Source organism: Petromyzon marinus, chromosome 15 (assembly GCF_048934315.1).
Source record: "Petromyzon marinus isolate PM22_M1 ecotype Great Lakes invasive population chromosome 15, UKy_Petmar_22M1.pri1.0, whole genome shotgun sequence".
NCBI classification, from domain to species: domain Eukaryota; kingdom Metazoa; phylum Chordata; class Hyperoartia; order Petromyzontiformes; family Petromyzontidae; genus Petromyzon; species Petromyzon marinus.
The window spans coordinates 13,258,926-13,403,104 of NC_133681.1; the positions used below are offsets into that span (position 1 = coordinate 13,258,926).

The window sequence follows — 144,179 nt, forward strand, 5'->3', positions numbered from 1 at the left end:
GCTGTAATGTTTCCATTTTAGACTTGGCAGTCCTTTAATTGGTGGAAGCCCACCACCAGGACCATCACCACTCACTACTACCATCACCTCTAGCAGCAACCTCTACCGTCAACAGTGTGAGTGTGTAAAGCGAGGCGCAATGATTACCTGGCAGCCCTTTACGTAATTGGTGGAAACCCACCACCATCGCCGTCGTTGCCCACGACTACCATCACTCACATTAACATAAGCTGCCCCGCCCATGCTGCTGACACTTGGGCTACGCCCACTATAAACCTTTATAAACAGTTTGCCTTTAGAGGCTAAGCCCCCTTTTCCTGATGACGACCGCTTGTGTTGCTATCGAAACGTCGTGGTTTTTATTTTCATTTTATTTGTATTATTTTTATTTTCACTTTATTATTATTTTCTATCCACGTGACTTTACCGAAAGAACCAAAGAATATGAAAAGCGAAAGAGTACTCTGTGAAAGCTTCTGCTAAGATGTGTGAGGCCTACAAAGCATATTTCGGCATGCCTGTCGGAGATCAAGACAAACCCTGGGCGCCTCATTTCACCTGCGAGCAAAGTAAAAAAACTCTGGAAGGTAAGATGGACAGTTCTAGATTTGAAGCTTTAGTGACTGCAGAGATCCATACTCTTTGGTTCTATTCGGTAAAGTCACGTAAAAGTATAAAAAAAAAAAAAAAATCACGACGTTTCGGCCACAATACAAGTGGCCTTCTTTATCAGGTGAAGGGACCAGACTGTCTCGAGGACAGCGCTGGAGTGAACACAGCCAAGCTCAGACCGCGACCTTTAAGCTTGTGTGAGAGGAAGTAAGGTGCCTTGACAAAGGAATTAGCATAAAAATTAGCATATAATTGGCGGACTTAGCATGATGAACGGTGTAGAGGGGGTGAACATGTGCAGACCGGCGAGGGGGGGAGGGGGAGTTTACCTATTGATGGTGTGAAAAGGGAATTTAAGCAGCTGCGAAAGTTTGGGGTATCACTACTTGAAAAAATATACTGTACCATTGAAAATTAGTTTAATATTTGGTTCGATTTAGAACATCTTTCCAATGTTCTTAGTTTTTTCGGTAAAGTCACGTTGAAGAGAAACAACAAAATAACAAAATATATATAAAACAATAAAAAATTCTCACGACGTTTCGACCATAACTCAAACGGTCATCATCAGGTGTGTCGGTTTGCATAAATTTATTTTGAAAACAGCAATATTTATTTATTTATATATATAAAAATAACGTTTGCGTCACGCGCAACGATTGGCTGTTTGCCAGGACTAGTCCATCTATTTTTTGAAAAGAGGAGGGGGGAGACGAAATTTGTTTTTATGTATGCTGTCTGAAAGCCACTGTAAGCGTGAACAATCAATCAAGAACTGAAATGATTTATCAGACAGCATACATAAAAACAAATTTCGTCTCCCCCCTCCTCTTTTCAAAAAATAGATGGACTAGTCCTGGCAAACAGCCAATCGTTGCGCGTGACGCAAACGTTATTTTTATATATATAAATAAATAAATATTCCGTTTTCAAAATAAATTTATGCAAACCGACACACCTGATGATGACCGTTTGAGTTATGGTCGAAACGTCGTGAGAATTTTTTATTGTTTTATATATATTTTGTTATTTTGTTGTTTTTCTTCAACGTGACTTTACCGAAAAAACTAAGAATATGAATTACTGCAGTCACGAAAGCTTTAAATCAAAATTTTATCTTTCCAATGGTTGCTTAATTTGAAACCATCTTCTCGGTTGAAATTGTGTTTGTGTTTGTAAATCTGAATTGCCTCGTGAACAAATCTCTGATAAAAACCCGTGGGTTTGCAAAGAACCTTGGTATCGGAGAAAATTATATCGTGATCACCTACAGCGTTGTAACAGTGATCAGCTATGGCAGAATAATTCGTTCTGCCATGTTTCAAATTTGATTTGTGCTCGCGAATTCGGTCAGAGACATGTCGTTTCGTCTCCCCGATATAGCAGTCACCACAGGTGCAGATCAATCTGTAAACTCCGGGGTACTGTAAGTCAGGAATGACATCCTTCACGGAAGGGATCAGGTCACGGATTTTGTGTACTGTATTGAACCGGACCAGGATCTTGTGTTTGTTTAGAATTTTGGAGATCTTTTTAGTAACGCCTGCTATATATGGCAGTGTGATGGTTTTGATCGGAGTATCAAGTGGTTGTTTCTGTATGGAGGGAGAAACAGCTTGGCGGATGGTACGATGAGAGTATCCATTCCTTTTGAGGGCCAGATGCATATGTTTTAATTCACTGGTCAGGTGGTGTTGGTCCGAATTTCAATGAGCCCTGTGGTATAACGTTTTGATGAGAGAATTATTTTGCGTCGGGTGGTGGTGGGAATCAGGTTTCAAGTAGGAATCTGTGTGGACAGAATGTCCCAATGAGCCATGAGGTCTCCTCTCAAACAGAACATCCAAGAATGGCAGCTTGCCATCTTTCTCCACAACAATTGTTGCTCGGAATTTTATGTTATAAAATTTGTAAAAAAATATTAAATTGTAAAAGTTTTTAATCTTAAAATGTTTTACAATTTTCAATATTATTGAAAAAATATATCATATATAAAAAATGTTGCGAGAATCTCTTACACATTAGTCATGGGTGAAATAAATGGATTTTTGTACGATGGTAAAGAGGGGAAAGGAGAGCCATGAAGTTCGCTATCCCAAGAATTTGGCTGGAACCCACTGACCACTCAAGCAACTGCTGCTTCTGCATGGTGGACCGTTCCAAACGTTGGACTGGCAAGAATGCACCTGCTATCACGTATCCGGACCTTCCTTCATCCATCGCCCCGGTGCCACACTGCCATGAGTTCTCCGTACCCACTCCTCCGGAGAGAGAGCAGCAAGTCAGAGAGTGAGGAAGACGTTGTAGATGCAGATGGCAATTTCAGAGGTGGAGCTGAGGAGAGAAACCCATACTACCCCAACCAAAAAGACCTCAACGACTTGATCAAAGATCTTGGTCTCACCAACTCCAATGCCGAGCTTTTGACGTCTAGGTTCAAGCAGTGGAACTTGTTGGATAAAAGTGTGCAAGTCGCAGATCAGAGGAAGCGTCACCAACCTTTTTGCAGCTTCTTCACCCGTCAAGATGGGCTCTGCTTCTGCCACAATCTGACCAGTCTGATCGAGGCAATTGGAATCGCCTGTAACCAGAATGAGTGGCGCCTCTTCATTGACAGCTCATCCAGGAGCCTCAAAGCCGTGCCGCTCCATAATGGTAACAAGTACCCGTCTCTTCCCCTGGCTCACTCGGTGCACCTCAATGAGGATTACAACAGCATCAAGACCTTGCTGGATACCTTGAAGTATGATGAGTACAGCTGGGAGGTCATCGGGTCTCCAAGGCGGTTTTACCAAGTTTCCCTGCTATCTTTTCCTTTGGGAGAGCAGGGACACCATGGTGCACTACCACAGGCGGGAGTGGACACATAGGCCCGAGTGCTCTGTGGGGAGGAACAACGTCAAGTGGGAATCACTGGTGGACCCCCGGAAGGTGCTGATGCCACCACTGCACATCAAACTGGGCCTCATGAAACAATTTGTCAGAGCCGTAGATAAGGAGTCGGCAGCCTTAAAATACCTTCAAGACGTCTTCCCTAAGCTGTCTGAGGCAAAGGTCAAAGCCGGTGTCTTCGTTGGACCACAGATAAAGAAGATCCTGGAGTGCAATTAATTCCCCAAGAAGCTCACTAGTAAGGAGAAAGCGGCTTGGAACAGCTTTGTCGCAGTGGTTCGCGGGTTCCTGGGCAATCAAAAGGTCGAAAACTACGTGGAGCTGGTTGAGACTCTGGTGAAGAACTACGGCACAATGGGCTGTAGGATGTCCCTCAAAGTCCACATCCTTGATAAATTCAAGGAGAACATGGGAACGTACTCCGAGGAGCAAGGCGAGCGCTTCCCCCAGGATATACTGGACTTTGAACGCTGCTACCAAGGACAGTATAACGAGAATGTGATGGGAGTACATTTGGGGGCTGATTGGTGAAAGTGATTTACAGTATAACCGTAAATCTCGATAAACTACTCACTTCTAAATCTTTTGTAGTCATTTTTGTATTACTTTAGTATAAATACATGTAAATTTTGATTCATATGTTGTTTTTTCTGACTTTATTTGAACGAAAAGACACAATTTTCTCATTGAAAATCGGTATTCATATTTCAAAATATCACTGTCCTGGTCACAAAAGCAAAGTTTGTGGGAGAATAATAGCCATTTTCTATACTTTTCAGGCATAAGCAATTACGAAATAACACTTACTACTCAGGAACAAAAATTGTGTTACATAGTGTTATTTATAATCATGGGTTATTATTATTATTATTAAAATAGATTTGTATTAAATGTACGGCACGTACATTTATCGCGAGCAATGACGATGGTCGATCGTGCTGTTATTTGACAAACAATGCGGGTGTCGCACGCTTCAACGGCGCTCCAGGACACGGTTGGTGGCTCTCTGTTGTTCCACGGGCACGCGCCGCGGCTCCGCTAAGTGGATGCGAACAAAGAGGCAAAGAGTTCGCGATGTCCTCTAAACAAAAGGCACCGTGACACGGCGGCGGCGGCGATGGGGGCTTCCTCACGGAGCGTATGCCTCGAACGCTGAGTCGCAGCACCCCAAATCGGCGTGTCTTTGGGACACTTTTTTGTTGTTGTTTGCAGTATCCAAAATAAGAACGAGGTTTTTTTTTAACCATTTCTGGCAATACAACGGGAGTTAAAATGTTCAAACAACAAATACAGTGAGGGAAAAAAAGTATTTGATCCCCTGCCGATTGTGTACGTTTGCCCACTGACAAAGAAATGATCAGTCTATAATTTTAATGGTAGGTTTATTTAAACAGTGAGAGACAGACTAACAACCACAAAATCCAGAAAAACGCATGTCAAAAATGTTATAAATTGATTTGCATTTTAATGAGGGAAATAAGTATCTGACCCCCTCTCAATCAGAAAGATTTCTGGCTCCCAGGTGTCTTTTATACAGGTAACGAGCTGAGATTAGGAGCACACTCTTAAAGGGAGTGCTCCTAATCTCAGCTTGTTACCTGTATAAAAGACACCTGTCCACAGAAGCAATCAATCAGATTCCAAACTCTCCACCATGGCCAAGACCAAAGAGCTATCCAAGGATGTCAGGGACAAGATTGTAGACCTACACAAGGCTGGAATGGGCTACAAGACCATTGCCAAGCAGCTTGGTGAGAAGGTGACAACAGTTGGTGCGATTATTCGCAAATGGAAGAAACACAATCAGAAAGATTTCTGGCTCCCAGGTGTCTTTTATACAGGTAACGAGCTGAGATTAGGAGCACACTCTTAAAGGGAGTGCTCCTAATTTCCCTCGGCCTGGGGCTTCATGCAAGATCTCACCTCGTGGAGTTGCAATGATCATGAGAACGGTGAGGAATCAGCCCAGAACTACACGGGAGGATCTTGTCAATGATCTCAAGGCAGCTGGGACCATAGTCACCAAGAAAACAATTGGTAACACACTACGCCGTGAAGGACTGAAATCCTGCAGCGCCCGCAAGGTCCCCCTGCTCAAGAAAGCACATATACATGTCCGTCTGAAGTTTGCCAGTGAACATCTGAATGATTCAGAGGACAACTGGGTGAAAGTGTTGTGGTCAGATGAGACCAAAATGGAGCTCTTTGGCATCAACTCAACTCGCCGTGTTTGGAGGAGGAGAAATGCTGCCTATGACCCCAAGAACACCATCCCCACCGTCAACCATGGAGGTGGAAACATTATGCTTTGGGGGTGTTTTTCTGCTAAGGGGACAGGACAACTTCACCGCATCAAAGGGACGATGGACGGGGCCATGTACCGTCAAATCTTAGGTGAGATCCTCCTTCCCTCAGCCAGGGCATTGAAAATGGGTCGTGGATGGGTATTCCAGTATGACAATGACCCAAAACACACGGCCAAGGCAACAAAGGAGTGGCTCAAGAAGAAGCACATTAAGGTCCTGGAGTGGCCTAGCCAGTCTCCAGACCTTAATCCCATGGAAAATCTGTGGAGGGAGCAGAAGGTTCGAGTTGCCAAACGTCAGCCTCGAAACCTTAACGACTTGAAGAAGATCTGTAAAGAGGAGTGGGACAAAATCTCTCCTGAGATGTGTGCAAACCTAGTGGCCAACTACAAGAAACGTCTGACCTCTGTGATTGCCAACAAGCGTATTACCACCAAGTACTAAGTCATGTTTTGCAGAGGGGTCAAATACTTATTTCCCTCGTTAAAATGTAAATCAATTTATAAGATTTTTGACATGCGTTTTTCTGGATCTTGTTGTTGTTATTCTGTCTGTCACTGTTCAAATAAACCTGCCAATAAAATTATAGACTGATCATTTCTTTGTCAGTGGGCAAACGTACAAAATCAGCAGAGGATGAAATACTTTTTTCCCTCACTGTAGATATCTTTTTTTTTAAGGCAACAAGTCTGCATTCGCCACACAGACTTGATGGCAAAAAAACACGCAAACAGACATGCTTTGGCGTCAACATTCAAACGACGTACTGCACTCGTAATTGTCAATCCACCGCTGGATAAGGTCGTGGAGGCTTATTTGGCCACACTTCACCGAGCTGGTCAGTGCGAGTGGGTCAAGGCCCGGCAACAGCAAAAGATATCTGATGAGCATCGAAGGGCAGCACAATGGATAAGATATTGCTACACTGCCCTCCGTTGCCCCACCGCTGGAGCTACTGCAGAAAGTCTACGGCAACTTGTTGCACGCTTGTTGGTTTCCCACCCCAGGCACCGCGCACGCTTAACCCTTGGCTCTCAGCTTCTCCGATCTGACGGGACGTTGGGCGCGTTCTCGGTGAATTCCTCGTGGACATTTACATCACATCTGTTCGGACGATAAAAACAATTTGAGCATTATTTTTTTTGTTTGGTTATTGATTTTCACTTGATCCGAAATGTGTGTGAACCAGTGGGGTTTTGCCGCTTGTCGCAAAGGGACATCGTGTCAACCCACACGGTTTACCCCGTATTCTTGTGGAGGGAAATTGAGTTTTCAGGTCCACACGGCGTACAGCCGTTTCAATATGGGCAAAATGTTTTTGTCTATTTGTTTGTGTTTCTCCCTTGTGATGGGACTTTGTATGATGTACTTTGTGATTTATAAAGGCACGGGGTGACCAATAAGGTCTGAATTGGTCTGTAATAAGGTAGGCACTGATCAGGGATTGGCAGGTATGTAGTGGTGAGTGTGCTAGTGGTGAGTGTAGTGGTGAGTGTAGTGGTGAGTGTACTAGTTGTGAGTGAAGTGGTGTGTGTATTAGTGGTGAGTGTACTAGTGGTGAGTGTACTAGTGGTGAGTGTAGTGGTGAGTGTACTAGTGGTGAGTGTAGTGGTGAGTGTACTAGTTGTGAGTGAAGTGGTGTGTTTATTAGTGGTTAGTGTACTAGTGGTGAGTGTACTAGCGTTGAATGTAGTGGTGAGTGTAGTAATGGTGATTGTCTGTTTGTGTTTCTTGCTTGTGATGGGACTTTGTAGGATGCACGTTGTGATTTATAAGGGCACGGGGGGGGGGTGACCAATAAGGTCCCAATTGGTCTGTAATAAGGTAGGACACTGATAAGGAGTTGACAGATATGCCAAGGTTGTTCGCTATTCGCGCCCAGCGGCCGCCCTGTTTCATTCCGTGGGTGTGTTAACCGTCAAGGCGTGCCATCTGCTTCACAGTGGTGTTCATAAAAAAAGTAGTTGCCCGTGTGCGCGGTGTTATGGTACAAAAGTGCCAATAATAAGGGTTTCTTGGTTAGATCGCGTAGATACAAATGTGTTGTTAAATCCGCCACCACCCGATGCAGCCAATTAGTAAGGTTTGTCACGTAAACAGAACATGACAATTCGTTACTAGTACAGCAACACCGGTGTGTTGGAGAGCAAAGCCACGATATTTACAATTCGAGTACGACGTTTCGTCAGTAATTACAACCAGCCTCACCAGGCGACAGCCAGATTTGTGGAGAAATCCTTCTGTTCCGTTCTGAAATAGAGGGATAAATGTGATGTCGCCACCTGTGAGCCAATCAAGCGCGCATGTGCCTAATTCGATGACTCTTTTTTTACTGAATTGGACAAGCCACAGAGCAACATCGACACCTATTGGCAAATTAATGTCCACGCAGGTATGTTAAAAATATTTCAGTGATGATGCATGGGAAGGGTGGTTAAATCTGACAAACATGGGTTACGGTGTTCAGCATCTGTTCTATTTTGTGAGACGGAGAGTGAATAATCGTCCGCAGCCCTGAGTGTACAAAAAAAAACGTTGTGAAAAATTAAACGTTTGCTCTGTGAAGCATTTATTGACTTGCTACATAACATGTACATGACGTACGACTGAAGTGGATTTTAGCCTTAAGCAAAGAACATTCCAAATGGACAGGTAACGAGAGGGAAACAAACATTACTTAAGCAACGCGGCCACGTGTCAAGAAAAAATGTGCAGCCGTGGAATCTTTGGTCACACCACTGACGGTGGGAGGACTTCCAATAGAGAGTCCCTATAGATGGCATTTGGCCTACTCTTCCAAGCTCGCCAGACGTCTTGGAAGAAGTGGGAGTGCCCACACTTCACCTCATCACACGCGAGCTGCCAATCGACTTGTGTGCCCATTTATACTGCTGGGTGAACAGGGGTGTTGGTGGGGGGGGGGAGATTTTGAGAAACTTGCTCCTTGTTTAAACTCCCACACGTACGGAGCTTGACGACACAGCAAACATGTGGCTGGAACCGTTGGACCCAACGTAGACCCAACATTGGGTCCAACGACGTTCGACGTTTATTGTGTCAGTCCATCATCCCTCAGCGGTCGATTAAAAAAGAGTACCAGGTAGTGCTGAAGTGAACAGGGCTTGTCCTAGGCAGAGACTCGTCCCCCATCCATAGGAATGGGGAATTTCCATCGCTGGCTCAGGAATGTTAACAGGGGATGAGCACATCACTTTGACTTAGAACAAAATTCGATGAAATTGTATTTGTGAAGGAACATATTTCACGTTTGTTCGCTCAACATAGGTCGATACGGTGTACGCACGGTGTATTTTCACCCCAAGAGAGCATTTCATAACATTCAAAATTTTCGACATTTGTGACCCATTTCCATGCTTTACTATTCCAAGCTCTGCTGTTCCATCCTGCGAGTTCATGATTCCAGATGATTATGATGACGAGTTGTGTGTTATGGAATTTAGTCTCAAACTGGGAAAGGCATCCATAATAGAGGTTTGTTGGGTTAGATCGCGTAACTATATAAGTGTGTCGTTAAAACCCGCCACCACCCGACACGGCTAACTAGTAAGGGTTGTCACGTAAACAGAACGTGGCCAACTCGTCACGAGTACAGCAACACCGGTGTGTTGGAGAGCCAAGCCACAACATTTACAAACTGAGTACGACGTTTCGCCAGTAATTACAAGCAGCTTCATCAGGCGACAGCCAGATTTGTGGAGAAGTCTGTCTCGTTCCTTATATAGCGGCGTAGATGCGGTGACCACGCTTCTGCGCTCTTGCGCGATGTGTGGGGGGATTACTGAGTCAACGTACATTCTGCATGTGCATTCTGCGAGCCCTTTGATTTTGTCCTTCCTGTCTACTGTGCGAATTAAAATAGTCGTACCAACGGTAATCCCTATTGAAGTATGCTGACCTTTATAGGCATGCATTTAAATAATGCTTCAACGCAGCACTAAGGCGGGAGCTATCCGAACGGTTGAAATTATTTTTTTATTTCTTTCAATTTCGATAGATTATCTAATTAGCCTTGGCCAGTTTTGCACAGAACTTCAACATGATCAAAATCAATTGAGTGTCCTTGTTGGCACGCGTGTTCTGCTACTGATGACAGTTGTATTTGGGAGGATCTAATATTTATCTGATGTTCTTTTAGTCTCGTGCTGATTATTCGTCCTGTTTGCCCAACATAACATTTGCCACACGTGCAGTTAATCCTGTACACACCTTCTGTTGATAGCGTCGGTAATATATTTTGCACTAGATATTTAAATTCTGTATTTTATGTACCGTGCCAAATCTGACTCGGATGTTTTGTTTTTCCAAACATCTGGCAAGTTTATCAGTTACTCCCGCAATGTACGGTATTTTTATCATTTTAATTACTTGGGCAGTTTCAATGCTCTCACAGTAGTACATTTTATGCTAATTCCTTTGTCAAGGCGTTTTCTGTTTACCCCCTCACAGCTTAAAGGCGCTTGGTTTTCTTCACTCCAACGCTGTCCTCTGGACAGTTGGGTCCCTTCACCTGATGAAGGCCACTTGTGTTGTGGCCAAAACGTCGTGATTTTTTGTTGTTTTATTTTTTACCTACGTGACTTTACCGAATAGAACCAAGGAGTATGGATCCTTGCAGTCACGAAAGCTTCAAATCTAGAATTCAATGCTCTTGTTATTTGTTTTGGCTATGGTATTCAATGCCCTGTTGATTTGTGCATCATTGTCACCGTTCATTTTCAGCGCTTCTTTAACCTGTTGCATTTCACTTCTCACACTGTCACCATCTGACACTTTCTTTGCTCGATGAATGAGCGATTTGATGGTGTGATTCTGCATTCAGATAGTTGTCAGTACGTGTTTTCTTTCGGTAGTTGAAGTTTTGTGTAAAACTAGCTACTATTGGCGAAGACTAATTAGATAATCTATCGAAATTGAAATAAATACATTTCAACCGTTCGGATAGCTACCGCTTTAGTGCTGCGTGGAAGCAAATCATCAAATAATACATTATTCAAATTCTTGCCTATAAAGGGCAGCATACTTCAATTGGGATTACCGTTGGTACGGCTCGTATAATGCACATGCATAATGGACGTTGACTCAGCAATCCACCACCCCCCCCCCCACTTTGCACAAAAGCGCAGAAGCGTGATCACCACATCTACGCCTCTATAAAGGAACGGAACAGGTGGACTCCTCTACAAATCTGGCTGTCGCCTGATCAAGCTAGTTGTAATTAATGGCGAAACGTCGTACTCGGATTGTAAATGTTGTGGCTTGGCTCTCCAACACACACCGGTGTGCTGTACTAGTGACGAATTGGCCACGTTCTGTTTACGTGACAACCCTTACTAGTTGGCTGTGTCGGGTGGTGGCGGGTATTAACGACACATTTATATATTTACGCGATCTAACCCATAACAACCTCTATTATGGATGATATTGGTCGCGAAAGCCTACGACGTGTTAAACTGGGAACGGTATGTTGCAAGGGCAAAGGCAGTTTGCCAGCATCGATCAAGCAGGCCTGACTCCGCCGATGAGACGCTGTAATGTCGAAGCCGGTCCAGAGTTTTACTTGTCTTCAATTAATGCCGCTGAAAGTACGCACCTCCTGAGTGGCCCTGTGGCTTGATGCAGGCGCGTTGGGGCGCTGCTCCACCAAGCAGCTGGAGATGATCAATTATTTTTCTAATAAAAATAACTTTTCCATAAATAGTTTTGTTGTGTTTAAAAAATATATACAAAACTTGATTTGGCGTTTTCGTGAGTGCAGGAATTACTCTTTGTCTTCCGTACATGCTAAGGCCTCGGCACAGAGACCCTGTCTCTCTGTGTCCCATACGTATGTCTTTCTCTGTGTTAACTCCCTCTACTTAGCTGTCTGTATATATGTCTACGGTTCTGTGTTTCCTCTCTCTCTTAAATTTAGCTCTTCTGTGCCTGATGATGATTGCTTGCGTTGCAATCGAAACGTCGTATGCTATTATGTAGTATGCTATTATGTAATTGTATTATTTCTTATTTCTACGTGACTTTACCGAAAAACCAAAGAGTAAAATATATACAGTATAATGATTATTTCAACGTGAATTGCCAAATATAACATTTTAAGCTGTTCATATCGGAAACGGCTGCAACACGACAGTCTGACGTAGCCACGCCGTTTGAGACCCACGCAGGGTGGTGAACAAGGCGCCCGTGGCTGTGACGAGAGACGACGTCACAACGCGAGGTCGCACCGTGCGACTCTAGCAGCTCACGCGCGGCTTTTGGCAGTGTTAAAGGGGTTGTGTTGTGTGGCCTTGATGGTCATGGGGACAGCATTTCAGCGCATTTTTGTTTAGTTTCGTATTGTTTATGCATACATTACCAGAGTGTGTTTTTGTTTGCATTCTGACCACAAGCATTGCGGTGAATGCAGATATGATTCCTTGTCAAAAGTTTTCAGTTTGTTGTTTTAACATCTTAACACCTGTTTTGTTGACAGAAAAAAGGGGAGAAACCCTATTATCATAGTTATTTAGCCTCGATGATTCTCAACACCTTTCCAGAATTACTGTGACTGGGGATGTGAACACTTACTTAAAAAAACAGTCATACAACAGAAACAACTTAAAAATCTAAAAATTCGTCAATAACTCTGCCTTTTAAGGAGAAATATAACCGGCGACATTCCCGGAAGTAGCCCTTTGTATGTGCTATGAAGGAGAGCTATTGGCTGAAACGTCACTAATTATATACGTATATTTTTTCCCCCTTCGAAGTGAGTGTTTTTTTTGGCGAACGTGAGTCCCTTTACCGAATGGTATTTCCCACACACGAGGAGCCGCATGTGTCAGGAGAGAGACCAAGCGTGAAATATAACAAAAAACTATTTTGACTTCATACAGACAGCGAGCGAGTGACCGTCTTGCTGTACTGCTCCCCTAACAGGCGGCTGAGCGCTGTTGCAAATGAATCGAGACCGATGTCACATTGCAAACACTTGTCCTCTCGTCAGGGGCGGAGCCAGGATTTTGACTTTGGGGGGGGCGGGGGGCTGATTTCCAGTGTAATGTTTTCCAATGGGCGCCACAAATGTATAAAACACATTTTATTGGATTTGAACGCGGAGTTTATTAGTAGGTCGGAGCCGCCGATGTGGCTAATAAGTTCGATAAGTTCGAAAGGCTGCCGCTCAAGCAGCCTGCAGGGCAGCACACAAGGTGGCAGCCTGCAGGGCAGCACAAGGTGGCAGCCTGCAGGGCAGCACACAAGGTGGCAGCCTGCAGGGCAGCACACAAGGTGGCAGCCTGCAGGGCAGCACACAAGGTGGCAGCCTGCAGGGCAGCACACAAGGTGGTAGCCTGCAGGGCAGCACACAAGGTGGCAGCACAAGGTGGCAGCCTGCAGGGCAGCACAAGGTGGCAGCCTGCAGGGCAGCACACAAGGTGGCAGCCTGCAGGGCAGCACACAAGGTGGCAGCCTGCAGGGCAGCAGACAAGGTGGCAGCCTGCAGGGCAGCACACAAGGTGGCAGCACAAGGTGGCAGCCTGCAGGGCAGCACAAGGTGGCAGCCTGCAGGGCAGCACACAAGGTGGCAGCCTGCAGGGCAGCACACAAGGTGGCAGCCTGCAGGGCAGCACACAAGGTGGCAGTACACAAGGTGGCAGCCTGCAGGGCAGCACACAAGGTGGCAGCCTGCAGGGCAGCACACAAGGTGGCAGTACACAAGGTGGCAGCCTGCAGGGCAGCACACAAGGTGGCAGCCTGCAGGGCAGCACACAAGGTGGCAGTACACAAGGTGGCAGCCTGCAGGGCAGCACACAAGGTGGCAGCCTGCAGGGCAGCACACAAGGTGGCAGCCTGCAGGGCAGCACACAAGGTGGCAGCCTGCAGGGCAGCACGAGGTGGCAGCCTGCAGGGCAGCACACAAGGTGGCAGCACGAGGTGGCAGCCTGCAGGGCAGCACACGAGGTGGCAGCCTGCAGGGCAGCACACAAGGTGGCAGTACACAAGGTGGCAGCCTGCAGGGCAGCACACAAGGTGGCAGCCTGCAGGGCAGCACACAAGGTGGCAGCCTGCAGGGCAGCACACAAGGTGGCAGCCTGCAGGGCAGCACGAGGTGGCAGCCTGCAGGGCAGCACACAAGGTGGCAGCACGAGGTGGCAGCCTGCAGGGCAGCACACGAGGTGGCAGCCTGCAGGGCAGCACGAGGTGGCAGCTTGCAGCATTTTGCAGCAGCCGGATATCCCGATTACCGACTTTCCCAAAATTTCAGGGGGGGCAGAGCCCCCCCCAGCCCCCCTTGTGGCTCCGCCCCTGCCTCTCGTCAACAGGTAAATAGGCTTTCAGCATTCGAACGCCGAGTTGATTTGCGAATGCGCAGCCGCGTGTATTGATTTGCAATGTGCAGATTGATCCACAAGGTGGCAATGGGACTCTACGACGCAAAGAAGACATTTTCCATCAAATGGCTTTGCCTGCGTTGGGCCAACTTCAGCGACAGTGCAACCAGAGCTGCCTAATTGTTTTGTGGCTGGGGTTGGAGGAGGGCCGGGGCGGTGTTATCTCACGAAATTATTTTTTGTGTCAAAACGACGACTCAGCAAGCGTGGAACGTTGGGCCAATGTTGGTTCATCAGTCAGCTCCAACCGCAATGTTTTACTGGGGGAGCGTCACATCTCGTCTGCAAACCCCTCAACCAATAAGGATTACTCGTAGCCTAGTACAGCGAAGTTGAGTTTGCAGGTCCACGCGGCGTACAGCCGTTTCAATACGGGTAAACATGGTTTTGTTGTCTATTTGTTCGTATTTCTCCCTTGTGATGGTACTTTGTAGGATGAACTTTGAGATTTATGAGGGCACGGAGTGACCAATACGGTCTGAATTTGTCCGTAATAAGGTAGGCACTGATAAGGGGTTGACAGGTATGAGTTGTTTGGGACAAGGACATGTTGCAGGTGTAAAGTAAAGATCTGTATAAGTTTAACTCTGTGTGATACTCGGTCAATGGTCCAGCGACACAATTTAAGGAGTTGACAACGCTGTCCAGAACTGTAGCACGACATAGCAGTAGTATCCAGTCGCTAAACAAAGGGTGCGGTAATGTAGTGCCCTGCTCGCAGCAAAACGACTCCTACCTCACTAACGTAGAACTGGATATTAAGGCATGCGCTCATACTCATTCCACTCATCCAGGTGCCACCCTGGTTCCCTTTGATGCACTTTTTTGAGATCACAAATCAGAATCTCTAATTAGAATGGCAGACTCCGGTGAGCCCTGACATTATTTTCCACGGATGTCCGGTAGATGCCACCAACAGCCACGTGGCCTGAAGACACAATCGCCAGAACCGCAGAGGTTCTACGTTTGAGACCAATACATCTGTGCGTGTGGAGCGAGCTGCGTTTCGACTTTGAGCTACAGATCTTACGGTTTTGGCTATTGCTCGATTACGATTTTAATATCCACCACTAATTCCAGTTACTCTTTGGTTCTTTCGGTAAAGGCACGTAGGTATAAAACATTTATTTTGTTGTATACCTACGTGACTTTACCGAAAGAACCAAAGAGTATGGATCTCCACAGTCACGAAAACTTCAAATCTAGATTAATTCTAGTTAATGACTCATGCCGACTGTTGGCTTTTAACCTTGTTGCGCTGCTGTTTAGCTCCGTTAAAGGGAGGAAGCCAGGTCAGGTTTCTATTTGGGCCAGCCTACATCTCACTGTCGCCTGAAGAGGGCAGCATAGACATAATGGAACCGGTTAACATGTGACCGTGTTCCTAAGTGTTTCGTAAAAATGACACGGTCTATGAACAATTTGGGGAGTACATATTGTGTCCTCAAGTAACGCCAGGAGTATACGCCGGGGCGACGCAAACGTATCCACCAACGCCAACAAGTATCCCAACTGGCAAAGGTGCCGTGTAAAGTATTACAATAAATATATCCCTTACCCCGTTTGTCATTTCCTTAATTGCCAAAGGGATGGAAATGACTCGGAATTTGCATTGATAATGCGGATGAAATATGTTTCCAGAGTAAGTCGGCATGGTATGAATGATACAACGATGATGGTGATGGCCAGGAAAATTATTCCAGTATTCTTTTTTTTATATAGTAATCAAGCACAAGCCTCAGGGCTGAACAAGTGTCTATTGTAAGCAGGCAGACACCATGGTGACGATACAGCTCAAGATTCACAACAATCAGTCAAATTAAGTATACAGTATGTGTAGTATTTGTAAAACACTTCCTTGACACCCTACATTGTGAGTGGAAACAATCACATGGTCAGGAGCTACTGAAATGTCTCCCAGAAACGGCATCCGGATTTGAGCAAAACATCCAAGCAAAACTCGCTTTTGGGTGACACATGACGTCACTCACAAAGCGACATGCTCGAGTGGTTTTCTGCATTGCAAGGCCCGCGGGCCACTGGAGGCCCCTGGTGGCCTTTTAGTGCGGCCCCTGGTGGCCTTTAGTGCGGCCCCTGGTGGCCTTTAGTGCGGCTCCTGGTGGCCTTTCGTGCGGCCCCTGACGTACGGCCCTCGACAACACACGAGATGTGAAAGCAACCCCTTGCAGGCGGTGTGGCGGCACCTCGCACTAATGATGTCTCATCGGCGAAAGTGGCCCGCCTCTGAAAATTAGCGGAGAACACTGTGCTGGAGAAACCATCAAAGGAGCCATAATACACGGTCATGCGCAAAGGTACCTCGGTTATTGATAATTCAGTGGGTTGAAGAGCGATGTAGAGAGCATGTTTTACAGGAACAGAGGATTCTGTACATCTTCTGTACAGCAAAGTGCTCTTGTGTGATCAGTAGCTCACACGCAGTGTTTCATAGCAGCACTAAAAAAAAAAAATCTATGAGTGGAGAAAAACAACCAAACCCAGAGTGAACCCACTGAGTTATGAAGCAGTAGAGTCCATGAGCACGAATTAACCTTTGCTGCACAAGCTTTCAAAGGTTTTATTTAACAGCTTTCCAAGAGCTAAAGTGAAATAGATCAGTAGTGCACATTCGCATTGATGAAGATGAACACGTGATTGTATTAGTTTGGTCATCGGATTCACCACAGGGTTGCCACCTGTCCTGATTTTCCCATGCCGTCCTTTTAAAGGGGCTGCCCTGTGACATATGGAAGTTTTAATACGCCGCGCAAGATGATGCGTGTAGTTCTCCATTCTCGCCGTTCCGTGAAACATTCTCATGGCTTTCCGGGAGAGGAAAGTTGTACCCCAGAGGTGACAACCATTGCTCACCAAAGTGTTCACACTGTATTCATTAATACTCTTTGGGTCTTTCGGTAAAGTCACGTAGATAGAGAATTAATCATAATTAAAATCATGACGTTTCGATCGCAACACAAGCAATCGTCTTCAGGTGAAAAATACAGCAGGTGGACTGCTGAGGCAGGAAGAAATATAGCGAGAGGGCTACTGCAGCTATAGGTTTTCAAGGCTTGAGGTGGATACAACCCCAGGGTAAGTTAGCGGGGCTAGAGATGGAATTTGCAAGTAAATGTAATATCGCAGAGCTATACCTCGGCCATTGTATTGCTAGAGATTAGCATGTCAATGTGTTAATGTAACCCCACGGCTACGGTGCTGAAGAAGCCATTGTATTGCTCGAGATTAGAGATTAGAATGCCAATGTGAGACGGTTCCCACAGCAGCGGCTGTGTTAATGAGAGACATTCAGCCCAAGGCCGTAATTATAATATTTAAATATGCAAAAAATGTCCCCCCCATATATTGCTATAAAATAGATTTGTTTATATGATTGTGGTTATGGTTGTACTTTATTAATCCCTAATCTCTGCCATTACATACAATGAAACAAGAAAGGTAAAAAAGAAAAAAACAGAGCAATGTAATACAATAACACTAGTAGACATTATTGTAAAAATTAAATAAAAAGTCCATCCCATGTATTAGTGATTTTTTTTTTATATTTTAGGCATGAAACGGCACGAAATTCGTTTTCAAATTTAGATTTTTTTCTGGGGGGGGGGGGGGCAGACCCCCTGGAAGATTTGGTCCCCCACCCAATGTTGACTCCATGGCTATGGCCTTGATTCAGCCTATTAAACAACGAGCGCCACCGCCGCATCGAGGGAAAGGGAGCAGCGGTTATGTTAGTGAGACATTTAGCCTGTTCATGTGAAGACATTTAACAAGGTAATGTAACTCAGAGAGTCGGAAATAACTGGCTTCCATCCTACCTGCCTATGCAATGGCCGAGGTATAGCTAGCTCTGCGATCTTACATTTACTTGCAAATTCCATCTCTAGCCCCGCCCACTTACCCTTGGGTTGTGCCCATCTCAAACCTTGATAACCAATGGCTGCAGTCGCTCTCGCTAAATTTCTTCCTGCCTCGGCAGTCTGCCTGCTGCATTTTTTTTTCACCTGAAGACGATTGCTTGCGATCAAAGCGCCGCGATTTTTTTTTCTATCTACGCGACTTTACCGAAAGACCCAAAGTGTATGAATGACTGCAGTCACGAAAGCTTTAAGTCAAGATTTATTCATGAATTTGAGGAACAGTTTTAATGATTTGTCACTTGCTCATTTACAATCTTAAATCCACCACTAATTCCTGTAAATGACCCATCCCGGCTGTTGACTTTTAGCCTTGTTGCGCTGCTAAGCTCTGGAAAAGGGAGGAATGCAGGCCAGGTTTTGTTGAGGCTAGCCGACATCTCACTGTCACCTAAAGAGATGGCAGCACAAACATAAAAAGGGACCGGTTAACGCGTGATGGGGTTTCCAAGAGATTTTTCAAATGACACGGTCCATGAACAATTTGAGGAGTACATATTGTCAATAACTAAAGCCACAACATAGCAGGCGTATTTAGCTATCATCAGAGGAGTTAGCAATTCAAACGCTCGTCTTCCACGTGGCGTCTCACACTCCCTGTAGAGCTCACACGGTGCTTTGATTAAATCGGTGATTTTGCTCGCTCGGCACACACATACACAGCTGACCGTCTTACTCCCAGGTCGTGTCCACAACAGGCAAGCATGCAGAGTTGGTGACCCTTTGCCATTGGTGAATACATCGCAAGAGACCAATTATCATCGTGGGTGGTGGCCCTTTTGGAAGAGCGCGAGAATACCTAAGCTGACAGTGAGCGATGATACAAAAAAGTTAAGGTGAGATCGTAGCCATCTCCACTTTTTTGGGGGCAAATGCGAACCTAACCGCGACTAACAAACTGCCATAATCACTTGTGTCAGCACCGAATTGATGTTTAAAGTGTTGGGCATTTAAAAGCAACGTATGCAATGTAAGTGTTGATTAACATGTAGTGGAAATTACGCATTGGGACAGCATTTTACCTTCTTTCAATCACCCGTTTGACAGTGCAGCTTCAAGGATGAACAGTCTGTCTTGCATTCTGCTGGTCAATAGCTCCACAATCACCTCCGTCTTGTCTCCACCCCCCATCCAACCCCCTTCAAAACACTCACAGTTGCAGAGAAACCTCGTTGCACCTCGTCAGCCAGCCTTGCACTCGAGGAGCTTGAGAAAGCTCCGGCGAAAGCTCTCGTCTAGGAACGCGTACAGCAGCGGGTTGAGGCAGCTGTTTGTGTAGCTCAGGCTGATGATGAAGTACGAGACGGCGATGACCATGGGCGTCTCGTTGAGGTCCACCGTCAGCGCCACGACGGTGCTCAGGTGGTAGGGAGTCCAGCAGAGCAGGCACACGCCCAGCACCACGGCCACCATCAGTGTCACCTTGCGCTTTGCCTTGTCGAGGGCGCGCGCGTTGTTGGAGCTCAAGCGGAGGCCCCTGAGCTGCCGCAGCATGGACGTGTAGAGCGTGCAGATGGTGGTGACGGGGAGCACGAAGCCTGCGATGAGCGTGTAGGTGCGCACGGCACGCAGCCACTCCGCCTCGGGGCTGGGCAGCTCCAGGCCGCAGCGCGTGTGCCGCTGCGAGTCGACGATGCCGTTGCTGGCGAACACCACGAAGGGCAACACCACGAGGCTCACGAGCGCCCAGACGCCGCCGCACACCCACTTGGCCACGGCGTAGGTGCGCCACGTGAACGAGCGCGACTTGACCGTGGCGAGCACCACGAGGTAGCGGTCGATGCTCATCACGGTCAGGAAGTAGATGCTCGTGAACATGTTGTAGTGGTCGATGGCGACGATGAGCTTGCACATCGCCTGCCCGAAGGGCCACTCGAGGAGCAGGTGGTCGGCGATGTTGATGGGCAGCACCAGGGTGAAGAGCTCGTCGGCGATGGCCAGGTTGAGAATGAACATGTTGGTCACCGTCCTCATCTTGGGCGCGCGCAGAATCACGTAGATGACGGCCGTGTTGCCCAGGAGGCCCACGGCGCAAATGAACGAGTAGATGATGGGGACAACCACGTAGAAGTTGTGCTGCCCTTCTAGCTGCTGCGTGGCGTTCATCGCCACTTTGCTGATGTTCACGTCTGGGTCCGACAGGTTGGGAACTTGAGCCATGGTCGCCCGTTTCTCTTCTGCGATGCCACGTTTGGCCCAGACGCGTGGTGAGGCTCTCTTTTGAGATTAACACGATCTATTTTCTGTGCCGTCTGCTGTCATCTGATATATCATATGGCGCGGTTGCAGCGAGGACATTGACGTGTTGATAATTCATCGGAGTATTTAAAATTAATATTTAGCTTTCAATCCATATGTAGTACTTGACGATAATGTGCAAACTTTCAAAAAAATCGTTATTAATATGGCCACAGAATGTTACCCTTTTCAAAATAGCACTCTCATTGAGATAAATGAATTTTTTTTTTTTCGAAACAAAAATCTCCCTCGGGTATTTCTTTGCAGGGATGTGCCGAAGCCTCTTCCTTGATTGACCCTTGTGCTGTAACCAAAAGAAGGGATAAACAAATATATTGTAGAACGCCCTGCCTTTTATACACACAGGAGCACCGCAAACCACGAACCGATCGCATTAGAGTGTAAAGGCGCATCCAGAGAAGTAACAGAACAGTCTCAACTGCACATTGCATTTTGCGTGTGTTCCTAAACACGTCGCTCAGTTATCGCGTAATTGCCACAGAGGGCACAGGCAAAGTAAGGAACGTTTGTAACGTCTGTGAATCATTTGAGGCGACTGTCCGTGCTAAATTACAGGATAGCAAGCGATTCAACCTTGTACCTATTGACGCGCACACATGGACACACGTGTAACAAAAAAGGAAAAAAGATCACCCAGATCGCTTTTATAGACTGCTGGGAGCAAGCGTTGTTCGAGAGAAATCCACTCAGTAGTGAATGACGCACGAGAAGTTGCTGTGGTCAGCCTTGCATCTGGATGCCTTTTGCCTGCCCAACGCTCATGTTTAACGCAATGCAGCCGGTACTTTATAAGAGACCGAGGGGACCGGTACAGATATTACTCGCCACTTATGTTAGCTGTAGCTAGAAATCGAACTCAGGTGACCGGCTACATAGAACGGGGTGATAAACAAAGCTATGTGATGCACTAATTTACAAAATTAAAATGAACGGGTCTGCGTGTTTTTTTCTCTCTCTCCCTTTAGGTGACTGCGTATTTTTAGCACCTTGTCCAGATTTCATTAAAACGGTCGTTGATGCACGCACTCCTAATGCGGGAAAGATTGCGCGCTCAAATTCGGCACATCCGACAGAATTGGAATCAATACAGGGCAAAGTTGGCAATGTGCGGCAACTCGCAAGCGCCTCAATCACAATGAATCTGGCGCATTCTTTAACGCAGGTTCTTAAAGTGAACAGAATGACACATGCTGATCTCTGCGAGCATTGGTAACGGATCAGTTTCTCTTGCGACAAACTAATAAACGGGACGAAACGCATTCATGTCCACAACCGAAGGCGTTACGCAAATAACAAGCAGGTGGGAATTGATTAGACGTAACTCAAACATTGGTTGCTCATGGCCACCACCAAGGAATTTTAAACAGCTAAAAATAAGTGGCGCATTCCAGCAATGGGAAAAATGGAAGCAGCTACGCTCTTCCATAATTTGTCACGCTGGACTGAAGATATTTGCACTCGCCTTGTTTCGATAAGGTTCATCACACGTGTATGTATATATGTCGAACTTATTTCGCGACCGTACGTCGCCAACCATGCCGATCGGCGGTGCGGGGAACACAATGCTTGCAGGAGACCACGCGTAGTGAGCGACGCGGGCGTGGTGGGCATGGGACCCGGTGCAAGGAGTGATATAGAGAATGTAAATAAGGCCCCCTTGTCTAAATCCACTTCCCCTTTGTGGACCCGGTGTCTTTGTCCCTGCAGCCACCGATGCCCAGGGCCAGCTTAAGGCACGGGGGCTTCAGGGGCTGCAGGCCAGGGGCCTTCGTCAGCTGGAGGGCCTCCAGAGATGAAGTGAAAAGTTATTCCATTTGTGAAAGCTGAATTTTATTTGTTGTTAGCCTCGTAAAAATATATTTTTTTTATTTAACTTTGTTTTCCTTTTGAAAATATTACTGGGGGCCTCGCAGGACCTGTAGCCCAGGGGCCTACAAAATCTTCATCCGGACCTGCAGATGCCCAACATCCCAAAGCTTCGTCGAGAGCAGCAATTACGAATGGTACGTTATTATTATTATCTTCCATAGGCGTCGTTGAAGCTGTCACTTATAAGCGCTAACTCGTGAAGGCTGACAAGCACAGCGCCATCGTTCGGACGTGCTTTCGCGTTATGTCGCGCATTCATCGGCACGATGTCCAATGTTTCGCTCCGCATGTGCACGCGTACACACCTGCGCAGGAGAACATTACCCTCACCGGACACGTAGTGTATCGGTGTCTCGTGTAAAATGTTGCGTCCATCCTCTCTCGTTTGTCGCCTCACACTCCTCCTCCTCCTCCCTGCGATCCTTGCACTCTCAACAACCGAGCTCTGCTCCGATATCAATGCCGTAAGAGCTCGCACTCAAAGGCGGGTCGTGTCTTTTACCTCGGTTTTACCCAGCCCCGAATCTGTCAGGGATTTCTTTGGCATAGTGTTGTCTCTACATGGCAATCTGAATTGGCCAACGTTGTGCTGCACAATCGATCTGCTTTTCCTACACTCTTACCCTGCTTTGTGTTACACATTCTTGATCGCATTCCTATCGTGACCTGACGTATTTTTTTTTTGCCGTTGATTTTATTGTCCTCATTGACCGGGCGGGCGTGGTGAAGTATGGCTAAATAAACCTCCGTGACCAAAAGCGATGTGGGAGCATTCATTCAGCAGCGGATTGATAAAGCGATGTGCGTACAGTACGTACTATAAATATTCGCGGTGTGAAAAGCATCCATTAAATGCGTAGTTGGAAAATAAAAATCGGCGATTGGAAGCGGAAAGTGCCCATTTGCGTGGCTAATGTCTGCTAAACGCAATTGCAGCAATTTCAATCGGGAAAGTGGCCTAAAGGAAACACTGTCATAAATCCGAATACTCTGAAGTGCTCACGTATTACTTGACATAATACGCGGGCCTGGATACAGCTCACTCTTATAGAAGTTAACTTCAAATCCTGAACAAGGTCCATCCAGCCTCATCGCCATATCCATCCTCCCTCTTCTAGGGTCGGTAAAATTAGAGTCTTATTTGGTGATGCTGTAACACGTGATGTGACGCTGTGACACGTGATATGACGCTGTGACACGTGATATGATGCTGTGACACGTGATGTGATGCTGTAACACCTGATGTGATGCTGTGACACGTGGTGTGACGCTGTGACACGTGATGTGATGCTGTAACACTTGATGTGACGCTGTGACATGTGATGTGACGCTGTGACACGTGATGTGATGCTGTGACACGTGATGTGACGCTGTGACACGTGGTGTGATGCTGTGACACGTGATGTGACGCTGTAACACGTGATGTGACGCTGTGACACGTGGTGTGATGCTGTGACACGTGATGTGACGCTGTGACACGTGATGTGACGCTGTGACACGTGATGTGACGCTGTGACACGTGATGTGACGCTGTGACATGTGATGTGATGCTGTGACACGTGATGTGACGCTGTGACACGTGATGTGACGCTGTGACACGTGATGTGACGCTGTGACACGTGATGTGACGCTGTGACACGTGATGTGACGCTGTAACACTTGATGTGATGCTGTGACACGTGATGTGATGCTGTGACACGTGATGTGACGCTGTGACACGTGATGTGATGCTGTGACACGTGATGTGACGCTGTGACACGTGATGTGACGCTGTGACACGTGATGTGACGCTGTGACACGTGATGTGACGCTGTGACACGTGATGTGATGCTGTGACACGTGATGTGACGCTGTGACACGTGATGTGACGCTGTGACACGTGATGTGACGCTGTGACACGTGATGTGACGCTGTGACACGTGATGTGATGCTGTGACACGTGATGTGATGCTGTGACACGTGATGTGACGCTGTGACACGTGATGTGATGCTGTGACACGTGATGTGATGCTGTGACACGTGATGTGATGCTGTGACACGTGATGTGATGCTGTAACACGTGATGTGACGCTGTGACACTTGATGTGATGCTGTGACACGTGATGTGATGCTGTGACACGTGATGTGATGCTGTGACACGTGATGTGATGCTGTGACACGTGATGTGATGCTGTGACACGTGATGTGATGCCAACAGCGGTTGTCCAATGCATGGACTTCTTCTTTCGTATGGATTAATAGCAGCAGATTAAAGATGCAATTTTAGATTTGGTATCCACTCAATTGTCTGTTCAGACGCAGAGTGGATCTCGTCCACTCCTCCTTTAAAGTTAGTGAAGACAGCGGAGTGTTTACAATGCGGGTCGATGGTTTGCGATTCGTGGCCGCACTCCCAGGTCGCCGAATCTTTGATGCGCCGTTTGTGGCATCAGGTGGCCCTATCGCCCATGGACTGATCTCTGCCATAGGAATCTTCTGCCTATTGGCTAAGGGCCGTCGAAACGATGAATGGCAAATCGTGATTGAGCAAAGAGTGACTTGGGTACTACTAAAAATCTTGATCACGTCATGTTGATCAAAGCACAAATGCAGTATGCCCTACTAATATTGTAACTTAGTCATATTTGTGACAACGGAACAGAGGTCAAAAGTAGAAACGCGCCCCAGAGGTAGTTGGCTGTGCAGATGCAGCAATGAACCCAACTGGTTTGCTAGATCGCTCGGTGGTTGTGTCATTGCACTGCTGCTGCTGATGATGTCTTCACTTTGTTACATAGATTTACAATTAAAAAGCCCCATGGGTTGCTCCACAGCAATGACAATGTTGACCCAGGCACGTGGACAAATGTCTGGGCTCGAACTGGAATAAAAGTTGTGGATGCTTTTTTTGGAGCACCACTTGCATTTTTGCACACACACACACACTTACCCAGAGAGAGACCATTGCAGGACCCACACAGTTCGGGATAACACGAGCGTCTCGTGTGTATATTAATTAATTCGTGAAAATGCTCGTATTAATATATAAAATAACTAAGTAATGTATTAAGCTAGGTGCAACAACAATTTACAGCCCTTTGTAAAACCACTGCTGGATGAAGACTTCCGACCATTGTGTCGGGTTTTTGACTACGACCGACAAGAGCAATTTTGTAATTGAATACCGCCGATGAAACTACATTTATCTCGTAAACGAATTGGTCTGCAAAGAGGAAAAGAACAAACGCACGTGAGACACGTATCATAATGATTGTTAATAAACCCAGCGTCGCTCAGAAGGGATGGTGGCCGGTGATCGAGACGACGGCGTGGCAGCTGGAGGAGGGAAGACGCCCGAGAGGGTGGAGCATCGTGGAGACAGAGCGGGAGCCAATGAGATCAGCTCCTGTACAGGAGCTAAGATGGATTTTATCATGGGGCCTTTTTTTTTACAGGATCAAAGTATGAAAAATTAGAATAGGTTTTAAACCTTTTTTTTGGCAATAAAACAGCTGTGTTGAGATGTTCAAACACCAAATAGGGAGGATGTCTCTGGTGTAGGCCAATCGGTTTCCAAGGCAATGTCATATATAATTATCAGAGCATGTTTGTTTGCATGTTCATCACAAGTACGTGTGGTTAATGAAGACTCAATTCCTGGAAAAAGGTATCGATTTGGTGTCTAAACATCTTAACACCTCATCATTGGACCTCCTTTGCCAGTACCAAAATATGAGAATAGGTTTTACCCTTTTTTCTGGCAACAAATCAGCTGTGTTAAGATGTCAAAACACCAAACTGGAACATTTTACAAGGAATCATGTCTGCATTAACCACAATACTTGTGGTCAGAATGCAAACTAAAAAATACTCTGATAATATGATGCATTGTCTTTGAAACTGATTGGTCCACACCAGAGACAGCTTTCTTTTGAGCCTCGTCTCAAAACGGCGTTAGACCAGAAGACGCCAAAAGGTTTTAGTTTGGTGTCTTAACATCTTAACACATGTTTTGTTGCCAGAATAAAGGGGAACACCCATTCTCATCTTAACACCTGTTTCATTGTCCGAAAGGATAAAACACCTATTCTTATTTTTCATAGATAGATTTTCTCAGTGACCAAGATGAATAATCTTATTGATCATGATGAAGGTTTTTAAAAATATATATACCCACCAAACATGATCTGGGCGTGATTGAAAATATCGCCATTTGTCTTGAAGTCCATTATTCCGGCCTGCGAAGAATTAAATCTACGCTCGCGTCATTCTTTTGTTGTTGCGGACCGCACGGATGGGCAGTGCCCCACGACATTTGAGCAATCAATAATCATCGTAATCATAGTAGCAATCCACCGTGGCTCGTATCGAGATTGTTTCCTTGCACGATCGTCATCCGCGTTGTTTAACCCCAGTCTAAATTGTCGCGTCTTAACTCGTAAACATCTGGCATGTCCGGCCAGTCCTGCTGCTATGTCTTTAACGCATTGTTCAATGAGAACCATTGGAGCGAGCATATGCGATAGGATTTTTACCGCGGGTGAATGCGTAAAGTTAAGATTTTTTTGTCACAATTTTTGTCAATAAAAGTTGTGCACGTTATTGCTATGCCGTATAATAATAACAATGCCCTTTTGTTTGTCGAAAGCATCAGTTATTACCAGGTCGGTCCTCTGTTGGGATGTTTGGGCAATTCCAATTAATGTTTGGAATCTGATACTCATGTATCGGCTTATAGCCGCAATTCGGGTTCTATTACTTTCAAATGGGTACTCCAATGGGGACTGACATTTAAATTACAAGTGGGCATTCATTCGCAAAAGCAATTCTATGCAATAAATAAAAAAAGTTAATCTTAAAGATGAGCACCACTCTTTTACTCTCTCTCAATCTCACAGGCGAGCAAGATATATTTGGTGTCTCATTGTTTTCCCAAGAAGAGCCAATGGATCGTTTCATATCAACATCCCTTTTTTTGCAAGAGGGTCTTTGCATGTTTGACCAAATTAATTTGACGAGCGTTTGGAATCTGATGCTCACAACGGCATTGACTTCAGATGTAAATTGGCACGTACTTTCTTTTAACGATCTCTCCAAGGAAATGTAAAATGCACACACGACACCTCATTAAATGTGCGCGCCCATTCATTAATAGCGTCTACACTCCGGAACGCATGCATTTTGTAACAGACGCGCAGAGCCTTGCGTTCACGCGATACTGCTCTCCACTCGAGAATGCGATGGATAATAATAACAACGCATCGACTTAAAACGAAACTAATTGACTAATGCATTAAACTAAAACCATGCCCTATCGCATAATTACAAATCGCACAGGAACGATTGCGATCGACACCCGCGTAACTAACGCACGCACTTACCTTTATTTAAAAACAACCAAAAAACAACATTGGCCTCCCAGCACAATGCGGCCGCGTCTGTCGGAAACGTTGATGAAATTTTTAGTCGCGATGCGTGAGCCGACTCACGTACAGACAGATACACACACACAGAAAGCGAGAGAGAGGATTCACAGGAGCAAAAGGCTCACTCGCACCTGCCGTGCACGGGAACAATGCGGCGTGTGCCGTGGTGCCCGGGTTAATATACGAGCAGCTGCGAGGCGGCGGGTGGCAATGGGAGGAGGAGGAGGGGATGATGATTCGGCTGGGCGCTGCATGCACATTTATTTCCGTGCGCGCGAATTGGGTCACAAGTTTCACCACGCACGCGCTGGGGGCGACTTTGCTTCCCTTCCCTTCCCTCCGTCGTTTTAATTTCAAAGGTGAGTGGCGAGATTGCCCGTCGAAATGTCAAAAGGGAATACCATTAATGTTATCTCTTTTGTACAAAGGTGAGTATCTCGATCACTGTCACCCCTGCATAATGTTGATTATTCCAACACTTCAGCACGTACTAAATATTAAAGTCATGCACCCTTGTCGACATCTAAATCTGAAAGACGGGTACCTACGTTATCCGGATTCCATAGACGAGCAGTCTGCGTGACATCAACATCAACGAGGAGCACCGCTCGTTATGTACACGACGTTTAGGAGATGCGGCTGGATTTCCTGGCGGACTTAGCTGGCCGTCTGGCGAGCGGAGTCGTGCGTGAAAGGGCGCCTTCGACGAGTGCCCCTGCACACATGCGCGCGACGATGCCACCCGCATTCCCACACCGTCGAGGCCGGCTTCGTGCGTGCCGACGGTCACGCCTCACCCACCCTCCACACCGGCCGTGTATCCCGTGCAGATGTGCGCAGCGCTAACATCTGTAGTGCAAATACATTTCATCTCGATAAAAAGCGAAGCATGTGCATCCATAACTGATTCCATAAAACAATTCACGTTCATGTACAGCGCTAACATCTGTAGTGCAAATACATTTCATCTCGATAAAAAGGCGAAGCATGTGCATCCATAACTGATTCCATAAAACAATTCACGTTCATGTACAGCGTGTATAATAATGAGCATATTTTAACAACAGTTGGGGGTAGCCAACTATCGAATGGTGCCTGGTAGCTATTTGATTACGGGAGTTTCGAACTTAACGAGAGTTCTTTCGACGAGAATTCGCCATCATGAGACATTTGAATGCAGACCAATTTGTTCGCAAAACGAGCAAATGTTCGCGTAACGAGCGGAGGACCGATCGATCGAATGCGTTCCGTGGCGGCAGGGGAAGCACCGTGGCTCACAGGTGTTTCTTTATTAGCTGGGCTGTTCTGTGTGTGCGTGCGTTTGATTCGCCGTGTCTGGGAGAGGGGGGGGCACTATAATGGGCGGGTGGGGAGGCAGCATTAATTAATTAATTGTAGACACTGAGGACAGGCACCTGCAAGCGCTGCGGTTTTCATGTTCGGCGTTACATTTGATGTTTTATTCCTTTATTTTAAAATTATTAATGTGCATTTCTCACGTTAAGAAAGTCGTTCAAGAGTGGAATATTTTGGGTCTCAAATGTAACTCCGCTGTTAATATTGGAGTCAATGGGACAACGATGATCGTTTAACGAATTTTCGCTTAAGGAGCAAATTTTCGCAGAACGTATCTCGATCGTTAATCGAGAGACGCCTGTATTTGATAGACTACAAGATTTCGGGCCCTGTGGACATTTATCTCCTAGGTCCTGTGGAGGGCTTGGGGGCTTATAGGCTTTAATTCTAAACTTACACGTGTAATGAGCGACTTCCTCGACACGTCGTGTAGAGGGTACTTGTTCTTTAGTTTCTTACACTGGGCACAACACAGGCCAATACTTATTCTTCTCATACTGAGTACAACACTTAGATATTAACGTCTCTACTGGCTACACACAGCCGATCACTCGGTGTGGTCCCACCGGCCTCACTCGGCCACGCCGCTGGCTGGCGGCGTGACGATGACGGCGATGGAAACCCCGCAGGAGATCTTCCACGTGGCCGGACGACGGAGAGAGATGTCGGCGAGCAGCGACGCAGCCGGGACCCAGGACCCGGCACACGAGCCCCGAGCCCCAGGTCCGCTCCCCCTTATATCTCCCCAGGCGTGGCTAAGCCCCGCCTCCGGCCACGCCCTCTCATGGAACCTCCGAGCGGGTTCCCGGAGTATCTCGGCTAATCCCACCTGTTACCTTTGCCCCAGATACCTCTCCTTCTTTGATTGGTTGTTACTTTAACCGTGCCCATACCCGTGATTCCCTTTCCCGGCCAGCAGGTGTCACTCTGTCATTACACATGCAATAGTAAAATCAAAACTCCTCTAAGTGAGACATGGATAGACAAGAACATTCAGGAATACGTATTTATTTATTTAAAACCCTAATAATAATAATAATATCTTAAAAGACCACATCCGTGTATTTTCCGGATACGAAGCCTTCTGAGCCAGAATCGTGATGGTTTTGCTGGATCCAACGCGTGAGTTTGCCATGTAATATTGGCCGTGACTAAACACTCCGTAAGGGAGAAAGATTCCAGTTGTCTACGTCCAGTGTTTGTCCTTGGCACTTGTTTACGGTGACTCCAAAAGCGGGCTAGAAATCAAAATTTTCACAAAAAGGCTAGAAATGTGGCATTTAGTCGTATGTAAACAAATCATGAACCATTCTGAATGCTTTTCCGTGTTAGATAACAGTCCCTTAGCGCTATGAATTCATAGGACAACAGTGTTAAGTGTACAGCAAGTACTGAACATACATTTTTTGCCAAAATTGACACAAAGCAATTTATATTAACAAAAACAATTTCTTACCTTGTCTTCTTCCTTCCTTTTGAAAAAAAAAACTCACTCACTTTGTACGACGTTTCACAGTAGAAACATCGCTGTTCAAATGTGTTGGGAGTCATGTCGGAAGATGCATCGTAAATTCAGTTTCTGTGTCGTAAATCGATCCATGGTGGCGTTATATTAACGTCGAAAATGTGCACCGTAAATGGGACCGTCGTAAATCGGAGACCGCCTGTAATGTTTCCCAAATACGTTCAAAACACGTTAAAAAATAAATCTATATTCGAAAATGTTATACGCTCAAACTCACACTTGATCCATTATAGTTAGATGATGATGAAGTCCACTTTTCACTTGTTAATGGGAAAAAGACATTATATACTGTAGCAGTATAATTGTATTACATCTGTGCAAATACCTGGCTACTGACTCAGTGCCAAGCCTACTCTGATCCCGCGCGACTGCGTCATCAGCTTTTGTCGATAACCTTGTTGAAGGGACAAGATAAAGCACCCAAACATACCATGATTTTGTATATCATGGTGTCTCTTGTTATTGGAACACACACAACCGGACACCCGCAACACTCAAGAGTGACCACGTGTCTGTTGTACACGAGTGAGCAAACGCACACCCCAAAATATACACGACAATGACGTGTACGTGATATTGAACCAACTGACGTGCACTGTGCCTATAAGAAGGAAAGATCAATTTATTGATCGCTGCTCTTCTTCGACATGTAATTCGCACAGCAGCAGCGTCGTCTCCCAACGTTTGGCCAAGTCGTTGATTTTAAGAGCCACATCGCTACCCACCACCTGGGTGCTCGTTGTTGTGCCCAGAAGAGAACTACATCTCGTTCCGTTAGCCGTAGGATTGCCAGATGTCATGGTTGTGCCTAATCTGTGAAACATTATCCGAGCCATCAAAATATAACATTCTTAACGCTTTTTTTAAAGTTGAAGGTACCATGCAGATTGTTTTCCACTGCTCACAAAACCTAATGTGTAAGAATACATTCTTGAGCGTGCGATGTTGTTTATATTTGTAATACAATTTTACGAGCAACTTTAAATCGCACATTTACTACAATTAGCATGGTTGGCTACGTACGATGCGAAATAGGTTCAACATAAATATATACTAAAAATGCTCGCATAATTCCAAGCGATTTCCAGCAGTTTTTTTTCTGCAGTTTATTATTCGCTTGCGGTGGTTATTATATGTAGAGCATTTGAATACAAAAGAAGCATTCAAAACCTACATTAATTCCGTGCAAATATACAATCAAGTGCCGAGTGGGGAGGTGTCGACATGTTAAAGACGCTCAATAAGTGGAAGAGTCATAGTAATGGGTTTCTACCCTTTTAGCTGGCACAAAAACTGACACCTTTATACAAGGGATCATGTTTGCAATAACCACAACACAAGCAGTCAAAAATGCAAATAAAAAGAGACAACCCTGATAATGATATGCACTGTCCTTGAATTTGATTGGTCCACACCCGAGACAGTTTTTCTTAGAGCCTAGTCTCCACTGGTGTTGGACCAGATGACGCCAAAAGGCGTTAAGAAGCAAAACTGGCCACAAATGATAGCTCAAAAACGCATGTTTCAAAATGTGGAGGGAAACACCAGAGGACTCGGAGAAAAATCCACGCGACCATGGGGAGAACATCCAAACTCCAAATATACAGGCGTCAGGGTCGGGATCGAACCCACGACCTCCTGCACACCCGGCGAGGGAGTTAACGTCTCGCCACTGTGCCGCCCCACTCTTGTGGTGTGAGATACACACGGCTTTTGGAGACAACACCCATACGTGTACCTCGCTGATTCCATGATTCATTGCGAATAATGCATGGACAAGCAACGCTTAGCCTCCACGTTTCCTGCTCAGACATCCTCTAACCCTTTGCTCTCATTTGTTACACATTCATTTCTTTGATTCCATGATCGATTGCGCATAATGTATGGACAAGTAACGCTTGGGCACTACGTTTCCTGCTCAGACATTCTCTAATCCTTTGCTCTCTCATTTGTTACACATTCATTTCTTTGTTTTGTATGACTCGGTGCCAACATTTGAATGGCTGGACCGTGATACCCATACATATGGATATTGAAGTGTGGGCACCCACTAAATGAAGTAAACTCTGACGCAATATTAAACCATTAAAATATGGAAGAAAAGGTTATGTTCTGCAGAACAGTACTCATCATGTGCATCTTCAAAGTTTGATTACGCATTATGTATTTGCACCTGATTACTTAAATATACGGTGAAAAAGAATACTCTCGCACAAATCTAGACGCATACACTTAGAAATGCAGTATTGTATGTACATATTTAAATACATCTGTAGTGTTCGATTTCGCTCGGACAACTTCTGTCTTTTTTTGAACACCGCTTTATTTACAACTCTCAGCATGTCCTCCACATTCCACAAAATCCTGGTCGCCACGGCTCGCTCGCCGTGCTTCACTCAACTCGCTCGCCACCTTTGTCTCTCCACTCCCCACGATTACTTCGCTTCCTCCGCACTCAGCGACTCTGCACTCAGCGACTCCGCACTAAGCAACTCCGCACTCAGCAACTCCGCACACAGCGTCTTCGCACACAGCGACTTCGCACACTCCGCACACAGCGTCTTCAGCTCCGCCATCGCTACGCTCACTTCACTGCTGGCTATTCTCTTCAGCTCCGCTATCGCTATGCTCACTCCACTGCTGGCTATTCTCTTCAACTCCGCTCCACACCCTGTTTCGAAACTCCGTCTCCAACTCTGTCTCCAAACTCTGTTCCCAATTCTGTCTCCAAACTCTGTTTCCCACTCTGTCTCCAAACTCTCCTCCAAACTCCACGTCTTGCCTCGTCCAGCTCCCAACTCCAACTCCCCAACTTCAACAACCTTCTCCAAGCTCTCCAAACTCCAACTCATCTCCACGCTCCCCACTCTTCAACCTCTCTCCAAGCTCTCCACCATTCAACCCATCTCCAAGCTCAACTCCCTTCAACTCAACTCCCCTCTGTTGACTCCGACTCCCGCTCTTATACCTGCTCTCATTACACCCACAATTAATTAACCAGCGTCCCAACGGCACTCTGCGTGACCGTCGCACCTGTTTCTCGCCAGACTTCCAGACGCCTCTCCGGCCCCGGCAACAGCACCAACCAATCACAGCCGTCCACGGCTACCCCAGCTTAATTGCTGTAACATAACCTGCACTGTATTCGCCTTCACTACAGGCTGACCCAAGATAACCCGTACTGTCTGTGTGATCATGTAATCACGCTGTTTCCACAACGCACCTTCGTACTCCACTACACATCTACAAAGACAAATATTTTCTTCGTATTGCCTTAACAGACTGTAGGAGCAAGTGCTCTTAGCGAGCACTCAAGAAGGCTGGCACGGCACACGAGGGGGTGGGTGGCAGAACTATGCCTGGCCACCTTTGTCTCCCCAGTGGCGATGTTTACACATCGCACCAGGTACTAATTTGAGGCTGAGTCGACCTAGGGTAGGCCTAGGACCGATTCAGATCTATAGTCACTGCTGTTGGCCGTTAGCGGGAATCAAACTCGGGTCACCAAATTCGTAGATCAGCGTGCCACCACTCCCTTTGTATACATATAGAAATGTGCACAAACACACACACATATATATACACATCATGGGACCTCCTTTGCAGGTACCAAAATATGAGAATAGGTTTTCCCCTTTTTTCTGGCATCAGAACGCAAACAAAAAAACATACTCTGATAATATATGCATTGTCTTTGAAACTGATTGGTCCACACCAGAGACAGATCTCTTTCGAGCCTAGTCTCAAACGTTGTTAGACGCCTTTTGGCGTCCTCTGATCTAACAGGTGGGCCTGTCGCCCATTGTATTTTCCTGACTTGTTGCTGGCATTGTCATATGACTGACCTCTACAGTTTGAGAGGTCCAACCCAAGGCCCTCCACCATCAAAGTCACAGCCTGCTAAACTTTTACCGGTGTGGCTCTCAATTGGCTCAAAGCCCAGGAATCGCTCCACCATATTATCGCTGCTGTTAACAAACCGGAATATGAAAGTCAATTGGTCCACATGTGACAGGTCTTGGGTGGAGTCAACAATTATTGAAAAATATTTGGCATCCCGAATCTCATCTGCAATTGTTTGGCGAGTGTTCTGACCCATTTGCTCAATGAGTTATTCACATATTGTCGATGACAAATAGGACACTGTGCCTCATCCTTTTCCACCAAACCTTTTAAGATGTTCAGCTAAGAATGGGTCAAATTGTGATAGCAATTGTAGGATGTTAAGGAAATTACCGTTATGGGTTGACCCAAACCGTTCATCATCTCCCCTAAATGAAAGTCCTCTTTCACCCAAGAACTTGATCACTGCTACAACTCTTTTCAAAATGTCCCTCCAGTATTTACGTCCCCCATCAAGTTGCTTCATGAGATCTGCATCTATAGCACTGCCCTTTGTCCGCTGGTGCAAGGCAAGCATGCATGATCTCTGTTCTGCACTCTTTTCGTGTTCCCCTATTTTTTCAGAGTGCTTCCAGTCACTAAACCCCTGACTAAAACCACCGAGCTTGCTGGAGAACAGTTTGCATGCAAAACAGTTACACACAACCTGTTGAGGGTGAGTACAGTAGCCACTGTCTCGAAACCTTCTGCCCATTTGGCAATATACAGTTCAGAAGATTATTGCTGAAGCTTCTAGTCTTTCCACCAAGCGCTCTATCTCGGACTGAAGCTGGGTATTTTTCACTGCGGTTTTGGAAGGGGACTGCTCCCCTTTCAATAAGCACTGACTTAACAATGTCACTGGAAGTGCTTTGCCATAATGCAGGGTCAGTGACCTCATAGCACCAGGAATGGCTTGGTTGCTCCTGAGGTGGAAATTATGGTTCTTGTATACCATTAGCTGTTGAGGGTTTGCCTTCAAAGAATGGCTCTGGGAGAGTGACAATATTACTGGAAACTGCTAGTTCCTTCCTCAAAGCTGACAATAGTGCTGTTTCCCTTCTATGTGACTTTACCGAAAGAACCAAGAATATGAATCCCTGCAGTCACGAAAGCTTTAGATCAAAATAGTGCTGCTGTTATCATTATTACTGTCAGAGGGTTTTTGAAAGAAGTTGGCAATGAGTGGAACACTTTGAAGCAAAACTGCCTCTCTTGCCTCCTTTTCTTTATTAGATTTCCTTTTGGAAGTGCCGCTATTCCATCGTTTGTGGTCCATATTTCAGAACTAGTATGCTTTTTATTTGAAAATATTTATAGCATCGCTCAATACTTATTACATCATATCTGAATGAATATATATTCATAATGACAACACCCTTCAAATAATGTTGGAAATGACTTGGTAGAGGCTATGCACATAGGCCACACCCCATCGATGTCGAGGGGAAAAAAAGCTGTGAACAATTTGCATGCCAACGTTAGCATTATCTACTTCCGTGGATCTCAAAACAGACGGTCTAAAGAAAAAAATGACTGGGGGTTTCCTTAATCTTTAAGTATGGATTGGGTCTCTTATATATGCGTTAGTCTATGAAAAAAATTGCTTTTGGCATATTTTTTCAAACCACGGTGTATTTTTAATAATTGATTTGTCGACGGCTAACTAAGCTCTCAACAAACGACGAGCCCTCGGTCTCACTAGCTGGCTTTTTAGTGCAGCTAATTTGGTTGGAAGGGCAGCTAGCTGGCAAAAATGACAGATAGATAATTATTTTCTGTTAACAAGCTGAATCATACGGGCGGCTAGCTAGGGAAAATGGGCAACTAGCTAAACTAAAGGATAGCTTTAAATCAAAATTTAGTTATGGTAAGTCAAATAACGAATGGTTTTCCATAATATGACGCCTTTCAAACTGTCCTGTTATGCAGAATGAATTGACTTTTTGGTGAATATTGTATCATGTCACAGAATATTGTCGTGTGCCAACTAGTGAATCAATTGTACAGAAGCACTGTACTCACCAAGAGGCTCTCGTTTTCAGCATGCACTGTATGTACCAAGGGGCCCCAGGTGTTACGCTTGATGTGTGCACCGAGGGGCCTGGGGGCCCTAGTGGTCAACTCACGCTTTAAGCACCCAGGGGCCTGGGGGCCCTAGTGGTCAGCTCACGCTGTGAGCACCCAGAGGCCTGGGGGCCCTAGTGGTCAGCTCAGGCTGTGTGCACCCAGGGGCCTGAGGGCCCTAGTGTTCAACTCACGCTGTGTGCACCCAGGGGCCTGGGGGCCCTAGTGGTCAACTCACACTTTAAGCACCCAGGGGCCCGGGGGCCCTAGTGGTCAACTCACGCTGTGAGCACCCAGGGGCCTGGGGGCCCTAGTGGTCAGCTCACGCTGTGTGCACCCAGGGGCCTGAGGGCCCTAGTGTTCAACTCACGCTGTGTGCACCCAGGGGCCTGGGGGCCCTAGTGGTCAACTCACACTTTAAGCACCCAGGGGCCTGAGGGCCCTAGTGGTCAGCTCACGCTGTGTGCACCCAGGGGCCTGAGGGCCCTAGTGTTCAACTCACGCTGTGTGCACCCAGGGGCATGGGGGCCCTAGTGGTCAACTCACACTTTAAGCACCCAGGGGCCCGGGGGCCCTAGTTGTCAACTCACGCTGTGAGCACCCAGGGGCCCGGGGGCCCTAGTGGTCAACTCACACTGTGTGCACCCAGGGGCCTGGGGGCCCTAGTGGTCAACTCACGCTGTGTGCACCCAGGGGCCCGGGGGCCCTAGTGGTCAACTCACGCTGTGTGCACCCAGGGGCCTGGGGGCCCTAGTGGTCAACTCACGCTGTAAGCACCCAGGGGCCTGGGGGCCCTAGTGGTCAGCTCACGCTGTGTGCACCCAGGGGCCTGGGGGGCCCTAGTGGTCAACTCACTCTTTAAACAGCAAGGGGCCTGGGGGCCCTCACACTTTAAGCACCGAGGGCCCTCACACTGTAAGCGCTGAGGGTCTCCACGACAACAGAAACCCCCCCCCCCCATTACATTAATCTTGTTTCTGTACTTGCGGTTACTTGAACGCATTTCAGAGGCAGCTTTGCTTTCACGGGCTGTCTTCTAACACGAAGGGTTGCGAAAGCTTTCTATTGATGCTTAGTCTCATGACAGGACACTAATGGTGCACTTAGCTTACATTTGGGGGAAATATGACAAGAAAAACTCGGGGCAGTTTTGCCCTCCATCACCTTGCCCCCTTTGACCTCGTAATGTTCACTCATTTGTAGTGGAGTAGCGCGCGGGGTTTTTGCAAACAGTGTGCATGCACGTGTGAGCCGCGGACAGTGAAGTCACGGGCAGGTCAAACAGGCGAGGTGAGAGAGTAATCCAGAGAGAGAGAGAGAGACGACCGATTAAGATGCATAGCGGTGATTGGCTGGCTGCAAATGCAGACACGGTGTAGGCGCCTCGGAGTCTGCAGATTGAGGCGATAGCAGCGGAAGCCGCGGCGCGAGAGGCGACGGGAGGACGCCAGCTTAATTAGGGCGTTTAATGAGGAGCGGGATAAATAGGGCAACGTGTGAGGCAAGAAGAGTGAACACAAGAGAAGTCCAGGGCCTGCTCTCCACACCTCGTCTTCTCCAGCGGTGATGGCTGCCCCCTCCCCCGCCACTGGAGGCAAGGGCGAGGTTGGAGAGGCGAGGGTAGACAGGCTAGCAGTAGAGAGGCTCGCGGAATCCTAAGTGTGAGTGCGCGAAGACTAGCAGTAGAGAAGCTAGCAGAATATATAGTGAGGGGCTAACAGTGGATAAGCTAGTGTGGCACTTTAGGAATGGACCACTCTTTTAATTATTTCCTCGTGCAGCAAGGGAGTAAAGTGTGGTTTTGTGAGAGTCCTTTGGGGCCGTCCATAAATGACGTCACGCACCTGGGGGGGGGGGGGTCAGACATTTGTGATGATGTGTGACGAGGGGGGGGGGGTGAGAAATGTGACGTCACGTAAAAATGCGCAACTTTAAATAAATTCAATATATATATTTTTATAAATGTTTTCTCCTACAACATCAGAGTGCAGCGCCACATTAAATACGCGCTACAATGACAATAGTTTAAAGCGATTTGAAGCATGTTTTATAAATTTTTTCGGGGGGGGGGGGGGTAGAGCTTTGTGACGTCATATTTGAGGGGGGGGGGTCTGACTTTTTGTGACGCCGTGTGACGAAGGGTGGGGGGGGGGTCAAAAATCGTCCAAAATCGCGTGACGTCATTTATGGACGGCCCCTTATGTGCTGTGCAGAACATCGATGCACGTGTGTGCACCAGCATGCGATCACGGAGTTGGGTCTGTATTGGGCTGGCAGGGCTATTCATTAGCTGCACTTGTACACTAGTCACATGGTTAATGGCGACTCGGTTGAAGATTGCTGTGTGTGACACAACAGATTAGCCACGATAAATGTGTCTGCCCTCGATTTGGAGCACCTGCCCACGTCCTTCATTTCGAGTGTGCAACACTAGCAGGATATATAGTGAGAGGATAGTAGTGGAGAAGCTAGCAGAGTGTATAGCGAGAGGCTAGCAGTGGAGAAGCTAGCAGAGTGTATAGCGAGAGGCTGGCAGAGTATATAGTGAGAGGCTAGTAGTGGCAAAGCTAGCAGAGTGTATAGTAATTGGCTAGCAGCGGAGAGGCTAACAGAGTGTACGGTGGGAAGCTACAAGAGTGTGTAGTGATGGGCTAGCAGAGAGAGAGAGAGCGGAGCAAGCGGAGACAGCGGAGAGAGTGGAGCATGGCATACAGGCTAGCAGCGGAGAGGCTAGCAGAGTGAGAGAGAGCAGGCTAGCAGAGTGAGAGAGAGCAGGCTAGCAGTGGAGAGGCTGGGAGAGAGCGTGGAGTGAGTAAAGCGAGCGGAGCGAAGCAGGCGAGCAGAGCAAGCCGGAGAGTTGCGACGGAGTTACGTGGTAAATTTCGATTTAAAGCTTTCGTGACTGCAGGGATTCATATTCTTGTTTTTTTCAGTAAAGTCACGTAGAAGGGAAATAATAAAATAATACAATAAATTCTCACGACGTTTCGATTGCAACATAAGCAATCATCATCAGGTGTGAAAACCACAGCAAGAAAATTTGAAAAAAGTGGCGTTTTTTTCTTAACGTTAGCACCACGGACAGCAACTGGCGGTTGTTCAGACGGATGAGTCCACCTATGCTCGGAACGGAGGATGGGGGAGATAGAAAGAGAATGGAATGCGGTCTGAAAGTCACCGTAAACGTGAACAGAATCAATTAAGACGCGAAATGGTTTATCAAATCCTTCCAATGATTGCTAAGCCAGAATCCATCTTCTCGGTTGAAATTGTCTCTGTGTTTGTATATGTGGATAGCCTCATGAACGAATCTCTCATGGTAGCCAGATGTCTTGCAGAGAACCTCTGTCTTGGAGAAGTCAATGTAATGTGAGCCCAATGTGGTCTGCCACGGCTGAAGTGTTGGTCCTACCGTGTTTTAGGTCTGCTTTGTGTTCACGGATACGGTCCGAGACATGTCGTTTGGTTTCTCCAATGTAACTGCTACCACAGAGGCAACTTAGTTTGTAGACGCCAGGGTACTGTATCTCTGGAATCACATCTTTTACAGACGGGACCAGATCACGGATTTTATGTACTGTGTTGAATTGGACCTGGATCTTGTGTTTATTCAAGATTTTGGAGACCTTTTTTGTGACCCCCCGCAATGTAGGGTAAGGTGATGGTTTTGAATGGCTCCTCAAGAGAGTCCTTCTTCATGGTTGGAGTGGTGGCTTTGCAGATTGTGTAGTCGGAGTAACCATTAGCCTTAAGAGCTTGGTGTACGTGCTTTAGTTCACTGGCTATGTGTTCCTGGTCGGAGATGCATTGGGCTCTATGGTGCAGAGTCTTGATGAAGGAATTCTTCTGGGATGGATGGTGGTGGGAATCCGGTTTTAGGTAAGCATCCGTATGGGTAGCTTTCCTGCAGACAGAGTGGCTCATTGAACCATCAGGTCTCTTTTTTATTAGGACATCCATAAAAGGTAGCTTGTCATCTTTTTCGACTTCCATGGTAAATCTGATGGCTGGGTGTAAGGAATTGATGTGATTGAGGAATTGGTCTAGAGCAGGCCGGCCATGTGGCCAGATGACAAAAGTGTCATCCACGTACCTCTTCCATAAGCTTGGGCGTAGAGTGGCAGTCTGGATGGCGTCAGTCTCAATCATTGGAAGGATTTGATAAACCATTTCGGGTCTTAATTTATTGTATTAACGCTTACAGTGACTTTCAGACCGCATTCCATTCTATTTCTATCTCCCCCCTCCTCCGTTCCGAGCATAGATGGACTCGTCCATCTGAACAACCGCCAGTTGCTGTCCGTGGTGCTAACGTTAAGAAAAAACGGCCACTTTTTTCAAATTTTCTTGCCGTGGTTTTCACACCTGGTAATGATTGCTTGTGTTGCAATCGAAACGTTGTGAGAATTTTATTGTTTTATTTGTATTATTTTATTATTTCCCTTCTACGTGACTTTACCGAAAGAACCAAGAATAGGAGTTACGTGGTGTTGAACATGAGGAGTTCTGTTCGAATAAAAGTGACACAGGAGAAAAGAAAAACTGTCCGCGTGAAATAACATCACTACACATTGAATGAAAGCTACTTTGCTGATCAGTGACCTTTCTTCCTCTTAAGGCTTTTCCTATTACCATCCGGCTACTTCTGACCAGGTGTTGATGCTGTTGAGTGCCTTTCTGAAGACTGTCGAGTGGCTTTTATCTGAGCTTAGTCACGTTTCGATCGGCATAATAGCACGAGAAAAAAGGAATACGGAATATGTAACATTACATGCCAGTTTAACACGTTGGCTTTCGTGACCAATATCATCCACAATACAGGTTTTTTTTGGGTTAGACCACCACCGCCCGACACAGCCAATTGGTAAGGTTTGCCACGTAACCAGACCATGCCCATCCGTTACGTACAGCACACCGGTGTGTTGAAGATTGTAAATGTTGTGGATTTGCTCTCCAACACACGAGTGTGCTGTACCAGTAACGAATTGGCATGTTCTGTTTACGTGACAAACCTAACTAATTGACTGTGTTGGGTGGTGGTGGGTTTAACGCAATCTAACCCCAAAAAAACCTGAATTATGGCTTAAATGCCGGCTTTACTTTGTGGGCAAATACTGCTCAATCCATACTTTTCAGACGCCACTTCCAGAAAGACGTTAGGTTATCCACAATACTGCGAGCCACGGATGGATTTAGAGACGTGGAAAAAGAAACTGGTCAAAAAGATCCGAGCCTCATTTGCTCTCATTTGTGTCTGTCTCTGCTAAGTTTGGCCAGGCACAATTAGTACACACACTGTAACTGCGAAGCACAGCACTTAAGTGACGTGATGCCAACCTGCTTTATATTCGAGTAAACATTGGTACAATTTGGAAGTGGCCAAATCATTTGCTCTCAACGCCGCCTGACTTTATTTATGAGAAAACATTGGTTAAATTTGTAAAAGGGCGAAATATATGTTTACCGTTGTACAAATTGGATGAACTGTAGCGTCACTCGTGATAAGCTGACAAAAGCAGGAAAATATGCTCCCATGGAGAATTGTGCAACAGCCTTGCCCAAAGCATGCCAGCTCAGTGGGCTTAACTGCAAGTGAACTCCGCAGCTTTGTGAGAAAGCACAGCAGCTGTCACTGCACCTCCACTGGAGGCTCCGAGCGACATGTACATTTTCACCTCGGGATAGCGCAACAAAGTGCCTTATCACGTGGAGGTTTATAGCAGCAAAATACTCTAAACGCAGGTTGACTCTAAATATGGAGGACCCGGAGAAAAATCCACGCGACTACCGGGGGAACGCGCAAACTCCAAAAATACGGGCCTCAGAGTTAGGATCAAACCCGCGACCTCCTGTATACCAGGCGAGGTAGTTAACAACTCACCACTGCAGCGCCCTTCTAGCAGATGCCCTGCCCAAGCCGACTTTACGTAACAGCAGATATGTCTTAATTTACAATTGCTTTTTGATCCGTGTGTTTTTATTTGTATCAGTTACATTTCAAGCAAAATCCAGATACACTCTACTTCAACACCTCCACTTGATATTCCCTGCCTTCACCCAGCTACACCGAGAAGCGTGGTGGTGAACTCCCCACAGCCCACGCAACGTGGGAAGGCCTTCGTCCAGCAGTGGACTGACAGTTGGGTGATAATTATGATACCAATGAGGTTCTCAACAGCAGTTTATAATACATGAATCAATCATGCTGTGGTCACAGAGTATCCTGATTGTCATCCGTTATCTTGTCACAGCCAATTAAGTTAATTTTAATTGAGCAGTATTCAATATCGTTAGCCCCGTTACATGTCATGTCTAGAGGAGGACATTCATAAATCCCGAAGCAGATTGATATATAACCTGACTGAATTAATGTACGAGAGTGATGACGCACGCCAATTATCCAGAGCTCTTGAGGCAAAGGTTGGTGAATCACCTTTGAGGCTCTTGAATGCACGTGCCGTCTCCCACACGAACACAACAACACTCTGCTCTCTTTTTAAGAGTCTTGACAACTCGGTGATGTCATTCGATTTGCACTTTCTAGAAAAAAATTAATGACAATGCGACAAACACTGATGCGAAATCAATCACAATGTCCTGGTGTGCAACCTGTGAAGAGAATTACAGATAATTAAAATGTCTTTCTATGTTTTTATTTTCATACATTTTAATGCAGCAAACAGACCAATAACGGATTCAATTATTTCCAGTCTTTTGAGAGCTATCAATGCACATTTTGTAAAACAAAAAAAAACAGCTGCTCACATGGTGGTGAATTCTAAGATATATATTTGGGGAATCACAGGCGTAGCTAAAAGCCATTGTTAGCAGACTTGAAAACAATGAATGCCGGTAAATATAAAACTATTAAATGCATATAAATTATGTGGTGATGCTGTATTGATGACAGGAGTGCACAAGCACAAATAACTAAAAGATCACATTTGGCGATAACACTTTCTTAACAGTCGAATTTTTTAATAGGCGACATTTTGGGAAATGAAACGGCTATGTCGAAGGCAAATGTACAAAATATTGTCCGATAAAAACCTAAGCAGCACATTTTTGCATCTGATTGCGATATTGATTGAACACTAATTAATCATTAATTTGGAAAAGGCAGGAGAGATGCTTGGGAGATATTTATGGAGGAAAGAAATACGTTTCAGAGTTCGGGAAGCTGTGGGTGAAGGAGACCTGAAAGCTCCTCGGGAGATGTGTGTGAGGGAGACGGAGAACTGAGGGCAGCGGAGTTGGAGAGGTGGCGGTTGAAACTGTGCGCTTATTTTATGTCGACTGGTGGTGAGGAAACTGAGGAGCGAGCGCGTGGAGGAGTGGCAATTTAAACTAAACTCAACCATTTTTTTTTATTTTGCCAGGTAAGACCCACTGAGCTTCATTGCTCTTTTTCAGAAGTGGTTCATCGTCTGGAAATTTACCGCAGCCAAAAACTCTAAATGCACGTTTCTAAATGTGGAGGGGAAAACCGGATAAAAATCCACGCGATCACGGGGAGAAACATAGAAACTCCAAATATACAGGCATCATGGTTGGGATCGAACTCACGACCTACTGTATACCGGGTGAGGTAGTTGACATCTCGCCACATCGTAGTGGAGACGTGCCATTGTATTTCATGAGAGAACTGGAAAGACGGTTTTAGACTTGGACACACTTTGGTGGAGGCTGCGATAGGATTCGAGGCTAACGTTTTCCGATATGATAGTATAACATTGCTGCTTTTGTTACCAAAACATAGTTTAAATTCTATATTGTTGTGGATTATAGTTTTGCAGTGTCTGCTAAGTGTGGAAACACTGCATACTATTATTATTGAGTATCAGTCAGTCAGTTTATTCTTGGTAAGTCCCGTTGAGCTAAGATGCTCTTTTTAAACGTCAACTTGGCCAAAGCAGCTGATAAGGTAGCAGGCAACGTTACATTGGAAGGTAGTGTTTATAGGGGTTGCGTAGAACTAAAGCAGGGATAATTTCTAAACACGATAACAATACAAATTCATAACAAACATTGAGAGGAAGTCACATGTGGTATTTGTAATGAAATTCGTGACAGCAAGAATTACAGTTGGATCGCCTATTTTGTAATAAAAGGGGCAATGTCAAGTTTCAGTTGGAAATACGGTGCTAGTAGTCATCAAGCAATGCCTTTAGTGCAGATAAAGATGGGAGGATCAGAATATTGCGAGCAAATAGTTCGCTAATCAAAGGGGTTGTTTTGTTCCATGTGTCTTTCCTCCCTGGTCGTAAAATATATATATTTATTTTGGCTCTGTGGGATTTTTGTTGTTGCATGTACAGTGAGGGAAATAAGTATTTGATCCCCTGCTGATTTTGTACTTTTGCCCACTGACAAAGAAATGATAAGTCTATCATTGTAATGGTAGGTTTATTTGAACAGTGAGAGACAGACTAACAACCACAAAATCCAGAAAAACGCATGTCAAAAATGTTATAAATTGATTTGCATTTTAATGAGGGAAATAAGTATCTGACCCCCTATCAATCAGAAAGATTTCTGGCTCCCAGGTGTCTTTTATACAGGTAAGGAGCTGAGATTAGAAGCACACTCTTAAAGGGAGTGCTCCTAATCTCAGCTTGTTACCTGGATAAAAAGCACCTGTCCACAGAAGCAATCAATCAATCAGATTCCAAACTCTCCACCATGGCCAAGACCAAAGAGCTCTCCAAGGATGTCAGGGACAAGATTGTAGACCTACACAAGGCTGGAATGGGCTACACGACCACTGCCAAGCAGCTTGGTGAGAAGGTGACAACAGTTGGTGCGATTATTCGCAAATGGAAGAAACACAAAATAACTCTCAATCTCCCTCGGCCTGGGGCTCCATGCAAGATCTCACCTCGTGGAGTTGCAATGATCATGAGAACGGTGAGGAATCAGCCCAGAACTACACGGGAGGATCTTGTCAATGATCTCAAGGCAGCTGGGACCATAGTCACCAAGAAAACTATTGGTAACACACTACGCCGTGAAGGACTGAAATTCTGCAGCGCCCGCAAGGTCCCCCTGCTCAAGAAAGCACATATACATGCCCATCTGAAGTTTGCCAATGAACATCTGAATGATTCAGAGGACAACTGGGTGAGAGTGCCTATGACCCCAAGAAGACCATCCCCACCGTCAAACATGGAGGTGGAAACATGTTTTCTGCTAAGGGGACAGGACAACTTCACCGCATCAAAGGGACGATGGACGGGGGCATGTACCGTCAAATCTTGGGTGAGAACCTCCTTCCCTCAGCCAGGGCATTGAAAATGTGTCGTGGATGGGTATTCCAGCATGACAATGAGCCAAAACACACGGCCAAGGCAACAAAGGAGTGGTTCAAGAAGAAGCACATTAAGGTCCTGGAGTGGCCTAGCCAGTCTCCAGACCTTAATCTCATAGAAAATCTGTGGAGGGAGCTGAAGGTTCGAGTTGCCAAACGTCAGCCTCGAAACCTTAATGATTTGGAGAAGATCTGCAAAGAGGAGTGGGACAAAATCCCTCCTGAGATGTGTGCAAACCTAGTGGCCAACTACAAGAAACGTCTGACCTCTGTGATTGCCAACAAGGGTTTTGCCACCAAGTACTAAGTCATGTTTTGCAAAGGGGTCAAATACTTATTTTCCTCATTAAAATGCAAATCAATTTATAACATTTTTGACATGCGTTTTTCTGTTTTTTGTTGTTGTTCTTCTGTCTCTCACTGTTCAAATAAACCTACCATTAAAATTATAGACTGATCATTTCTTTGTCAGTGGGCAAACGTACAAAATCAGCAGGGGATCAAATCTTTTTTCCCTCACTGTATAATCGACAAAACACAGGCTATGAAAAGAACCTATCTTGTGATTCTGTTAAATCCCCAACATTAAACATACAAAAAAATGTACACTCAAATGAAAACCATGTATTGCACATTAGAATGCCGTGTGTGTTCAAAGGTGTGGCATTTTCAGTGTGAAAAAAACGTCGCAAGTTATACCGTTGGAAATGTCAAGAAATATGTGGTGTTAATTACAGGCGTTTGATGATGAGAGCGCCACACACTCGAGGTATCTTGAGTGTGTGGCGCTCTCGTGAATCCTCGTGAACACACTCTCCTCTGCAGAATAGGCTCTGCTGATGAGACACCAGATGTGTAAGGCCCACTGAGCTATATAGCTCTTTTTCAGATGCGACCTGGCCACAAATGATAGCTCAACGAAGTGATCTATCATGCGGAAATTTATAGCAGTCTAATACTCGAAACGCATGTTTCTAAATGTGGAGGTAAAACCCGGAGGATCAGGAGAAAAATCTACGTGACCACGGGGGAAAAAATGCAAACTCCAAATATACAGGTGTCGGGGTCGGGATCGAGCTCACGACCTCCTGTATACCAGGCTCGGTAGTTAATATCTCACAGCTGTGCCACTCCATAACATCTCACAACTGTGGCACTCCACCACAGGATGGGAAAATAGCTTGGCTTCTCCAGAGAAACAGAACGTAATGTTGTTGACGAAGGTTAGATGCTGTTATGATAGAATAAAAAAGATACCATTTTACAATTTGTCATTTTATATAAACGTATTCGTTTGGCAAGGTCTCTAAAATAACAATTCAATAATCAGTTGCCACGAAATCAGCTTAGCGTGTATTGACATATATTTTTTGTTGGAGCATTGTCGAGTTCCCAATCGTCTTCCAATCTTTGCCAATATTGCGCCAGACCTATGCATATTGGGCCATTTGGTGTAGATACGCTGTGTGGTGAAACGTATGCTTCATAGGAAATGGGCTTATACCATACACAGTTGGATAGTAGTGTGCGATAAAGCATGTATTCTCAGCTCGGTGCCACTATATTATATTCTAGATGCGTGTCTACTTCTTTTCACTCTTTTACAGCCCACCTTTGGCCACAAAAAATATATATTTGTGGAAACAAAGAACATTGGCCCTCGTTTAATTTCAGCAAGCCTTAGAGAGAATGTGGCGACATTAGAAAATGGAAAATAATCTACCCATATTGCATAATGTTTGCTTTAAACTGAAATTGCCTATACAAGTAATTACACATTTACACGCAACCTCAAAAGAAGTACCGTAAGTTAAACTGTAATGTTACAGAACTGCATTTGCCTGCTCATGCCACTGCTTGGTCGAAGGGCCTCCAGCAGAAGGAGAGCGCGAGAGACCTTCGAGAAGATTTGTCGGTCTTCTCTTCCACACAGGCCAGACGTCTTCAAAGAGGAGGGAGCACTCACACTTTGCCACACCGCCAGTAGATTGACCACGAGCAGACGTTCTCGTTATGACATTCACTTACAAAAAAAATTAGCATTTTTATGGAGTTATTAATTTTAGGATTATTAAAAATATATATATATATATCCTTGGGATGCATGTGGATCATTTACAAGGATCTTCAACCCACGTAAGAACATAATTGACTTTTGGGAATGGAGTGTTGAGGAGAAATTGCAGAGGGCAGAAATTATATTGACCTGAGGTGCGATTCAACCATCAGATCAGGATTAGCGCATAGCTACACACACACACACAAATATATAATTCATGCTCGGTTCGTACAACTCATTGCTTACCACCGCGCACACAGCACAAACGAATGTGTTTGGAATTACGAGAGTTGTAATTTGTGTAATTGTTCGCAGCTCAGCACGCACAGGTCCCCCGTAGAGGGTGAGTGTGGGTGTCGTCAAGGCGTTTCTGCAGAGACGAGCAAGCACTGAGCAGCCCAACTGGTGCCCTTGCCATGCACTCACACAGAGAGAGAGAGAGAGTTGTTCAAGAAATACAACTGCGTAGGGTTTTCGTGGTTGTGCTACGCAGCTCTATCTATTTTTTTGTGTTTGTCTGGGCTGTTCGATTTTCGGTCACGACGCCCCATGTTTCCCCCCCGCCGCCCCACGCGCTGGAAGCTTATTCAGGAAGCGAACGGGGCAGTTCGCGCTCTCCTCCAATTTACATATCGAGTTGCCGGCTGCAGCTGGTGGGTGTTTGACGCAGGCCGTGACCGACGCTATGAGCCTCCTCAGCCGTGCATACATGCTCAGCACCTGTGCACGCGTGAAGGAGTTCCGGCGAGGGTGAGACGTGAACTCCGTCACAACACCAGGGAATCACTACGTTCAGGCGCCACCGAACCTTCCATTATATCCCTCCCTTTATTCTCTTCCCCATCCTCTCTGGAACTTTCCACGACTCTCCACCAACCCCCCTTCATGTCTCCTCCAACGGGTCTCCGAACCGATCCGTCATCTACATTTAGTTTCCCCCGATGACCAATCCGTTCTGAATGGCTCTCCACCATCAAATGCGATTGTCTGCCTCCCTACGTCGGCTCCCTCAGTGGTACGTGGAATACCTCCGTGATAGCCGAGCGCGCTATTCTAACTCACGAGGGAGCCGTGGGACCCACGGAGTGGATCTTTATTTATTTCCTCATTGGGTTCGACCTCTGGGCATCCCTTACACTTTCGTGCGATGAATCCCATTCACTGCATTGGCATGTTTGCAACCCCCACCCCCCTGCTGTACTTCCGTATAGGATACGTTTGTTTTGGCATCTGCACGTGTGTCTGTGATGTGTCTTGTCCACCTGTAAGATGCGCCTACCATTATTTTACAACCGTCCATCTTCACTCGCAACTGGGGTTGGCATCGTGTGGGGCCCCTCTCCACCTGATGCCAAGGAGAAATGGGCGAGTTTCAGGACTGCGACTCACGCAGCTGCCACGGCTGCTTAGGGTCCAGAGCCCCAGACTTCACCAGAAATGCTGGCTGACGGCTAGTTGAAAGTAAGCGGCAGCTCCGCTCCCATCGTCTGCAGAATCCCACGTATGGGAATGAGAAGGCTTACCGCAGGCTTCGCTCGGAGGTTCCGAAAGCTGTGCGGCGTTGCAAGGGTGAGTGGTGGGTCGTGAGTCTCTGAGGAGGTGGAAACTGCCTCAGTAGCATGCGGTAACAAATCACTCACTTCCATAAAGAAATAAGTTACTTGCAGCACCACACCTATCATAATCCTTAAGAGAAGGAACTGTTATCTGTTCTCCGACCATCAAGAGCAGGTTCGCAGGTTTGCTCAGCATTTAGTGAGGCCTTAGGGGGAGGGGAATCCCCTCAGCCGCTGGAGCTGCTGTGCCTAATATATGGAGGAAAAGCGTTTTTAAGGACGATCCAGACCTTGAGACCTGTTGAAGTTCCGGGATACATATTGCCTTTCAAGTGGACTGCTGAGGGAAGGTGGCCTTTGTGTGCTCACTTCCCTATGTGACATCATTACAACTGTCTGGTCCACAGACGTGCTGCAATGAGAGGCTTGCGGAGCCCCAATGTGGTTTCAGACCAGGGGCGATCTTGCACGGACGCCATTTTATGTTTGTCTGATAAATCTCTGCTTTATTGATCTCTGTTTTATTGACCTGAACAAGGCATACGACACCATCAATAGGCCGATGGCTCTGGGTCATTCGTTGTGCTTTCGAGGTCCCTAGCACTCTGTTCACAATCATATAGGACCCTTATGATGCTGGTAAAGCTGCATGGCCGGGATTTGGAGACATTTTCTGTTCACCTTGGTGTGCGAAAGGGATGTCCTCTGCCCCCTACACAATTTAACATCTTCTTTGACCACGTAGTTCGAGAAGCTTTCCATGGATGTACTGGTGGAATGTCCATCTGGTACAGATACAACACAAGGCAGATCTGAAACACGGCAGAACCAATACCTCTGCCATAGCTGACCATTTTTATAACGCTGTGGGCTCGCATGATATTGTTTTTTTCCGAGACCAAGATACTCTGCAAACCTTCGGGCAACTATCAAAGTTTTGTTCATTAAGCCAACCAGATATATACACATAGACATAACTTCAACCGAGAAGATGGATACAAATTGAGCAATTATTTTATATTTTTTATTATTTTATTGTTTCCCTTCTACGTGACTTTACCGAAATAACCAAGAATATATATCAATATAAATAATGAACTCAGTATATTCTCCAATAAGCTGAGCTATTAACATAAAGTATCTGGGTATACACTACACTATATAATGAATACGATATAGTAAACTGATGAAAACTAAAATATAAACTACATCAATGTTATCAATAAACTCAATATTCTCTCCAATTAGCTGAGCTACTAACAATAAGTCGTTATACATTACAATTCTATGTCGAAGAAAGTGGCGGTTTCTTTTTTCTCAACGTTAGCACCACGGAAAGCGACGAGCTTTGTTCAGACGGACGAGTCCATCTATGCTCGGAATGGAGGAGGGGGGAGAGAGAGAAACAGCCACGGTGCGCTGCTCTGTCCTGTGTTGCGTTACAACTATGCTATAAACTAGACTACTATACATTGCAATGTTATACCTTCCAATCTAAACTACATTGTATAATATCGTATACACAGCCCAATGTAAGCTCTAACATTATGCATTATATTGATATGCCTCCAACTAAACTTTTTTCTACATTACACGACTATACACCGTAATATACACTGCCATAGACAAACCCCACCAGTGAATTATACAATGCGTTACTATACACTACCCTATACTTTAGACTATAAAAATATTAGATTTGTAATATTACACTATGTATTATTCTACCAACCCTTCTGTATACCACACTGCTGTATATTCACTATACAATTACGATACTATATATTGCCTTATGAATCATTGGAAGGATGTTGTTAACCAGGTAAAACCTTAACTGTTTATGGTTGTTTCCATCATATCTGCCGGGTACTAGTCTATTTTTCCGAGTTAATTTCACCCCACATCCTCAGCTTTCCCAGCCTCCCACTTCCAGCCCCGCCCACTACCCCCCCCCCCAGCCTCACGTTCTCTCTCCCCCTCGCGCTCACGCAGCCCCCCCCATCCCCCTACCCCACACCCCTCCCCGCCTCTCTCTCTCTCCCCCCTTGCTCCTCCCCCTTTTCTTACCTATATAACCTCTTGACACGGCAGCTCTCTCGCCCACTTCAGCAATTTTTTTTATTGCTGTGGTTGTCACACCTGATGAAGATTGCTTGTGTTGCAATCGAAACGTTGTGATTTGTTTTATTTTATTTTATTTCTAACTACGCGATGACTTTACCGAAAGAACCAAAGAGTATGGATTCCTGCAGTCACGAAAGCTTCAAATCAAGATAGATACAATAGGAGGCTGCAACTAGACTGGCGTACCACAACTTAGTGGTGAATGGCGGTTGTTGTTATGAGTGTTGTCAAGAAACTTGGTTGATTTGAAATTGGCAATACCACAAAAAAGCAGCAGTTAAAATTCATCAGATCTAAATGCTGCCCATCAGATGAACGCATAAGTGGTGGCTTCAATCTAGTGTGAATCTGGTTGATGCATTCTGCACTCAAACGCATTGGCATTTTATATTGAAATATTCATTTGTTTTTTGCGAATGTGTTTTTGTTGTTATGTTCCCCGTGAATGTGAGCAACAGTTGACGACCAGAAGTGATGTCTTTTCTTTAGAAGTGTGTAGCCAAAAGCTTTTAACTGTCGTTGGCTGACATGTACTTTTAAAGTTATAAAATACTTGATGAAAAACTATCACGTGGCTTGGTGACCATTAAATATAACCCTGAAAATGCACTCTGCCAAATCAATTATGTAAGTTTATTATTTGGGGGATAATAATGTCTATAAATGCGCCAATCTGATCCAACGATGGTCATCCATTCACTGTCAAAGCAGCACACGAGGCGTCACAGTGTAAGGGTAATGATTGTGCACTTCCCATGCTGTCAGCTGGTAGTATCCCACACATGTCAATAGGGGGCAGAAGAGTGACTGAGCCCAGTGTCGAAGGACTATGGCCCAAGGAGCCAACGGTAACGCCTACAGGAGGGAGCTGGGGGATGATGTCACCCAGGACCTGGTGGAAGGTTCTGGAAGGAAGGTGTGGCCGGGGCGGAGCGAGCCACGGACTCTGTATAAAAGCCGGACCTCTGAACGGTCCCGGCAGTCGTCGTCCACCCGAAGATCAAGAGGCTCCTGAAGAGAAGAGCCCAACGGGCAGAGCCGTACCCCTGGCAAGGGTCGGCTCCAGCTTATATACCAGTGAAGACCAAGCTTCACTCAAGACGGGTTAGAATAGCCAGTGAGAGGGGTATTAGTCTGGAGTTACTACCTCCTCAGTGTATCGGGTGTAAGGGGCCGTTGCCCCTTTGTGTTAGGGATTTAGTGTTAATAAAAATGCGTGCTGCCTCAGAGAGACTCTCCTCTAATTATTGACCCACTACAATAGTATTCCGTTATGCTTTAAAAAAAAAAAAACTTCCGTTACCACGTAGTGGGTGAATACGCATGGGGCAGAGCGTCGCCTTTAGCCAGAAAGACGAGTGCAGCGCCGCACGCTTGTTGTATTCTCCGGATTATAAGACGCACCCCCACACTGGTGCCCGGTGCCAAAAAAGGTGCGCAAATCCGGTCACATCTTATTTTTTTTTAAATAAAATATTGGCGGGGACGGGGGGGCAGTGCATCTTTTGATCTGGAGAATACAACATTTACCCACGACATTAACCGGCGTATTGGAGAGTAAATCCACAACATTTCCAATGTTTCCAATGTTGTGGGTTTACTCTCCAATATGCCGGTGTGCTAAACTAGTAAAGAATTGGCATGTTTTGCTCACGTGACAAACATTACTAATTGGCTATGTCGGGTGGTGGGTTTAACGACTCATTTATATTTACACAATCTAACCCAAAGAGCCTCTCTTATGGATAATATTGGTTGCGTAAGCCTACGTGTTAAACTGTATGATTTCAGTATTGGGATTCTCACTTTCAAGACCATTAAGAATAATGGGATTTTCTTATTTTTTATATATATTTGGGACCTTGATAGTGACAATTAGCTTCACGAGAGAAAATTTCACTTTCAAAAGAATGTTCCCCGAATACCTCAATATCACCTTGGACCAAATGTTCCATTGTGGAAAATATAATGCCGGTACATTTTGTACACAGAGTTCTAAGCGTTTTGTTAGCGCACCGTAAGGGTCAGCCGTATGTCGATACATTGATCTATCTGTTCAATTAGATTCTTACACCCATTATGCATGAATCGAATTGTGTGTATGGGAATTGATTACAGTATATACAATTTATAAAGAAAATAATGGCAGTGTTGTGTTAATGTTGGGGTAATAAAGTGAATACAACTCTACAAAGTGTATAAACGGGACTATAAGGAGAACACAACTTAAAACAGATAATACTTAAGACTTAAAACAAAGAAACATTACAAAAGAGGTGATAAAAATGAGACGAAACCATTTTATCCTTCAATCGAATCATTAACTCCAAATAGTGCCATTGAATCGCTGGGAGAATGGTTACAAACTCAAGCAAAAAAAAGACGAGTACTTGGTGTGCCTTCTCAGGGCCATGCCCCTTGGATTGGCAACTGCTCGATCGGCGTCCTTAGCGTAACGATCTAACATTGCTATGAACCTCATGGTTTGACCTGTTGTTGTTGTTGTCCCCCTCCCCTTCCTCCGTTATTTTTGTCCTCTCGTCTCCAACCCCTCTGCCTTTTATGTGTTTATTCCCGATCACATTAAAATGAATAGCAACTGTAATGGGAAATAGAGGCCGACCGAAATTCGGTTTCGGTTTCAGGGCCGAAAGTTGGCAAATGGCCTCTTTCGGCATACTTTCGGTTTCGGCCGAAAGTAAATTTTTAACTTTCGGTCCGGTTTCGGTTTTGGCCGAAACTGATATTGACTTTTGGTCATTCGTCAACCGAACATCTATTTTTATAAGATAATGCTAGTGCTACGTCTATCACTGTCGATCGGCCGGTCAGTCGGCGCTAGGCAATCCTATGAGATAGGCTGAAAACACACACACACACGTACACACACACAAACACACACACGTACACACACACAAACACACACACGTACACAAACACACACACGTCAGCAGCAGCAGCTTGAGAGCGAGGTGACAGCCGCAACCATGATCTGCTAATGTATATACGACCGGTCAACAGACGGCAGAGTGTCTGGCTGAATGCGGAAAAACTGTTGTTTCTTAACTACAACATTCGTTTGTTTGGATATAATTACTAAGTAAGTAACACCTAAAGATTTGATATTTAGCGACTCTTACTGCAGGCTCTGAATGATTAGTTCTAGATATATTTTTAATTAAAGTAGCATTGCATCATGACATTTCATAAATCTTGTGTTCGGTAACTCTAATGGGAAGCAATATTGAGGATGCCACAGATTATATGGGCGCCACGGTGGCGAGATATTAACTACCTCGCCTGGTATACAGGAGGTTATGGGCTTTCATCCCAACCCTGATGCTGCCTCTATATTTGTAGTTTGCATGTTCTCCCCATGGTCGCGTGGATTTTTCTCCAGGTCCTCTGGTTATCCCCTCCACATTTAGAAACATGCCTTTCGAGTTTTTGACTGCTATACATTTCCATGTGATAAGCCACTTCGTTGATCTATCATCTGTGGCCAGGTCACTTCTGCAATATATCTATATAGCTCATTGGGCCTTAACTGACAAAATAAAAAAAATGTTGTTTAGTTTTATGCGCCCTGTTAAATCAAGGGCATTAAGCTGTAGCCATAGGACAGCTGAGGAGACAACAAGATTCGCAGTTGGTAGTGTTCGCGCCATCTTCACTGCCTCTTAAACCTGCCACTGTGAATTTCTAGCAATGCATTTCTGGTAGATCATGATTAGTCGTGATCGATCCACTGCAGGATGAAGGCTTCCCCCAAGTTGCTGCCACCTCTCCCAGAATTCCGAAGCAAAAAAAAAATCCATCAAGCAATTGCACACGAACTGATTTCATCGCTGCATCTCTTCAGTGGCGAATGTCTCTAACGTAGTTCCATCCAATATTATGTTTGACCATATACTTTAGGTTAAAGCAGACTCCGTCGAGTATAAGAGTTAACAAACAACATTCATTGGATTTTCGCTCCATCCAAAAATATTAGCGGTACACATCCCTAAGAGTCAATTACTTATTACCAACTCTATTTCAAAGAATAAGGAGCTACATGAAGAGCTATACGTGGTGTGAATGTGAAGATCGTTTCAAGGTGAAAATTGTGTTTTATTTTGATTGACCTCAAAAGTGACCCAAGTGCAGGAATGACGAAGGTGCATTAGGGTAGAGTGTTGGCCTTAAAGGCTCTAATCATGTGATGGCGTCGGTGATATTATACAGCAGGAAGAGAGCGATCGATGGGGAGATGCATTATCATTCTGGGTGTGGTGTTGATGCTCGCCTGTAATTCAACAATTTTGTAGGCGGTGTTGACGTATCGCGCGAGATGCCCGTCCTGCATCGTTGTAGCGAGGGGGGGAGAGCAAGTGCAATGTTGACCCTATATTCTTGGTTCTTTCGGTAAAGTCACGTAGAAGGGAAACAATAAAATAATTAAAATATAAAACAATATTGTATTATTGTTTTATATTTTTGTTATTTTATTGTTATTAAAACAATATTGTTTTATTTTTGTATTGTTTCCCCTTCTACGTGACTTTACCGAAAGAACCAATGATATGAATCCCTGCAGTCACGAAAGCTTTAAATCGAAATGTTGACCCTGTGCAGTCCGAGTGCCTGTACACTTGCCTGCACTGGGGTTTCTCCATGCACGCCAGTTTCCACTGACAAACAGCAATGAACCAACAAAGCCATTTTGTCTAAACATTTGCAGCATGACTTTCTTTAAAAAGAGCTTTTCAGAATCGGCGAGGCATCCCTGTGTATGATAACAAAAGTATTTTGTACATTTCCATCGTACATCCGATGTCAATTGATGAGGGAAAAGGTAGACGTTCTAAATCTATCTACATTTTTATGATTTCACGAGATGCGGATACAGTCTAAATAGCAGGTTATCTCGCACACAACATGTTGTCCATGCGCATCGCTGATCCGGAGCATTTACTGAGTGATGCATCGCACCAACGCCAGAAATCGCTGGTGTGAAGATAACATATACATAGCGCAGGAGATTGACATAAATGTGTCTTTTGTTTACATATGCATAATGCATTAGTGACCCCAGATAGGTCCTGTCATTGAAAGAGATTGTGCATCAGCATTAAAGATGATTATTATTATTATTATTTGAGCACAAGACATACATGAGTTATTAAACGAGCTTCAGAATACGCACTTCCCAGATTGTGTGGTGATAAAAATTTAACAATACGAAATGCATTTCATATTTCACGTTTTATACGGCAAAACATTGTCCTCCATATCAATGACACACTTGTACTACAAAACACAATATAATTCCCTAAAATGATTGAACTGAATAATTTGGAAAATCATGCAAAAAACCACAGGACAGGATGTTGAATTTATTATAAATATTGTAATTTCGTTTAAAATGCCACAGTGATATAATTTGTGGCCTTTGAAGAAGCAGCTCATGACAAACACAACATTCATCATGCATCTGTGAAAATGCCTTATTCAACCATGTACAAATACAAATAATTTAATTGCAAGACTAGTCCCAAGACACATTAAACAAACATGCAGCAGTTAAATAACAAAAAAATATTTCCTCAAAGAGGTAATGATATTTCATTTCATTATACATCTTTTAAAAAATTACAGCTCACAAAGCAACATACCATTTTACAAACGATTACAATAAGTACGTGAATATATCCTCATGAATTAAAAATACATTTACAAGCCATGGAATGTGGCGTAGTTATGAAATTATTCATATGAATTTAATTAACAGAAGGAGTGGCATTAAATGGCAATCAGTGCTGTAATGGATGGATGGGGTGGGCAGCTGAATCGTTGGAAAGCGAAAGCAGTGGCGGATGGTGGAACACATTTTTTAGTGGGGTAGTGCCGTCGCCGCAGTAGAGAGGTTGGGGGCCGTGGGGGGGGGGCACGAGAGAAGCACCTTCCTTGTGGCAGGAGGAGCCATCGTGTCTGGTGAACACAACTTTGATGTCAATGTGAAGTCCACGTGAACTGACATGCAAAAGTGCTGCGGTGGTGCAGATGCGATTTCTTGGAAAAACCTCATAGTGCCTCGGCTAGAAACACGTTTCAAGAATACTGATCCATTTTTGGATAGAATAATAATGATGATGATGACGACGTGTGGGAGTTGTCCTTCATCAAGTCTCACGATCCTGTAAACTCACAATATCTTCTTAATGTGGGATTCATCGTTGTGCCTGTGAAACAATGAACGTATGTATGCATGTGTGTTGAACTTCTTTCACACCGTACATAGCCAACCATGCTAATCGGAGGTGCAGGGGAAGGACAACAAACTAAACACAATCGTCAAAGTGCAGCACTCAGATTCATACTTCTGTCTGGTCCCCCCCCCCCATGCACCAGTGAGTATATGCTGGGAATTCATATCATTTCATTTAAAAGCAAAGATAAAATATTGGCAGTTGAAATACGGAATGCGACGACACCTGGTTGAGCCAGATAATTCTCCAGTTTTGTAAGGGGAGTTTATTTGTAAGCTCTGCCGGTTCTTTTTTTTGCATGGAGATTACTTTCATGTGCATGTCAGTGACTTCGTTTAATACGTAGGCTTACGCAACCAATATTTTTCATGATAAAGGTTTTTGGGACAGATCGTGTAAATATAAAGGTGTCTTTAACGATACATTTATATTTACGTGATTTAACCCAAAAACATTTATTACGAATGTCAGTGACTTAGCCAGCTTGCACTGCGTGTGTAGCCTATAGCAACGCATTTCCATTGCCATACAATGTTCCAATTCACAGAGCCTGTAACTAGTTTGGCACTGCAAACATAAGCTCCATCTATTCTAACGGAATGATATGCGTGCATTTACAAACAAAACAAAAATGGCCAATATTTTGGAAAAAGATTCCAGTTTCCACAGGGCAATTAAAACCAGAACTGTTGACCTATGGCACGCCGTGACTTCCATCGCAAAAACGGTGCTGTACTTGTGGCCTGGAATGATGGACAGCTGCTTAAAAATTGTATTTTCAAATTGAAGAACAAATGAATGAATGCCTCACATGCAGTTAGGCGACAGTCCATTCATACGCAATGTTTGCATGCAAATACACAATACAGGTGTGCAGTGCGCTTAGAAAAACCCTCGGTGCATCGTGTGGTCACGCGTGTTTTCTGACTAAATACTTCGACGCCGTTGAGCAGAGCATTGTCATTAATATCACCGCTGTCCAATTTGTTTTTTAATTAGATATATTCTTCATTGGAGTCACAATGTCGTTAGAATTCAATTGAGATTGATTCAGCTGTTTGTGTTTTTGCACTTATGAAATTGCGTGATGTAAAGCCGGCTACGCACTTTCACGCAAGAACAACCTACGCACAATGCAGGCACATACGTCACTGCACACGCAAGCAATATTGCAATAATAATAATACTAATTTACAGCCCTCTGTCAATCTACTGAAGGATGAAGACTTCGAACCATGTCGGTGTGTCACCGCTCGACCCACTCAAGCAAGAAACAATGTTGATATGATTGATTGATTTAAAACCATAACTACGCCTGCATAGATATTATAACTATGCATTTGAATGTTAGTTCGCAGATTAGTCAAGAACACATCTCAAGCGGGGGTAATGTTTCTCACAAGGTCATTATAAAAACTGAGTTTGTGATGCATGTTTTTTTCTTATGGTGATACCATCACCAGTCATGATCTACCCACTGCCGGATTAAGTCCTCATCACATCGTCACCATCCCTCACTGTCCTGACATGCGACAATATGCCTCGCTCCTGCACATTAGCTTATAACTCTGCTCCATTTTCACTGTGATCGTCCTCTTGGGTGTCGCTCCCTTCTATCGCTTGCCATTCCATCACCAGTCTCACCCAATTTCCACAATTCCTTCGGTAATGTGTCCTGCCCATGCCAATTTACTTCATTTCACAGTTAATAATAACGTTTGCATTTGTGTGGCGACTTAAATTGCCTCCGCAACTCGAAGCGCCTTACATCACAACTCATCTCGAACGTTCCAAGAGAACTGTCAGTGTGGCAGCTGTCCCCTGCACGGCACAATGTGACTCAGCACTTGGCCGGCAAATTGGCACAAATCCGCCAGTTAGGGGGGCGACGATTGCCATTGGTACTTACGAACGAGTTAAGATCCAGAGGTCTGTTCGTAAGTCCAACTTTGAAATCTACAGGAGTAAAGTTGTACGGCGTGTACACTAAACACGGGGAATGGCTTTAAAAGTTGAATAAACTCCTGTCGATGTAGATGCCACTGGTTCGTCATGTTCTGCAGATGTACATGCCACCACTTAGGACTCGGTCCAAACAGGCAACTGGACATATGGGCAGGTTTGTTCGCATCTCTGAAAGTTCGTAGGTATAATTTTCGTCAGTAGAGGAGTCCCTGTAATCCAAATTTAAATAACTGGCAGGTAAAATTTTTATTTAAAGCTTTCGTGACTGCAGGGATTCATATTATTGGTTCTTTCGGTAGAGTCACCTAGAAGGGAAACAATAAAATAATAAAAATGATAAAACAATAAAATTCTCACGACGTTTCGACTGCAACACAAGCAATCATCATCAGGTGTGAAAACCACAGCAAGAAAATTTGAAAAAAGTGGCGGTTTTTTTTCCTTCAAATTTTCTTGCTGTGATTTTCACACCTGATAATGATTGCTTGTGTTGCAGTCGAAACGTCGTGAGAATTTAATTGTTTTATATTTTTATTATTTTATTGTTTCCCTTCTACATGACTTTACCGAAAGAACCAATAATATAACTGGCAGGTAATTTAAACGCCGGAACACAATAACATTAATATTTGAATGACGTTGCAGGATCTTTGATGTTCTCTGTGAAGCAGAGGGTCCGGTATCTTACGGCTAATACCCCCCCCCCCCCCAGGCATTAACCAGGGCGGGCTGTCGGATTCGAGCCACGGACGCTCTGCCAAACAAGCGGCGAACATACTGCCGCTGGGCCACGTCCCCACCCCAGCGTGATCTCCTACAATGTGCGTAAGTTCTCAAATTCTCTCGATCATCTGTCGCTCCAATTCTCAGCACGGGTCTCTCCGTGCCTCTTTGTGCACTTTTTAACCCTTTTGTTCAAGTTTCGTTTTTAGTTTACACATCTCGTGTATGTTTCATAGCAGGTAAAATCTATTTGGAGACACTGGTATTTTGCTCGTTTTACTACCAAATACAGTTCATAATAGGCAGCACACGTCTGGTGTATTGTGGTGCCGCAGCAGCGAAGCCGCTCCGTCGGAGCCGTGCCTGCAACTGTGATGCCGCAGCAGCGAAGCCGTCCTGCCGACGCCGTGGCCGCGACGCCGCCACCTCCGAGCGACGGGGCCGACGCTGCTCCTTCCTCACCACCCCCCACATGAACACACACACACACACCCCCACATAGAGCCCCGAGGGGAGGTCACCTGGCCGACAGGTTTTCACCCAGAAGCCCTCTCATGGGACCAATCTTCACGGTTTCCTGCGACCAGGGAATTTGTCGACCTCCCCCCGAGGCTAACTCGCACTGCGGCACCGTGACTTGGGTTGTAATCACGTGGTCACGACGGGGCTGCTGAGCCACCGTGGATAGAAAACACCCACAACACACACGGGTCAGCAGGCAGGTAGGGAGGAACGGAGTCACGAATGGCGGGAAAAACAGGGCCGGTCCTCTGATTGGTAGGACAGATGCGCTTGTTTAGAGGGTAAAAAGCGGATGTCTGAGAGAGCACCGGTCCGGGGAGAGTGGCGGGAAATCCGAGCCACCTGATTAGACGGGAGGCCAGCGGATCAGCGCCGATTGATCCTTGATGTAGAGGACAATAAAAGAGGAGAGAAGGTAGGGATAGGGTAGTTCGTGTTCTACTCAAGCGAGCGCTCAGGGCCGTCGACTTCCCAGCCACTCGAACGTCCGTGTGACGAGTCGAAGTGCAGCGAGGACCCGACCCAGCAGCTCCGTACGAGTCGAACCGTGAGTACCAGAGAGTGAGATATTGAGGCCATTGTGAGATTTTCCTAGGAGAGTAATTCGAAAGAGGCGGGACAGAGCGGGTCTTAGACCATCAAGAGATAGGTTAGACCTGCCCTGCTGACTCAAACTGACCCGGGTAATTTAGCCTCGGACTCGCTGAGAATAAACTATTGGTGATCAATAAACCTTGTCGTGTGGTTTCTGTGAGGGTGGAACAGACGCATGGTGGCGTGCGTCGTTGTGCCCTGTGTTTGTGCGTGAGTGTGTATTTACCCACGTGTTTGCGCTCGCCCATGCGTGTAGCTCGTGGTTAGCGTGTGCGTGTGGTGAGCTGCGGTGGACTTGCACAGAGGCATGTGAGATTACTCATACGCCCTTGTGTTTAACGTGTGCATGAGGCAAACGGGCGGCGTACACACGAGATTATTCGTGCGGCCTTTGTTTAGCGTGTGCGTGAGGTGAACGGGCGGCGTACCCGTGAGATTGTTCACACAGTCCTTTAAATAAATCTCCGAGACAACCCCCCAATTGGCTGCGCGTGTGCGAGTGACGTCCCTGCCCTCTGACCCCCGACCCGCAGTCCCGCGCGCGCGATTGGTGCGCGTCACGGGAGAGGAGCGATCACTGTTCAAAAGGAAGCTGCCATAATACACTGGATTTGATGCAGCACTCGGTGACATCAACACGGGTGCCTTTTGTTACAACCGGCAAAGTCTGTCTGAAGTCGCCACCGATTACAACGACTTTTGCACCAAACGGCCGTTGAATCTGCATGATGTTGCACAACAGCTGATCGATGCATCGAAGGCCATGCTTTGTCAGCATCGTAATTTCATCAATGATGATGAGCGAAGCTTGTCGTAGCGTTTCATCTTCTGGCGAATTCAGTCTCATCGACGAATAAGATGTGTCGAGGAGGGTAACTGGAAGCTTTAATCCGCTGTGCACAGTTCGTCAGCCTTACAATAAAGTCATTGAGATTCCAGTGGTCGCAGAAGGAAGAGCGATTTGACCTTTTCCATGAACAAACGAGAGCAGCGTGGGGTACAAAAAAGTATTTACAGAGCCGCCAGAACCATCTAAGTAGAAAAGTCTGTTGTGGACATGCTCATTGTCGACAGCTCTCATTATTGCTGTGAAAGCCAAACTGTTTTCCATTAAGGGAGCAAATTCTCGTTTCAGCTTCTTGTTCTTCTTGCACTGCGTCGTATAGCTGAGCTTCGATTGGATGTCCTATAGGTTGCGGAATACCAATTGATGCGCGAGACAATCCATGTTGTTTGAGAATCGCGTTGATGTCGTGCAGATCCATGTTCAATGCAACATTTTTTGTCATGACGCCGTAGATAATCCAGCGACATGTCAAGTGAATGCTTGCTCCACAACTCGCCAGTGTTTGTTGTCATACAGACGCAGCAAATGTACGCAAACGTCTGTCGCATTTGATTCGGCATTTGATATGTTACGGACTCCTGCATACAATGATCCCATTATTTGTCTGAATCCAGCAAATTACGATGAAAGGCAGCTTCCTTGAATGTGGTGTAAACGACGCCATCGACAGTTCTGAGGAATTCAAAACTGGTAGCGCCTTTGACGTGCAGCAAGAGCATCCTAAGATAGAATCGCTCCTCATCTTTGATTCCAACAGTGTACAATCTCGCAACGATCTTAGTGCCTCTTCGTTGTCGCTGCTTCCGGTTGTTGTTGATATACACATTATTGTGGGAATGTCGTTCTAGAGAAAATCTTTGGCGTTTGGATCAATCACGTTTAGCTGAAACCAAGATTCGAGCTTAGTGCGACCTGTTCGTGCGGCTTCCAACGCCTCTTCTTCTTGACCTTCTTGAAACACAACGCCTTGCTGATTTGGCAAATGCACGGGCAATCTCATCACGGGATGCGAACGATTGTGCTTTGGCGACTCGAGCAAACGCCACATAGCTTCTGGTGCACTCACGCATCTGGAGTTGATTACATTTTACAGCTCGTCATGTCGAAGTTGAGGATTCTCGCCGGCAGTGATCGTCATATTGGCACAGTCGAATCCTTTGTAAATATATTGATAAATATATTTCACAGCTCTTAGTGACGTATAGACTTCGACATTGATGTGAGCATTGTACCTCAGCAGCAGATAGGGGTTGTATGGCACCACATATCTGTTATCCATTGACGATTTACGAACTTCTGCTGAAATTCCTTGTCGCCAATGATACGGAGGATATCCGTTCAAAATGTGCGCTGTCTTGGTAGCAAATTGCTTCGGGAACCCCTTTTGAGCACTTTCCATTTTGCATGCAGGGTGATTGAGGATTCGCAGCTGCGCCTGGGTTCATGCATCATGCATCTAGTGACAATTTCGTGCAACCGCGGATTTTCAGTCGCAACGGGAATTTCAGCAGACACAACCTGATCGATGCGCTCAGAGCTCGTGAATTTATCATCAACTCGCAATGTGACCAGGATGTGTGCATGAGGCAGTCCGCGTTTCTGGAACTCGATGGTGTCGGCGAAAGCCGTTGAGATTCCCAGAACACCATACACATTGAGATCCTGCATCAACGATTTAAGTTTCAACTTGAAAACACGTGCCACTAAGTCTGGTTGATGCAAATTGTTGGTGCTTTCTTGCCACCTTGTATTTGCAGTGAATGTGATGAAGAGATTGGGAGTGCCTTGCTTCGCGAAAATTGACATCGCGTCCGCACTTCGCTCTTTCATGTTCCGCGGTGACCCTTCGAAAGATGAAGGCAAAATCACAGGAACTCCGGCTTGTCCGCCAGCGTTTCGAGAGGCATTCTCCATGTGATCGGCAAGTCCTTGCTAAAACTCAACTCGTAATTTCTGCTGATGTTGGCGAATGTAATTCAAGTTATTAGCTTCAACCTGCAGGTACGAATCGACAATCCACTGATGCATGAGCTTTCCAGCACTGATTCGTGGATTGAATGTGCCATCTGATCGCCGTTAGCGCTGCAACATACCGTAACTTGGTGACATTCACTCTCGTTGCGTTGACTTGAGCGCCAGCATAAGCCTCACATTGCCAACTTGGTTGCCATCCAGCTTCACCAAACGTGATACAACGGCGGATAGGACATTGGCTCCAAATTTGGGCTCAGGAATGTTCAGATTAATGAAAGGCTGTTGGGAGTTGTCTGGATTCTTCGGATGCACGCGAACGTCACGTTCAAAGGGCGGCTCATCATCGTTGTCCACAAACACCACAGCGATCTCGTTTGGCAGTTGGTGCATTGTAGCGACGCTGATCTGAATGACGATCTCGCCGAAACACCAAATTCACAACCGGCGTCGCCTCGCCTGCAGCATTTGCTTCCTGTGGAGCTCCATCTTCTACTCCGCGAAGCATGGTGTATGTATTGGCGAGTCGATGGTGGATTCGATAGTAGCGGTCGATTTGATCCAGAAGCCGTGGATTGCACTGAGCGTTGGCAGGATGATTCAATCAGATTTCTATTGCTTGTGTGCTGGCGAAAACGTAAAGTTGAGCGTATTGTCTTGTTTGACCGTTAGTTGGTTGAAGATGGCTTCTCTTGTGGTAAATTTGGCCATGAACCTTGAACACGTAAGGACCGTCTCCATGAAAGTCAACAACCTTAGCCCCCATCGATGCAAACGACAATGCGCTGTTGTATGAACGAACATTTTCACGAAAATTTCTGTAGTCGGGATGCTTAGGATGTGATAGAAGCTCACGGAGAAATGGTGGGATATTGGACCACGTTTCCATTCAAGTTGATTGGCTTTTCCACTTTCACTTTGCCTTTCCGACAGCAACTTGTGAATTTTCCATCTGATGGCCGCTCCGAAGCAAACTTTCGTGAACCACAGAACTGGCAAACTACATTCAACGCACTGCGGTTGTGTTCAATCACTTCAGCTTCCACAAAGTGATTTGCCTCAGCACGAATAGCTTGACTACAGCGTTCTTGTCCTGCGCGACGATTATCAGTATTGCCAGCGAGGCGAGCTTGTTTTTGATCCGGAGTGTCTTGTTAGCGTCGATTTGCTTGCCTTTCAGCATTCTCTCAGAATTCTGTTCGAAGTTTCTTGGCTCTGGCGAGCTCTCCATCTCTGCGTTCTTTCTCTTTGCAAACGCCGTTTATAACGCTGCAGTATCTTCGTCCTCCATGATGGTTGACAATCCTGGACTGACGTATTTAGATCTTATGACACTTTATGTGCTCCAGCAGCTGGAACTGCGAATAAGGTTTGCTCTCGCGTTTTTGACTGTAGATGGGCAGTGAGATCGCGAATTTGCATAAAAAAATGTCTCTCCACTCGACCTGGGGGAGTGTAAAAATCCACCCACTCATGATTATTAATGAGGGGGGGGGGCTCTTTTTCAGTGAAGTCGCATATGGATGTAGCACTGTGCTGCGTAGATTTATTTTTGAACGTCACTTTCTCCAAAGACACGTCATATTTGAAGCGACTTTGCGAAAACAAATATTTTCGCTCTACCTTCTTCCGCGTGAGTGTAAAAATCCACTCGCTAATGATTATTTTGTTATTAATGACGGGTGGGGGTGCGGCATGTGGAGTGACGTCATGCACGTTACACGCTTTTTTGGACTATTATAGTAGTAATTCGTATGTATGTATGTATGTTGCACTTCTTTTGCACCATATGTGACCAACCGTGCTAATCGGAGGTGCGGGAAAGGACAACAAGCTAAACACAAAAATCAGTTCTAAAGAAATGAGTTTTCAATATATCTTTGAAAGTGCATAGCTCCAGTGCCTTCCTAATATCGGAAGGAAGAATGTTCCAGACGGCTGCAGAAGTGCATATGAAAGCGCGCGATGCAGTGACCGTATTTATTTGACGGCTAGTGAAAAGCAGCTGCTTCGAGGATTACCGGAGTTTGCCTGATAATTTACGCTCCTTTACGAGATCAGCAAAGCATTGTGGCTCATTGTAGCAAGCACTTTGTGTGGAATGAGTGCGACCTTATAATTTATTTGTACGGCAATGCAGCTCGGCGAGCACTGGACGGACACGGTCGGATCTTGCAGTACCCATTCAAGTGATATCTAGGCCCAACCCTGGCTCTGTTTTCTCGGGCGCTCTTTGGGCTATTCGGTAACGGGCGCATGCTGTTGTAATGTTTACAGAAACACGCATGGTAATTAACATCACCCAATTCCATAAGATTTTCTGGTATGAGGATATACATGAACAAATTGATGCACAATACAACTGATAATGTATGTTTAACTTCTTTCACGCCTTACTTAACCAACCGTGCTAATCGGAGGTGCGAAAATTATATACCGTGTTCACACACAAAAACGGTTTACATGTGGGCTCGTCACATTCGAACGAATAAAAAAAAACCACGAGTAACAATTATCTATACGTAAATAATAAAGTGGGAGCATTTATGAAGGTAAAATTGTTTTCGTCCAGCATAGTACAATTGTGTACAATCCTCTTGTAACGGAACCATTATTCAGCGGGATTGTTTTATGTCCAGCTTTACCAATCAAAAATTTATGATCGTTTTTGCAAAATGAGATTTTGACGTGAAAATGTATTTTTGAGGTACTGTTCCGTGAGGCTCATTGGCAGTTGCAAATTGGATCCAATGAATAATGTATGACCAGTAGCAGAAATGTAATGCCCAGGCACCCAAGACAAAAAGCCACAGGCAACAGTTTAATAATTTCTGGTTTCTTCTGTGGAAACTTATATATATATTTTTTATGGGAGTTTGAGGGGGTGAATAAAAAGGTGAATGCGTTCTGAAAGAACGTCAGCCTCTCAGAAGCTATTTAACCTATTACAAAAAATTGCAGTGAATTTTAAATGGCATATAAACACATTCCTGCGGAGGGAGCTGGTAGGAACGTTGGGTTGCTCGGTCAATGGCCAGGGTCAACGGCGGCACGTGGTGTATTCCGCAAATATGCCCGACTGTGAGGGCAGGCACAAGCTGGCGTGAGTAGGTTAAACGTTGAGTTTTATAAGGGCACCACGGGGTGACCAACCCCTCCCCACCCAGCCCCACTCCTCCCACCCCCACCCAGCCCCACCCTACCCACCCAGCCCCTCCCCACTCTCCCCACCCAGCTCCTCCCCACCCTCCCCACCCAGCCCCACCCTCCCCACCCAGCCCCTCCCCACCCTCCCCTCCCCACCTAGCCCCTCCCCACCCTCCCCTCTCTACCCAGCCCCTCCCATTTTTGGATGCACGACGGACGGACGGACACAATAATCCCCTGTGGGCTGGTGTAACCAGGAGGTTCCTACCAGTAAAATGTGCGTCTCTTATGTGGATAGAGAGTTATATTGAAGTGACTTGAGAAGCAGTTAAAATGTCATCTTTTAATAATCATAATTTCCCTTTTATATGGCATCATTCATGCCAATTGCATCCCGCAATGCTGTACGTTAATTATAAAAGGCCAAATCCTATATATTAGGTATGTATGCAGAACTTCTTTCGCACCGTACGTAGCCAACCATGCACCTCCGATTAATGCAGTGGGCTACGTACGGCGTGAAATAAGTTCTACACACATACGCAGCCACTACGAAGCAAATGAAACACCCTCAGACAATAAAAATGAATAATCAAATAAAGCCATGTCACCAAAACAATGGCACAATCAACAAATCCATCTATCACAAAAAGTGAAACAAGTCCTTAAAGTATCAAAATCCCAGACCACAATCCCAGCTACACGCACAAGCAGCCAGGATACCTTCACAGGAGAAGTGGCTGAGTGCCAACAAGCTGTCAAGAGTTCTCTGACACTGGGCGATGCACTTCTCGCTGCAAACTTCTGAACGGAAATGTTTTAATCGCGTTAAAACATGAAGGCCACGGTGCAAATTGGAATGTTATTGGGGGGGGGGGGGGGGGGACATAATTATTATTACACGCTTTCTTTTAACTCACTCTGTCTGTTGTTGTCGTTGTTGTATCCTCAAATCTTGTAACTCAATTTTAACCCACTTCCCAATGTGGTATCGACTGCAAACTTGGTATACTCATGTCATACTAATGACAATACTGTATTCTATAATAAAAAAAATAAAACATATTTTTAAAAATGATTTTTACATGTTATGTTTCGGCTTGGGTATAATTGTCCACGCTCAACTGACGTTGGCTGTAATTGGCCACGGTCCCCCTAACGTCGTGGCAAGTTTCGGGGCCACTTCCTGGAGTCGTGGAGTAATGCCATTACGAGTACGGTACATTTCATTAAAGCGTGTTTTAAAAAAAAGTTTTTTTAATATTACTTATTTTTATCATCAAATGCTTTTAAGGATAATTCAATCACAGTATATCAAATACATTCACATTTCAGGGTATATATCGTCTTAAGAATTAAAATACAAAATGTTAGCTAAGTTATTGTCAATTTGTTTACAGAATATTTAGTCAAATGCCAATACATCCCTATAATGTTTAGGAAATGTTTCATCTTAACCCCGGCTCACAGGTGCTTTGTAATCTTTGCCACTTTGTGTGAACATTTTGAACGGGTTAATGGCAGCAGTGACAAACGAAAACTCGAACGGTTGGTATATCGATGTGCAGTTCCTGAAAACAGCTCTCACAAATATAGATTTTAAGACATAATTATAATTGAAATTTCAAAACTAATCTATATTTACCTTTTCATTATTTCAAGCATTGCAAAACTATATATATTTTTTTAAAATACAATTTTTAATTGGAATGAATCCCAATCATGACCATATATCCTAAGTAGCAGCGCCCTCCTTAGTCAGTAAAGCTATCCTGGTCAAATAAAAAGTGATTATTATTAGTGCCATCCACATATATTGGAAGCTATCGGAGCAAAAATTCCCAGATGACTCATCAGGGGAACAGCAGAGAATGTCTTGCCATAAAGGATAATGTGTGAGAAGAGCAATTACCCTCTTTCTCTCCTTTATAGCTCTGTCGGTCACAGACATAGCCATCATTAATTGCAGAGCGAACGTTTATCTCCCTAAATGAGGCATTAAGAGTTCTGACTCAGAGGACACAGCATTTTGAAACCTGTCGCCGAAATTTCAAGAGCCAATCGGTCAGAAAGCAGCAAAAGTCCATTAGTCCAAGACTATTAAGAATCGCCGCTCCATTTGTAAGTTTCAGGAACCTGGAGCATGATGGATCTGCGCTGTATATATCGCTTCAGAGATTTTATGGGATCCCGTGGAAAAGAAAGGCATCACCATAATTACGGAAGATACATGAGAGACTTGAAAATAATGCAATGGAATGAAGGCTTTGTGAATTCAATCCATTGGTGTAAACCGATACAAGCCTTGTGCCATTTCGTTGTGAGTAGATTTGAAATGAAAAAAGAATTTAATTGACATTTTGTTCCCAGAAATGCAATTATCATAGGTTAGCTGGTTGAAGTCTGTTGAACAAATGATGGCAACTCAGATTTATTCGTTCAATCTTTATGTATAGTATTGCATCTCATTTGTCATGCAGTAGAGATAGTTTACATTTAATAACCTGGAGATGAACGTGTTAATATGGCTTATTGTGACATTCCATAGAGAGATGCACTCCAATTGTTAGCAACTAATATATTAAGGAGTAGCTACACCAGAATATTAATAAACACAAACCTTTGTTCTTCAACCATTACCGATACCACGTTAATTTGTGGCTCTGATCACAAATATAATTTTATCTTCTTGTCGAGTCACCTGCCTAAGTTCAGGTTCTCGACCCAAGCCGTTTTCTCGGCCCTTCCTACAAGCTCGTCGTGTTGCCCTTCTCCGTACAATCTCGTCGTGTTACCCTTCTTCCTACAATCTCGTCGTGTTGCCCTCCGTACAATCTCGTCATGTTACCCTTCTTCCTACAATCTCGTCGTGTTGCCCTCCGTACAATCTCGTCGTGTTTCCCTCCTCCGTACAATCTCGTCTTGTTGCCCTCCGTACAATCTCGTCGTGTTGCCCTTCTTCGTACAATCTCGTCGTGTTGCCCTTCTTCGTACAATCTCGTTGTGTTGCCCTCCGTACAATCTCGTCATGTTGCCCTTCGTACAATCTCGTTGTGTTGCTCTCTGTACAATCTCGTCGTGTTGCCCTTCTTCATACAATCTCGTCGTGTTGCCCTTCTTCGTACAATCTCGTCGTACAATCTCGTTTGGCTTTCGGGGTTGTGCCGTCCAACCCGCCAATGCATTTCTTGAGCCGAGCCGGACAGGGCGTAGTACCAAGCCCAAAAACACATCTGGGACCGATCTTCCGCGATACTTCTCTCCGTTTCTAAAGTCGTCGGGCAGCCCCTTCCTTATTGCCCCCCTCTCCCTGCTCCCCCAGGTCTTTCCCCACCATAATTCCTCTGAAACGGACTTCAGTGAACCTTCACCTCTGACCAAGTGCCCCGTCCAGTTGTTCTGGCTTCTTGGAATTGTCGCCATCAGATTTCTTCCCTTCTCATTCTCGCTTTTTTTTTTTACTGAGTTGATTTTCTCTACACGACGTCAATCCCCACATTTCGGAGTTATCCACTCTTCTAACATCTTCCTATCTCATCAATGTTATTCTATAGACGACTGTAACTGGTGTGAATTTTAAAAGGAAAGCAAGTTATTTCAATCCTGTTCAGCTTGCTTCATACTGGGAATCCAATCTGTACGGCCTAATACTTGCATATATATTGTGCCCATAACATCACAAACCGACTTAAAGCACATTTCCTTTTTGAGCCCAAGAGACCTCCTGATGGCAGCTATATCTGCGGCACAAGGTAACGCAGCAGTAGCGCGTTCATGCGCATTTGTCTGCCAGTCAGCAGCGACAATTGTTAAGTGTAATCCCAATTGAGCAATTTGCAGGTGATGTAGCAAATTTGGATTTAGCCAACACGCAATAGCCTCCTCCTTTTTTGAGTGAAATCGTGAGATATCTAACGTCCTCTGGATAGCAGATGTTATGTTTGCAAGGCTAATCGCACCTGAAGTATGACGATAATTTATTTTCCAATCATAAATGGAGATGTGGAAAGTTATTAAAATATGCAACCAAATGCCTTATCAGGTTGTTGAGTTAAAAAAGGTATACATTGTTACCACCCTTTATGTTTTGAGTCATGAGGGAGTCATCGTGGTTCACGCGATGTTCTTCATCTCGGACGTCCACGTGCAATTCTAACCCCAGAAGCTGGCATTTTTCAACAACCGAAATTACCCTGCAAATCCCGCGACAGGACGCCCCTGGCCATACCGGCTAGAATTGAGTGTGCAGTTTTCTGTTTGCAGAGGCGAGAGAGAAGGTTGTGTGTGTGTGTGTTTGCTGCTGCTGCTGCTCTCAGACGCACACACACCCTTCATCACTGCCCCGACGTGCCTGGAGCAGTAATGGAAGAGCGATTTAATGTTATGCTAGTTTATTCAACGCCTTCGTTAGCCACACTTCGCGATGCGGCATCCACAACAACACAATTCACAACACCCCCCCACCACCCCCCAGGGCATGACCAGAATGCACAAACAAGCCCCGTCTCAGTATGCAATTTTAATAGCCGCATTTTATTTCCATGTACACTGCTCACCGATAGCACGCAAATTTGCTCTTTACTGTCACTGGGAACAACAGACCCAGGACGGTGCGAAGTATTTCACTCTGAAGAGTGGACCACCTGGGTTTAACCGGCCACGACTGACAGTGGCAACTGACTGAATTCTGAACAGATCCTGGGCCTCCCCTAAGTCAACCCAGGCTTAAATGAGTACTGTTCCTGGCGCAGTGTGTAAACATCAGCACTGGGGAGACAGAGATGGCTGACGAACGTGGTTCTGGCCACACCATCCCGTTTTGCACCATACCAACCTTAATTGGCGCTGACGAACAGCACTTGCCCCAACATCCTGTGTCGGCTATTTCGGGGATCTTTGTCGTTACCTCCTCTCAGGCAGTCATAGTCAATCCGATGAGATGGCTAACAATTGCCATGGAAGCATGCACAGTTTAAATTCATTGCTAATTTATTTTTTAATTCTCGCAGCGCAAAAAAAACCTCTATTTGTTTAGTATATTGCTAAGCCGTGGAGCTGTTTTCATATCCTGACATTTGGGACTTAAGACAAAAAAATGATTATTTCAATAGTTAATGACAGCTACTGCTTGAAAAAGTAACTGTAAAAAATGACAAAAAGAAAAATGGCTCTGAATATTTTTGCCGAAAATGGATATATATATTTTTATTGGAAACTGATAGGTTCTCCAATGGAGCATGCTGATGGAGAAACAAACAAAAATAAAAATTTTCCACCAGGAATAAGCCCATATATAAAGTCGGCTTATGAATAAACACAACATGTAATTTGGGCATGCTCATAGGGTACACTTAAATCATAATTAAATAAGCATGCAAATTCGAAGCTATTCAGCCTGTCATATTTTTTTATTTTCTATCTACGTGACTTTACCGAAAGAACCAAAGAATATGGGAAAAAAACTGCCAAATAATGGTGTATGTATATCCTGTACTTATTGCAATCAATGCGAGAGAGCTATAAAGGACACTCTTCACAGCGAGGAAGTTCCGCATATATCTATCCCTTCAAAACAAATAGTGCGCACGGCGATATCATTAAGCGTTTTGTTTGCTTATTCGTAAAATAGCGACTTAAATGTCTTAATAGAGGCTCGGTGTTGTGAAACGTGAGCGAATTGCAACCTCCCATTACAGTTTGCTGGCCTTGATTTGTGCCTACGCAGACTCCTTTCTGTCCGTGCTGCAACACCCCCCGCTGTTTTCCCTGCGCAGGATTGTGCACAAAGCAGAACATAAGATTTTGCCCCCCACCCCCGCCGCCTCTGACACCACTGCCCTGCACCCCCCGCACCTACCTGCCGCTGTTTTTGTAAAACACATCCAAGTGAGAAGCTAATACGAATTCAAAAGTGCCATTTACGACCAAATGGGATCCATAGCGTGACGTGGCAGGTGGTTTTATTTGGAGAGAAAAGGCGACACTACCACGTTTAAATGTGTTTTACTCTAAAATACAATTTTGGAAAATATGAAATGTATAATAGGAAACAGGTTTATTTTTTTAAAGTAACAATTTCACACGGCTGGCACGTGACGTCACACGCTCGTAATATGCTGACAGCGCTACTGAGACGTCTGAGAAAAAACGAGCTTCATTGCTCATCGGATTTATCCAGGATAAATAAAGGTTCTGATCCTGACGTGCAGCTCTGCTATTGCTCTCTCAAGCAACTGCGGGAGGAAGAGCCTCGAGAGATGAAGATTTTGAGACCTCCAGGAGGGCTGTAACCATGCCGGCCAGTTGTGTTGGAAGAGGTGGGATTAGCCACTCTTCTTTACCCCACAACACGCAACCTGCCGATCAACGAGCTGTTTTGCACATTTATACTGCTGGGTGTATGTGTGTACTATGTTGAACTTCTTTCGCACCGTACGTAGCCAACCATGCAAATCAGAGGTGCTGGTGGACAGAGGCATGGGGGTTGAGAAAGATGCCCGTTTCATTTCAAATCCAGTCTGCTAACATTGCAACGTGGCAGCAGACTTGTATCAAATTGGTTGAATTTGATGTTGCAATAATAGTTTTTCGTGCCAAAAATGTCGTTTAAACCCAGTGATAATGATTGAATTGATTTAATGCTGCTAAGTGGTTACCTATGATGAGATCCAGCCCTTTGCTACTGCAGAGAGCAATCACTAAGTGCAATTATGCATTTGCTAAAAGTAGCAGCTTATTTTTGTTAAACGTATTTGCCCAGGAGAGCCACACTGGATTATATAACTTTTTTCAGGAGGGTCCGACATTGGATTTATATTTTAAGATGTTTTCAGCCAATGAATGCGTGTTTATACGTGTGGGAGAAAACCGGTACACGTGGAGAAAACCCACGCCCGCCAGGGGGAACCACTCTATCCCCGTACAAATGGAAACCGATGGCGATTAGTCCATTTGCCGTACTGCCTTCTCCTGGCAAGCCAGGATATGGCACGTCCTCGTCGCCCACGGGAAGGGAGTTTGACAACATTTGTGCGGCGAACCACCAACCCTCGCTGCTACCTCCACAGCGCTGGATTACAGGCGTGCGCCGCTAACCGTCCCCTGCATACCTCACTACATTGAAAGTCTTTGGTAGTCATATACATATCATTCGCGTTGCGATCACCAACGTATGCGATACGCACAGAAGGCTTGTATACAGTGGCATGGCACTTTACAGAACGTTCCCGTCTCTGCAGACAAAATACTCGTGACAAAAATCCATTTATTTGCCCGCGATTCTGTCACGTGCCATTAATGGTCAGGAGTAATGATCACAAAGGAAAAGGGCAAGACATAAATCGGATCCCATTAGAGACGTGGTGTAAACCACAGTGTGGGTGGTTTCCTTTCGATATGTTACATTTTCATGCAAGCCACCAACTTTATTCAGCACATCAAATTTGATTAACGCTGAGATCAAAATACATTTTCTAATTTTCAGTGCACATGAAAGTGTGTGCATTGAAAACATCTTTTTTACCAATGTTTTTTTTTTAAAGGGTAAGACTTTGAGATGTAAGTTTTACCCAATGCTTTCACCATGTTCATGACTTCTGAAATTTGAGCTTGGAAATACCGTTCGGAAATTACGTGAAGCCGTTTACGCCAACATTGTTGGGAATTTTTTCCCCCACCTTCCTGTTATGTGCCTGTACCCGTAAACAACAACGCGATAAATTAAATTAAGGCAATGAACCCCTCCCGCCCCCTTCCCCTTCAGCCCTGAATTTTTGCCCAGCACGAGGCTAATAATGCCACACTGACCGTGTGGTGCATGTCAATGAGTGTCCCACTCGACGGGAGAGTGGACTTCCGTATGTACGGTCATGCGCCGGAGAGGGAGATGCATCAACGCGTGTGACGCCACCGCCGTTACGGCGTAACAAACAGCCTCGATAACACCAAAATCACCCCATTTAAAAGGCGCCGATGTCCCACTGAGGTACCATATGTTTTTAGTTGGCCGTGGTGGTGCACAACTGTAATCCCGGTGCTTTGGACGCTAATCCGGTGGATCCCAACACGACGGGCTACGAGGTGGACCTAAGTTACCATTCCAAGGCATACGATGACAACATCGTATGCCTCTGAGGAGTTTAACACGTAGGCTTACACGACCAATATCATTCATAATAGAGATTTTTTGGGGTTTGATCGCGTAAATATAATAAATGTGTCGTTAAACCCACCACCACCCGACACGGCCTCTGAGGAATCGCTCTGTGTCCCTCGTGCTTTTGTGAGATATCGGAGCTCAGCAAGATCGAGCCTTCTGCTTGGTTTTGTGCTGTATAACGGTCCAATGTGCAACTTAAAATGTAGGTTTTCAGAGTGAAAGCAGTGAGCCCATATTTTTTTGTGGTCCGTCCACGTAGTAGTTTTATTATTCTCCTTGTCAATAACCCTCCACCACCTAACGGTATTGTCACGTTTACACAGGTATTATTTGTACGTGCCAATATTTTGATGAATTATGATCAATTAGGCTCACCGTTGGCTTACGAATTTTCAGTGACTTGATTGAGAATGCTTATCACTTGGATTGTTGGCCAACAGGGCTTTCCAGGTGTCGTTGGTGTGGGACTGCACAGTGGCTGGGAGACTTTAGTGCTGAGTGGTGTTTTTTGAAATGGGTTTCTGGTATCTTCCCACATGACACCAAATGCTCATTACTAGAATTGGCCAAAAAAATCCAATATATGACACTGTTGAAACGGGGTCCCATGACTTATTCAGGATAAATGATTGCCATTATTATTAATTTTAGGTTACTGACCTATCTGTGTGTGTTATTCGCTCGTACATATTGGATGTCTTTCAGAAATCCAGCTTCCTTCAACTTCAAAGATAATAATTGGCCAACGGTTCCAATGCAGGCCTCTGCTCTATAAGAGCTTCAAAGCTGAATTATATTTTTTTCTCTAGAAATACATTACATATATTTAGCAAAGCGGTCCTGGTTGCTGATTTAAGATTTCAAACTGAGGACTTCTACCATGAAAGCAAATGCTCTCCCACAGGGCGGCTCTTCTTCGTCACATCATCCCCTGTGATGGTGTCGACACGTGGACACTGGAAAGCAAATTGCTATCACCATCAGCTTCGCCAAACCAATTCCCACCGACATGACCGCGAATTGGCGGCACGCTCAATGGGGAGACGTCTCCTACAGGTGCACGGTGGCGATAGCCCCAAAGAGTGGCGTGAACGGGGGACTCGCGGACAAAGCTCAGCAAGCCTGAGACGATTGAATGCCGGGGTGCTTCAGTTCCAATGGTCTAAAAGAGCAAAAAATAATCCGCCAAAATTGCATTGGGACGACATTAGACGGGGATTATTATGAATGGATGACTGGATAATTCAACGTGATGCTTCCGCATTTTATACACTCACGGATATTACAAACACGCAGAAACACATACAAACATTCCCCATGGGATGTCAGGACAAGTTCTGTAAATCGAGCAAATGATTAAAGCAGGCATGGCAACACTAGGTGCATGGTATGGCCAGCACCACACCCGCCTATCGTTGTCTACTCAGTGCTAATGTTTACATCCCATACCAGTTACTGTAGTCAATTAAGGCTGAGTTAACCTAGGACAACTTTAGACTCCGCTTGTACCTGATGCCTGGGAATCGAACTGAGTTTGCTCGGCCTTTGGCACGGTTCACTAACCACTGCACGACGGGTATTTTCACATTTTAGACACAAATATAAAAAAAATAATTTACAGAGCAATGTTAAACCACTGCTGGATTAAGGTTTACCCCATTAGGGTTAAACGACCATTCTTTAATAGCCTGTTGGTGAAGGGGTGGAAGCTGGCTTTATCGAGGGGGTGGTGGGGAGGGCGGTGTTGAGGCATCACCATCCGATGTTGTTCGCTGTTAAATCAAACTCAGGTCGGTATAGTACTTGTTTGAGTATATTCGTGAATTATGTAAGAATTGTACAGCCATTACAAAATATTGTTCCATGAACGTAACAAGATACGCATAGCTTGAATTCTGTGATCACTGCTTTGAAGGCATTAATCATTGTGGTTACAAGAGGGGGATCTGCAATGTCAATAGTAAAACCATACTGTGACTTTCTGAAGTGTCATGAGATCCTTAGTAATCCTTTGCTCTATCACGTTCCCACAGCACCGCGGTGAATCTGCGATGAAGCGGCTATCCTGCTGTGCTGGGATGGAAAAATCTCACCTATCAGAGCTCCTTATTATCAGACCAAAATGTATACAGGCATTAAAATGAATGCTGTCTTTTAAACAAATGTATTCCAATTCTGCTATCGGTGTCAAGCCATTCAACCGAGTATCCCTGTGGATGCCTTGCAGAGCAATGCAACCTTATGTTAAAGAATGGCCCTACGGAAGCATATATCACAGCGCTACCTCTGAAATTCTTCCTAGTGACATCTTATCCACATTGTGGACAGCAGCACTTTTCCACTCGCCCTGCATGTAAGAATATTTTTCGCATGAGAATATCAATTGTTTGTGGCATGACAGTCAAACTGATGTTTTTAATTTCCAGAGCTGACATTTAGGGCATTTAGCCAATTTAAGCGCATAGCCAACTTAAGCGTGGTGAGATTTTCTGTACGGTCATTGATGACTGGGCTGAGACCATCAATTCACTGTACTTGAAAACCCACAGCAGTGCCAGTTCTCCACTCTGACCTCTGAGCTACCTGGCTACCTCTGACTGGAGAGATTTTTGTTCAATGCCTTTTGGTTTTCTCCGGACACTCCGGTTTCCCGCTGCACACAAGAATGCACAACAAATAAGTGGCCAAACTCCCCATCTGAGAAAGTATTGAGGCTAAATTTTTCTGGATACGTAATGAACAGTTATTTTCCCCAGTACTTTTTCTCCAGGTGATATGTTTGCAAGTCACGAAAGCACATGACCACCAGTAGAAGGCAATGACAGAAAGGAAATAAATGTATTAGTCGTTATTAGCGTGGTATTTTGGTTTATCTACCCAGACAGAAATACAAATATGATAAAGGGCAAAAGGCAGTGATGAATTTGATTATTTTCCCTCACATGTGTTAGCTTTGGTTATACCCTTTTAAAATATCATACATTCAATAAAAAAGCTGCAATTTGACTGCATTTCATCCTGAAATATGCAAAGCATTGATTAACAACGTTGCTGCGTTTTATATTGAAGCGTTAAGTTGTTTTATTAATTTAAATAGCCTCTTCTGTAGCGAGACATTCTGCTAAACATTCCTGTGCGGATAATGAGTTACTTTATTTATGACCATTGTGGGCTTGCTAAAGGTGATGGCTGAAGATTGAGACCAACTTTTCATTCCAGAGAGCTATCACGTGTGGCCAGGTCGTCTCTGAAAAAAAGAGCTAATGGCTCAGTGAGCTTTACCTGGTAAATAAATGGCATAGTAGGAGATTGAGTGTCATTCTCTCCCATCAGCGGCAATCACCACTGTGCCACACAATGCCCGCACAGACTTCACCTTTGGTACCGAACCCATCTACCCATCAGTGTTCCACCGTCCAAGCTATCTCAGCAGTGTCTATCATTCCGTGGCCGAACCGATAATAATGCTGGATATCCTTGCACTTCTCACCTGACTGCCAAAACCATGTTGTTGGAAAGTTTGAAAGCAACTTGTTCAGAAATAATGCTGTTTTATATACGCTACAGTTTGAATACATATGTATGGGGGAGGCAATATGGCAGTGATTAGCACACTGAGTTATGAACCTGGCGGCCTTGATTAAAATTCTGACTGCGGCTAATACTTGTGACAAGTGATGTCTGAACCATTACTGCCTCCGCCCACCTTTCACCAACCCGTACACACCAGTGTGGTGAAGTATGGTCAACACAATACACATGGCCAGGGGTCAGCAACCCTCAGCTCCAGAGCCCAATACGGGCTCTTTAAGGACTGCGTCGTCAACGTTATGTTGCAATCCTTCTACAGGCTAGTATATTCACAGGTAGCCGTAATGAACGATACATATGTTAATAATTTCACCATATGATTAAGAATAAAAATACCTTATCTTTAACGGCTAATATCTAGTTTAAATGTGATTGATCGTCCCTGTGAAACTATGGCACCTATTTAAGGAAGTTGACAGAGTAATTTAGCCTCCATGGATTGTTATTTTGACTTTCTGGATTTTGTTCAAAGGAAACGTATTTAATCTCTATATTTGGCTGTGAGAATTGTTCTTCAACTCACCGTTGAGATGACACACTAATAATAATAATAATAACAGGCGAGTTTAAAACGTGTGTACATGTTGAAATTAATTTGTTCGGCTGTATTGGGTGGTGGAGGGTTCTTAATGACAGATTTGTTGGGATAATTTCGTGGCCTAACCCAAAAATAAATTATTAATAATGACGTTGGCTGCGAAGGCCTACGTGTTGGGTGTGCAAACAAGTCCATAAAAGAGGAGTTTTTGGTTAAATCACGGAAATATAAATGTGTTGTGAAACCCGCCACCACCCGACACAGCCAATCAGTAAGGTTTGTCACAGAAACAAAACATGCCAATTCGGATCTAGTGTCGTGTAGTAATTCAGAGACACGAGTAGGAGGCACTCACTATTTCATTCCGCATTTACAGCCATAGGGGATAACTCCATACCGGGTCAGGACAGCCAACATGCTGCCAGACCCACAGCTTCGAAGAGGCAAAGACCACGACGACCGCAGCACGACGAGTTCCAGTCCAGGTGGCAGCAGCCCCGACTGTGAGCCCGAGCTCGCCTTTTATCCTCCCCAGCGTGGCCAGGCTCCGCCCTCGACCACGCCCCCTTCTGGATCCTCCAGAAGGCTCCGGGCTTCGCCCACGGGTCCAACTGGTAGAGCGGGCTGCTACCCCCACTCCCATTCTCTACCAGGCAGGGTAGTTGACAGTGACTCATTCTATGTCACTACACTAGTACAGCACACCGCTGTGTTGGAGAGTATACCCACAACATTTACAATTCGAGTACGACGTTTCACCAGTAATTACAACCAGCATCATCAGGCGATAGCCAGGTTTGTGTTTAATTGTGCAAACAAGTGTAATTTATTTTATTTGCGATTTCTCTGCTGGGGCTAGAGCATATGCCACCACGCATTTACATAATTCACATGTCTGTCCTTTATTCATAATTCAAATTGGTCAGATCTTGATAACAGTTACCACATTAATATAGATGGTACTTTTTGTCAATGGACTAAAATTTGATGCAGTGTGGTAATCGTAAAAATGTGAAAATATATTGCTGAAATCCTGCTTTAAAAGCCAGACAGCCACTTGTGAATAAAGCATTAAAAAAACGCGTGAAGAACTAGTCTGATTCATAGAGAAATTCAAACGCAAACCCTCCTTTCTGCAACATTAATACTCATTTCCTCTGGAATTTTGCTCAACACATCTCTGTGTTCAATGTGCAAAAATCGAATGCTTGAAACCTGCAACTTTAAATATACTACCATTAAAATGGGACAAATGTAGCGAGATCTGTTAGCCAGGATAAAAAAAAAAACACTTTTTAGAAGCACCACATCTTACAATCTCAGAATTTAGTTTTACTGCACCGTAAGAAACGGGAACTGTTTGCAGCAGTTTTTTTGTTGCCAAATCTCTTTTCCACGTGTGATCATGTGCAGTTGGAGTTGAGGCACTCAATTGCTGTGCACGTGAGAAGATTTCCAATTGCAGAGGGAAGAGCCACTCTTTTATTGACATGCCAGTCCTGAAGCTCAAGCGCAAGACAAGATATATATTCCATCCACACCAAGACATAGCCCTTCGGTGACATTGCCATAGAGCCAAATCTGGATTTTAAGAACTGTGGGATCTAAAATTTTGATTTAAAGCTTTCGTGACTGCAGTAATTCATATTCTTAGCTCTTTCAGGTGTGCAAAATCACCTGATGATGACCCGTTTGTGTTATGGTCGAAACGTCGTGAGAATTTTTTATTGTTTTATATATATTTTTTATTATTTTATTGTTTCCCTTCAACGTGACTTTACCGAAAGAGCTAAGAATAATAATAACTGTGGGATCACCCAGAGAATGGCACAATGTCTCAAGAATTATGCATTCAACAGATAAAATGTACGTCAACATATATACCGATATTATTTGTGTACAATCAAAAGTTAAGCATGAAAATGTAATAAGAAAGAGAAACATTTTTAATTCTTTCGAGGTGTATGGCATTTGGCAGATGAAAGGAGACAGTTAAGGCAGAGAAATATATCACTGAAATGTTTCTTTGTTAAAGTTCAACGCAATGTACAACGAGAAGGACTTTGCTGAAATTTTGAAATGTGCAAACACACAGCTTACGAATTTTGAGAAAATCTAAATCTCAATGAAGCCTTGACAGCAGTCTTGCATTCACACACATACACGCGCACACGCGCGTGCGTACTTGCCCTGTGAATCTCAGGAGGCTCGACACTCATTCCTTAAATATGGTGGCTATAGCTCTTTAACGTTCAATATTCAACTCTTATTGAGCCCTAAAGGTCTCATTATAAGAGAAAGATATGCAACTGTGGGATACCGTAATTATTTTGCGTTATAGGTTTGATCTGGACAGTCTGGAAAATGGCATCTGTGTTCGAGAGACAGGAACTGATTGTCTACCGAGATCTGCTGGTATTGTATTGAAAAATAAACTGGACTATTTTTTTATACCGCAGTTGACTGAGAAATATGTCAGGTTTCGGTCTGTGGAAAAGGAGTCAACCCTACTCTGGGTGTAACAAATGCCCCACGTCCCTTGGAAGCCAATTGCATTGCCTACCAAGACGGGCCGTTCACAATGTAGACTAAATGTCATCTTTGGTCTCAAATTAAGAACCACAGATTTGACCTATAAAACGTCTGAAAACACAAACCTCGTCATTGGAACAATGCTTCGATCCATCCATTGACACACAGTGGTTCCTTACAATCACAATACATGCATCATTTCGTATATAAATTATTTACAATTTAAATACATTGTGATTCATTAGTTAATGTATAATCTGCAGCCACTACAAATGCATTTCAGTGACAAATTATAATTCAGAAAGGGTTTTTTTTCTGGCTGGTTGGCGTATGGGCAGGCAAGTCGGCAGTGGGTGAAATTGCTGGGCACATCTGCATAATGATATTATCCACATCGCACAGCGTTGAGCCGGGTTCATGCGAACTGCTATAATCCCGATCTCATCAGAAAGTCTAAGTTGGTTAATATTTATATTTGAATGCTTTTTCCATAATCTGCCCAATACAGTCTTGGAAAGACTTTCCTTTTAACTTCGCCATCTGCGACAAGACAATTTAAACCTCCATAATATTAGAAGAATAGATAACATCGCTATACGGTTTAATTTGGGATGCACTATAGTATAATGGCTATCGCAATGGATAATCCAGAGGTCGCTGGTTGTGATTCGATCTCCAGGTGTGGCAGTTGAAAAAATGGTGCAAGTTTCTTAAGTTTACCCTGCCTCTGGGCGTCGCGGTGGCGAGATGTCAACTACCCTGCTTGGTACGCAGGAGGTCGTGGGTTCGATCCCGATCCCGACCCTGATGCCTGCTGTATATTTTGGAGTTTGCATGTTGTCGATTTTTCTCTGGGTCGTCCGGTGTTTCCCTCCACATTTAGAAACAATGCGTTTAGAGTATTTCGCTGCTATAAATTTCCACGTGATAAGCCACTTCGCTGAGTTATCATTTAGAGGCCGAGTCGCTTTTGAAAAAGAGCTATGCAGCTTAGTGGGCTTTACCTGGTAAAATAAAGAGTGTTATTTTTTTGTCTACCCAGCAGCATAAATGGACACACCACAGTTAGCCAATCGGCAGGTTTGTGTGGTGAGGTAAAGTGTGGGCACTCACACCTCTTCAAATATGTCTTTGCAACATCTAAGAGTACGCGGAAGCCCCTTCCTCCAGCAGGGGAATTTGCAAGCAATTGCAGGGCTGCACCTTTACCTCCCGTGGTTTTGTAGTATTCAGTGATGCCTATGAATATTATATTGGTGACTGGGAACCGCTTCTGCGTAGCAAGTTGACTTAGTAATCATTGGTGAGGGGGATCACCTTCAATGTTAACTTTAACAATCTGGTGACATTAAATAATAATATTGGGCAGGCAAAGGGAAGGAGAGAGAAAGGGGTCAATCCAGGCTCAGAGCCCACCAGCTATTCAAATGAACGGATTTGAAAGAAAAGAGGATAAAACGTCTTTAGACAACAATACTAAGGTGCTCAATAATGTGTGTATGTTGACCTTTTGCCCCGTACGTAGCGAACCATGCTAATCGGAGGTATGGGTAAGCCAAGTTATATGTTCCTTCGAGTCAAGTCTTTATTGGACATTGCGATTTTTCTGGTTTTATCAATGATCCAACTTCCAAGTTGTATAATACATCTGTAGTGATGTTAAATTGAGCACTACGGCACGTAGCGCCAAGTGCAGTACCATTCAGGTTGCCACTAGGGGCATGGTACTGGGTGCTAGCAGGAGGAAGCCTGATGAGTCCTACCGACAAAGTTGGGGAATTCAGCCTCCACCAGCGCCGCAGGGAATCACCACAGAGTGCGCCACAGGGAGAGTGTGGTAGGGGGCGGCAGATGGCAGGGGCCACGTGAGCACGAGTCACCCCGGCACCGGGTTAACTCACGTGATGGGCCGGGGTCAGTAATGTGGGCCAAAGGTGAACGAGGGGGCACGGGGGGGGGAGTAGCTGAGAACGTCGAGAGAGTTCCCGAAAGAGGCGTGGTTAAGGGCGGAGCCAGAGAGGGAACAGGTGCGGTGTAGCCTGGAACCGTCGGGAATATTCTGGACGTAGGGCGCGGCCGAGGGTGGAGCCAGGCCGCGCCGAGAGAGATAAACGGGAAGCCCCGAGACAAACGCGGGCTGTCTGTAGGTGAAGTGGAACCCAAGGGCTACGTCTACATCTTCGTCCCCATCTTCGACATCGTGGGTCAGGCAGCACGTGGCTGCTCTGAATCGATAATAGTTATCCCGTATGTAAGAGAAATAGGTGTATTGTGATCCTATGCGTAACATAAGTGAGAATAGGTGTACTTAGTCCGGTGTGTAACGGTGTTGCGTAAAGTGTAGAATAAACGTTGTTGCCTCCGAAATAGTGTCTCTGAATGACTCACTACACATCCATAAAAGTATTGTACTATAGATTTGGAGATGCATAGTATATAACCATACCTAAAAGAGTGAACTCGATATTAAGGGGAAATAGTTGTTTCAAAAGCTGGATTATAGTGGTGTAAAAGTAGGTAAAAAAATGCCTGGAGCATCTGCATGTGTCTAAAAAGTAGCTCATATATTAGTCTCATTTGTCTGGGAAAGAGGACAGAATGGTTGTTCGCTGGGGATGTATTTTTCCCGCTGAGAATGCATATGATATGAACCATGACGACACTGAAATTGCGTGAATCTGAGCAAGACTGATTTCACACCTAGATAAATGTTCCCATATAACAGCCCCGCTTTGCTTCGGCGCACAATTCTGCCACAGAATTCTGCCACAGAATTGTGCCACATTTCTGAATTGGCCGGTCGCCGCCAAGCAATTAAGAATGTATGGCAGCCGACTTAACTACAGTGAGGGGGGGGGGGGGGATTGGTGACCGAATGGAATAATGAATGAATAAAAGGTGCAGCCCTACAATTGATAAACTAAACTAAGACGTTTTTCTATTTTAGCAGGTAAGGCCCACTGAGCTATATAGCTTTTTTTTAGAAGCTACCTGGCCACTAAATGATAGCTCAACGAAGTGACTTATCATCACGTGGGAATTTATAGCAGCCAAAGACTCTAAACACATGTTTCTTAAATATGAAGGGAAAAACCGGAGGACCCGGATAAAATAAACACGACCGTGGGGAGAGACACGCAAACTCCAAACATACCGGCATCAGGGTCGGGATCGAACCCACAACCTCCTCCATACCAGGCAAGGAAGATAACATCTCGCCACCGCGTGTATATGCCACTTCTGGCAGGATGGCCATTCGAAGGAGCTGTAGAGAGGACCTCAATAAGGGTATTTGGCCTACTCTTCCACACAGGCCTGATGTGTTTGAAGACGTGGGAGAACCCACACTTAACTCCACACGACCTGCCAATTGACTGTGGTTCCATTGAATCCAGTGGCTCAGTGGTAGAGTGAGTGACATGCAATTGAAACTCGTGAGTTCAAATTCTGGTTGGCAGTTGGCACAGTCCATTACTCTGTGTAACATTTTTTTATTTGTTCCTAGGTAGTAAGTGTTATTTCCTAATTGCTTATGCCTCAAAAGTACGTAAAATGGTTATTATTCCCCACAAACTTTGCATTTGTGACCAGGACAGTTATATTTTGAAATTTACCTATTTTCCAGAACATTCCACATAGATTCAGTGCTGAGTGAACTTGGAGTAACTTCTAGAATATTCTATAACTTTCCATAAATAGTAGTATAAATACAGGGGTCTTAAGCCCACCAGTTAAAATCTTGACTTAAAGCTTTCGTGACTGAAGGAATTCATAGTATTTGGGTCTTTCGGTAAAGTTACGTAGATAGGTAATTTTTTTTATTAAACAACGACGTTTCGATCGCAACACAAGCGATCGTCATCAGGTGGAGAACAAAGGGGGGGGGGGAGCTTCTAAAGGCAAGCTGTTTATAAGGGTTTAAAATAGGCGTAGCCCAAGTGTCAAAACTGAGTGGGAGGGGCACAAGAACCCTGGAGCAGCATGAGCGGAGAAGGTTATGTTAATTTGAGTAATTAAAAAACTGGTGAACCTCGGAAGGTGCTAAATGGGAAATATATCAGCCAGTTATGACTTAAACTGGTTGATAACGTCCTTCCCGTGATTGCTGAGTTTGTACCCATCCTCTCGGTTGAAATTGTGTTTATGTCTGCCTAAGTGGATACATATCTGCATTTTTCTGAGATGGCATCAAGAGGCTGCAAGCATCCGGCAGACGCATTTGCTATGTCTGCGGACAATTTTTCAAGACAAGAGCGAAAAAGTACTCTGTAGAAGCATCTGCTAAGATGTGTGAAGCCTACAAGACATATTTCGGCATGCCTGTCAGGCATCAGGACAAACCCTGGGCACCTAATTTCACCTACGGGCAATACAAAAAACTTTTAAGGTAAGATGGACAATTGTTGCTCGGAATTTCATGATATATAATTTGTTAGAAACATTTAAATTGCAAAAGTTTTTTATTCTAAAATGTTTTACAATTTTCAATGTTATTGAAAAATATATATGTATCATATATGAAAATGTTGCGAGAATCTCTTACACATTAGTCATGGGTGAAATAAATGTATTTTTGTACGATGGTACAGAGGGGAAAAGAGAGCCATGAAGTTCACTATCCAAAGAATTTGGCTGGAACCCACTGACCACTCAAGCAACTGCTACTTTTGCATGGTGGACCCTTCCAAACGTCGGACTGGCAAGAATGCACCTGCTATCACGTATCTGGACCTTCCTTCAATTGCCTCGGTGCCACACTGCCATGAGCTCCCCGTACCCATTCCTCCGGAGAGAGAGCAGCCGTATTTAGAAGAGAGCAGCAAGTCAGAGAGAGAGAGAGGAAGACGTTGTAGATCCAGATGACAATTTCAGAGGTGGAGCTGAGGAGAGAAATCCATACTACCCCAACCAAAAATACCTCAACGACTTGATCAGAGGTCTTGGTCTCACCAACTCCAATGCCGAGGTTTGACGTCTAGGCTCACGCAGTGGAACTTGTTGGATGAAAGTGTGCAAGTCGCAGATCAGAGAAAGTGTCACCAACCTTTTTGCAGCTTCTTCACCCATCAAGATGGGCTCTACTTCTGCCACAATCTGACCAGTCCGTTTGAGGCAATCGGAATCGCCTGTAACCAGAATGAGTGGCGCCTCTTCATTGACAGCTCATCCAGGATCCTCAAAGCTGTGCTGCTCCGTAATGGTAACAAGTACCCATCTCTTCCCCTGTCTCACTCGGTGCACCTAAAAGAGGATTACAACAGCATCAAGACCTTGCTGGACCCCTTGAAGTATGACGAGTACAGCTGGCAGGTCATCGGAGACTTCAAAATATTGGCATTCCTGATGGGTCTCCAATGCAGTTTTACCAAGTTTCTCTGCTATTTTTGCCTTTGAGACAGCAGGGACACCAAGGTGCACTACCACAGGCGGGACTGGCCACAACCGACCAAGTTCTCTGTGGGGAGGAACAACGTCAAGAGGGAGCCACTGGTGGACCCCCGGAAGGTGCAGATTCCACCACTGCACAACAAATTGGGCCTCATGAAACAATTTGCCACAGCTGTAGATAAGTAGTCAGCAGCCTTAAAGTTCCTTCAAGACTTCTTCCCTAAGCTGTCTGAGGCAAAGGTCAAAGCCGGTGTCTTTGTTGGACCACAGATAAAGAAGATCCTGGAGTGCAATGAATTCCCCAAGAAGCGCACTAGTGAGGAGAAAGCGGCTTGGGACAGCTTTGTCGCAGTGGTTCGTGGCTTCCTGGGCAATCACAAGGTCGACAACTACGTAGAGCTGGTTAAGACTGGTGAAGAACTACGGTACAATGGGCTGTAGGATGTCCCTCAAAGTCCATATCCTTGATGCTCATCTTGATAAATTTAAGGAGAACATGGGAGCGTACTCCAAGGAGCAAGACGAGCGCTTCCACCAGGATATACTGGACTTTGAACGCCGCTACCAAGGACAGTATAATAAGAACATGATGGGAGATGACATTTGGGCGCTGATTCGTGAAAGTGATTTACAGTATAATCGTAAATCTCGAAAAACTACTCACTTATACATCTTTTGTAGTCATCTTTGTATTACTTTAGTATAAATACATGTTAATTTTGATTCATATATTGTTTGTTTCTGACTTTGTGAACGAAAAGACACATTCGCCCATTTTCTCATTGAAAATAGGTACATTTAAAAAATATATAACTGTCCTGGTTACAAAAGCAAAGTTTGTGGGGGAATAATAGCCTTTTTCTATACTTTTTAGGCATAAGCAATTTCGAAATAACACTTACCTACCCAGGAACAAAAATTGTGTTACTTAGTGTTATCTCTCCGGGGTTTATGCAATGAATTCCACTTTGTGGGCATGTTAACAGTGATTGTCCTATGGATAGGCTCGCCTCCGCCATCAGAATATAGAATTTCCACCACTTGCTCGGTGCTGTAGAGGGTAGATGCGCACCATCTCAATGCTCATTTGAGCAGGAAATCATTTTGCAGTTTGACTTTTTGATCCCGTGAACATATGTGTCGCGCTGACATAGCCGGATCTCAGAGGCAGTTGAGCTCCCACATTGGAACCATCAGAAACAGGGTTGCCCTTAGTTTTTCTGGGAGCAGTCAGATGTGCGGAAGGGCTTCCACCAAAAGGAAACTCTAGAGAGCTTCCTCTCGTGGGTATTTCACTCTTGCCCTTCCACGCTGGTATTTCACTCTGCCCTTCCACGCTGGTATTTCACTCTGCCCTTCCACGCTGGTATTTCACTCTGCCCTTCCATGCTGGTATTTCACTCTGCCCTTCCACGCTGGTATTTCACTCTGCCCTTCCACGCTGGTATTTCACTCTGCCCTTCCACGCTGGTATTTCACTCTGCCCTTCCACGCTGGTATTTCACTCTGCCCTTCCACGCTGGTATTTCACTCTTGCCCTTCCACGCTGGTATTTCACTCTGCCCTTCCACGCTGGTATTTCACTCTGCCCTTCCACGCTGGTATTTCACTCTGCCCTTCCACGCTGGTATTTCACTCTGCCCTTCCACGGTGGCCGTACATCTTGGGCGGATTAAAACAAATAATTTTGTGATACTGCGTTGGCATTTGTGCACAAGCGAAGATAACACCAACTTACCTCCGTCATTAATACAGCCTTCAAAGTAAAATATAGAATAAAGGTGACGTTTCAGGCAATGGCCCTTCTTCATAGCATGTGGGTATGTATGCATGTTGAACTTCTTTCGCACCATAGTTGTCCAACCATACGTAGCCAATTTTAATTATCAGATGCCAGGAAGCTTGAGTGGATAATAGATGAAGACTGCACTTAATACCATCTTGGAAGAAGTAAGAGTACCCACACTTCACTCTACCACATATGACCTGCTGATAGACAATGGTGCACCCATGTATACTGCTGGATGGACAGGGGTGGTGGGGGGGCATTAAAGAAACTCGTTTCCTCACAAGTCCACTGTGGTAACCATTACACCACAGCAGAATACCTCCAATGAATGAACGTGGAAGTTAAAAGTCAAGCATTGAGCATTGAGCCTATCATAGGATATCGTGGAATGAGGTTAAAGTATAAATTTAAGGGCAAAAAAATGGCTGGGGAGTTTTGGTAAATCTTTCAGGTGTCCAGAAGAAGCCAAAGTGTCCAGGAGGTTACAGATTCCCAATGCCATTGCTCCTATACAGGCATTAATGTGATGAACATAACACATACACGCAGAAGCTGAAGCAGTAGCAACATAACATGTCCATAGGATTTGCCGCATGGGTCAACCAGAATAAGGCCTATGTGTTAAACAGAATAAAATTGTGACAAATACGTCAGCAGCTGGCCCCTAAGAGAACGTGAAGGAACATTTTTGATGATGGGATTTAATCTAATGTACATGTCGGCACGAAGTTACAGTCACTGGCAAGTAGCACAACTGTTGTTGGGCCAAACGATTTATTTCTTTCATTTACTTTGCCTAACAATAAACACATGGAGGGTAGAAGGGTAGGGAGTAGGGGACACATTAACAGGGCAGGGGAAGACACAATGCACAGCAATATCAGCAAGTGAGAATACACTTACGGGAGGCTACACGTGAGGAAATTACAAACCAACTAAATCACGAGGGAAATATTTTTTTATCGCATCATGGAACTTTCCTGCTTTTTTTTTAGGCTCATGTTTTGTACATGACGCGTGATCGCCTTCAAGAATAAAAACGTTAGACCGTGGAGGGCCATACATACTCACCGAGCTATAATCCACAACGCGAAGGGAGCCTGGGACAATTATAAACCAACCCAGGAGATCACGGCGCTGGGAGAAGAGATTAAAACTAATTTATCCCATTTTGGGTTCTTCCACATCCATTTCCCAGATTCCGTCTCAGCTTGTCGTGGGAGCGCACTCGCCGCTTGCTTCAGAGGTTGACGGCGCGCATCCAGCTGCGGTTGCGATAACCATAATAGTTGTGCAAACCGTTTGCTTCGCCGTGGATGTTAAAGATCCCCATGACGTAATTCGCAAGAGTAGGCAATTATGTGCTGGTTCCATGGTCCGAATTTGCCGAGTGTGTATGTACGTATGTATGTATGTTGAACTTATTTCGTACCGTGCCTAGCCAACCATGCTAATCGGAGGTACGGGGTAAGGACAACAAGCATCATTGAACGTTCCTGCTTACTCAATTTGGATGATACATAATGGAAATCACCGCTTCCTTCTGGCAGACTGATGCCCCAGATCACCCTTTGCAAATGAAACTCATCCTGGTTTCTTGAGTTCCCACCTGGTTAAACAAGACATTTTGTTTATGTCCTTGCTGGTTGCAAACTCTAATAGATGTTCACCACAGCTAAATTATATTTGAGCAAATATTAAACATGTATGACCAATTGGACCTATTCTGAAGCCATGCAACCAATGCAATAATGAAATAGCATATGTGGAATAGAAATGTATTCATACATAATATAATACATAATATTAAACGGTCAGAATGCATTCGTCACATCTTAAGGTCAGTTGCAATGTCAATGGTAAATTTAACAGTGGAATTCGCCCAACTTTGATATGCACAAAACGTATCCATGACAGTTTTTTCCCCCAGCAAATTCATGACGTCCACCGCAAACAGTTCATTATTATTATTAAACCGTACGGCCGTCGGAAACCCAAACACGCTTGGTTCACACGAAACGTTAATAGATTCAGTGTCAATCGTGGACGTGAAACTTGAGCCGTGTATTTCTCATGAATTGCGACGATTATGGAGAAAAATCCGTCTGCTCTCGTAGATGCGTCGGGGGTCGGGGTTGGGCGGAAACCGAGGGCAACCCCGAGGGCAACCCTGCCGCTCAGGAGACGGAGTTGAAGGCTGGTGGTCTCGCTGCTGCTCAGAATACGGAGTTGGAGGCTGGTGGTCTCCCTGCTGCTCAGGATACGGAGTTGGAGACTGGTGGTCTCCCTGCTGCTCAGGAGACGGAGTTGGAGGCTGGTGGTCTCCCTGTTGCTCAGGAGACGGGGTTGGAGGCTGGTGGTCTCCCTGCTGCTCAGGAGATGGAGTTGGAGGCTGGTGGTCTCCCTGCTGCTCAGGAGACGGAGTTGGAGGCTGGTGGTCTCCCTGCTGCTCAGGAGACGGAGTTGGAGGCTGGTGGTCTCCCTGCTGCTCAGGAGACGGGGTTGGAGGCTAGTGGTCTCTCTGCTGCTCAGGAGACGGAGTTGGAGACTGGTGGTCTCCCTGCTGCTCAGGAGACGGAGTTGGAGGCTGGTGGTCTCTCTGCTGCTCAGGAGATGGAGTTGGAGGCTGGTGGTCTCTCTGCTGCTCAGGAGACGGAGTTGGAGGCTGGTGGTCTCCCTGCTGCTCAGGAGACGGAGTTGGAGGCTGGTGGTCTCCCTGCTGCTCAGGAGACGGAGTTGGAGGCTAGTGGTCTCCCTGCTGCTCAGGAGACGGAGTTGGAGGCTGGTGGTCTCTCTGCTGCTCAGGAGACGGAGTTGGAGGCTGGTGGTCTCCCTGCTGCTCAAGAAACGGAGTTGGAGTTCTGGTGGTCTCCCTGCTGCTCAGGATACGGAGTTGGAGGCTGGTGGTCTCCCCTGGGAGCTCGGCCACTTATGAGGACCCAGCCTGATTCGGGCGACGCGGATATTCATGGGGACAAACAAAAAAGTCAAATGTCAAAGTGATTTCCTGCTCAAGTGAGCACTAAGACAGTGGCGGAATTCCATATTCCTATGGTGGGGGTGCGAGAAACCCACAAGACAACCACCTCCTCACCAAAGTATTTCTCGTTTTCATCAAAGGATGATGGGTTGAGTCAACCACCAACCAGGTTTTGAAGGAAAAACCTGTAGATTCCAAACTGCTCGCTCACACCATTTAGCCACCTGGCCCGATAGGGGAACAGGCACCAGACAACACAACAGCCAAATATGTGGGATACGGTTGTTTTTCAAGTTGCGAGGGCAAGGAGCCATATTGCTCATGTTTCCCATGTGAAGGGGCCAATCACCCAAAATTTGCCTGATCTCGTTACATCTCGGCAAACTACGCAGTCTGAACCTGGATAGCACTTGAGACGGGTGGCCACCATGAGTAACACGTGTTAGAGGATGCGCAGCCACGCCGTGGGCAGCAGAGAGCCGTTGTACTGTAGGTCTGTAATTATATGCTGCCTTATTCATGCGGACCATACCTCAATATGCACTGACCAACGTGGTGAAGTATATTCAAACAACCTTGCTGACCTCTTCAGCGTGAGGAGGCCCTCATCCAGCAGTTGATTGAAACATGGCCATACACGTACTTGTGGCTATGGGATGGAGCGGTACACATGAATATGGTGACCTAATTTCGATTCCTGGCCATGACAAACATCATGTAACATATGAACTGGTTTTGGGCCCTTCTTTCACTGTCACGCACTATTGTGAAGTATAGTCAAACTTCCCCGATGACTATCACTGCATTGATAAGTCCATCATCCAGCAGTAGATTGACAAAGGACTGCAACATAATAATTATGTGTGGCTAAGGTGCTTCATGAAGGAAATTGAGGACACAGCATGGTGAATAAATATAATTGGGGAGGCAGCAGCCCCCCTCTGACCCCTGTGTCCCCACACCATTGAAAGCAGCAGCTGAATTGGCGGCACAAGTTAAAGGTGTCACGGTATTTTCAGCAGTGGCCGCCTTTATATGAGGTTAGCAAAAAGCCGACAGCTCACCACCCACTTGTGACCCGTCATTGTGCACTGTTGTAATTACATTTGCGGTAGCTATGGGGAAACACATTTAAACGTGTTCAGAAGTTAAATGCTAAAACACCTCATCAGTCTCACAGAGTGTCGGCTGTGTAGTCATGTGTTCTGAAGTGCACTGCCACCCCGACAATCGTATACGCCCTCTGGGTAATGTCCCATCGTGCAGCGTTCTACCGTTAACATCATTAGCCATGATCAAGCCACTCTTGGAAGCAGGCATTACCGAGCCAACACAGCCATACCTACCGCTGAGGATCATGGAGAGATGAGCGAGATATCAATATTTACGGAAATCTATTGCATGCTGTGCACGTCTCGAGGCGTTATAAGCGTGACGCACGTAACTTATTTGAACCTTTTATAGTTTCCATCTCTCTCCTTGAGGTTCATAAACATACCGGGACATTATCATATCGGGTACGTATCGCAAGGAATATTTCTATAGTCTTTCTATGGTCATTTAGAGACGTGAGCATTAAGCCCCCTTGTGCTTTCCCAGTGGATATGAAATAATAATAATAATGCAATTTATAACGCACGCAAATTTGCGGACGTAACGGCCGCAACTCAGAGGTGCAGAGCCAAGCTCAGAGTCACTCGAAAGCGTGGTTGTAGAGGTGAGTTTGTAAGTGTCTCTTGAAGGCGACGATTGAGGTGATGCTGCGAATGTGCAGAGGGGTGATGACGTTCCAGACTGTTGGGGCTGCCACCGAGAAGCGGCCCATAGACGTGACCATCCTGGATCTTGGTATCAAGAGGAGGTCGTGAGTCGTGCTGCGAAGGCATCTGCCGTGTGCCGTGCTGCGAGTCGTCAATAATGAAGAGAGGTACGGGGGGCAGGCAGTGGTGAAGGCACGGTGGCAGAAGCAGGCGATCTTGTATGTGACCCTGCTGGCGATGGGTAGCCAGTGGAGGGCACGGAGACAGGTCAAGTGAGGCGAGACGGGGATGAGTGCGGCCAATGACGACTCGTGCCAGGTTATTTTGTAGTCTTTGAAGTTTTTTGAGGTTGCCAGAGGAGGACCGGACAATGACGGAGTTGCAATAGTCGAGGCGAGACCCAACTATGCAACATGCCAATGTGTTGGCGGTTTCAGTGGAGATGAGAGGACGGAAGTGTCAGAGAGCCTTGAGGTGAAAGTTACATGAACTGATGATACTTTTGGTTTGACGGTCGAAGGTTAAAGTTGAATCTACGATGACACCGAGATAGCTGAAGTGATCGGTGAACCTGATGCTGTGACCAAAGATGTGTATGTGTGTTGGGAGCGCTGATGAGTCGAGACGTTGCCTGGTACCTAACATGATGGCCACTGACTTTGACGGATTAAGGGCAAGGTTGTGAGGAGAGAACCACTGTTGCAAGGCAGTGGTGCATTCCGAGAGCCTCTCAAATCCAGATGCATTGGTAGAATTGATGGCGGTGAACAAAATAGTGTCGTCCGCATATGAGTGGTGCTTAACACCGAGGCTTGCGATGAGGCGGCCGATCGGGGAAGTGTAGGCCGTGAACAGCAGGGGACCAAGGACGTAGCCCTGGGGGACGCCACATAACGCTTCAGTTTCAGGAGATGTGGACGAGCCCACCCTGACTGAGGATTGCCGGTCAGGAAGGTACGACAGTATACACTTGAGTGCTGAGCCACATACACTGAAGTCGGATTTCAGGAGGGAAGTAAGGAGCGAGTGGTTGACGGTGTCAAATGCTGATGAAATGTCCAGACTTACAAGTGCAACGATGGAGCCGGAGTCAATAATCATTAAAATGTCATCGAGCACTCTGGTGAGTGCTGTTTCTGTGGAGTAGATTTGACGGTAGGCTGACTGGAAGGAGCAGTAGTTTGGGGAGGAGGTGATGTGGGGTTTTACCTGTGCGAGGGCTAATCGTTCGAGGAGTTTAGAGAGACTAGTGATGGGACGATAGCTAGATGAGTCATGAGGGTCGAGACTTGGTTTCTTCAACAGGGGGGAAACCAGGACAGATTTGAGGTTAGACGTTAAACACCCCGTAGAGAATGAGGCATTTGCGATGTTCCTCATCATGATGGCGAGTTCCTGAGCACATTGCTTGTACAAGGAACCTGGGAGGATGTCGAGTGGAGATGACTTCATGTAAAGTGATTCACTCAAAACGAAAACGTCTTTTGAAGAGACCGGCTTGAACGTTGTTAGAAAGGTGTCTGGGTGAGTGCTTACAATTTCAGAAAAAGGGAGAGGGGTACAATGGTGCGATGTGAGGGAATACGTGCAGGAGTGTGCGATGGTGATCAGTTTGTTGGTGAAGTAAGTTTTGAAAGAGGTGGCAAGTTTCAGTGTGGCCAGGGGATCGCTAAGGTGAGGGGCCATGTTGCTACCAGGATATAGAAGATCCTTGAGGGCTTTCCAAAGGATGCGTGGTTTTCCGGTAGCTGTTTTGATGCGTTCTGCAATGTAGGAGGAACGTGAGGCAAGGATAAGTTTGTTAGTTTTCCTGCAGGCAGCTCTGTAGGCAACTCGATCAGCAGGAAGACCACTGCGGGACGCGATCCTTTCAAGGAGCCTCCTGATTCGCTTAGCAAGGATGGCGTCTCTTGAGAGCCAGCGAGCGTCGTGGGAAGGCTGCCACGTGGTTCGTGGTTTTAATGGAGCCAGCTTGTCCAGCGCCGCCCTCAGGTCAGCTTCTAGTTGAAAAGCGCAGACAGTTGGATCGGATGATGGGGATAACATTGAAGGCGAATTTGCGAGTAGATGCTATAGAGTGGAAAACTTGATGCCCTTGAAATTACGGGAGTGGCGGGTGGTTTTTATGGCGATTGGCTTGGGAATAGAATGAGGTGGTTTTTGGAGTAATCAGTTTGGGAAACTCCCAGTGCAGAGATGCAACGATCCAGGTCAGGTTTCAGAACCAGGTCAAGCATATTCTCAACATTTGTTGAGGAAGCTCTGGTGGGGCCTGAGTTGGTGAAAGAGATCATGGTTATTTTTGTAGGAGTTATTCGAGTTTAGTGATCACATTGTAAAAACTCCCCACTAGAGGGTAGGCAGAGACAACTTGTAAACAAGTTGTGTGCAGCTTAATGGAGCCCTGCTCCTTAAAGACACACAATTAGCTAAGTAAAGGCTCCAGATGAGATAAAGCTTCAACATTTAATTAACACTCACACACACAAAGTGTCACTGTCTGGTATGACTGCTGAAAGTACTTTTGGGGACAATGTCTAATTTTGACGAGTTATATTTAGATTCTCTCTTTGAAAGGATTTGAGGCTTCAAAGGCTTACAGACTGGTCTCTGGATTCTTCAGATGTGGCCGAGTGAAGAAAAGTCAAACACGGCAGCTTCCCAATCCCTTCACAGATATTGTACAGCTCACACATAAGTATTAGGGTGGTGAAACGCCTGTGCAGGTAGCGTGCCTGCAGCTCGTTGCAGACGTTTACAGTTTGGACCAGATGGCCACCCTGGTTAACACTGCAGCGTGTGTATTCATTATAGACACTGTGCGTCACCCGCTTCACAGTGGACATCATAGATCCTGTGACATAATTCGAAAAAGAGTATGCTGTGTGTGCTGGCATCACGGATAAAATTTGCAAAAAATTGCTAAATTTCTCACAAATTGCTGAATTGAGAAAACACGTTGCAACATCGCCCAAAACCGTGAAACTACTGCACCCTATTTATGTGTAACATAGCACCTTCGTTATAGCCTTGCACTATTAGAATAACATGGAAACCAAATATATTGATAACCAGATTCAATGATTGATATATGAACAAACAGATATATGTATGTGCCTGCTATAAAGTACACTCTTCGTTCACAGCCGTCCAGACAGCAAGACTGCAGGGCTTCGTTACAGGACTGCTCATTGGGCGATTAGCGATGCAACGCTCGCCACATTAAAGCAGCCGTGTGATCTGTAGGAGGGCCGATGGGCCACCATCTGTGGGCGGCTTACGGGGGCATCGTAAGTGCCCACAGTGTGGCAAGGGCAGCTGCTTTTCGCAGACTTAGGGCTCTGTTTTTGGCAGACTTCATTGTAATCAATTCTGAGGCACGGAGCACAATTGCACCACCAGCCGAGACGATGTAATTGCATTAGGAATGACGAGCTTTTTTGTGCAGTCTTACAGATACACGAAAGAAAGGCTGACAGGCAAACACGATGCATTAGACTGGTAATGAGATAATCACATGTTTTTCCATCGCCCGTTCAATGCAATAGCGAATTAAGCAAATTAGATGCATTATATTTTGTCACCACGCCAACCATCGAGTTAAAAATATATTTATGAATGCACATCAAATGACCTAATGCTATTTGCGGAGTTTTTACATGGAAAACGGGGGCGTGATAATTCCACCCCAATGAATATAAACTGCAATAGTTATTTTATGCAAGAAAACGTCACTGAGCCTCGGGAAGATCCTGCGTGAGATGTTTGGTTCATTCCATTCCAGGATATTTGTTTGTTTATGAGAAAATGAATTGGTGGAGTGTCATTCGTACAAGGATGACGTGTATGCATGTTGAACTTCTTTCGCACCCTACGAAGCCAACCATGCTAATCGGAGGTGTGGAAATGCATGCACTTGTGGTGTACCGCCTTAAAACAGTAATTTTTCTGCCTGCAAAGCCTTGAGAGGCCACCCGAAGTGTAATGAATTAGTCCGCGACTCTCCACGGAACACACGATACCCTGCATCATTCCGAAGTTGAAACATAATTAAATAAAAGGCATGAGCGTGTACATTAACAGCGTATCAATAATTAACAGCCTGCAACTAAACAATGACAGTGTTTATATTTACATACCGGTTCGCCAAGTGACACAATAATTATTCATGCATGCGCATTCAATGTTTACAATTCACATTATAAAGACATAAATTGTTGTTACCTGCAAACCTTGATTTTCCCCGCATTATAACAAGGAAGCCATAACATTGTTCATATATACATATAGCTAAGCCTCCTTGTCACTTTTTGCAACACCTTAGGGGCCCATATTCTTGGTTCTTTCGGTAAAGTCACGTAGAAGAGAAATAATAAAATAATAAAAATTAAACATAATATAATGAAATTCTCACGACGTTTCGGCCACAACGCAAGCAGCCGTCCTCAGGTGCTTGCGTTGTGGCCGAAACGTCGTGAGAATTTTATCATATTATGTTTAATTTTATTATTTTATTATTTCCCTTCTACGTGACTTTACCGAAAGAATCAATAATATGAATCCCTGCAGTCACGAAAGCTTTAAATCGAAACCTTAGGGGCCGTCCATAAATGACGTCACGCACTTAGGGGGGGGGGGGGGGGGGGTGTCAGACATTTGTGACAATGTGTGACCTGGGGGGGGGGGGGGGGGGGTTGAGAAATGTGACGTCACATCAAAATGCGCAACTTTAAATAAATATAGACAACACGTTCTACTTTATTAAATATGCTTTTGAATAAATGTTTTCTCCTACAACATCAGAGTGCAGCGCCACATTAAATACGCACTAGAATGACAATAGTTTAAAGCGATTTGAAGCATGTTTTATATATTTTTTGGGGGGGGTCTGACTTTTTGTGACGCCGTGTGAGGAAGGGGGGGGGGCGGTCAAAAATCGTCCAAAATCGCGTGACGTCATCAAGGTCGCTGGCTACAAGAATCATCAAGTCAACAAAGTAGACAAAGCTACATGCCCAGCTCGTGTGGATTAGCATCATTAGGACAAAAAATATATATGAGCAAAGTGAATGGCACCTGCTCTGCAAAACCAAATGACAAAAGCCGTCTTCGTGTGAGCACAAAAATATCAGAGGCAAAACCAAGGACAAGTGCGAGCATCCAGAGTTTGAGGACAGAGGCTGGTGTCTCTGTCGCAGTGCGTCACCATTCTTTTTATATATATACAACGCGACACCATGCCAGAGAATGGTTTTCTTATCATACGTGTGAAATAACTTGGACGACTGTCTACTAGGAGTCTCTTTTATCATGACACAATAACAAAACTAGGCCCCGAGCTTCATGCTTGGTCTGGAAGCTCGTCCCTCCTCTCGAGCATTCCCCCTCCCCTTGCGCTCTCTCTCCCCTTTTATATCTTCTCGAGCCCCCTTTCTCGAATCTTCCCTCACCGGTCCCCCCCCCCACAACCAATCCCTCGTCCTTCTCTAACGGTTCCCAACCGCCACCTCTAGGTTCCGCTCCGTTTCCCGCCCTTTTCCCGTTCAAAACCTTTTCCTCCAATCGCCTCAAACCCTGCCTCCCGACCAATCACCATGGAGACCTCTCTCCGCCAATGGAAGACCTTGACCTACTTTTTAAATAACCATTTAAACACATCGGCTTGGGGTGAGTGCCTATTAATTTCGGTCATTGCACATTTATATTGAGCCTTCACCAAGGCGCTGTACAGTGAACGAACTTTGGCACAAGATGGTTGGCGAGATGGAAACGAGATGAGTGGATAGGATATATGTGCAAAATGAGGTGGTGGTGACGATGCGTGGAATAAACGAAGATGGAAATGATATGAGCGGTGTCTCGTCCTCGCTCTGCGCTGCGTTGCACCACTATCCGAGTAGTTAACCTCGCATTCAATAAACTTTCAGAGCCAGGGTGAACATCCGACTCCAATGTATTTAATGAATAGAACGAGGTAAAACTGATGGATAAACACAGCACAAAATGCAGCATCTCTTAATACTTGCAATATTAATACACTGCAGCATCATAACATTTTATTAGATAACATGCATCTCAACAATAGGTCCTGGATGGCCCAGGCACCTACATTAGCACTGAATACAACAAGGGAATAAGTTACTGTGTTAAATAAGGTCACTTTGTGCAATCACCATACTGCAGCCTAAATGTACAGTGCTGCATAAAACACTGAACTGTGGATGAGATATTTCTTCATGGGCACAAGTCTGGCTCGACTTATCCAACTACAAATAACATTCACAATGCAAGTGGCAGGCTTCGTTAACTAGGCTTCATGTTCATCATAACAATTTAACAGCATCATAAAGGCATTTACAGCATTATAACGGCAACCCTAACATTAAAATAGCACTCCCAGTATTATAAGAACATAAACTAACTTACAGACAATTCTTCTTAAAGTCTCACAATGAACAGATGCACCCGTCTTCACTGAGACGCTAATTGTGCCTCCGTTTTCTACTCTGTGTAATGGCTGACACGGCTGCCTCGTGGCTTAGAGAACCTTAAATCGTAACTTCCTGGTTACGTGACCAAACTCAACACCATATCAGGAAGTTCCTTTATAAACACACCCCCATATCTGCCGTGGGACAGAACAAGCGGATTTGATGGTGGGTCACCATGGGGAGTTGAGGACGGACGGCGTTAGAATGAGTGGGGAGGACAACGAGGGGAGCAGGAAGGGTGGGCAAGAGAGAACACGTGGGTTTTAAGGGAGGAGCGGAAGGTAGTGAGAGAGGGTGATTGTTTGACGTGCAAGGACAGTTGATTCTAGTGACGATTGGTGGGCTAAGAAAGATAATACGCAAAATTGCGATTGTGCACACGGAGGAGGAGGAACATGAAGAGACAAATAATATTTCGACCGGAGGGCAACTTCCATCCGAATGCGGTGGATTCTGAGTTAATGGCCACCTATCCTCAGCAACTGTATCAAGCGTATTAAAAAAAAGTGTTTGGCTTTGTTCCAGTTGACTGGTAAAGTTAATTATCGAGTGTGGGCACTCAAGATGGCGCTGCTGAGACACTGGAGTTCATATCCTAGCAATCGCCCATGATTTAAAGCAGGTTCTCAAGGGCAATGGTCCAGCAATGTCACCAATGATTTCGAAAATCAAATCGTGCAATGTTATTTTCCCCTCTTAATTTTTTTTCACCAATGCTATCCTCAATGTGTTATGTAGAGACAATGAAAACACTTTGCCACTATCAACGTTAACTACTAATTACCTAAAGCAACATCTCTTATCTATACGTCTTATTCATAAGGCAGTGTGGGCTAATTACGGCAATGCCACAATAGTAATAGCTTGTGTGAATTAACATAACCAGAGAAGTTCATCTTTGAATATTTTTGTATGGGTGCAACCATGTGCCTCCAAATTCAATACATTTTCATTCGTCAGGGTCGCAATTCGATTAAAACTAAATCGATTCTTGTTTTTAAACAATGCTGTACATGTAGCAACCTTGATTGGCTGAAGCATTGACGTGAACTATTTACTTAACTATTTACCAAAAGAACCAAAGAGTATAAATCTAAAAAAGAAAAATCTATTCTTGGTTGTAAACATTGTTGTTGGAGGATTCAAATGTACGAATGAATGAAACTGTTAATTTGTTACACATGCCATTCAAGACGTGTACCATGAGCTCAGGAATTGATATAATTGGATGGATGCCCCGTTTAGTTACTTGTTTGTACTGCATTGAGTATGAATGCAAATAGCCCCCTAGTGGCAGACAATACATAGTGTACGAAAATTAACACAACCTTGGCATCAACATTGTGGTATTGCTAGTAGACAACGTTGTTTATTCCAAATCTTTACTCATTTTTCTAAATATATACTTGCCACGATTGATTAATTTCTGGGCTATCACTTTGCTAACACTGAATGGTTGGCTTGTGGGTGCCATGGTGGCAAAATGTTTACTACCTCGTCTGGTATACATGAGATCGTGGATTTGATCCTGACGCCTGTATATCTGGAGTTTGCATGTTCTCCCCGTGATCACGTGGGTTTTCTCCGGGTCCTCCGGTTTTCCCTCCACATTCAGAAAAACGCGTTTAGAGTATGCTATACATTTCCACATAATAAGCCACTTCATTGAGCTTTCATTTGCGACCATGTCACTTCTCAAACAGAGCTAAAATAGCTCAGTGGGTCTTACTTGGTAAAATAAAAATACTTTTATCGTAGTTTAAAATCCAGGGTGAATAGTCAAAATGCATGTAGGCACAAACATTATTTGCCCATTCCCATAAAATTATATTGGCTTGCAGTGCTTGTAAAATGGTTCGAGAGAGGCGCACACACTGTTCTGGGAAGGCAACACTATTTATTACTGAACACAACGTTAACTCGTAACGATACACACAGGGTGGTGACCACCTATCCTCACTAACACTCGTTAACACTAACACTCTGATAACACTGGCGTGGCCAAGCAGTAGCCCTCCTGGCTGACTGGAGGCTGGACATCACTCTTCATGAGGCGTCTTCTTCCTGGACTCGAGCAGCTCCGCACCAGGTGCGGAGGCCGCTTATATGTGCCTCGGCGTGGCCAGGCCACACCCCGGCCACGCCCCCCTTCGAGAACCCTCGAGAAGGCTCTGCCTCTGGCCTCGTGGCCCCAAAGGTTCTCCTGAGGCCCCCACCTTGAGCCGGTCACGTGTCCGGTCGGGTTCATCCATAGTGCCACGGCCTCACACAACCCCCGCGGCACTGACCGATGGCCTCCCAGCCCCTCGATCCGGCCGTGACATCATTCCCGCATCTGCACGTAGTGACGTCATGAGTGTGTGTGTGTAGGCCCAGACGGTAGTGACGTTCCCTGCACATAGTGACGTCATGCGTGTGCGTGTGTAGACCCACACGGTAGTGACATTACAAGTCACTACACTTGCAATGAAACAGGCGATAACAGACCATGCCTCCACGAAAACACTAGGTCTTTTTTTGACTGGGCGTCTTCATGGATATTATATTTTGTGACACCTCTGCCCCTGTTCTCATCTCAGTACCACCTTTTCCGATGTCTCTCTTTATGTCTATTACGGTATTGCGACATTTACCTGCATATAATCAGTGTTGGAATTATGCATTTTCATAATCAAAGCATTCCTAGGGTGATGATTTTCAGACTTAGATGACACCACTGTGTTTCTATGGAAGCCAAGACTAGTGACAGAGCCTGATAAGAATCATTGCAGTGCTCTTTCGCTGCCAAGTGCCAGTTGCTATACACTAACTCAGTGAGGTAAAATACTGTAGAGAAAGGCAATGTCTTCCTGTGTATAGCATAGCAATCCCTTAAAATAAACGCGTAGAATGCTTACAATTATTATGCAGTGGGTCCTTGGATTAAACCAGAAACTATACCTAATTGAAAATATTAATCATCTCAGATTTGCTGATTACATATTCATTAAAATATCCAAAGGGAATGAACTCCAGGGAATGTTATAATAACTTAATAAAGAAGGTTGCAAAGTTGGGCTTAAGATAATTAAGAGCAAAACTAAAGTAATTTCCAACAAGTTCACTAACCAATTGAAAATATGTCGGAGGCTACGCGACTGGAACACGAAGCAGATTTTGTAAACCCGGAACAGCTATTGCAGGTGGACCAAGAACAAAATGATTATATACAGAGGTGGGCAAGAGTGGGTCAGAGTGCTTTGTGAAAATTTTAACTCGATGATGAAAATCAGCATACGAATTCACTTCCAGAAAACATCAGTGAGTACTTGTACTGATGTCATGGATCAGAAATATGGACGGTGATGAAGAAAATGGAACAAACTCTGAGAGTTCTGCGCAGATGCGAAACGTGTGTAGAGATGCATACTTGAAATGACATTGATAGACAGCAAGAGGAACACATGGATTGCAGCAGATACAAAATCGTGTTTATTTTTAGTTTAAAAAAGTAAGTGTGGGCTTGGGGCAGGAAGCATCAACAGAAAGGATGATGGCAGGCAGATGAGACTACAAAGGGGCAGTCAAGGGAGGGAGGGAAAGCATTCGAGATGACAGCCACCTCGGACATGGAGAGATAATATCAGCGAGTGTGCATTGAATTGTTACACGGACGAGAGATGGTGACCGATTGGGGAGGCCTTCATTCAGGGGCAGATTGATCGTGGCCGGTAATGACGATGACATAACTGTCTGGCGCAGTGGTGAGTGCAATGCTCTATGAACCTAGCAATATGAGTTTGATTGCTTGCCACGGCTAACATCAGTGACGAATGATATCGGTATTGGCCATGAGCTCTCCCTTTAATCAACCTGCACTGACCAGTGTGGTGATGTATAGTTAAACAACCATTTCCACATGATAAGCCACTTCGTTGAGCTATTATTTGTGGCCTGGTCGCCACTGAAAAAAAAGCTAATAGCTTAGTGGGCTTTACCTGGTAAGATAAAACATAGTTTAGTCTTAATAATATATACATTTTTAAGTGATTTGTGTCCATATTCTTTGAGTCTTTCGATAAAGCCACATAGATAGAAATATATATACATAATAACAATATCACGACGTTTCGATCGCAACACAAGCAATTGTCATCAGGTGTAAAAAGAGGCAAGCTGTTTAGAAAGGTTTAGAGATGGGCGGAGCAGCTTATGTTAATGTACGAGAGGTCTCCGACACTGGCACTAGGTTTACACCAATCAAAGAGCTGTTTATAAAGGTTTAGAGATGGGCGGGGCAGCTAATGTTAATGTACGAGAGGTCTCCGACACTGGCACTAGGTTTACACCAATCAGAGAGCTGTTTATTAAGGTTTAGAGATGGGCGGGCAGCTATTGTTAATGTAGGAGAGGTCTCGACACTGGCACTAGGTCTACACCAATCAAAGAGCTGTTTATAAAGGTTTAGAGATGGGCGGGGCAGCTAATGTTAATGTAGGAGAGGTCTCCGACACTGGCACTAGGTTTACACCAATCAGAGAGCTGTTTATAAAGGTTTAGAGATGGGCGGGGCAGCTAATGTTAATGTAGGAGAGGTTTCCGACACTGGCACTAGGTCTACACCAATCAGAGAGCTGTTTACAAAGGTTTAGCGATGGGCAGGGCAGCTAATGTTAATGTAGGAGAGGTCTCCGACACTGGCACTAGGTTTACACCAATCAGAGAGCTGTTTATAAAGGTTTAGAGATGGGCGGGGCAGCTAATGTTAATGTAGGAGAGGTCTCCGACACCGGCAGTAGGTCTACACCAATCAGAGAGCTGTTTATAAAGGTTTAGAGATGGGCGAGGCAACTAATGGTAATGTAGGAGAGGTCTCCGACACCGGCAGTAGGTCTACACCAATCAAAGAGCTGTTTATAAAGGTTTAGAGATGGGCGGGGCAGCTAATGTTAATGTAGGAGAGGGCTCCGACACCGGCAGTAGGTCTACACCAATCAAAGAGCTGTTTATAAAGGTTTAGAGATGGGCGGGGCAGCTAATGTTAATGTAGGAGAGGTCTCCGTAACCGGCAGTAGGTCTACATTTTTAAGTGATTTGTTTCCATATTCTTTGAGTCTTTCGGTAAAGCCACATAGATAGAAATATATATACATAATAACAATATCACGACGTTTCGATCGCAACACAAGCAATTGTCATCAGGTGTAAAAAGAGGCAAGCTGTTTAGAAAATCAATCAAAGAGCGGTTTATAAAGGTTTAGAGATGCTTGTAAATGTACGCTCGGAGAGAGCTAGGAAAGAGCCATCACCACATGGAGGTGGAAAAGGATGGCAAGCCGCCATTTACGAACACAGCTAATGGTGGCTGTTAGTGAATGTAACTCTCTCCACCTCCATGTGGCGATGGCTCTTTCCTAGCTCTCTCCGAGCGTACATTTACAAGCATCTCTAAACCTTTATTAACAGCTCTTTGATTGGGGTAAACCTACTGCCGGTTACGGAGACCTCTCCTTCATTAACATTAGCTGCCCGGCCCAACTCTAAACTTTTATAAACAGCCTGCCTCAGCAGCTTTCCCTCTTTTCTCCCCTGATGACGATTGCTTGTGTTGCAATCAAAACGAAGTTATATTGTTATTATTTTTCATTATTTTTTCTATCTATGTGGCTTTACCAAAAGACCCAAAGAATATGAATTCCTGCAGTCACGAAAGCTTTAAGTCAAGATTTGTTTACTGTGCAATAATATCGTGTTTTTGCATTGTTTGTTCTTGTAACTTTCTGACCCGCCCCAACTGGACATCTGTGAAAAAGAGCTTCATAGCTCATCAGATTCGTGCAGCATAAATAAATATTCCCATTCTGAATCTGTACTCATACAACATGGGGCGGCCTTTATCAAGTAATGGTTTGGCAAAGGGCTAAACATGATGATGATTACTATTACATAACTGTCTATTCCACCTTGCCTTCCATGGATGGATTCAGTGGCTATTTAATGAAGTCCATTGTGGCAGTGAAAATGTATGCTGAAGATGACTACGATCTTCTGGCTGTAGTCGAAACGTCTCTATCTATATAAAAGTAAAAAATAATGTCTATTTGTGGGTTTGTGTGTGGCTTTGTGTGTGTTCGCGCACTTGCGAAGGATTTGGCTCTCCAACGGTGGGGTTTACGTTAAATAAAAATAGCCAGGTACCACGCCGTAAGCCCCGCCGTGAGCAAGCGCTATTTCTTTTTCACATCCATCAACTTTAAATTAGTTTAATTATCGATTTAGTGCGCTTTTTGCGTGCTATCTCTTTATTTATTTATTTGTAACGCATGCACGACCATACCAACTCACGCAGCTTTGGTGGGGGGGACGGCCCATGCCAAGTCGCACGCCTTCGGTGGGAGTGAGGGGGACATTTTCTTTCGCGTTAAAAATGCTATAAAAATACACTAAACGCTGAGCTTAAATCTTCACTGTGTGATGTCCCCCCCACCCCGATGCATGCAGTTTCTATGCTATACATTCGGTAGATGCTACCACTGTAGGCCATAGATATTACTGCAGAGCGGACGGGGAGATCTTGGCTGGGGGGGGGGGGGGGGTGGTCAAGGATGGCAGCCCATTCACAGCCTGCCAAGGTGCCACCTCGGCCGGCTGGATGATCTAGGCAAGGCCGGAGGCTCTGCACGGGACTAGGCCTCACCACGCCACTCTGTCAGGTGAGTACTTTGTGCTATAGAGTCGATAGATACTGCTATAGAGTCAGCATGTACTACTGTAGTGATAGCAGGTACCGCCACAGTCGGTATGCACTGCTGTCAGATTTTTAAGAGTAGGTTTGAAATATAAATTTGACCCGGGCAACGCCGGGTACTTCCTGCTAGTTGTTTATGAAAGACTAGAGCGTCCCATCTTGTAACAATAGTTTATCATTACCAAAAAACTGTATTATGTGTATTCTAATGTATTAGGTTGTGTGTAATGGGACACAGAGCAGTGATTATTGCAGGTAATCACAACAGGTGTGATTATTGCAGGTACTGCTACAGTATATGTACTTAACACATACTACTAAATAGATTGTTTTCCTCGAGATGTGTTGATTGTCTTCAATACATTTCAAAATAAAAGTTGAATTAAAAAAAGATATCCGTAAAAATAAAATCTAAACTCAAAGACATCAGTTGTTGTGGTCATATTTACAGGATGCACATTGGCTTTTTGGTCTGAATCACTTTGTGTAATAAAAAAATGCTCCTGACCATTCATTCAGTGACATGGAACAATTGATTTGAGGTCGCGTTGTCTGGCGCAATGATGCTAAAGTCCTTCTGTGCTTAAACCACAGCCGTTTGCGATCATTGCTCGGAGCGATTTTTGTGAGTCCATTAAACATTTGCGGTATTTTAAATTGGATTATTGTACTGATGTGAAGGCTTCAAATAAAACATTAGACTATTTTAACTTCGTACATTTCTAGTACTTTGTTGAAGTAACTTTTTAATGTAATTTTTTAGTCGTAATTTTTTGTGGTTTTCAATTTTCATTGTCAGCTACATTTACAGCACTTCGTGGTAGCCCTGTAATGATTCGCCACCTTCAAGATTGAATTAATTATCGCAATTCGGGGTGATTCAAATCTCTATATGTTTTACTTTATTCAAAACAATTCTGATGTGTTTTTGGTAGATGTAATGGGACACAGAGCAGTGGAACGTCATGTGTTTGAGAACAACTTTCAAAAATATTTTCTAGCATGTATTCAAAAGTTTCGTTTTAATATTTACACCACGGGGGGGGGGGGGGCACTTGTAAACAAAAACTCTGTTTTGAGGTTGGTGTTTGTCACATGACAGACAGTTAAATCAATATTTAAACTCTCAAGAGTTTGATTTTTTTGACTTTAAACTTTCGTGACTGCAGGAATTCATATTTTTGGTTCTTTCGGTAAAATCACGCAGAGATAGGGGGGAGAAGGTAGAGATGGGAGGGGAGGGAATTGCACCTCACTACGCCCATCCACTATGCTGACGGTAGAGGTTGACAAGGAAACACAAATTCAAATCATGACCCAAAGTGGTTGATGACATCTTTCCAATGATTTCTGAGTTTAAAACTGTTGTCTCGTTTGAAATTTTGTTTGTGTCTGTATATATGGATGGTATCCTGAACGAGTCTTTGTTGATAGCCAGTCGGCTTGCAAAGTACCATCGTCTTAGAGAAATCCATTTCATGTGAATCAGCCGCATTAAAGTAATGATCAGCTACGGCAGAAGTATTGGTTCTCCCGTTTATCAGATCTGCCTTGTGTTCACGAACACGATCCAAGACATGTCAGGAATCCTGTCCTTTACAGATGGGGTCAGGTCACGAATTTTGTACACTGTGTTAAATCGGACCTGGATCTTGTGTTTGTTCAAGATTTGGGAAATCTTTTTGGATATCCCTGTTATGTATAGCAAGGTGATGGTTTGGATTGGATCTTCAGATGGCTCCTTCCTGACGGTTGGGTTAATGGCTTTGCGGATTGTGTAGTCAGAATATCCATTCGCCTTGAGAGCTTGGTGTACGTTTGAGTTCACTGGTCAGGTGTTCATGGTTGGAGATACATTGAGCTCTATGGTGTAGTGTATTGATGAGGGAAATCTTCTGGGATGGATGGTGGTGGGAATCGGGTTTTAGGTAGGCGTCAGTATGGGTTACTTTCCTGTAGACAAAGTGGCTCATTGATCCATCTGGTCTCCTTTTGATAAAGACATCCAAGAAAGGGAGCATGCCATCCTTTTCTACCTCCATGGTGAATTTGATTGCTGGGTGAATGGAATTGATGTGGTTGAGAAATTGTTTCAGAGCCGGTCGACTATGTAACCAGATGACGAATGTGTCATCCACATACCTCTTCCAAAAGGACCGGGCATAGAGTGGATGCCTGGATGGTGTCCGTCTAAAAAAATTCCATGGAAACGTTGGCCACAACCGGAGATAAGGGAGAACCCATTGGGGTCCCCTAAGTTTTTTTTGTAGAATGTTCCATTCCACGTGAAGTATGTATTGGTGAGGCAGTGTCTCACCAGAGCTGGTACATCAGCATTCAGTTCTTGTTTAACCAAATCTTCAATTATTGCAAGGGCATCGGGCGCAGAAACTTTGGTGAACAGAGAAACTACATCGAAACTAATGAGCAAATCACCTGGGGACAATGAGATGTCTTTAATTGATGATACCAGGTGAGCTGAGTTAAGAACAGAAGAGGTGGTCTTACTAGTGAATGGCTGCAAGGTCTCAGACAGATATCGGGCCAGTTTGTAGGTGTGTGAGCCAATGGTGGAGAGGATGGGACAAAGGGATGTACCTTCTTTATGGATTGTTGATAAGCCATATGGTCTGGGTGGTCTAGCAGCAGGTTTTAGGGAAAACCTTTTGGTCCCACACCCTTAAGGGCTACATCGACACATCGCTGCAGATGTGACGAGATCTGAAATCGCTGCAACCCTCAAAAGCACTAAGATCCCAGTCAGCAACATCAGTAAGGATGAGTGCTTTGAGCTATTTCAATAAAAACGAGGGAAGATATCGTCATCCTCTCAGCCGACAAGGGTAATCCCACGGTCATCATGGACAAAAACGTGTACAATAACAAAATTCAGTACCTACTTAATGATGGTAGCTACACAAAGATTAAAAGAGATCCTACCAACTGCCTCGTTACAAAACGAACAGTATAATCACTTTTTTTTCGATTTAAAGCTTTCGTGACTGCAGGGATTCATCTTCTTGGTTCTTTCGTGTAAGTCAAGTAGAAGGGAAATAATAAAATAATAAAAATAAAACATAATAAAATTCTCACGACGTTTCGGCCACAACACAAGCAGCCGTCCTCAGGTGAAGAAACAGAACTGTCGGAAAGACAGCGCTCCAATGAACACTGCTAAGCTTGGCAGCGTCTTTTAAGCTGGGTGGGAGGAGAGAGCGCCTTGACAAAGGAGTTTACATATCAACAGAAGAGTTTAGCATTGAAGTAGCTATGTTAATGTGAGAGATTAGCAGGATGTTAAAGTCAGAAACTAGCATGTAACTGGGAGATTATCATGATGTTAATGTGAGGAATTAGCATGCAACTGGTCACGCTATGTTAGAGTCAGAGTTTACATATCAACAGAGGAATTTAGTATATTAACGCTAAAGAATTGCAACTACCCAACTATCATACCATAAACCGATGTGAAAGAACTAAATTTAAACTACATCAAAGAACAAAGAAGATGAATCCCTGCAGTCACGAAAGCTTTAAATCGAAAAAAAAGTGATGATGCTGTTCGTTTTTCTAACGAGGCAGTTGGTAGGATCTCTTTTAATGTTTGTGTAGCTACCATCATTAAGTAGATCGTGAATTTTGTTATTGTACACGTTTTTGTCCATGATGACCATGGCATTACCCTTATCGGCTGAGAGGATGACGATATCTTCCCTCTTTTTAATTGAAATAGCTCAAAGCACTCCTCCTTACTGATGTTTGCTGACTGGTATCTTAGTGCTTTTGAGGGTTGCAGCGATTTCAGATCTTGTCACATCTGCAGCGATGTGTCGATGTAGCCCTTAAGGGTTTGGGACCAAAAGGTGTTTCCTAAAACCTTCTGCTGCTAGACCACCCATACAATATGGCTTACCAACAATCCATAAAGAAGGTACATCCTTTTGTCCCATCCTCTCCACCATTAGCTCACCCACCTACACTACAAACTGGCCCGATATCTGTCTGAGACCTTGCAGCCATTCACTGATAAGACCACCTCTTCTGTTTTTAACTCAGCTCACCTGGTATCGTCAATTAAATACATCTCACTGTCCCCAGGTGATTTGCTTATTAGTTTCGATATAGTTTATCTGTTCACCAAAGTTTCTGCGCCCGATGCCCTTGCAATAATTGAAGATTTGGTTAAACAAGAACTGAATGCTGATGTACCAGCTCTGGTGAGACACTGCCTCACCAATACATACTTCACGTGGAATGGAACATTCTACAAAAAAAACTTAGGGGACCCCAATGGGTTCTCCCTTATCTCCGGTTGTGGCCAATATTTTCATGGAAAATTTTTAGACGGACGCCATCCAGGCATCCACTCTACGCCCGGTCCTTGTGGAAGAGGTATGTGGATGACACGTTCGTCATCCGGTTACATAGCCGACCGGCTCTGAAACAATTTCTAAACCACATCAATTCCATTCACCCAGCAATCAAATTCACCATGGAAGTAGAAAAGGATGTCATGCTCCCTTTCTTGGATGTCTTAATCAAAAAGAGACCAGATGGCTCAGTGAGCCATTCTGTCTACAGGAAAGTAACCCATACTGACGCCTACCTAAAACCCGATTCCCACCACCATCAATCCCAGAAGATTTCCCTCATCAAAACACTACACCATAGAGCTCAATGTATCTCCGACCATGAACACCTGACCAGTGAACTCAAACACGTACACCAAGCTCTCAAGGCGAATGGATATTCTGACTACACAATCCGCAAAGCCATTAACCCAACCGTCAGGAAGGAGTCATCTGAAGATCCAATCAAAACCATCACCTTGCCATACATAACAGGGATAAACCAAAAAGTCTCCCAAAATCTTGAACAAACACAAGATCCAGGTCCGATTTAACACAGTGCACAAAATTCGTGACCTGATCCCATCTGTGAAGGACAAGATTCCTGACATGCAATATCCTGGCGTCTACAAACAAAGCTGTACCTGCGGCAGCAGTTACATTGTGGAAACTAAGCGATATGTCTTGGACCGTGTTCGTGAACACAGGGCACATCTGAAACACGGCAGGACCAATACTTCTGCCGTAGCTGATCATTACTTTAATGCGGCTGGCTCACATGAAATGGATTTCTCTAAGACGATGGTGCTTTGCAAGCCGACTGGCTATCAACAAAGATTCGTTCACGAAGCCATCCATATATATAGACACAAACACAATTTCAAACGAGACGACGGTTTTAAACTCAGCAATCATTGGAAAGATGTCATCAACCACTTTGGGTCATGATTGAATTTGTGTTTCCTTGTCAACCTCTACCGTCAGCAGTGTGGAAGGGGGGAAGCGAGGTGCAATTTCTACCCCCCCTCCCTATCTCTGCTCCACCCCCTCTCTCTCTCCCTGTCTCTCGCGCAGCCCCTTTCCCCAGCCCACTCATTCTGGAGTCCTTATAAGCAGCTACATTTGGAAGCTTGCCCCCTCTTTTCTCTCCAACTGAAGAAGACCGCTTGTGTTGTGATCGAAACGTCGTGGGTTTTTTTGCTTTTAATTTAGATTTTTTTTTCTATCTACCTGATTATACCGAATGAACCAATAATATCTCAAGAGTTTGGCTTAATCCAAATAGCGTTCGAACTAAATTATGTTTTGTGCAGTCGTTGATTGATTGGTGACCGGGCTGAGACCGTCAACTCAGTAGACTTGAGAACCTAGTTTTATCACAGGTGTCTGAAAATTGAACCAAGCCTTTCAGCAGTGCCAGCTCGACTTTTCTACCCTCTGAGCCACCAGTCCACCTCCAATTACCTATTCTTATTTTTCACATTGTGGTGAATGCAGTGGCCTCTGGTGGGTGGGGCAGCATGGTGGTGCAGTGATAACCACTTGTGCCTCACAGCAAGAAAGATACGGGTTTGATTATTGACTTGGATGATTTTCTTCGTTGCGTTTGTATGTTCTCCCCGCTGTTCGGCATGACTTACTTCCAGGTTCCCCCAGTTTCCTCCCATCGCTAAAAAACGTACGGTGTGATTTGGTATTGGCCAAACATCGCAAAGCAGGATGCTCCTGAAACAGGGTCTTTGGAGTCAGCGCGACTTTCCTGGGTAGTAGTATTATTATTAATGTAGCGGCAGATACAATGCTAACCCATTACAGAGAACATATATCAGTTGAGAAATAATTGCTTCTCACATGCAATGGTTGTGCGAGTAGAATCCTTCATAATCAATGTGTAGATGCATCGTCTCACCCACATCTTCGCCATGCAGCTTACAGCACTTTTTCTTCTCATGACCGGTGGATCTTCGAAGCTCACGCACATCTTTAGCGAGCAGCTGACCTGCCAAGTGGCCGCGCTCAACTACCACTCACCTGATGCTTGGCTCAATGTCGATTTTGTCATCGACCTGCAAACCCCGCATTTATGGAATAGTTATCTGCACAGTGTCGCGCAATCTGAGCTAAAGACGATGACACCTCGTGCACACCAGAGTGTTTCAGTGACACCTCGTGCACACCAGAGTGTTTCAGTGACACGTCGTGCACACCAGATTGTTACAGTGACACCTCGTGCGCACCAGAGTGTTTCAGTGACACCTCGTGCACACCGGAGTGTTTCAGTGACACCTCGTGCACACCATAGTGTTTCAGTGACACGTCGTGCACACCAGAGTGTTTCAATGACACGTCGTGCACACCAGAGTGTTTCAGTGACACCTCGTGCACACCAGAGTGTTTCAGTGACACCTCGTGTACACCAGAGTGTTTCAGTAACACCTCATACACACCAGAGTGTTTCAGTGACACCTCTTGCACACCAGAGTGTTTCAATGACACCTCGTGCACACCAGAGTGTTTCAGTGACACCTCGTGCACACCAGAGTGTTTCAGTGACACCTCGTGCACACCAGAGTGTTTCAGTGACACCTCGTGCACACCAGAGTATTTCAGTGACACCTCGTGCACACCAGAGTGTTTCAGTGACACCTCGTGCACACCAGAGTGTTTCAGTGACACCTCGTGCACACCAGAGTATTTCAGTGACAACTCATGCACACCAGAGTGTTTCAGTGACACCTCGTGCACACCAGAGTGTTTCAGGGACACCTCGTGCACACCAGAGTGTTTCAGTGACACCTCGTGCACACCACAGTATTTCAGTGACAACTCGTGCGCACCAGAGTGTTTCAGTGACACCTCGTGCGCACCAGATTATTTCAGTGACACCTCGTGCACACCAGAGTGTTTCAGTGACACCTCGTGCACACCAGAGTGTTTCAGTGACACCTCGTGCACACCAGAGTGTTTTAGTGACACCTCGTGCACGACAGAGTGTTTCAGTGACACCTCGTGCACACCAGAGTGTTTCAGTGACACCTCGTACACACCAGAGTGTTTCAGTGACACCTCGTACACACCAGACTGTTTCAGTGACACCTCGTGCACACCAGAGTGTTACAGTGACACGTCGTGCACACCAGAGTGTTACAGTGACACGTCGTGCACACCAGAGTGTTTCAGTGACACGTCGTGCACACCAGAGTGGTACAGTGACACCTCGTGCGCACCAGAGTGTTTCAGTGACACCTGGTGCGCACCAGAGTGTTACAGTGACACCTCGTGCACACCAGAGTGTTCCAGTGACACCTCGTGCACACCAGAGTGTTTCAGTGACACCTGGTGCACACCAGAGTGTTTCAGTGACACCTCGTGCACACCATAGTGTTTCAGTGACACCTCGTGCACACCAGAGTGTTTCAGTGACACCTCGTGCACACCAGAGTGTTCCAGTGACACCTCATGCACACCAGAGTGTTTCAGTGACACCTCGTGCACACCAGAGTGTTTTAGTGACACCTCGTGCACGACAGAGTGTTTCAGTGACACCTCGTGCACACCAGAGTGTATCAGTGACACCTCGTGCACACCAGAGTGTTCCAGTGACACCTCGTGCACACCAGAGTGTTTCAGTGACACCTCGTGCGCATCAGAGTGTTTCAGTGACACCTCGTGCACACCAGAGTGTTTCAGTGACACCTCATGCACACCAGTGTTTCAGTGACACCTCGTGCACACCAGAGTGTTTCAGTGACACCTCGTACACATCAGAGTGTTTCAGTGACACCTCATGCACACCAGTGTTTCAGTGACACCTCGTGCACACCAGAGTGTTTCAGTGACACCTCGTGCACACCAGAGTGTTTCAGTGACACCTCGTGCACACCAGAGTGTTTCAGTGACACCTCGTGCACACCAGAGTATTTCAGTGACACCTCGTGCACACCAGAGTGTTTCAGTGACACCTCGTGCACACCAGAGTGTTTCAGTGACACCTCGTGCACACCAGAGTACTTCAGTGACAACTCGTGCACACCAGAGTGTTTCAGTGACACCTCGTGCACACCAGAGTGTTTCAGTGACACCTCGTGCACACCAGAGTGTTTCAGTGACACCTCGTGCACACCACAGTATTTCAGTGACAACTCGTGCGCACCAGAGTGTTTCAGTGACACCTCGTGCGCACCAGATTATTTCAGTGACACCTCGTGCACACCAGAGTGTTTCAGTGACACCTCGTGCACACCAGAGTGTTTCAGTGACACCTCGTGCACACCAGAGTGTTTTAGTGACACCTCGTGCACGACAGAGTGTTTCAGTGACACCTCGTGCACACCAGAGTGTTTCAGTGACACCTCGTACACACCAGAGTGTTTCAGTGACACCTCGTACACACCAGACTGTTTCAGTGACACCTCGTGCACACCAGAGTGTTACAGTGACACGTTGTGCACACCAGAGTGTTACAGTGACACGTCGTGCACACCAGAGTGTTTCAGTGACACGTCGTGCACACCAGAGTGGTACAGTGACACCTCGTGCGCACCAGAGTGTTTCAGTGACACCTGGTGCGCACCAGAGTGTTACAGTGACACCTCGTGCACACCAGAGTGTTCCAGTGACACCTCGTGCACACCAGAGTGTTTCAGTGACACCTGGTGCACACCAGAGTGTTTCAGTGACACCTCGTGCACACCATAGTGTTTCAGTGACACCTCGTGCACACCAGAGTGTTTCAGTGACACCTCGTGCACACCAGAGTGTTCCAGTGACACCTCATGCACACCAGAGTGTTTCAGTGACACCTGGTGCACACCAGAGTGTTTTAGTGACACCTCGTGCACGACAGAGTGTTTCAGTGACACCTCGTGCACACCAGAGTGTATCAGTGACACCTCGTGCACACCAGAGTGTTCCAGTGACACCTCGTGCACACCAGAGTGTTTCAGTGACACCTCGTGCGCATCAGAGTGTTTCAGTGACACCTCGTGCACAGCAGAGTGTTTCAGTGACACCTCATGCACACCAGTGTTTCAGTGACACCTCGTGCACACCAGAGTGTTTCAGTGACACCTCGTACACATCAGAGTGTTTCAGTGACACCTCATGCACACCAGTGTTTCAGTGACACCTCGTGCACACCAGAGTGTTTCAGTGACACCTCGTACACATCAGAGTGTTTCAGTGACGCCTCGTGCACACCAGAGTGTTTCAGTGGCACCTCGTGGGATGATCGACCTGCACTCAGGGGGTACCGGAGCATTGGCCACCGGCTCGAGCCACCGTGCCGCAAACTCAACAGCTGTTCCTGCAGACTTGCCACGAACTCTTTTGTCTCCCCCTGAGCTGCACTCAACCGATGGCTGACGACAAGACCTCATGTTGCAGCGATCCTCGCAGTTTGAAGGCTTGGTATTAAATTCCACAAGAGCCATAAACTGGAGCGGATTGAATTTTTTTCCCCAACCGAGGCTCCCAAATGAGCTGAGGCGATGGGAGATCGCGCCCCGTACCCTCAGATTAGCCATGGCAACGGCACCAACACTGCAGGTCCCTTGCCCAGTAGGGGGAGGCTGGTTGGCATTGGCAAGTGCCTTCCTCCAAGATGAGTTTGCTGTTAGCGTCTTCCAGCTCTGCTGGGCCAAACGCGGAAATGACTCTCACGCGTCTTGTTGAGAGAGCCAGTGAAAATTTATTGTGCGATTGCGCTTTCCCAAGACCTAACATTAGAATAATGCTCCGCAGATGGTTAATATCACTGTCAGTTTCCTTTCCAACAGCGTGTTTACCCCATGGCACGTTACACTCTCTCGTGATTAGTGTCTCTGTGGGAGCGATGGCACACAAACAGCAGTGCAGCTCAATGCTTAGCCCCAGGAAACAGCTTGCATGCTATCGCTGAGGATCTATTTAATATTCTGCAGCAGCAGTGTGTGCATGTTTGAAAGACTTTTCTTTTTCAATTGTAAGGATACCATGAATGGTTACACGATGTGCTCCAGCGGGGAATCATGTTGCTCTGCCTTTGGTATTCATTTCTGAACTCGTACCATTGTTTTGTGACATTTGCATTTCTTGAAAAACAAATCTCTTATCTGGCTCCGAATCCACAGCTTGATTTCAATGTTGAAAAACAATATCCCACATGCAAACATGTACACAATATTCATGGAGACATTTTCATGCAACAAGTGACTTGATATTCTGTAAATATATTAAAAAGGCATTCCGGCTTTGCTTGTGTTCACAATACATTGTCTTATCTCAGGAGTTAACATTTAAATCATGAAGGCATTTCACACATCTCTTGACAAACTAAAACTGTACAGTAGTACCCTGTAAAGTAACACCTAAGTTCCTCCTCGATACATTGCTTTAAAAGTATATCTGGAAAGTCTATCTGGAAACGGGACGTTTTCTGTATTGTATAAAACATGCAATGAAGGCGAGACTATTGGATGTTAAATGTTAATAAAGGCGCTGGTTTACCATCAACCACATCAGCGCATCAAGAGGCTGATGCGCAACATCTCCCTCTTGACTCGACTTCACAAATCACAAATTGAAAATTAAAGACTAAACCACGTTGTGTCTGTGACCATAGAACCCAATCTGCTCATCCAACTAGAGGAATAGCAAAACTACACGAACTCTATCCTCAGGCCTTTTCGTGGCGAGCAGACCTCGACATTGGCAATTAGCTCCTGAATGTATTGTCGTTCGCAAGAATTAAATAAATAGAGAAAAATAATCGGAAAGACACAATCCTTATGTGTCCATGGTAATTTCTTAGCGGCCATTTTTTTCCATGCTGAGTGGATTTACAGTCAACTGTGATTATTAACCTATAATTTAACGATAATTAAAAACCCACACTTATGAAATTACTCACGCTGACAAGGTATATCGCGTGAACTGTGATTAAATATCCGTAGTGCAGCGACTGTTAATTTTACACTTTGCTGTTTGAGAGATAGGGCTACACCGCTGCCATCAAGACTCCCATCAGAGATAGAGCTACAAGAGATAGGGCTACAAGACTCCCATCAGAGATAGGGCTACAAGAGATAGGGCGACAAGATTCCCATCAGGGTTTTGAGTGACGTGGCACATTGCTGTGCCAGTGTACATGGGTAGTATTTACTGTAGGTTTAATTGCGAGATCATAGTCTGATGGGTGACAGTGACTATAATATAAATCAGCAACTCAGAAGTAGTTTCTTAATCACCAGTCAAGCTGCAGGAAAAAAAGAATATATTTGTTTAGTATTCATAATTTACTTAACATGCATATATTTTTGGGTTAAAGCCACGTAATGATCCAGCCAAATCTGTCTTGAAACCCTCTGCCACTCGAACCTCATGGCGGGACCCTGGGGTCCCGAATAAACGAAAGTCAAAATCGTAATTAATTTATTTTTGGCGACTCCGTCCCACCGCGCACATAAACGCCGTGACCCACCTGGCGTGGATCATCCTGTTGTCGTGTCGTCCAAGCGCAGCGAGGACGAATGCGCACAAGAGCTGAACAAGCGAATGCACTCCATGCTCGGGTATAGGCAGGATCATAACAAGTCTTATCCAAAGCTGCTCAAACTGCCTACACGACTTAAGTCCTGTATTTGTCATAACGGTATGCTTAATACAGTGAAACTGCTCTCTTATCTTCATTATTATTTATGACCTACCAATGTCTGCAGCCAGGATCAATCGATGACAATCCTATTACCTGCAGGTATTTAACAGATGAGATGCGTTGCACCGTTAATTCCTCCTGTTTGATAATACTTCTCTTGTCCGTGTGCATCTGTGCAGATAGGTTTTTTTTTGCGGTTAAGCCATCGTCCCCACATACCGCTCGTATCAATGCGGATAAGAGGAGAGGCGACCCACTACTCTGTAGAGTAACATTGCTATAAACGCTTGTTACAATATGAACAGCGCATTGAAAAAAAGCACTATTTTACGTACTGTTTACAAAGTGTGTTCACAAATCCACACTGAGAAACACAATGATTGACAGAGGGGGGTAAATTATTTTTTCAATAGTGTATTTAAATAGAGGTACTGCAGGTAAGTAGTTTTCACTTTTAAAGGCATAGTTTAACAAGACAACACTTGCCACCATCATTCAAACCCACTGGTGAAAACGAGAAAAGTTTTTGTTTACATTATAATAAAATCTAGATTTGAAGCTTTCGTGACTGCAGGAATCCATACTCTTTGGTTCTTTCGGTAAAGTCACGGAGGTAGAAAAATGCAATAAAAAATAATATATCACGACGTTTTGATCGCAAACTACGTTATTAATCAAGCAAAGTCGTAACTTGCTCTGGTGCTTCCATTCTTTTCTGCCGTTTGGCTGTTAGCTTCGACTCTCTGAGTTGCATTGCCCTGTTAGGTGCCTCTGCATTAACAGGCTGGGGTCTCACTAACATGGCCACCTCTGCTCCCTTAGCCTCGAAGTATCGATGGTTCTGGCTGTGTGATGGGCTGTGTGTCAGGAAAGGCAGCGGGCAGAGATGATCTCCCAAGCGAAATGCTGAGGGAGGGTGGCGTTTGTGCACAGACTATATGACATCATAACAACAGTCTGGACCACTGGACGGGTTCCGCAGGATTGGAAGGATGCCCTGGTGGTCCCCCTTTTTAAGAAGGGGGACCGCACAGACTCTAACAACTACAGGGGCATCTCACTCCTCAGTGTGCCGGGAAAGGTCCAGGCAAGGATTATTCAGCATCGCCTTGCCAGGCACACTGAGGAGAGGCTTGCGGAGCCCCAATTCGGTTTCAGGAAAGGGCGGTCCTGCACAGATGCCATATTTTCTGTCCGTCTGCTACAGCAGAGGTGTAGGGAATTCCAACAAGACCTACATCTCTGCTTTATTGACCTGGTCAAGGCCTATGATACCATCAGTAGGCCTGGGCTCTGGGTTGTTCTTCGTGCTTTTGGAGTACCTGACCCTCTGCTCACGAACATTAAGGACCTTCATGATGGTGAGCGGGCCCGGGTAAAACTACGTGGCCGGGAGTCAGAGCCATTCCCTGTACACCTTGGGGTGCGACAGGGATGTCCTCTGGCTCCCACATTATTTAACATCTATTTTGACCACGTAGTTCGTGAAGCCTTCAATAGCTGTACCGGGGGAATCTCCATATGGTACAGATATAATGGGAGGCTGATCGATGCCCTTGTGCAGTCAAGGGATGGCTCCCTATTGCTCAACCACGTTATGTATGCCGATGATTTGGTAATAGCTGCTCATTCAGAGGAGGAGTTGGAGACGCTGCTGCTGAGACTGGAGCGTGCCACTAAGAGATGGGGCCTTACCATCAGCCCCACCAAAACTAAGCACCTGCCTGGGTATTTTTTACCATCGGACACTCCACCCCCACAACTCCCAATCGGTGATGGGGCAGTTGTGGAGAGAGTGGAGAGTTTCCCATACCTGGGCAGTGTGCTTATGACCGGCTCCAGTTAAACAGCAGAGGTCTCACTCCGAATCAGTCGAGCGGCAATATCTTTTCATCAGTTGCGTAACACTGTGTGGAAGCTACCTGGTCTGTCGCTCCGCACTAAGCTTCAGGTCTTCTCGGCCACGGTCATTCCCTCCCTTCTCTACGCTTGCGAAACGTGGACCCCCCTAATGGAACATCTTCGCCGGTTAGAAACATTTATGCTGGACTGCCTATGATCCATCCTGGGTTTAACCAGACTGGATTGTGTGAGGAGCTCACAAATCCTTGAAAGATCTGGGCAAAGTCCCATCAGTGAGCTCCTCCGGTGGGCAAGGCTGCGATGGCTGGGTCATGTAGCCCGCATGCCCAGCCACCGCATGCCGAAACAGATTTTGTTCGGCCGGATCGAGGGGGCTAAACGGGCGCGGCACGGGCTAGAGAAGAGATGGAGTGATGTGGTACAGGAGGACGTGGAGCTGAGTGGACTTGCCGATGACTGGTACCAGCGGTGTCAAGATCGGCCTCTGTGGAGGAGGCTCGTGAAGGACGCTACTGGGTAGTTGGAGGTAGTCGCCGTCCAACAACAATGGAGGGCGGAGGAGCGACGCTCACAACAACGAGCGGAGCGCCGGGTGGCTGAAGCACAGCGGGTTGGCACAGTAGGGGGCACAGGTGGTGCATAAGCCAGTCATCTCTGTCAGTCGACCCGTGGCACCTGGGTCTGCCCCATGACCTCCTGCCAGCGGGCGTTCGACACTTCACGTGGCCTCAGGGTGCACATAGCCTGGCACAAGCGTCGTGGTGACGTCACCGCCACTTAGTGATGAATGGCGGTTGTTGTTGTTGTTGTGTCTCACTGGCGCGACCACCGTTGCGGTGGTTCTCTTGCGTGGACGCGCTTGCCTCTCACAGCACAGTTGGCAGCGCCACAGCTTGTGTTACATATAGACATGATATTAACCTGCTAATCTCCCATTAACACTGCTGTTTTGCGCGTATGCGGGGACCATACTCTTATGCGGCGACGGAAGCTCATTTCATGCTAATCTCTCTCCCTAATCTCCCTTATCTCCCCCATTAACACAACTGACGTGCTTGCATGCGGGGATGGAATTCCTTTCCAGCTCAGACCCCACCTGCTTGCCCTTCGCCACGTATATTATGTCTTGTTGTTGTAACAGTTATCTCACTGTGTTCTTCCTGGTTCAGCAGTTCCATGGCTGGATTATTTTTTCTGCCTGAGGACGACCGCTTGTGTTGCGATCGAAACGTCGTGATATATTATTTTTTATTTTATTTTTTCTACCTACAGTACGTGACTTTACCGAAAGAACCAAAGAGTATCTTAAGATAATGTTCATGCGAGAGCCGGGGGCTTATGGGACCCCAGGGTCCTGCCATAAGGTTCACTCGACACTGCCGAACAAATAATATTGTTACCTGTGTAGTGAGCGTCATATTTGAAGCAACTTTGAATAATAAATTATTTAATTCAGCTCGACCTTCCTCTGCGTTAAAAATCCACCCACTCGTGAATATTAATGAGTGGGGGTGGGCCTTATGTGGAGTGACGTCACGCGCGGGGGAGGGGGCTCATGGTGAGTGACGTCACACGCGGGACATGCACATTCTTAGCTCATTATATTAGTAAGTGAATCCAGGTCTCATCGCCCTTAACAAATCGCCTCTTCTCAACGGCATCAAAATTTCTACGAAACGATTGTTGCATACAAGATTGGTTTCAAGAACTCCCTCTTAATGTCACTCGTCAGCATTTTGTGGACCCAATGTCCATAGACACCCCAAAACGACCATCCCCGAGTGATCATGTAAGATTGTTGCACGTGATCCCACACTAATTCCCAAGGTGTCAGCTAACTGTGCAACGGTAATAAGACGGTCTTCCTAAGCCATTCTTGCAGAGACTTCGCTGCAGTCACAGGCTGCTCTTAGCTAAGGTCATATTGAAGTTAGTGTGCTTGGATGAAATTGAGTTGCGTTTAATGGTGCATTTCAACATGTGTAGTGGGTACAAATGGAAGGAGGCTTCTCTGGAGGCAACACGTTTATTATTCAATAACAATACAGCTTAACACAAAGGGATTACGGCCCCTTTCATCCGCTATCCTAAGGAGGAGGTATGTCCTCCTCACTCGCGTGCCTTACACACTAGGAGAGCTGTCCGCTCAGGGTCCTCCGGCTAGCGGGACGTAGGGAGGCTAACCTGACCCGACCCAGCCAAGGTCCTCGGGTCCTTCCCCCGGCTCCAGGTCTTCCAGGTGGCTTCTTGAGTCTTCGAGTGGACGAAAACTGCCGGGCCCGTTCAGGGACCCGGCTTTTAAACACAGTCCCAGCTCACTCCGCCCCTAGCCACACCTTCCTTCTGGAATCTTCCCGAGGGACCTGGAGTGTGACGTCATCCCCCCCCAGCCCCCTTCTTGGGGTCTGGGGTCCGCAACCCCTGGTCACGATGCTCCCCGGGGACTACCTTGGCCCAACGGCCCGACTTCATCTACCTCGCCGGCTCAGCCTCCCTTCCGCCCCCTGTTGACACGGGGCCGCTACTACCGGCCATGAGTAGTGGCGATCGGGCCCAACGTTGCCACTACACACGCATCAAACATTTCCGAAATATTCGTATTTTCTCTGGCATGAAACATGCAAACCCAGTAAGGCTGCTCGATTTTCTGATTTTCAGCATCCGTCACGGTTTACCTGCAACAAACAAAACATAAATAAGGATCAAAGCAATTTAAATTTTAGTACCCTAGTTCTTTGAGTATAATCAACACGGACTATGAGGAGTTGTAACCTCCATGGTATCTGGCATTTCCTTTCATGTTAGGCTGAGAAACTTGTTGAAGTGCTCTCACTCTCAACTATCGCGAACGCGTTTAAATAAAGTCACCTGAACTGTATAATGTACAGATTGAGAGAAGAAACTCACAATCATCAATAGCACTGTGCCCTCTACATAAACATCATAGGCGACATTTCAGGCAATGGACCTTCCTTAGAGAAAGACGCTTTTTGTTGACAAATGTGTCGAGATTTTGTTATTTGTATTCGCGCACCACTGCCAATGCAGTGTCAAAGACCAAAAAAAAAATAACAGCAACAATGCAGTCGTAAATGTAAAAAATTGAGAACCAAAAATTGTCCAAAAAATGTTACTAAGAAAAGGGTCGATTGAAAATGAATGATTGTGTTCCGAGAGCTGCATGCTTATTCCCACTCAATCAGACACTCATTTTCTGTACGGCAAAGTGATCACTGTTCATTACGTGTGTTGGGTTGCACAGATAAACAGGCCAATCAGGGCAGGACTGTGATGCATTATGGACAAAATACTCCTCGACCCAGCTAATAATCGGCCTGCAGTTGCATGATCTGGGAGTTGTCAGGAGCTGGCAGTATATCAATATTGCAGTGGAGGCCAAGGCCGAGATAGACTGGGTGTGTATGTTGCATACTCTATGGGGGGGGGGGGGGTGGAGTCAAGTGGAGCGGTGGTTAGCGCACTGCGCCATGAGCCCAACGCCCTAAGTTAAATTTCTGACCAGGGCGAACGTCAGTGGCCAGTGTAGCTGAACCACTACTGTCACCACCATGGCACGCGGAGGCTACATCATGCATCAGTGGGTTGACAAATGGCGATACATTTCGTTACTGTATATAAGCTACCCAAGTCAAACACTTGAACATTATTCACAACTACACTGCAAAGGAACTGTCAATGCATGAATCGTTGATCGAGGTCTCTCTTACAAAAAAAATAATCCTAATTTGTTTCTCACATGATCAAAGGATGTTAATCAATACATGTAACCGTGTCAATCAAATATAATTTTTGATTTAATTGTCTGATGCTATATGGATTAATAGACCTGTCAAAGAAAAAAAAACGCATGAAAACAGGACAATCGTACTTTAAAGGTAATTAAAATGCAGAGTGTGCTATTGATTAAATATCACTCACATGAGTGTGTGTGTGCACTCGGGTTAGTGCGCTGTGCTACGAACCCGGCGACCGGAGTTCGACTTCTTCTCACGACCAACACCAGTGATGATTATTCGAACCGGTCCTGGGCCTTTCCTAGGTCGACACAGCCTCAGATGAGTACCTGGTGCAGTGTGTAAACATCGCCGCTAAAGAGACAAAGGCCATCGGGCGCGATGCTGACCACCCATCCCCTTGTGCGCCGTGCCGGCCTTCATAGGTAATCCCTAACAGCACTTGCCCCTACAGTCTGTTCAGGCTACACGGGGGATCTTTGTCTTTGTTTTTGCACTCCCTTAGGACGGTTTGAGGTTTGGTGATGGCAAATGTTCTAAATAAGAAATTGAAAACCCCCTGGGCCTCTCCAAGACACAATATCAGTCCAAGTTCTAAGTTAAGGCATATACAAATAATGGCACATTAAATATATGCTGTGCGCAACAAAAAAACATTTTTTCTTCTCACAATTGCCCACAAATTATGCTGAAGCACTGGATCTTTACCAAAAAGCTTTGACAGCCTGCTGAAAACGACAGTGCTGTGTGCAAAGCTAGCATAATTCAATTCAAAAGGTTTTGAAAAATGTGGCTTGCACTTAGCAACAAATTTGAGCAACCCGTCCATTAAAGATACGCCTTTTACTCCAGCTGTGTGCGTGCCACATCAAGTCAATGTTTGTGAGCATCATCATCATCAACCATGGTCTAGACACCGCTGGATGGTTGCCTTCCCCTTGCCGTCGTCATCTCTTGTGGTTCTGTAATATCACAATCCAGCTACGCATGACCTAATCTCGTACAGTAGCTCCATCCCATGTTGCGATGTGTCCTGCCCAAGTCCACTTTATATTTTAACAGTCAAGATGTTGTCTAATCTCTCCCATAAACATAGTACTAATCTCCCATTAACACTGCTGCTGTGCGCATATGCGGCGACGGTACTCTTATGCGGCGACGGAGGCTCATTTACTTTGACATGCTAATCTCTCTCCCTAATCTCTCTCTACCTAATCTCCCCCATTAACACAACTGATGTGCTTGCGTGCGGGGATGGAACTCCTTACCAGCTGTTTACACCTCGACAACATACACTGTATAACCTCTTGTTGTAACAGCTCTCTCGCTATGTTCCTCCTGGTTCAGCAGTTCTACTGCTGGATTATTTTTTACGCCTGAGGACGATCGCTTGTGTTGTGATCAATACGTCGTGAATTTTTTTTTTCTACCTATGTGACTTTACCGAAAGAACCAAAGAGTACGTTGTCTATAATGTATTATTGTTCCCTCATTCGTGTACTCCTCTATCTACCGCTATGTGCAATTCCAAGCATGAGTCATTTCATTAATGATTTCATGATTTTTAGTAAACTTAGTGCATGTTCCAATTCATTTGGTAGTGACCATATTCATAGACCCGTAGGTCATAGCGGGTAATATGTACTGATTGAAATCTTTTCTCTGCAGGCGTACCTGGGATGCTGCTTTTCATGATCAAATTCTGTTTTACCAAAGCACTCTATCCTAAGCTTAATCATGGAAATCAACATGACAATGCGCTGGAAGCAGAACGTTTTAAAATTGTTATAAACATGGAAGAAGCGGGGCAGAGGTGCGCGCTTGAAATTACCCCGAGAGACACAAAGAGGATCACTTGTGTAATGACGACTTGACACACTTCTCTTGAGATGGCACTTTATTGAAGACACGTTCACTTGACATCACGCGGAGACCCCACTACAACAGCCCCGAGACTCCCACGCATCTCCCTTATATACCAACCGAGGCCACGCTCCCTTCTCGAACATTCCCGTAGCCACCAGTCCCTTCGTACTCACAACTGATGCCCCTGTCATTACCTCCCGTGGCCACTAGTGCATTCGCACTGTAGGCTCGCTCCCCTGTCATTACCTCCCGTGGCCACTAGTGCATTCGCACTGTAGGCTGACTCCCCTGTCATTACCTCCCGTGGCCACTAGTCCACTCATACCGCATGCAGGCTCTATTGTCATTACACTTGTATTAGAGAAACTGAGCAAGTCGGAGACATCACGCTGACTGTCAAGATGAGCAAGTCGGATGGATCAGGACTCGTCGATTTGGAGGGATAACGGCAGGCAGCAAAGACCGATGACGGAATGGCAGCCAATGGAGGAAGCACGTGCGAGAGGGAGTTCACGATGGAGGTGGAGCGATGTAAATCTCATTTGCAGGCCGTAGATAGAGTGTTGCATCGGAAGACCGCGAAAGATGATGATGGCTTGAGGAGGCCTTCATCGAACAGTGTTGATAGCTGGTGACGATGTTGAGTATTATTACAGTTTACACGTAAACTTTGCCAGCACCTCCGATGAGGACGTTTGGCTACATATGGTGCGGAAGAAGTTCAACATATGTACATACAGTACTACAAGGTTATGCCATTAATAAAAGGCTTGAACATTGCCACTCGTCAAGCATGTGTTCTCCATTCACAAAGTATCTTTCGTACAACTGTTTTGAGTTAATGGCAAGTATGCGGAGTGCACGCGTAAAATATTATCAGCGGCCAAGGGACGGCAGAACATCTGATGCCCTCAGATACACTCGTGATATCCCATCGCCCCCTATTCCAATACCCTGGAGCGTGACTATATTTGTGTATAATTTATACCTCCCCTAACAGCTGCCCTCTGTGGCCCAGGGGTGTGTGCGCTCGTATTGTTCAGTTGCTTGCTGCTAAATATTTATTCTTCTTCAGGATTACATAATGTAGCAACCGATGCATGTCTAAGCAAATGTCTGTGATTAACACAAACATTGTATCTACTCGGGCAGGTCGATCACCACTCTAATAAGCAGGTCGTCACAATTGGTTATTACTCATCACGACCCGATGCTTGAATTTGTATTACGTGCAATATGGGAGGATTGTGAGAGATGGCAGCAGAATGGAGAGGCCTTCGTTCAGCAGTGGATTGGCCATGGTTAATCACAGTGATTTTCATTTTCTCCGCTATTGAGTAGGGAATCCTGTCAGAGTAAATCATATGCATTTGCTTCACACTATGCTCTACTCATATCGCATGGGGTTTCATAGTTGTGACGTCTGTAATCACATTTCTGGTGGAAAACTACCACTTCACAGAATCAAGTATTTGTATTCTGGGTAACAAAAGACATACAGTGTGAATATTTGCAATTTATCCCACTCATTTGCCTTACCCTCAACAATCTATCAACAAATTCCACACTGGTGTCCCTTAACATTAGGTTTTTTTACGACGTGACTGGGGAGCTCAGAGGTCAAAGCACTGAACCAGGACCCTTGAGACTGTATGTGTTGGGACCGACGTCCGCCCCACCGCCCTCACCGGGCAAGTGGGGCACAACGTTTGCCCCCTCCACTCCCTCCTCCACCACGTCGATCGGCCCCCTCCGGGCCCCCCCTCCCCGTTAGCGCCCCCTCTGAGGGACATAGCTAAATCACTGGCTCACCGCCGCACGGGGTTATTCCACACACGCACACACGCTAACGCTAATGCGACGGCGGCTGCGCGAATATGCGCGCGTGCCTCCGGGTGGTTAAACCGTAATCCGCTTGCACACAAAGGCTAGCGCTGAATGGCTGCGCGAATATGCGTGCCAGCAGGTGGTTGTTCGCTACCCCGCAACCGCCCTAATACTCGCGCGGCACGGCTGCACGGATCCACGTGCGTCGGCGTCCGTTTCTGTTTTAATACACGCGCGCCTCACACACACACACACACTCACTCAAATCACCAACACCACGCCGAGGTTCCACCCACACAGAAATCACACTACACCGATACTCTGTACTAAAGTTTATTAACGGCGCTAATACACACTATCGGGGGAGGGAATATTTTGCGAGAAGAGCTTTGTCTAACTCTGCCTACGAACACGGTCACTCAAACGTCCTACCACGTTCCTCGAAGCTGTACTCACGGCGTCGCACGGACGCTGTGAGAGTCGGAGGGAGAAGGACGGGAGAAAACCTCGCCTATCACTGACTCGTAGCAGCACTCGCTGGCATCACACGGATGCTGCGAGCGGCTCGTGGATGCAAGACGGCAGGGAGTGGGTCTTGATGGCCCAGACGTCCTAAAATCGTCCTGGGCTACTCTTTTTATTATTTAAACTTCAAAGGCCCAGGGTGACGTCATACCGCGCAGCCAATCGTGCTGCTGTTCCGCTCACCCATTGTTCTCCCGTGCTCATTAATTCTAACCTACTGGTCTGCCCTTCTTGCCTAATATTCCACCCTCAGCCTCTCTCAATGTCGTGAATAACTTATTGCGGTTGGCCCAGTGAACTTTTTCCTTCTGCGCCCATACAATTTTTTTAAGCCAATTTAGGGGCACCGCAATGTAACCGGTCCTGTGAGGGTCGGCCAATCTCCTGGCACCGGGAAACCGTGGGACTCTCCCTCTAGGGGCCCATTGAATTAAAACCCGACGTGCCAGGCAATCCCCCGCCAGGACACTACTGCGTGTGTGCTGCGTGTGCTCAGGGTGGGGGGTAGTGGACAATCGCGGCGCTTGCGGAGCTGCTCCGCGGTCGTGCCACCACATGTGAACTCAGGGCTCACATCCAGGCGGCCGCTTGCGATGAAAACTGGATTCTCAAATGTTCAGAGTGGATTCTCCCAGCCTGTTCACCAAATCACTACACGGAATAATGAAAAACTGGATTCTCCAATGTTCAGAGTGGATTCTCCCAGCCTGTTCACCAAATAACTACACGGAATAAAAAAAAATCCATCACGTTAAACTTTATTCTGCACGTACATTGTCTAAATTCAAGCTCTGCTAGAATAAAAAAAAAAGAAATCAATTTTACTGTAATCACGAAGGGTTCAATTGCTCTGTAAGAGATCCGAATGGATGCTTCACATTACGCGGTGGCACCTATAACACAATTAGCATTGAAATGTGCAAAAATATGGAGAGAACAAAAAAAACTGGTTCCTTCCATGTCAGTCAAAATGGCGTCGGTGACCTTGTGGTGAATGTGTCCACTGTGTGTTGCGGTGTGTTCATAAACTCCATTCCTCGATGTCCCACCCACGTTCTTCGCATCTCGAGTGACTGAGCCCCGTTTCTCAGCCTGCACTGCATTCATACTACCGCACAGTACTTCCAATTGAGTCGGTGTTGATTTTCGCAGCAAGCCGTTCACACCTCGGTAATCACCATGAATAAAGACGCGCATACTGAGCTGTTGATTGATTTGAGTTTATTTTGATTTGTTACACGGATGATCCCGCTTAGCCAGTTGTCCGGCTACTTTACAAGGCAGATCTGTAGTGTGCATGAGCACAGCAAAGAAGGAGTTCGGAGTTCTCAAGAAATATTGCACAAGTAACAAACGAGGTATTTGACAGTCGTAAATGACACACACGTGAGTGGAAGTGCGTGCAAGTGTAATATGAAAAGGTTAGGTGCAGGTGCACGCATGAACAAGATGTTTATAAGTTGACGTATATATTTCAGGATGTGTCCTCGCAGATTAGCAGATATGCACGCTTCACTCTTCGTGAATTCAAACCAGTTCCAGCTTCAGGCACCCGTCACGTCTGAATTAGATTAGATGGCTCCGCCGAATGGCGCACAGGCGAAGATGAATGGCTCATGAGTTACTCCGGCACGCACGTTCCCACCATTGCCGCATGCCACGTGTTACCCATGTAGCATAAAGTGTTACTGTTCGCCAAGGGTTGAAAATGTAGTAACAAGAACAACTTGTAGTTTTATTTGCTCTAGCGTTTAATACATTCAGGCAGTTACACAGACGTGAATGTGGCTTGTATTGATTGTAAAAATATACATACTTTACAACTTTTTGATTTTTTTTTTACATTATGAGACCTCCTTTGCCAGTAACAAGATATAGGAATAGGTTTTACCCTTTTAACTGGCACAAAAACTGACACCTTTATTCGAGGCATCATGTTTGCAATAACCACAATACAAGCAGTCAAAATGCAAACAAAATGGAGACTAGGCTCTAAGAAAAGCCGTCTCGGGTGTGGACCAATCAAATTCAAGGACAGTGCCAATATTATTATCAGAGTTGTCTTTTTTGTTTGCATTTTGTGGTTGTTGCAATCATGATGCCTTGAATAAAGGTGTCAGTTTTTGTGCCAGTTAAAAGGGTAAAACCTATTCCTATAACTTTTTGATTCCTTTGCTGCACGAAGGCCTCTCTCCACATTCCATATTGATCGTGGGGGTTGCATTAACACACTTCACCGTACTGGCGAGTGTGGATTGGTGACGGGTGGGGGCAAACCGCCCATATATCGATTAACAACAATTGATAGTTGATTATAATTATTTAAAAAAAACAGCAAACCTACGACCCACTCCTGTAATCCTCTGATATTCACTTTATATCAGAAGGTTTGCTTTGGTTAAATAAAACAATTACAGCATCGGTATATGAATGTGATGTGTGTGAATGAAATGGAGAAAATTACATTATCCGCCAAGCGCTTTGACCCACCTAGCTATCCACTTTCTCGTGCAATGTTCCACTTTCTCGTGAAATAAACCGTGAAATGTTTATTTTTAAACAGTGAATGTTCTTGACTTAAAGCTTTCGTGACTGCAGGAATTCATATTCTTTGGGTCTTTCGGTAAAGTCACGTCGATAGGTTCAAAGGAAATAACCAAACGTCGTCGTTTTTTGTCATTTTATTTGAACTTATCTACGTGACTTTACCGAAAGAACCAAAAAAATAGTAAATGTTCTTTTCTGAACAATTTTCTTAGGATGCAAAAGTTTAAGTTAACTTTTATTAGTACTTGTAACTTTTTAAAAAAAATATCCATAATACTGTATAATGGCCAGCAGTTGAGACTAATTATGGAGTGGCAGGATAAGGAAAAAACACAGAGGAAATCTACGGAAGAGATGGAGTGATTCAATCATGTTGTTTGCCGGAGCTAAATTAATGGTTTCTGTTTCTTCATAAGGCCATCATAACAGATATCAACAGCTTGGTGATGCCTTCATCCAGTAAATGATAGATCATGGATAATGGTGGTGAGGGAGCATGAGTTTTATTTTTTAAGCATCACATTGCTCTTGATGTGTGTGTTTTTTTTCCATTGAGTGCAGTATCAGCCACTCGATGGTCTCGTTTCCTCTACTCATGCAAGTGATTGCGCCACAAAAGCCATTCATCTTCTTGGTTCATTCGGTAAAGTCACGTAGAATGAGAATAAAGTAATAAAAATAAAAGATAATAAAATAAGATTCTCACGACGTTTCGGCCACAACACAAGTAGCTTTCTTCAGGTGAAGAAACAGGACTGTCCAGAGGGCAGCGCTTGAGTGAACACTGCCAAGCATGAACCATGCATGAACCATGCTTGGCAGTGCATGAACCATGCTTGGCAGTGTTCACTCAAGCACTGCCCTCTGGACAGTCCTGCTTCTTCACCTGAAGAGGCTACTTGTGTTGTGGCCGAAAACGTCGTGAGAATCTTATTTTATTATGTTTTATCTTTATATTCTCATTCTACGTGACTTTACCGAAAGAACCAAGAAGATGAATCCCTGCAGTCGCGAAAGCTTTAAATCGAAAAATAAAAGCCATTCACTTCCACGTGCGCCCATGAAAACGGCGAAATGACGCAAAGCCATAATTAACCTGCCCTTTGATGTCAGGCATTTTGTGTTTGAGGATTGGGTTTGAGTGCCCTTGAACATATTTTCTTCCCTTCCACCCCTACAGCTAAAAAAAATGAGAAAAAATGCGGAGGACATCTGTTGAATGTGGTCGGCACGAAAACTAATTTGCGGGAAGCAGTTTTCTTTTGCAGAAATGATTATTCCTTAACGTTTTTGGGTTCAGAACTTGGGAACTTTTTGAAAACGAAAATGTTCGGACCTCCAGCAGTGGTTTTTGAGACACGTAAAGTTTGTGGCATTCGTCAATATATAAAAAATGTCTGTGATCCTCTAAACTGCTGGGCATAAAACATAACTACCAATTTCAACAGGTACATTAATTTTGTGGGCCTATTGACCATGTGTCTACCATCTAATTTCTCACACTTATTTGAAAGCTCACTGCACCTCATGCTACATCACAAACTTTTGGGATCTGCGTCTTTTAAAATCACATTGGAATCTCGTGAAATATATATTTTTACGTATGGATGTGCTAATCGGATAACAATCAATCTCTTCGTAGCTGTGATCAATTTATATTATGTAAATGCACCAACTTGGAATACAAAGTTATTGTGTTTTTGGAGACCTTTTCTTTGCACAAGCAGGGCCACTATAATTTTATTTCTACGATCAACATTGGGACTGCATTGGTCCTTACTCGCATTACAATGATTCACCACCCACGGGAATTTGATGAATCGCCGCCTTGCAGGGACCCGATATAATTTAATTGCTGATTAATCATCGCATAAATTGGGAGCGCCGAAAAGTATCTGTCGAGGGGTGATGTGAACCCATCACATGCAATGTACACGTACAGCCATTTTGTCACTCCACTGCTGGATGGGTGCATCCCCACACCATTGAGGGTTACTTGACCACACGTCATGACACTGGCCAGTACGGATGAAAAAAGATGGGAGGATATATATCGGAGCACAGTACAACGATTAATGTTGCTGCACTGCCCTTTTCTCACAATGTAGTCCCACAGCGGCCAACAAATCCTCTTTTCTGCTTGGTGGTCGCCCATCCAAGCCCTCTTCAGTTTTCAACCCTGATAAATCTCCGAGATCTGACAAGATTGGGCGCATTCCGCGTGATTTGATCACAGCATCTTGGTTGGGGTACATGTTGGGAACTAGGTTTGAATTAAATATAGGACCTGTTGACTCCCGACAAACATCTTAAGTAATTTATAAATCTGCAAGCAAAATATGAAAGGAAAAAAGAAACATTCTCATAATTCGATGTTTGTATAATAAGCTTTAATATTAATCGATTAATAAATACCGTATATCGTTCCTCCTATAGTGATTTTGGTAGATAAGGGAATGGAGGCTGGAAGACAGTGGTTCCCAATTTGAGGCTAAAGCTGATACTAAGCTCGCATTGGTAGGGGCCTACCCTTGGCATTTCACTTGGCTTCAAAGGGATATGGGGTCCTGACCTTTAGAGAATACTGGGCCATTGGACCTGGGCCCTCTGGGCTTTATGCATAGGTCAGAAGAGAACCACGTGGCGTTTATTATGCCCATCACGTCAACAACAAAAAAAGCCAAATACAATGCTCACAGCACCAACGGTCTTTTCTTTCACAAAAAACCCCAACAATTATTCACTCCAAACCTTTAGCTACTGTTAATTGCCAACACGTGGATATGTTTTCCCGTGCAAATGCGGAGAAGGAAGGGGAGCGGAGGGAGGAACAAATATTAAGTGGTTGCAATAATGCACGGGTTGTTGGGAATCGCTTTTTTTTCCTTGAGAATTGTTGAATGAGCAGTGTTTTCAAATAAACGAACCATTGTGTGCCTGTTCCAAAAGGTCATTTTTTGTTTATTTAGAGCTCGCGGCATGAATACATTCCAGCGGAGGATTTGATGTAGAAATTTTTTGTGGGGAAGCACCTCCGTCCACAGTCACAATTCCACCCCCCACCCCCAATAACTACGACTTCTGGTACACGCTTCAGCTCCCCCAACTGCACACCCACCCATCCACCCACACTCCCCCAAGCGACTGGGACAAATCCAGCACTGCTCATACGGGGGTGCTGGTTTATTTGGGCAGCAGGATTTTAATTGACACATGACGAATGATGAAATTACTCATCACAGCTTGCTGTCAAGTATTTCCGGAGGAACCAATGCTGCCAATGTTTCCTTATTAAAGCAATGCCAGTTCCAAGCACTCGCGCACACAGCGTCCTTCTCTGTGTGCGTGTCTTTGTGGGAGGGCTTTGCGGATGGGGAGGTGTGTGTGTATGTATGCGGAGAGCACGAGCGTAGTAGTTGGCACACTGCGCTATGAACCTGGCGTCCCGAGTTTGATTCCAGCTCACGGCCAACATCAGTAACAAATATATGAACCCATCCTGGGCCTCCCCTCTGTCGACTTAGCCTTAAGTGAGGCTCCGGTACGCTGTGCAAACATCGGCACTGGGTAGAGAGTTGGCTTTATGGGTGCTTGCTAACAGCACTCGCCCAAACACTCTGTTAATGGCTATACAGGGGATCTTAGTATTTGGGGTTGGGGGTGGTTAGATGCGTGTGTGTATGTGCAGTGACTAACTCGGAGACAGTAAGATTTGGAGGCACTCATTTTATTTAACGAGCACCATTGGGATAATACACACCCTACGTGGGTACACACTGTCACTGTTGCTAGCCTATACACGACACGAACCGTCTAACACTGACGGCGCTGAACAGAGACAGCCAACAACCATCCAGCTGCGCAATGTCGAGTGAAGACGACAGTGACGATGGCGACGAAATGGTAACGACGACAATCTTGAACAGCACGACGAGGATCCCACTTCCACGCCCCCTCTCTGGAACCTACTCGCGGGTTCCCGAGGCAGCTTCGTAGTCGTGGAGGTAAATCAGCTCTACATTGACATGCAAATTCCCTCTCTAGCCCCGCCCATTTACCCTTGGGCTACATCCATCTCAAACCTTTATAACATCCTGCCTCAGCAGCTCTCCGATCTTACATTGACATGCAAATTCCCTCTCTAGCCCCGCCCACTTACCCTTGGGCTACGCCCATCTCAAACCTTTATAACATCCTGCCTTAGCAGCTCTCCGATCTTACATTGACATGCAAATTCCCTCTCTAGCCCCGCCCACTTACCCTTGGGCTACGCCCATCTCAAACCTTTATAACATCCTGCTTCAGCAGCTCTCCAATCTTACATTGACATGCAAATTCCCTCTCTAGCCCCGCCCACTTACCCTTGGGCTACGCCCATCTCAAACCTATATAACATCCTGCCTCAGCAGCTCTCCCGCGATATTTTTTCACCTGATGACGATTGCTTGTGTTGCGATCGAAACGTCGTGATATTTGTTATTATTATTTTTTTTCTATCTACGTGGCTTTATGGTCCAGGGGCGGAACCAGGATTTCAGGCCGGGGTGAGATTCAACAAATTTTAATTTCAAGAATGATTAGAGAGTCAGGCTGTTGAACTAGACGCCATCGGTTGGCGACACACTCTGATAATGCAGTTGCACTGAGTCCGCCAGACCGAGTGTTGTACACTTATACGCAGAATGTCACCCCTGTCACCCCCCCTGGCTCCTCCCCTGCCTTTACCGAAAGACCCAAAGAATAAGTAATTATGTTGCTTAGCAGACTGATGTGTTGAATCCCAGAATCCAGCTTCGATTCCTGGAATCGACCACAGTGGCAAGCTGTATTTGCTGAAGGAAATGTGACCCGGCTCTCGCCTTGGTCAGCTTAGCCTAGATATCAACACGGGGTGTGGTTATGTGGTGAACATTAACGCTGGAAAGACAAGGGTGGCAGGGCATGAACAACGCTGGCTGTCTTTCACTCTGCGAAAAGATATCGTGATCGAGGAAGCTGTACTCATTCGAATTTCAAAAGGGTGTTATTTTCCAAACGTGTGGGATGCATCTGAGTTAACCTGAAAGTCACCTACGACGATATTCCCACTGATGCTTTTAAACAATAACTGCAATGTATATTACGGTCGACATTCTAGAGTTAGCTCCACCATTGATATAAATGTACACTCTGAGAGCTCAGTGTGCCTTATTTTTCCAAATTATCGCGTGTTTACCGCTGTGAAGAGGAGTAGAAAAAAGAAAACTGTAATTTTAATTTTAAAGTGATTGGCTTCCACGTGCCATTCATTAAATCTGGCTTTGAGAAAACATTTTCACTAGTTATAGGCAAGATTTACAAGTGGGGAAAATGTTGAGATTGCCCGATAACTTGTCAAAGCAATTTTCACGGCAGTAAAGGATCTAAAACACACACACACACACACTTTATTTCATTGAATGTCATTTGTGGCTACTTTCATGTCCCATACAAGTTGTGCCCTTGTAGGCATTTGGTTGATTTTGACAATATGTGGCCTTAACATAAATGATTTCATATATATGTATAAATGCACATTGAAGTGCTAAGGTTAAGCTCAATTTAATGTGCCCCACTCAGAAGTTTTATGAATCACAATCGAGCTAGGGTCAAATCACAACCTGACTTCATATATGTTGTATTTTTTTTAATCTAATGCCAATAATTATTTACGAATGAAAGCGTCAGTGAGTCTCAATACTAATTTCAGGAGGGTCATGCATGAGGATACATGTATATTGCCCGTACCATTAATTCGTGCTTTGTCTTGTTGTGGCAGGATGTTTTTGAGAACTTGTCAAACAAAACTCAGCAGGATGGACAGGAGACTGTCGTCTCTCCTGTCCATCCTGCTGCTCCACACCTTCAACACCTGGTAAGCCCTGGTCGTCACCTATCCTCATCATGACCTAGCCCACCGCCGTTTAGCTTTCGCGATCTGATGAGATCGGGCACATTTAGATTTAATTGGTCACAGATTTAATCGAATTTGACCTACAAACTGCGGTAGGTGCCGTGTTGCCAGTCTAGTATATCACAGCCAGTGAGCTCACTCTGCTATTTTTGGTTGGGACTCTACAATACCCATCGCAGTCCACCAAGAACACTTATTCTGATGTTGTGGTCAAATGAACTATGAGCAATAAGTGCTATCGTGCATTCTGTTATGCTTACATCCGAGTGCTCTTGATTAGGACAGTTTTGTTGTGCTACTTAATGTCCCGGTGCAAAGTTGTTCACGATATATTGAATATTGCACACATACAGGAAAAAAAACGTGGTGGGATATTCATACAGTGTAAGTTACACGATGCATTCATTACACGAATATTAAATTTTGATTTAAAGCTTTCGTGACTGCAGTAATTCATATTCTTAGTTCCTTCGGTAAAGTCACGTTGAAGGGAAACAACAAAATAATAAAATATATAAAACAATAACAATTCTCACGACGTTTCGACCGTTTGTGTTATGGTCGAAACGTCGTGAGAATTGTTATTGTTTATATATATTTTATTATTTTGTTGTTTCCCTTCAACGTGACTTTACCGAAAGAACTAAGTATACACGAATATTGTGATGTTGTTTATATAAATATTTGAATACAAACCAGTATTTAATGACATACATTGATATACATGTACGTTCAAGACAATGATGGTGTATTTTCAAGAAAAAAATCAATAGCAGCTCGCAATAACAGAAAATCTCGGCATCCTTTGCATGTCAAGAAGATGTTGCCATTCTGTCACACATTCTGCACACAGCCTCCTGACAGCCACCGACTCAAAAGAGCCGACATGGTGGTATTTCTAACTGTAATGCAGGTTTGTATCCTTCTCAGCGAATCCATATATACAACTGGAGTTGTTCAGGGCTGAGCTCCAGGAATATATTTCCCTGCACCACCTCCAGCTGTTGGCGGTGGGGGCAGGTTCTTTGGGGTTGGCGATTTGGGGGAACCCCTTGGAATATAATCCACGAGAAATTAGGAGACATACATACCTTTGTTGACACTCAAGTCTAACCCTTGTCGTTAGGAAAGTCTTCTGTCGTCACTTAGCAAAACACTGCTCTTGTGACAGATTCCAGTTACAGAGAGGACACGAGGGAAAGGAGTAATTTAGTATCGATATCTGCGAAAAGATGTCCCCGTACATTGCGGGATGAAATGTCAGTGTGTCCAAAGCCAGGTCTCCTTTGGAACAGAAAAAATAAAGCGAAATATTATTTCCCCATGGACTTTCAAATGTATTTACACGTGGCAATTAAGTTACGTGTGAACACCTCAGACCTCCGTATGAATCAGAGTTTGAGCACAAAAATACACGAGCCGTACAAAACTGGATTGAATGACGACCAGTTAAGTGAAGGCCATTTGTACAAAAAAATCCGGATTCATTCTTACATACTAAAAAAAAAACCTAAGTCGAATACATTGGACGAAAAGGCTGTTGTTGATTGAAGGCTTTCATAGCTGAGGGTTGGGTGTGTGTGTTGTAGGGTACCCCTCAAAGTGCACCTGGCCTGGCACAGGCGTCGTGGTGATGTCCCCGCCACTTAGTGGAGAGCGGCAGCTGTATTTGGTATTGCCTGAGTGTGGGAGTTGATCTGAAGAGGAGCCAGAACACGGCGTCCTTACTCGCAGCGTGATGAACATTGCACACTGAGTGCCGCTCAAGTGGCGTACGTACTATATGGGACCTTTCTTGCCGGTATTATAACAGCAGGTTTTTACCCTTTCTGGCAATAAAACAGGTGTTAAGATGTTAACACACCAAACAGAATCTTTTTTCAAGGAATCCTGCATGCATTAACCACACGTACTTGTGGTGAACATGCAAACAAAAAAACATGCTCTGATAATATATGCATTGTCTTTGAAACTGTTTTATTGCCAGGGTAAAACCTATTTTGACGTATATATGTATTATATTCTTGGGTCTTTCGGTAAAGTAACGTAGATAGGTTCAAAGAAAATAATAAAAAATAACCCATCTACATGACTTTACCCGAAAGACCCAAAAATATAAATTCCTGCAGTCACGAAAGCTTTAAGTCAAGATTGTGTGTATGTGCTTTGAACTTCCAACGTACCGTACGTAGCCAACCCTGCTAATCGGAGGCGCGGGGGAATGACAAAAAAAAACTAAACACAAAAAGCAGTTCTATAGAAATGAGTTTTCAATCTCGATTTAAAAGTGCATAGCTCCCAGCGGCTTCCCAATATCGGAAGGAGGAGCGTTCCAGACGGCCGCAGAAGCAGCATGTGAAAGCGCGCGATGCAGTGAGACCGTCTTCGTTCGGCGGTCGGACAAAAGGAGTCGCCGCTGCGAGGGTGACCGGAGTTTGCGTGACGGTTTTATGCTCCTTGACGAAAGAACCAAAGAGTATGGCTCCTTGGCGAGATCAATGTGATGGTCAAGGCGCACCGGTCACATCGCGCTTATGGGCAAACGTTCCGCTACACGTAACTGAAAATCGACGACGGTTCCGAAAGATCGAGTTGCCAAGTTGATGCCGCTCTATTTTCGTTCGGCGTACGATAGTAGTGTGTACGTTGAACTTCTTTAGGCACCGTACGTAGCCAACCGTGCTACTTGAACAGGGGGACCACGTGATCTTTACCATCTTCCGCTCTCTGAACTCTTGCCCGAAGATATACTTGACAGGAAATATCGATTGTATCCACGTGACCACGGGGAGAACATGCAAACTCCAAATATACAGGGCGCGTCAGGGTGGGGATTGAACCCACAACCTCCTGTATACCAGGCGAGGTAGTTAACATCTGGCCACCGTGAAGCTAGGATTTCGTGTATTGATTTTACAAGTTGTTACTATCAGTGCCCGATTAAGCTAGTGCGGGACCTGTAGCATATGTGATAAAGGGGCCTTAAATAAAAAAAAAACACTTAAATATTAAAACACGCATTTTTAACTTGCATAGTAAAGTAATTGTATTTTTGTATTTGCTATACAACCAGATAATACGACAAATCGCTAACCTTAAACACCCAGTCGTTCATGAAAGTCGAAGGTAGTATAGTACTCGAGTAATAGAGCAAGTGCAGAATCACTGAACCGAAATTGATAGCTTGAAAGCATTTAACGCGGGGCCCTTGATAGTGCGGGCCCGTAGCTACTACACATGTAGCTACTTTTGCTACAAGGATAATTTTCCGACACTGGTTACTATGGACTGGATGAAACATTTGACTGAATGTGAATATGCACATCTTCGAAGCATAGGTTGACCTTTTAAAATGTTACATCTTTGGATCCTTTGCTTAGAACAAAAAATAATTAAAAGGTGCTTTGTGAATAAAGTAAAGGAATTGCTATTCTTAATACATATATCTTTTTAACAATGCATGCTTAGACGAATCACATTACCTAATTTGATAGTAATAAATGTATCGAATTGCAATTATAGCTTTGATCAAGGCGTAATTCCAGAGCTTTCTTAAGTAATGAATAGCATTGAAAGGTAAAATCATATGCCGACACCATGATCTTTATGACAAGACGTGTTTCATTCGGCAGTCTGTAATGTAATTGTTTATCTGCCAGTGTATATTTTAATCAAGTACTGTACTGCATAACCATTTCACAAATTTATTCACTCTCTTATATCACCCGTTCTGTTTGTGGTTGTGTGTCCGTGTACTGCGTTGTTGGGGAGCGGTAGTGTCGCGGTCAACGCGAGTGACGATCATCTGAATCCGTTCTGGGCGTCCCCTAGGTCGACTCAGCCTCAAATGAGTACCTGGTGCGGTGTGTAAACATCGCCACTGGGGAGACAAAGGCGGCCGGGCGTGGTGCTGGCCACCCACCCCCTGGTGTGCTGTCCCGGCCTTCGTAGGTACTCGCTAACAGCACTTTGTTTTTTGTGTACTGCGTTGGTGGAGAACGTTGATGGGGAGCGGTGGTGCAATTCCCGGCCACGGCTAACATCAGTGGCAAGTGATATCAGAACCGGTCCTGAGTCCCCCCCACCCTGGTTTGACTCAGCTTTAAAGGAGTGTCTGGTGTGGTGTGTAAACATCGGCAGTGGGGAGACAAAGGCAGCCGGAGGTGAAAGCCCCCCCCCTCCCCACCCCTCAAGCGCCATGCCTTCTATTTCGATTTAAAGCTTTCGTGACTGCAAGAATTCATCCTCTTTGGTTCTTTCGGTAAAGTCACGTAGAATGAGAATACAATAATAAATTAATAAAATAAAATAACACAATTAAATTCTCACGACGTTTCGGCCACAACACATGTGGCCGAAACGTCGTGACAATTTGTGGCCGAAACGTCGTGAGAATTTTATTGTGTTATTTTATTTTATTAATTTATTATTGTATTCTCATTCTACGTGACTTTACCGAAAGAACCAAAGAAGACGCCATGCCTGCCTTAATCAGTGCTCACTAACAGCGCCTACTCCGATAATGTCGACTCGACAGGGGCATCTCTGTGTGTGTGTCACGCGCGGTTCGTCTACTCGGAGCGCTGGGGCACCGCCCCACCAAGAAGCCGGAGATGATAAAATTATTTTTATAATAAAAAAAATACTTTTCTAAAAAAAAAATGTTGTTTAAAAAAAATGTCAAATTATCCTTTCAACGTGAATTGCCTGATGAAGGTAACATTTTAAGTTGTTCGTATTAGAAACGGCTGCAACGCCACAGTCTTATGTGTGCCTCGGGGAGGTCTCGGGGCCGCTGAGAAGGCGTCCGAGTGAGAGATTTCCCCTTCGTTCATTGCGATCAGCTTCTAGCGCTGTAGCCACGCCGTTTGAGACCCACGCAGGGTGGTGAACAAGGCGCCCGTGGCTGTGACGAGAGACGACGTCACAACGCGAGGTCGCACCGTGCGACTCTAGCAGCTCACGCGCGGCTTTTGGCAGTGTTAAAGGGGTTGTGTTGTGTGGCCTTGAGGGTCATTGGCACAGCATTTCAGCGCATTGTTGTTTAGTTTCGTATTGTTTATAAATGCCTACCGTTGGTAGATAAGACGGTTATATCACATTGACGGGAAGGCCAATAACATGACGAGCTTTTTCTCAATTAGAACACCACCTTTTCAGAGGTCACGTGGGGAACAGTGGGGGGTGCTAGTGTCGGAGTTAGTGTGCCGCGCTACGAACCTGGCTACCCGAGTTCGATTCCCACTCACAGCCAACACCGGTGACGATTATCTGAACCGGTCCTGCACCCCCCCCCCTAGGTCGGCTCAGCCTCAAATGCGCACCTGGTGGGTTGTGTAGTAAACATCGCCACTAGGGAGACAAAGGCGGCCGGGCGTGGTGCTAGCCACCGCCCCCCCCCCCCGTGCGCCGTGTCGGCCTTCATCGGTGCTACTCGCTAACAGCACTTGCCCCAACAGTCTGCGAAGGCTACACGGGGGACCGTTGCCTTACCCGATGACCCGGGCGAGCTAATAACGCCAACGTGTAGCGTGCAGTCACCCGCTCCTCGCTCACTCTCGAAGACGGAGAACGACTCAGAGGCTCGCGACGGAGGAAGCGCAGCAGAGAATCGGGGAAGCAGCCCAGGTGGTGAGCCGGCGCCAAATCCCCACCCCACCTGAAGCTCTGTGACATCTCTACATAACCAGAGCAACTCGAGAAAACCCACGCATGTGGCGGGGGCAACACTTTATCCCGTACAGATTAATCAGATGCAGCCCACATTTTGTCTGAACCACCCGCTCGCGGACAGGCAAGGGCTCTGGTACCTCGGCTCACAAAGGGAGGGAGTTTCACAACGCTCGCGTGATCCATCAACCCCTCACCTCCACAGTGCTGGATTACAGGCATGCGTGGTAAATACCTGGCCTTGTGCACCATTCTCTATTGGTATCTGAACCTGGCCGATGCTTTCCCCGAGGTCAACTCAGTCTAAAACTAGTGCAGTACGTGGTTCCAGTAAGCCAATGTCAGCATTGGGGAGACATCTAAAGCTGTGCTGGTCTTAATTATAGGCGAGTCAAACAAAACACTTTTCCTGACAGTCCACGAGGCCAAACGAGGATCTTGCTCAATCTTTAAATCTATGCCTTCTAATAATATTGGATTCATTTGTTGATATTCTCACAAACAAAAAACTATATGTACACGGTGCGCATACAGGTGATTGTGAACATGTTCTGAAAGTATCAAAACGAGTTCGCAGGTATCGCTGATGTTAGTTGTGGCCAGTGATAGAAGTCAGGTCATTGGATTCGCAGCGCATTGTGTGCGTTTTTCTGTTCTGTGCCACACCACTCCATCCCAACCACTTTAATGCACTGTT

At 45.3% G+C, this 144,179-nt stretch overlaps 1 protein-coding gene and 1 long non-coding RNA gene across 3 annotated transcripts; one reads left to right on the plus strand and one right to left on the minus strand.

Moving 5' to 3' along the window:
* Positions 1-17,817: 17,817 nt before the first annotated feature.
* LOC116942689 (neuropeptides B/W receptor type 1) lies at positions 17,818-27,761 on the minus strand. Its single transcript, XM_032954920.2, has 2 exons — positions 27,621-27,761; positions 17,818-20,674 (listed from the first exon to the last, which is right to left on the minus strand). Exon 2 carries the CDS (start codon positions 20,290-20,292, stop codon positions 19,315-19,317), a length of 978 nt encoding a protein of 325 aa, XP_032810811.2. The 5' UTR covers positions 20,293-20,674; positions 27,621-27,761; the 3' UTR covers positions 17,818-19,314.
* A 148-nt stretch (positions 27,762-27,909) lies between these two features.
* On the plus strand, positions 27,910-61,719 carry LOC116942690 (uncharacterized). 2 transcript variants are annotated; one of them, XR_004402836.2, is made up of 3 exons: positions 27,910-28,024; positions 60,470-60,582; positions 60,816-61,719. It is a non-coding gene; the product is annotated as an uncharacterized LOC116942690 (long non-coding RNA). The 2 variants fall into 2 exon arrangements; XR_004402837.2 differs by having other exon boundaries at positions 60,470-60,578.
* The last annotated feature ends 82,460 nt before the right edge of the window (positions 61,720-144,179 follow it).

Bases quoted from the DNA above. Each gene is read 5' to 3' on its own strand.
- LOC116942689 (XM_032954920.2), bottom strand. From the start codon at position 20,292: ATGGCTCAAGTTCCCAACCTGTCGGACCCAGACGTGAACATCAGCAAA.